Raw genomic sequence first — 134,090 nt, forward strand, 5'->3', positions numbered from 1 at the left:
CCCTGCCCGCGCTCCAGCTGATGCCCCCCGAGCCCTTTGATCTCACGGCCAGTTGCCGGCGGGCGTCGGACGGGCCGGGGGGGTGACAGCGAGGGCTGGCTGAGCTGGGGGGGGCACGGCACCGCTTCCAGGGCCACTTTTGGGGGCCAGGACCATGCTGTGGGGTGGCCCCGAGGGTGGCGAGGAGCGGGGAGCTCCGTGCCAACCCAGGCACCGTTGCGGTGACGTGCCATGAACATGCGTCAAGCATCCCTAATTTTTATAGTTTTTTTTTTTTTAATATCCCTATATTTATAGGGTTTTTTCGCTCCCTAAGCCCCGGGCGCAGCTTGCCCAAGGACAGCAAAATGCTGGAGCAGCACTAAAAGCTGCCGGCGGGCTGGGAGGCAGGTAGGGAGGCTGCGGGGTGATCGCACGCCTGGCTGAAAGGCGGCCAGCTCCGGCGGAGAACACAGCAGCTATTTAGCAGCGAGCAGCGAGGCGCTGCGGCGTTTTTAGGATCGAGGGGGAAATGGGATCTGGTATCGAACTGGAACGGCGGCCGGGCTTTGAAATGGGAAATAAATTACCGGGGCCGGCCTGCTGTGGGGGTGCCCGGTTAAGAAGGACGGGTGCGCGGTGGTGTTGGTGACATCTGGGGGGACACGGCCCCCATGGGACTTACAGGGTCCCCATAGGGCACAGCACCCTATAGGGGACAGCACCCTATAGGGCACAGCCCCCCCATAGGGCACAGTGCCCCCCTTGGGACATTACCCCCCCCGTGGGACCCGTCCCCCCCATGGTGCCACTTTTGGGGTGCGCTGCACCAAGCGCCATGGTACAAAGACGGGGTGCAGGGGGGGAACGAGGCATGGGGACCCCACACGGGCTCAATTACTGACACCCCCCAGGGGGGGGCTCGCTGTGTACCCCCCCAGCACCCCCCCACCATGTCGGGACCCCTCCGAGCCCCGTGGGCTGCGCTTGCGGACGCCCCCCCGTGGGGTCCCAGCATGGGCAGGGGGGGCCCCCCCGGGCAGATCTCGGCGGGGGGGGGGGGGGGGCGGCCGGGGAGGGGCCGGGCGGGGGCTGAGCTGCGGCCCGACCCCAACTGCTCGCTGCGAACTTTTTGATCCCGCGCCGGTGGCTTTTTAATTATTTATTTCGTTAGGGCTTTTTTTTTTTTTCCTTTCTTTTTGACTTTTGCTTTTTTTTTTTTTTTTTCTTCCCCTTTTTTCTTTTGCTTTTTCCCCCTTTTTTCTTTTTCCCATTTTTTCTTTTTCCCCTTTTTACTTTTTCCTCTTTTTACTTATTCCCTTTTTTCTTTTACTTTTCACTTTTTACTTTTTCTTTTTTCCTTTTTTCCTTTTACTATTTTTTTTCTTTTTTTCCTTTTCTTCTTCTTTTTTTTTTCCTTTTTCTTTTATTCCTTCCTTTTTCTTTCATTTTCCCCATTTTTTCCTTTCTCTTTTTCCCTTTTTTCTTTTACTTTTTCTTTCCCTTTTTCTTTCCCTTTTTCTTTCCCTTTTTCCCTTTCTTTCCCCTTTTCCTTTTTCTTTCCTTTTCATTCCTTTTTTTCTTTTATTTCTTTTTCTTCCCCTCTTCTCCTTTTCTTTCCCTCTTTCCCTTTTCTCCCCCTTTTCCCCTTTCTCCCCCTTTTTCCTTTTCACCCCCTTTTTCCTTTCTTTTCCCACCCCCCCTCCTTTTTCCTTCCCCCTTTTCTTCCCCCCCCTTCCCCTTTTCTCTCCCATTCCCCCTTTTCTCTCCCATTCCCCCTTTCCCTCCCCTTCCTCCCCTTCCCCCCCCAAATTTCCCAACCCCTCTCCCTTCCAACTTTCCCCCCCCTTCCCCCTTTCCCCCCTCCCTTTATATCTTCCCCCTCTGCGGCCGGGGGGGGCGGCAGCAGCTCCGTGTGTGTGTGTGCGCTCTGCGTGTGCGCCCCGTGCGCGCGTGTGCCGTGTGTGTGTGTGTGCGCCTTGTGTGTGTGTGTGCGCGCACGGGGGGGGGCGCGCCGGGCAAACCCGCCCCCCGAGCCTGCGTGGCCGCCGGAGCCGCGGGATGAGCCGGGGGCGGCGATGAGCTCGGCGGGGCCGGGGGCGGCGGCGGCGCCGCTCTCCCGCAAGCAGCGCCTGATGGCCGCGCTGGCGGCCGGCGAGGGGGGCCCGGCGGCCGCCGGAGCTCCGGCGAGCCCCTCTCCGGCTCTCTGCTGCTTCATCTGCGGCGGCGGCATCAGCCGCGGCAAGGAGCTGAAGCTTCAAGTCAGGCCCCCCCGCGACCACCGGCCCTTTTTCCCTTTCCTCCAGCACCAGGAGCCGGCGCCCGGCGCCCGCGCCGTCTCCGCCGAGGGCTGCGCGCTGGTGTGCGCCGTGTGCCGCTGCTTCCTGGGCGAGCAGTGGGACTCCTTCGAGCGCAGCCGCACGCCGGTGGAGAAGCGCATGTACTGGCTCAAGCGGCCCCACCAGTGCGAAGCGGCACCGGGGGGCACCGGGCTGCGCAGGGGGGCTCCGGGCTGGGACCCCGCCGCGGCTCCGGGACGCCGGGAAGACGAGGAGGAGGAGGAGGAGGAAGAGGAGGAGGAGGACGAAGGGCCGGCGGCTGGCTCCGAGCTCTCCGAGCTGTCCGACGCCGAACCCCTGTCGGAGGTCGAGGGGCCGGGAGGCACCGGCAGGGCCCCCCCGGCGGCTGGGGGCAAGCGGGGGCCGCCGTGCTGCTCGTCGGAGGACAGCGAGATCAACATCACCAGCGAGGAGGAGGAGGAAGAGGAGGAGGAGGAGGGAGAGGAGGAGGAGGAGGAAGGCCGGCGGCCCGCTTGGGCGGCGGGCACCGCCTGCTACATCTGCGGCAGCCCCTTGGCGCCTGGCGGGCAGCACCGCGTCCACGTGCAGAAGCAGGAGAGGAGCTCGCCGGCGCCTTTCTTCCCTTTCCTCTGGCTTCACAGCCCCCCGCCGGGCGCCCAGCCCCTCTCTCCGGCCGGCAGCACCTTGGTGTGCCCCTGCTGCTTCGCCTCCCTCATGCAGCAGTGGCAGAGCTTCGAGCTGGCCAACGTGCCGGTGCTGCAGCGGCTCTACGTCGTGCCCCTCAACGCCACCGCCGCCGCCGCCGTGGCCCCAAAGGGTCACCGAGGGCCGAAGGAGGATGGAGCGAGCGTGCCAACAGCACCCGAAGCTTGCTACCTGTGCGGGGAGGAGTGCGGCAAGGAGGCGAGGCCGGTGGCGGCCAAGATCACCAACGGCAACGCCAAGAGCACCATGCACTTCCCCTTCCTCAGCCTCCTGCCTTGCCCGCCCGGTGCCAAGGGGCTGAACAAGCACTGGGAGGTGAGCAGCTGCCGCAAGTGCTACGGGGTCCTGCAGGACCTGTGGGCCATGTACAGGGCGTGCCACAATGAGGAGCTCATCGCCTCGGTGCAGAGCTTCCTGGGGAGGTACCACCAGGTTTTCTCCGCCGGAGAGCCCGGCGGTTTGGCCGGCCACCCCGGCGGCAAGCCGGGCCCCGGCTCCGTGTGCTACATCTGCGGGGCCGAGCTGGGGGCAGGCAAGGAGTTCCAGCTGAACGTCAACCCGCCGGGGCGTTTCGGGGAGAAGGAGCCCTTCTTCCCCTTCCTCACCGTCTACCCGCCCGCCCCGCGGGCCCGGCCGGCCGATTCCACAGGGCTGGTGGCCACCTGCGTGCTGTGCTACCACGACCTGCTGGGCCAGTGGCTGCAGCACGAGGGCAGGAACTCCCAGCACCCCAGCAGCGCCTGGTCGCGGCAGTACAAAGTGGAGACCTTCGTCTGCTTCTTCTGCCGCCAGGAGAAGAAGCGATGCCTTGGATTAAAAGCGGTGCAGGTCGCCCGGCTCCCCGTCTTCCTCTACACCCTGCGCGTGGCCAACAGCCTGCTGGTGGACGACGGGAAGCAGCTGACCATCGGCGCCTGTGCCGACTGCGGGGCCGTGGTCCTGGCCGGCAAGAGCGTGGCCCCCCCGGAGCTTTTGGCTGCTGCGCCCCCGGCTCTGCTCCCCAAGGTAAGGCACTGGGACCCGAAACCTTCCCTCCCCACCTCTCCCTCCCCACCCCTTTCCCCCTGCTGGGATGGTTCTGGCACCGAGCGGGACGCAGGGTGGTGCCACAGATGGATGCTCTCCTTTTGGGTTCAGTCCCAGGGGGGTGAGCGCTAAGGGATGGGGTGCCTTTAGCAATGAACTTTTGGAGCCCTCAAGCCGACAAGGAACGGATCAAAACCCTTCCAAGAGGCTCGGGAGAGCCACTTGCAGAACCATATATCTGCGCTGCTGGCGCCGGCTCTTTTGGAGCCCCGCGTGAAGGAGGTGGGGTTGTTTGTCCTCCGAGGTGGCCAGAACGGAGGAAATCCTGGTCTTGTACCGCCCGCAGTCCGGGATAACCAGGGAGCCGAGGGCGGGCTGCCCATGCCCGCCGCAGCCGGCATCCTCGGGAAATTCCTCCGGCCGAGGGGAGCGCGCAGCCAGCCTGCGCCGCCGAGGAAACTTCCCGAGTTATCTCCGGTTTTATAGGGCGCCCGAATCAAAGGGTTTCCTCTCGGAGAAACCCGAGCCCTTCCTGCAGCTGGGAGGCTGATGTGCAGGCTCGGGGGCGAGCCCAGCGGGGTTACGCGGGGCGCCACGGGGGCACCGCCTGGGAAGTTGCGCCAAGAGCAAAAAAGATTTCCCTCGGAGTTCGCCTTTCTGGTGGGACGGGGAAGCTGCTGCTCCTACCCCGAATCTCCAGCTCGTGGGAGCGTGGCTCCTGGAGAGCAGCTGCTCTCTATCTGCAGGCCAGGCCCCAGACCGGGCTCTGTAAAATACCAGCATCCCAAATCCCCAAATTACTTTTCAAAGCCTTTCGGCTCCGTTCGGAGCCAGAACCCCGCGGCTCTCCGAAGCGCTGGCATTTTCTTTAGAAATGCAAAACAGCCCTCCCGAGGCAGCGCTCCTTTGCTCTCCTGCTCTCCCCTGCCCCATTATTACAAAAATAATTTCCTCGTGGCTCCGTGTCCGGCCGTGCCAGGGGGACCCCGCCGGGACCCCGAGGGTGGGCGCGGCCGTGCCAGGATGGCACGGGAGGTGGGCTTGGCACCGGCGAGGGGAATCCTCTGGAAACCCGTTGCCTTCAGGAGGTTTCCCCTCATCATGGGGGCCTGAGCCGGGCTGCTCATCCATCGGGGTGGCTCGCTTGTGGACGAGGATGGTTCATTCCCAAGCTCGCCCTCCTGGGGGGCTGCTCCCAGCTGATGCAACTCGCAGCGCGCAGGGGTTCGAGGTGGAGGCTCGCGGGACGCCGGAGCCAGGATGCTTTTGGGGTCGTGCTTGTGGCTGTTCTGTCCATCTGTCTGTCTGTCCAGGAGCTGGTGGCACTCACCCCGTGCTGTCCAGTGGCCGCAGAGGGTTTGGGATCCAGGTGAGGGGTGCCCACCCCAGGGTGCTGCTCCAGAAGGGGCCGGGAGGGTGCAGGCGGTGAAGGGAATGGGATCCACTTGTCCCCAGCGGGTATTTCCCACCCCTGTCCCTGTAGGGTCCCCAGGCCACAGTGTGGGCACGTGGTGCTGGTGGCCGTGCTGGTCCTGAGCGGCTCTGCCCCAGCTCGGACTCCAGCATTTGGTGCTTGGGGATTTCCTGCCCCTTTCCCCTGGAGCCGGGCATTTCCCGGACACGCATCCTCGTGTCCTCGTCCCCAACCCCAAAACTTCCCCTTGGCTCCTGCCTGCAGCCCCGTGTGTGACCCGAGCAGCTCCGAAAAGCTTTTGTGTGGGGTCAGGAGGGGCAGAGGGGGAGGAGGAGGAGGACGCCCAGGGTGTCCTGGGGAGGGGATGCCATTCAATTCCTCCCTCTTGTTCCGTGCAGGAGCTGCTTGGGGAGGGCAGGCACCGCTTCGGTTTTTGGGGCTCTTCCAAGTCCTGGGGGGCACTTTTGGGGTCCTCTCACCGTCTCCCTCCCCACCTTTACGCCCTTCCCACCCCGTTAACGTGGAATCAGGCAGGATCCCGCTGGACCAGGGGGCTAAACCCATCGCCCTGCCCCTCCTCGCAGCTCTGCTGCTTTTTTTTTTTACCAAATCTTCATGTTTTTTTTTTTATTTCCCATGCCCAGGACGGACACCCCCTGCACCCAGAGCTGGTGGCTTGCTGCTGCCCTGCCCGCAGCTGGCTGACCCCATTGGTTTTGGGTCTGGACCCCAGATCTGGTACGGGGTAACTGCAGCCAGATGTCCCCGTGGAGGTTGGGTCCTTTTTGGGGCAGCTTGGAGCTGCTAACGAGGGAACCCAGCACCCGGAGCTCGTTAGGGGGGAGGCAGCTCATTAGTGGGCTGGGCTGGTGCCTCTGCTGCTGGTGGGGAGGTGGAGAGCAGGGGGGGCCAGGTCCTGCTCAAGGAGCCTCTCTTGGATATCTCCAAGCTCCTTGGGGCTGTCACAGCCCCTGCTTTTGGCTTTTGTAGGGTGGATTTGGGATTGTAGGGCGGATTGGGGTCGGTGTGGGTGTCTGCTGGCTTGCCACCCTCGGTCCCCTCTGAGGTGCGCACCAGGAGAGCGCATCCAGCTCTGCCCCTTGCAAGGGGAATTTGGGGGGCTGCCTCATTTTGGGGGGGCTGCTGCATCTGGGGGGGCTGTGGTGCTGCTGGAGGGTGCCTTAAAAACGGTGAGAGCCAGGCAGGTGCGGGGGGAATTGCTCCGAGCTCACCAAAAACCGAGCAGCACCCACTGCTCTCTGCTTGCTGGCTGAACCCTCTGGGGGGGCTCCGCACCCTGCTGTGGCTCGGGGAGAGCCGCTCCTGCTGCCTCCAGGTGCTGCCAACCCCGCACCTGGGGAAATCCCGCTCCTTAAGAGGCTTTGCTGCCTCCTCTCATCCCCATCCTCCATCGGGTTTCGGAGCGCTGCCTGCTGTCACCGCAGGGCTCTGCCCTCGTGTCACCGCCGCCACCCGCGGGTGTCCCCAGGAGGAGCCCGGCCCCAGGAGGAGGAGGAGGAGGAGATTTGGGTCTGGGCGAGGTGAGAGCCTGAGGCTGAGCTTTTCCCTGCTGCATTCACAGCTCTGGGGCTTGGCAGAGGACCCCTGGTTCTTGTTGTGGGGTGGCACCCGGCCCCAGCCCCACAGCGGTGCGGATGATCCCGATCCCTGCAGGGTTTTGCCCCTTCCTTTAGGGCCGTGCCACGGTAACCCCGAGGGGAGCCTCCAGCTGCTGGGAGCATCCTCCCCCGGCCTTTTAAAGAGGTTTGGGGCAGACATCAAAGAGCTTTCCTGCCAGGTCCTGAGGAGTGCAGGCAGAAAGGATGCTGCGAAAGCCAAGCCAGGAGGCGGAGGGCGAAGCCTGATCCTCCTCCCCGCGCCAAATTCCTGGGGAGGGCCCAGATCTCCAGGTGCGTGGCAGCAGGAGAAGGGAGAAAAACCTCTCGGGCTGGGTCACGGGTCGGGGACCTCTGTTTTCCGTGCGTCTTTTGTTCGTTTTGAAGCAAACTGGAGAAAAAAAAAAATCTCCCGGCAAAGCGGGTGAGGTGCCAGCACCAGCGGCTGCGCTTTCCCTGCCAAGCTGGCTGCTTCTGCGGCTCCGTGTGCGGGCTGCGGAGGGGGGCACGCACCGGGGTGCTCCTGGGAGCGTGGAGGGGCAGAGCAGGTCTCGCTTTCACCTTTTTTTTGGGGCTTTTTTTGGGGCCAGCGAGATGGAACCTTGGCTGGTTACGTCTCGCGCCGGTTGTGCCGTCGCTGATTGTAGCGGATAAAGAGCAAAATGAGGCCGAAGGGGTTTTGAGCCAACTTTTTGGGGATAAACTCGTGGTGTTTGCGATATGTGTGTGTGTGTGAGATGTTCGCAGCGAGGCTCGCCCCACGTTTTGGTGAGGGAGGCTTTCTCCTGGGGGGCGGCCTCGGGAACAGCCGCACCCGGCGGTTTCGGCTGAGGTCTCGGTGAGGGCTCGGAGGTGGCACCAGAATCAGACCATGACTTCATGGCTTGGGGCACGGCCTCCCGCTGGGTCGCGTTCCCAGATGGCGAACAAAGAAACAAGGCTGGGAAAATGTGCCTCCTGCTTCTTCCTGCCGATGAGGTCAGGCTGTTTGTCCGCACTTGGTGCGCGCAAAGCTGGGCTGGAAACCCGCAGCCCTCTGCGCCCCGTCCCGCTGCTCAGCCCCTCTCCAACCCCCCCCCTGCTGCCTCTGCCTCCTCACCCCGGGGTGCTGGGGGCTGCGTCTGGGGGCGAACGTCCTTCAGCCGTGCCCGGGGTGGGGGAGAGCAAAGGTTTTTTTTCCTTTGGCTGGCCTGACCTTGCCGTCCCAGCTGTCCAAAATGCCAGCGATCCCGTGCCGCTGCCAGCCGCGGCGTCCTGCGGGCCTCGTGCTGACTCCACAGCTCACCAGCTGGCTGCTATATATTTTTTTTCTAATCCCTCCCCACCTTCCCTCTCCCTTTCCCAAAAGCAGCAGCAGCAGCAGCACCGCAGAGGGGGGACCAAACGCTGCCTCTCTCCTCCTGGGACACGTGGCAGGATTTGGAGATGCCCCCTCCCCACAAAGAGCGAGGGAACGGCTCCTTTCTCAGCTTTCCCTTCATCCTCTCCCCCCCCCCAAAAAAAATAATAAATATCCCCTGCAATCCCCACCACCACCCTGGGAGAGGGAAGGGCCGGGCTGGGCTCCCTTCCCCTGCAGCCGCAGCGGTGCAAATGCTTTCGCAACCCCGGGAGCATCTTGCAGCAGCTCCGGCCTCCCTCCCCGCGCCTCCTGCGGAGCTGCTGCCAAGTGGGGAGATGGGGCAGAGGCACGGACAGCTCTGGGACGGACGGACAGACGGACGGATGGACGTTTTGTCCAGGAGCTTGGCTCTGCTCCAGCCCTGGGCACTCCTTTTGGCAGCTCTGGTGCCAGCAGGAGCTGGGTTGGGGGTTTGGGTTGCTCCCCGCTGGCACCCTCGGCGCAGGGACAGGATTTGGGATTTCCCTGGGACCTGCTGGCACCAAGGCGCACACTGTCCCTGCAAAGGGACATCAGCCAAGTGGCTCTCACTGGTCCTGTGCTGCTGGGCAGGATCAGGCCAGGTGCTGCCCTTCCTCTCCATTTGGGGTGGGGGCTGCAGGCTGGGAAGGGGACACCGAGCCCCCCGCAGCCTGGGGGGATGGCGTGGCGCCGAGGGTGGGAGCCTTGGGGACGTGGTGGGGACAAGTTCCCTGTTCCCAAAGCCGTGGGGAGGCCCCGCTGAGCTCAGCAGCGCCTCGTGCAGCACGCACAGCCCGGCCCTGGCGTGGGGACAGGGCCTCTCCGCGGGGAGGGGACCGGCGCGCCGTGTCGGTGGCAGGCTCCCAGCCGCGCCGGGCTTCCCTCCGCTGCGAGCAGCTGGAGGCGGGAGCCCTTCCAGCGGCACAATCCTCCCCGGGCCCCAGCCCAGGGCTCTGACAGCTCCGTGTCCCCCCCGCCGTCGCCGAGACGGGCTGCGGAGGCGCCTCCTCGAGTGTGCCTTGGCCGCGGGGGCAGCGGGTTCCTCGCGCAGGGCTGCGCCGGCGCCGCCTTGCAGCAGGTGCTGGCCCGGCGTGGTTTGCTGCGCCACCGCGCTGCTCCTCGCCTGCCCTCCTCACTTTGCACCCCAATTTTCCAAATCGCATCGTGCCCCGAGCCATGGAGAGCCCGGTTCTCCGCCCGGTGGCACCCGGGGAGGACGCACGAGGGGTGGCGAAGGCCCTGGATCGTCAGCTGCAGAGCGAGGCTGGGTCAGGCAGGGGGATCCTTTTTTTTTAATTTTATTTTTCTCTTTTTCCCCCCACCCCACGGCACTGCGAGTGCTGCTGCTGGGCTTTAGTAGCTCTCGGGAGGCTGAAGTCATCTGTTTATGCGCGGCGCTGGCGTGGTCGGAGCAGCAGCTGCCCCGGCTTCCCTCTCGGACCTGCTCTGAGCCGTGCCAGGGCACGGCGAGCACCGCGGCCACCCCAGGCTGATTTGTGTCGTGTGCTGAGCCCTGTCCCCCAGGGGGACACGCGGTGGCACACGTGGAACGTGGCTGGGGGTGCCCGCACTGCCCTGCAGCGTGGTGCTGCAGGTGTAGGAGCCTTCTCCAGCTGGAGGACGGCTGAATTCTGCTTTTAGGGTAAATGCAGGCACCCGTGCTGCCTTCCAGGCTGCTCCCAGTTGCACCGGGGACCTGGCTTGCTCCCAGCTGTGCAGCACAGCCCGGCTCGGTCCCTCTGCGTACCGGCGAGCCAAATTCGGGGCAAAACCCTCGGGGTTTGGCAGCGTGCACCCGTGCAGCTCCGTGCCATCGCCCTCCCCGCAGGAGCTCCCGGTGCTGGGCTCGGTGCCTCGGGATTAGCTCGGCCTCCGGCGTTGACTCAGGCGCTGTGCACAAACTCAGGAAATCGCCGTCTGGCCCCGCGCTGCCTCTGCCCCGCGCCTTCCGGCACGGTCGGCCACGGCACAGCGCTGGGGGGACCCACAACAGGGCCCCCCCCCCAGAGCCGGCTGCTGCTGGGGCTCTGCCTGGGGTTAAAGGGCTCTTGGTGGGCTCCGATGGGGGGCTTTGAGGGGGGGCTGCCCCATCCTTTGATGACTTTGGGTCCGGGGGATCGGGCCCTGCTGCTGGGGGGCGGCTCGTGCGCCACCGCTGTGCCGGCTCACCCGGAGCGCATCCCTGTGAGGGTTGCTGGGGACATTCCTGACCCGTGGGGACATCAGAAAGGGACATCAGACCCCGCAGATACAAGGGGGGAGAGGGGGGATCCCCTCAGCCGTGCATGGCCACTGGGGGTACCCGGGGACACCTCAGCCCCCCCCCCGTGACCCTCCTCGAGGCCGCGTCCTGGCACCGTCCCCGGCTCTGCCCCCGGCACCTGCCGCTTCCTCCGACGCAGGGCCGGGCGATGCCACCGGGGTCTTGGCAGGGACCTCGGAGCCAGGAAGGTTTTGGCGAGGTGTCGGCCTCCCCTATGGAGGTTTGCAGCCGTGTTGGGGCTGCTGGAACGGGGAGGGATGGACAGACGGCCGGGGAGGGTCGGACAGACGGCCGGACAGCTGCGCCAGGCGTCTCCGGTGCCGCGCGGGGTGGGGGGCGCGCAGCGAACTGCCAGCACCAAACCCCATCTGCCCGCAGCACGCTGCTGGAAGGCACCGGGCACCCGAGGGGATTTTTGTCAGATGCTGACCAAGTGCTGGTGATTTCAGCTATTAGCCTGGCCGGGAAGAAATCCACGTTTCTATATCGATGCGCGCGCGTCTCCCGCCCTCCCTCCTCGCCCTCGCCGCTCCAACAGCTGCGTTTTCTTCTCCTTCTGAGTTCTCCCGAAGCGCAAACACGGCGAGGACAAGGCCCTTCAGTTTGCCCGGGAGGTCCCGTGCCAAGGTCAACGCCACGCAGGGGGGGGGGACGGGGCCCTGGGGCTGCCGGGTCCCCGGGGAACCGGGGCCGGAGCCGCCTCCGGCTCGCCTCCAGATGCCCCGGCTGCGGTGTCTCCGGAGGGGGGGCCGAGCTCCCTCCTGCCGTCTTCTGTTTCCAGTCCAGAACATCTGCACAGTAACTAGGAAATCTGGGCTTTCTCCGTGTTCTCAGCCAGGTCCTGTCACTTCTTTCCTCTTCCAGAAAGGGCTTTGGGCCTGGTGGTGGTGGATTTTTTTATTTTTTTATTTTTCCTCCTTTCCTGCTGGTGCAGTGTAACCTGCTCCTCCCTCGCCGCTCGCCCTGGGTGTCGGGGCCGTGCCTGGTTTTTGCTCCGTGTGTTTGCTGCAGCTGCTGCAAGGGGGAATCGGGGAGCCCCCGCTGATCCCCCTGCTCCTGGCTCTCCTGCAGCTTTGGTTTCCCCATGGGGCAGAGCCTTGGGGGTGCCAGGAGCTGTCCCTGCTCCTTCTCCTTCGGGCTGAGCCTTTTCCTCCCTTTCGTTCCCTTTGCTATTTCCCCTCTCTGCCCTATTTCTGGCCGTGCTGGCCCCCTGCCCGGCACCCTCCAAACAGAAAGAAAAGCTCAGGGAGCGGGGAAGGAGGACAAAGCCCGTGGGATGCCAGCAGAGGCTCGATCCCAGCTGATGAGAGGGCATTCGGGGCCACCACACGGCCCCGGAGAGCCACGGGGGTCCCCACCTGCCTGCAGGGTGGCTGCACGGGGTCTGGGGCGAGCTGGGGACCGGGGGCACCTGGAGGCACCTCGGAGGAGCCGGGTGCCACCGTCTGCTGGCCGGGCACCTGGAGGGGCCGTGTGCCATGGCACCGTGCTGGGGACAGCCGCGCGGCGCTCCCAGCTGCTATTTCTGGCGGCCAGGGGCCAGCTCCCGGCAGCTGCTGCCCTTTTATTTTTAATTCTCCCCCCGCGGGACAAACGGGGACGGGGAGAGGGACGAGGAATCCCCCTCCTTCCCCCGGTGTGGGCAGCGAGAGAGCTTTTGGGATCTTTCCCCATTTTTGCCTTGCTCCCATCCTAATCCCAAATCCGGATCCCTTCGGTGGGCGACCCTACAGAGAGCGTTGGGTTGGGGTTAGGGGGTGCCGGGGAGGGGGCCGGGGCGGGGAGGGAGGTCCGGTTTCTCCCTTTCCTGGAGGAATTAGGGAGGCCACATGCTGCCAGCAGCGTTTGGCTGGTAGAGGCAAGCGGAGGCTCCGAGGAGGCGAGCAGGCGTCCGCACAGATGGAAATTTGATCACCCACGGCTCAACAGATTGTTTGATTTATTTTAAAATCAAGCAGATGGCTGCAACAGGAGTTTGTTTAAGTTCAGCTCCGAGCTGGGCCAACGGCCAGGATACTCGAGGGGGGGGGGGGGGGGGCGATAGGGGAGGGGGGGGGAGGCGTGCCAAAAAATGCTCAATGACTTTGGTCAGCAAGCACCTCGCCTCCTCCTCCCCTCTGCCTCGCTGCAGCTCCCTCGGGCACCCCGGCTCCCCCTCGTTTTGTGTCCCTGCCTTCATCCCTGGGCTCGGGCAGGCTGCTTTGCCCCTCGCACACACGCCTGCCCTCGGGTTTTCCTCCCTGACTTCTCGGTGGGGTCGGATTCCCCCCCAGCCATCCCCTTGCCCTGCCCCTGTTGCGCTTTTGGGGTGGTTTTGGGGGGTCTCCGGGCTGGGAGGTGAAGGGAGGAGGGTTCCCGGGGCTTTTCTCCTGTCCCCTTCTCCTCCACGTCCCACGGGGAGCTTGGGGACGGATCTGGGGTCCCGGCTGGGTGCCAGCGGGGCTGTCCCCACGTGTGGCTGTCCCACTGCAGAGGGACAGCTGGGTCCCCACGTCCCAAATCAGCGGTGGAAACAGGGTGCATTATTGCTGGGGGGGTGCTTGGGGCGGGCTGGGGATGCCCCCAACACGCGGCCGTGTCCCCTGCTCACGGCTCTGGCCACGTTTGTGGCCTCGCTGCCATATGGCAGGCAGGGAAGGGGCTGGAGGAGCTGGTGGGGAAGGAGCCTGAGAATCGCTAAAATGCCATAAACGGCCTCATTTAGGGGCACGGGGGGGGCTTCCCATGCTCAGGAACCAGCCTGGAGGTGACCTGGGGTCCTTGGCACGCGTGGCCACGTCCCCTCACCCTGCCAGGGCACAGCAGGGCTGGGGATGCTCCCCCTTTTTGGGGACAAGGAGCTGGTGGTGGCCTCACCGGGGTGCCCAGGGGGGATGCTCGGAGAGCTCGGGGTACCCTGGGGGTGTCCCTGTCCCATAAAGGGGAGGGGGCTGCGTGCCCCCACGGGGGAACGGGGTGGGAAGGGGTTAAGGCAGGCGAAGGAAAACAAGAGTGCTGCAGGGCCTGGGTGGCTGACAAGCCAAACAACTGTTTTTGACTCACTGCTGCTGCCTTGCCAAGCGCAATTGCTTCCACATTCCCAGCCCCTGGCTGGAGGGGTGCGCGGAGACGTTGGCTTCTCTGGAGGCTGCGGGGAGGGAAGGGGGATGCCGGGGGGGGGGGGGTGGTGGCAGCAAGGGGGGGTGTGATGGGGGGGGTGCCTGGCTCGGCACCGCTTTTTCTCGGCTCTTCTCGCCTTTTTTTTCCCCTCCCCGTGGAGCAGCAGGGGCAGGCGGGGGGGCGGCGATGCTGCCGGGGCCGCTGGTGCCAGCTCCCCGTGGAGCATCCCCTGCACCGGCCCCAAAGGTGGAAGTGGGGTTGGGGGGGGGGCTGTAGGGCACCCCAGGGGTTCGGCTGCCCTGTCTGGGTGCAGGGGGGCAGCAGCAGCCCTTGGTGCCCCCCCCTCCAGCTCCTGGGTTCCCCTCTCCAGCTCCTGGGTTCCCGTCTCCGCTGGGGATGGAGCCCCCCCAATCCCCTGGTGTCCCCATTGCTGCCCCCATAGGGTCAGGGCGTGACCCCATTACACCCCACAAGGTGATATGGAGCACTGTGGGGGGAACCAGGCACAGGAGGGGGTAAATTTGGGGGCGGCAAATCTGCCCCGGCAGCTCCCAGGCTGTAAAATCCCCAGGGCTCCGGGTGCTGGTGCCGTCGTGCTGCAGGCAGCGAGAAAAAAAGTCCTTGGAGCCCAGGCTCGGTCGTTGCAGGGAAGGTTGGAGCTTCTCGGGGTTGCTGCTTTGTGGAGTTAATTATCTTCTGAGTCTGCTTTTTTATTATTTTTTTAATTTTTTTTTTTTTTGTTCCTTGGGATTATTTCCTTGGCAAAGCAGGCGTCGTTTCCAAGCGCTGAGCTCTGCTCGCTCCGAACCCCTGGCTGCTAAGGAGGAGATCCTGCTCTTAAAAAAAAAAAACAACTCGTCCTCCAAAAAAAAAAGCCACAAAACGGAGGGGATTGGGGCGATTTGGGCCGGTTTGCGCTGTTTTTGTGGAGGATACACCTCGTGGGGGCGGGAGCAGATGGGGCTCTGCAGTCACCTGTCCATGTTTTGGGGACATCGTGCCGGGGGTCCCTGCCTGCCGGGGGTCCCGCCTGGGGGGATTTATCCACGGGGGATAAACGGGTGCCACCTGGTTGATCTCACCCTGCTACCACCCCAAGGAAGGGATCTGGCGAGCCGTGACCCCTCGGTGTCCCCACATCAAGGCAGAGGGGTGCAGCACCCTGTGTGCCACCCTGGGGCTGGGGGGGCACCGTGCTCCAGGCTGTGCCCCGATTTACCCCCGGGGAAGCTTTATGGGGTGCGTGCCTCCAGTTTTCCGCTTGCACCCCCTTTTTTAACAGGATGGATGGAGGAGCGAGCAGGATGTGTGCGGGTTTAGCCACCGGGGCGCATCCCAACCTCTGATTCTTCCCCTTGCACCCTCCCAATGCTCCCCAAATGCCAGGGGGTGCCCACGTCCACGCGCGTGCAACAGGAGGAACCTCGCCGGCTCCTGCTCGGGGCACGAGGAGGCAATTCCAGGCCGGGATCCCCTTGCCGAGGCCGCAGCTGGGGCCGGGGAGCAGCAGCAGCAGCGCAGGGGCCGGCTCGCAGCGGCTCTGCCTCCTAATGTGTTTGCAAATCCTCCCCAGCTGAGGGGATTAAAGCCGGCATCTGGCTTGCTTTATAATATTAAAACAAAGGGAGTTGGAGGCGCCATCGGCGAGGGAGGGAGGGAGGGAAAGAGAAGGAGGGAGGGAGGGGGCTGCAGCCCTGCTCGCCGAGGTGTAGCTGCTGGGAAAACATCGCAGGAATCCTCGCGCGCCCCTGCCCCAGCCCCAGCCCTTCCCGGGAGCTTTTCCTGGGCACCAAACCAACCCCGAGCGCTCCTCGAGGCGGATCGGGGACAGCTCGGGGACACTGGGGCCATCCTCACCCCCCCGGCGGTGCTGGGGGTGCTGGAGGCGGGTGGGCTGGGGGGGGGGTCTGGGGTCTCCACGAGCCTTTTGCAGCCTCCCCTGCGCCGCGCTCGGAGCAGCAAGAATTCAGGAAGCCGGCGCGCGGCGAGTGCCAAGTCGGGGCTGTACCGCAGCCAAGCCCCTGCTTGTTTTCTCGTCTCGCTGGAGCCAGCGAGTGACCTTATTAGCTGAGGGGGCAGCCGCCTTATTAACGCACATCTGGCCGCGGGGAGGCCGCACAGGCCCCGCACTGTCTCCCCCCGCCCGGCCCTAACCCCGCCGTACCTTGCAGGAATGCTGCCGGGGGGCTCGCCCGGGGGCTGGCGGGGTGGTGGCGGGGCTGGGTTTGCTGCTGGGGGGCAGGATGGGGCAGGTGGGGTTGGCAGATTTTAATTTGGGGTTGTAATCCGGGGGATGGGGAGGCTGGGGATGTCCCCCCGAGCACAGAGGATGGGCTGGTGGTGTTCCCGTGGGGGCTGCCCCGGCCCCCCTGCGTGTCGCCACAGCCCCTTTCTTCTTTCCTATGGGGCTGGCTCTGCTTTTTGGGGCCCTGCCGGGAAGATTTGGGGGAGATTACCCCAGTGAGGCATCCTCACATCCCAGAGAGCAACCTGGGGTGCGCAGCGCGCATCCCCTGCGCTCTGATGGTGCCGTTCCCCTACACCCCCTTCCCAAAGGGTTTCCCTGGAGCGCACAGCGGCACCAGAGCATCCCAAACCTTCGGGGTCTCTCCGCTGGCTCCCCCCAAACCTGCCCCATCCCCACGGGCACTCACCCTGCCTGCACCCCTGCCTCACCCCATGCGCAGGACGTGCCCGGGGAGCCACCGACCACCCACCCACCACCCTCCTGCTGGCGCCCAGCACCGCGGCGCTTCCTCTCCCCGGCTATAATTATCCATGAGCCAGGGAATGGAGTGGGGGGGGGACACCCTAAATCTGCTTCGCCCCGGTTCTGGCGGAGCCCCCACGGGGTTGGGGCTGGGGAGCGCGGGTGCCGGGCGCCTTGCCCGCGCCTCCGCCGCGCAGGGCTGCCCTTTGTCCCTCTTGGCGTGCTCGGCAGCTCGGCAGCTCTTGGCTTCTCCCTCCTGTTTTGGAAATTCAAAACATTTACAGGGCGGCCCACTCGCGCCCTCCCTGCCACGGAGCGAAGCATTTGGCTGACTCCCCTGCTTTCCTTGGCCGCCGCTCCCTCTTGTTCAAGCTCTGCAGGGCTTTTTCTCCACCCCCACCCCCTTTTTTCTTTTTTTTTTTTTTTTTTAATTTTTTTTTCTTTTTTTCTTTTTTTTTCCTTTTTTTTTTTTTCCCTCTTTTTATTTTTTTTTCTCCCGTGGTGTAAGCTCACAAAACGACACACAGGAAAAACCATCCCTGGGGAGGGCAGGATGCGGCCCCACCAGCTTGCCCTGTGCGCTCCGACCTTGCTCCTTGCCGGGAAGGGCACCCCGTGCCGGGCAGCCAGGGCAGCACCAGGCAGCCCCAGTGCTAATGAGCTCTGCCTGAGCAGCAGGATTAATTAGCTCGGGGCGGGGGGAGAGGCCGTGAGCATCTCCCTGGTGAGCGCAGAGCGGGGTCGGTGCGCCCTGGTGCAGCCCTGGCACAGCATGGTGCCACCAGGGCCATTGCTGGGGGCTCAGGGGTGCTGCGGGGGCCGCATCCTGCACCCCCCCCAGCTGCAGGTTTCCTGCTGCCCTCCCCAGGGAGCAAAAGGAGCCAAAAGGAGCCAAAAAGAGCCACGTTTCTTCCCGAATCAGTGCCGTGGGGCCGAATGGGGAGAGGAAATCCCCGAGCGACCCAGCCACTGGGAAGCCGCAGGAGCTGCGCTGGCTCCTGCCCGCTGCTTTTTCCTCTTTTTCCTCTTTTTTTTTTTTTTTGCACCAAAGCACGTGGAGGGGAGGGATGTTGCGGCGTGTTTGTCCCTGTGTCGTCGCCCCCCCCAGGGATGGGAGCTGAGGATGGCACTGGGATGCCCCCCGTGGGGTCTGAAATGGCCCCGATGGGGTCGGGGTGGGAGCAGGGGGTGGGTTTTGGGGGGGTGGGTGCAGAGGGGGGGGCCCCGAGGGGGCGAGCGGGGACGTGGTGTGGAGGCCGGGAAGGTCGCGGGGACGCGGAGCCGGAGCTGGAATTAGCCGCTAATTGCGCCGTGCCTAATTACAGGGAGCGAGCAAATCACCGCGGCGCTTCAGAGAGCGCCTGACACGGAGTAACGAGGATAATTAGCAATCAGGCAGGAAGCTGCCATCCCGCACGCCGTCCCCACAAGCCCTGGGGAGCGCCCCCCCCTCTCCAGCCCCGCTGCCTCCCTCCCCACGCAGTGCGCTCGGGGGCTTCTGTCCCCATGTCCCCACGTCCCCAAACAAGGCACCTGCCCCCTGAACCCCCCTGAACCCCCCTGAGCCCCCCACGGCGACACAGAGGGTGGCACACGGACGGTGGCTGTGCCCCCCCGAGGAAAAAAAACCCTTTTGGCTCGCCGTTTTTTTTTTGGGGAGGGGGCAGCAGCGGCTGGAGGCGCACGGTGCGCTGCGCGGTGCCGGCGCTGCATTAACGCTGCCTGTCGCTAGAGCGCACCAGCAGCATGCTGTGACACCCGCCAGGGCCACCTGCACCCCCCCTCGACACCCTTGGGTGCCCTCCAGCAGCAGGGCAGGATCCGTCCTTCGGTCCTCCGACCCCGTTCCGGGTCCTGGTGCCCCCCCCGGGGATGCTGGGGGTCCCAAATTTGCTCCCCGTGGCATCACCCGCGGCACTCAGGGATGGCAAGGAGCGTTGTCCTCTGGATTAGCCTCGCCTTTGAGTGCTGTCCCCTCATTTTGGGGACAGTTTGCAGCCTTTTGGGGCTGGGCCGTGCTGGGGGGGCTCACACCACAGCCCCCAGCCCCGTGTGTTTTTGGAGGAGCATCCTCAGGGCATCACCACCCCCAAGGCTTCCAGCCCTCTCCCCACCCGTGCCAGCAGCTCTGTGCCCCCCTCCCGTCCCCTCCTGCCACCGGGGGTGACATGGGCAGGCTGGGGGCCCCGGGGGGCTCTCACTGGGCACAAAAATGTCCACCCCAAACGCCCCCCCCCCAAGGCATTTGATGTTTTTTGTGGTGGTTTCGCTCCAGCTCCTGCTTTTCCCAATCCCTTCGGGGCCTCCTGCAGGGGTCTCAGCGGGGACAGCGCCCATCCCCAACCCGGCACCCATGGGGACACCCCCTCTGCCTCCCTCCCAACCCCTCCTGGGGGTGATTTTGGGGCAGCTCCCCCCCCTTTGGGGCTGCGGGCACCCCAGGGATGGGTGCGGGTGCCGGGAGGGGCAGGACAGAGGCCACCCCAGCAGCCTGTCCTACGTGCGCGTCTCCTTGCCTCCTCGACGCCTTTTTTTTTTTTTCCCTTTTATCCCCCCCCCTCTTTGAGCAGCTGTTCCCTAATAAGCTGTTAATGATGATACAGTAAGTAGGAGCGGAGAGTCCTGCGGGAGCTGCCACGATTTGTGTAATTGGTCTCGGAGGAGACAAAAGTATCTAATATTTACACGCCGGTATTAGTCCCCTGGGAGCGCTGTCTGGGCTGGCACGGGGGGGGGTTTTAGGGTCGGGATGGGGGTGGGAAGCAGCTCCCAGCCTCAACCTGTCTGCTCCCAGCTGATGGATCGGCGCACGGCTAATGGATGGGAATTGCGGGGGGGGACACCCCTGTGCCACGCTGCCTGCTGGGCACGGGGTTATGGGGGGGCTGAAGGGGTCCCCAGAGCCTGCCCGGGGGTGCTGAGCATCCCCACGGCTCAGCACCCGGCTGGGTTTTGGGGAGCAATGGGGGTTTTATGGGGCTGCAGGGCGGAGGGAGGGTGCCACGGCTCGGGGGCGCACGGAGGAGGCAGGAGCAGGGGTTTTTTTCCCCCTGGGGGGGGATTTGTGGGGCTTTGTGCAGGTTCCATATGGGCCCGGATTAACGGCGACGGGTTCCATATGGGCAGATTAGCCGGGCTGCCGGGGAGGATGGGGAGGCCGTGGCTGTGGGGTGCCCCCACACGGGCAGGTTCGGGGCAGCGCTGGTGTCCCTACTGGAGAGCCACGGGGCTGGCTGGCTGCTGGCAAAACCGCCTGTGGGGTGGCCTGGGGTGGCCTTGGTATTAGGGGAAACTGAGGCACGGAGGGGCTGGGAGCCCCCCTCCAGGCAGCCCCGTGCCCTGCTGGAGTTTGGGGTCAGCGTCTTCATCCTGGTGCCACCGGGGCTTTCCCCCATCCCCTGGGACCTCCTAAATGTCACAGCCCCTCAATGTCACGGCCCCTCAATGTCACATCCCCAAGGCTTCGGGATGCCCAAAATGTGGGGTGGCAGCCGGGCCGGATCCTGCTCCATGGAGGTGCTGAGCGCATTAGGACCAAGCTGTGGCCGCGTCCTTATTCCCCCTGCGCCAAGCAGAGGACGGGGACCCGGGGGGGTGTCCCAGCACCCACCCCATCCCCGGGGCTCTGCGTTGGAGCCCAGCACCTCGCCGTGCCCCCGCGGCCCTACAGGATTGTGCCCCCCCTCCTTTCCCAGCCAGATTCCCCCTTTCCCATTGCCGTGGCAACCCCCGGCATGGCAACGCGGAGCCTTCGGCAAGGGGACGTCTCGCATGTGCCCTCCCCGTCCCCAAGGTCCCCAAGGTCCCCAAGGTCCCTGGGGTCCCTCTTGGGGTGAGGAGGGTGCTGGGGCCGCTGGCACAGGTGGCCACGGGGCCGTTTTGGGGGATCTGGTGCCGGATCTGGTGCTGGCTGTGCAGGATGAAGGGCGCAGCGCTGTGCGAGGCGTAACGCCGTGCCCAAGGTTTGTTTGGGGTGGCACCCGCCTCGTCCCGTCCCCATGGATTATTTGGGGGCTTGGGGGGGGGACAGCACGCCGAGGAGCACCGTGTGGCCGTCCCACAGCATCCCCATGCCTTGGGGACGTGTGGGTGTCACCTGCCCCGTGCAGGAGCCGCGGGGTTTGCAGGGGGTCCCACGGTGGCACCGGGCCACACTTGTGCCATTTTGGGGACAGCGGGGGGGCACTTGGGGACACGGCACCTGGGCGCTTTGTCCCCTTTGCTGCTGGTGACCTTAGTGGCCCTGCATCCACCGCCTCATTTTTGGGGACCCTGCCTCAACACCCCCCTTTCCCTTGGGGACATCCCCTCAGCGGGGAGGGCTCCTGCAGCCCCCAGCACCATTGCCACGGGCTCCCCGGCACCCCGGGCACCCACGGGTCCCCGCTGCCCCCAAAAAGTGGAGGCTGAGCCTCTGCGTCCCCAGCCTCCCCCCGGCCTTTTCCGACACTCCCTAATCCCCGGCGCTGCTGCTGCCACCTCCCCGGTGCCGGAGCAGCTGCTCCAACATCCCCGCACTGGGTAAACAGGGACCTCACCGCTGACCCCCCCCCGGCCCCATATCCATGGGGTTAGGAGCGGGGTGGCTCTCTGGGCACGGGGACGTGGCGCAGGTCCCCATGTGCCCCCCCCTTGCCTTTTTGTCCTCGGTTTTGTCTCGTCCTGTGCGCCCTGCTGGCACCGTGTCCCCCCCGGTGGTGCGTGCTGGGGGGCTGTTTATTGCCCCCTCCGTGCCCTGCGTGTCTGTTTTTTTTTTTTTTTTTTGGGGGGGGGAGCGTCCCCCCCCTCTCCTGCGTCCCTGCCTCCCGCGTTATCTGCTCAATCTGCTAAGCAGGGGAATCGCTGCGGCCGCCATCTGTGAGCCTGCCAATAATGGGATTAACTCCTTCCCCCGGCTGGGGCCGAGCCCGCCTGCGTCTCGGGCACCCCCTTCCAGCACCCCCTCCTCGCTGGGGACACTGGAGTGATGTCCCCGGGGGGGTCACTGCGCTCCTTGGGGACCCCCCCTCCAGGCTCTGCTCAGTGTCAGGGTGGGCTTTTTTTGGGGGATTTAGGGCTCGGACCTGGCGGTGGTTTTGGCGAGGAGCTGGTGGGGCCGTCCTGCACCCAGCGGGGCGCCTTTTTGGGATGTTTTGGGGAGGGGGGGGGAAAAAAGCAGGAAAATCCTCGCAGAGGGTTGTGAGGTCGAACGCCGTGCCCTCACACATCTCCATCCCCAGCCCCCCCATGTACCACTCATGGTATCGGCACGGGGGCCACCTCCTGCCTGCCTCAGTTTCCCCTCCTGCCACATCAGCTCCAATTTTTTTGGGGGGGGCACACGCTGAGCTCCCCGTATGCCAGCTCCATGCGTGGCCACGTGCCCCCACCCCGATTCAGGAGGATGCAGGGATGCTCCTTGAGCCCCCCCGGGTCCGGGCAGCACCCCAGAGCCGCGGCACGGAGCTGGGTTTTGGGGGGGGGGCTCCGATGGGACGCCCCCAGCCCCATCCCGCCAGGTTCGGGTCTGGCAGCCCCCGCTAATCCTCTTAGGCTGCACCCGGAGCAGCTGGCGAGGCTGCAGCCAGGACCCAGCCTCCCCTCCCAACAGGTGCCCCCCGGGACCCCCCCCCCTCAGCCGGGGGCTCGGGGTTCTCCCCCCCCCCCTCCCCATGCCTCAGGCAGCCCCCTCCCCGCGCGGCCGGCCCGGGAGCGCTCATTAATTATCTAATCTTCCCTTTATGTTTAATTTACAGCCCCGCTCGGCTCTGGCCATATGCTGCTTTTGTTGTGTCTGGCTCTTTGTTGTGGCAGGCAGCGTTTGCTGCCCAGACCCCCCCCCGCCAGCCTTTGATCCCCCCCCCCTTTTTATTCCCCCCCCATCCTCCCCAGCGCCACCCCGCAGCCACCCCAGAGGCACCTTGGCGAGCCCCCCGGGGCGGGGGGGAGGCGATGCGGGGAGGGGGGTAAGTGCCTTTTTGTTGCTTATTAATTTTCCCTGCCCCCCCCCTCGCCCCCCCACCTCCCTCCCAAGCCCGGCTCTCGCCGGCAGCTCCAGATTTGCCGTGCGCCCGTGCCGCCGCCGCGCCTCCTCCCCGCTCCGCCGCCTCCAGCGGGGCTGCCCGGGGTCACCGCTCGTCCCCGCGCCCCGCCGGGTTCTGCCACGCAGGTAGGTGCCGGGCAGGCACCCCCAAACCCTACTCAGAGGTTTTGGGGGGGCTCCGTGCCCCCCCTTGCTGAGCATCCATGCTGGGGATGGAGGGACGCAGCCCCTCCAGGACTTGTTGCGCACCCACCGGTGTGCCGGGGGGGCCCCGAGCTCCAGGGGGGGTGTAGGGATGTGGGTTCCCGTGCGCACCCCCCTGGTGGGTGCGAGCCCACGGGGGGGGCACGGCGATGGAGCCCCCACATGTCCCTGCCCCGCTGTGGGCACCCCGCTTGGCAGGGCCCCGCGCAACTCGCTGCGAAGTTTGCAAAGTGCTGCCGGCACGTCGGGCGATTTTTTTAATTATTTATAAAAAAAAAAAGGAAAGGAGCAGCAAAATGGTGCTGGGGCACGCGGGCAGGCCCGGCTGCTGCCTCCCGGGGTGCGCCCACGGTGCCGGGCAGGGCAGGGTGGGTTTGGCAGGGCAAGGGGTGGGGGTTTTGGGTCTGGCTTTTTGGGGGAAATTGCGCTCGGGAGGCATGCGCAGGAGCTGGGTGTGTTTGGCCGGCTCCCTGGGCAGCGCAAAACCCTTTTTATTTTTATTTTTTGAGGGTGTTTGGGGGGAAAAATCTTCCCTCCTGTCCCCAGGCGCTCAGCCAGGCGCGCTCAGCACCGAGGTGGGAGCAGCCGGTCCCCAGGGGATGCTCGAGGCTGGGTGGCCCCAGCAGTGCCAGAGGAGGATCCCTGGCAGCCCGGGCAGGGTGGGCGGCCCCGCGGCCCCTCGGTGCTGCCTGTGGGTGCCGGCGTGGCCGGGGGGGTGCTGAGCTTGCCAAACCACGGGCTCGCCTTAGCCAAGCTCCGGGCGCACGCAGGCGGCGCTACGTGAGGTCACCGCGACCGCCGGGGAGGTGGCCCTGCCAGGGGGAGGTGGCCCTGCCAGGGCGAGCTGGCTCCACGCCGGCTCCTCCGTGCTGGGAGCCACGAGGAGGTGGCGGGGGCCAGCTCCGGGGGGTGTTGGAGGAGCGTGCTGGGAACAAACCCCCCCTGTCACGGCCGGGGCGCACCGCCACGGCACGGCACCGAGGGGCCTGGGCGCATCCCCAAGGGGTGCGGTGGTGGGAAGGGGTCTGGGAGCGGGGTGGGGGCACCCCTGCTGGCTCCCCGTGTCCTGCCCGATCCCGAGCAGCCCCCGTGTCCCTGCTCGTTTTCTCTGCACGCCTGCAGGAGCTTGTTTGCCTCCAGCTGGAGCAGAGGAGGGGCTGTGCAGCCGCTCGCGGCAGGTGGCCGCTGGCTCGCGGGGGTCCGTCCCCATCCAAAGCCCCCCCCCCCGTTTCCCTCAGTCCCTCCCCGCTTGCCAAGCAGGACTCCAGAGCTCCCAGGAAATGTTTTTGCAACGCGTGTCGCAAGCAGCACCCTGGCTCCAGGGCCACCCTCCCACAGGGGGGGTCCTTCCAGCACCCCCTCTGCGCACCCCTGGGTGCTGAGGGCGCCGGGGAAACTGAGGCAGGGGGGCAGGAGGCGGCCGGTGCCCAAAACGGGGAGAAAACAGGATTCTTGGCGCTGCCGCTCGCTCTGCCCGCAGGCGAGGGTTGCTCTTTGCCTCTCCGTGCCGGCACCGCCCCAACCCGAACCCCGCTCTTCCCCCTTGGGTTCTCGGCGTTCCCTCGCAGCGAGGACACCCCGGGACCCGCTGCCACGTCCCCGCGGGGCTCTTTTCGGTTCAGCCCCCCCCCCCGGGTGCCGGCTGCTTGGTGAAAGGGGCGATTGTTCGCCCCCGGGGGGGGTGCGGCAGGCTCCGGCGCTGTGTGTGGCCGGGCTGCGGGGCTGGCTTTGGCCCCCTGCCCGTCCCCGTGCCCTTTGCCAGAGGCAGCTGCTTGCGGGCACCGCTTGGCTGCCGGCCCCCCGCCAGCCCTGCAGCCTGGGCCGGATGGCAGGATGCGTGCGGCAGCACCCGGGGCTGCTGCCACGGCTCTCACGAGTTCGCAGTGCCCCGACCCTAAAAGCAGAGAGCCCCGGGGGGAGCTCGGAGGGGCTGCGGCGCGGCCAAAAGTCCCCCTGGGGAGGCACCCGGTGGCTTCATCCCGGTGTGAGCCACGAGTCAGCGCTGAAAGCCCCTGGTTTTCCACCCTGCTTCCCCCTCCCCGTGAATTTCGGAGGTTTTGGAGGCACGGGGGGCTCACCGTGCGCCCCTCAGCGTGTATAGGGCGGCAAGGTGCCCCATTCCCTGCTGCCCACGTGTCCTTCCCCTCCCGGCTCGCTTGCCAGCTAATGGCTCGGCTCCTTCCTACGGCTTTTTAAGCGCCTAATGGCGCGCGGGGCTAATGGTGCGGCTCCCTCTGCTCGCCCGTGCCCCCCCGGGAGATGGATGGGGCCGGGGCCCTGGCGCTGCCCAAAAAGATGGGGACGAGGACGGGGCCGCGCGGGGCCGGGAGCGGGTGCCCAGCCGCCCGCCTCCCCTGCCGCCTGGGCTGCTATTTATCACGGGGTGATCAAAATCTATTTCCAGCGACCTCTTGGAAATGGCCCTCGTAAAAGCAGGCGGCAGCAGGCGCAGGCAGACGGCGGGGAGGGGAAAATCGGCGCTGCTGCTCCCGACCCCGGCGCAGCCCCGGCAGCCGCCCGCTGCCCCTGGGAGCCTCGAGCATCCCTCCCTCTGTGGGCATCCCTCCAGCCAGTCCTGGAGGATCATAGGATCATGACCTGCTGGGTCACCCAGAGCCCCCCCGTGCGCCCCTGACCCCTCTGCACCCCCATGGGGCTGCTGGCAGCCCCGTGCCCCCTCCCCAGCTCGGGACCACGCTGTCCCTCCTCCTCCAGCCCCGTCCCCTCGGTGCTGATAGCCGGGTGCTGATTCAGCCGTTTCCCTCCCACCGCTAATTACTCAGCCCCTCGCAGAGCCCCGGCCATAAATTCTGGGGCGGGAGGGGGCTGGGAGGCAGGGAGCCTCCTTGGCTCGCTTCCCCGCTGCCCTGAGCAGGGACCCGTAACCCGGTGCCGTTCATCGGCACGCTGCGCTGGCCCCCATGCACCCCTGCAGGACCAAAACCCTGAGTTTCTTTCATCCTCCCCACCTGGTTTTTGGGGTGTAACCCCCCCCAGCATCCCTGCTCCCTGCCCTGTGACCTTCCTGTCCTCGTGTGTCGCTCAGCCCAGCTCTCCCCAAACATTGGGGCACCCTTGGTGACCCTACAAACCCCCTGCGCCCCGGGCACTGCCTGCCTCCAGCATCCTGGGGGGGTGTTGGGGGCACCCTAGCGAGGCTGGGGGGGTTGGATTTGTTCTCAGGGCATCCTGCCCTGCCCATGTCCCCCCCCCCCAGGACTTGGTGGCATAGAGAGGGCCCCTGCTGTCCCTACTGGTGTCCCAATTTGTGTCCCAAAACCCCAAAAGCCATGACTTGTGGGCTTCTCCATTGGGTGGTGATGGCTTCATGCTGGGCACCCCGATGATGTCCAGCTGGGTGGTTTTGGGGTGCTGGACCTGTCACCCAGGGTCCTCTCATCCCCTGGGATGCCTGGGGTGGTTTCGCTGCTGCGCCCTGCCCGGGTGCCGTGGGATTTGGCCTTTTGGGAATGCCCCGAGAACCTGAGCCGCCGTGGGGCGGGTGGGATTTTCCAGGCTGAAAAGCCCCTTTTTGGGCAGCCCGGGCAGGTATTTAGTGAGGTGGGGAGCCCCACAGGGACAGGACGGTGGCTGCAGCCTGCCCGCGGCTCCTGGGCTGGAGGTGGGTGAGCTCGGTGCCGCCGCGTCCCCGCGAGGAGGATGGGGAGCACGGGGACACGGCAGGTCCCGAGGTGGGACCTCCGGGGACAGGCTGGGAGGGTCCCTGATCCATGCAGGGCGGGTGGATTTTTCTCACCTGTGTACTCTGGACCCTAATGATGGCTGGGAGAGCACCTTGGTGGATTTAATAGGGTCGGTGGTGCGCACGGCCAGCTCAGCATCACGTCTCCGCGCGGGGCTGGGGTGCCCACACCTTCCCCTGCCTCAGTTTCCCTGCGAGCAGGGCGGAGGGGACATTTCCCAGCCCCACAGACATCGGAGCTGTGTCCCCATCCTGGGATGGGGATTGGGGATCTGCCCCTCCCTTGGGGTCCCATCCTGCCCGGCCACCCTGGGGTGCGGGGCGCGGGCTCTGTGCGGCGCGGGGGCCGGCACCCCTCGTGCCATGCCACCAAACGGGAGCAGGGGCTGGAGGAAACCCGGGAGCGAGCGGCTGCGCCCTCCCTTTACCTCCCCCTCTCCATCACCTCCCCGCTCGCTCGCTCACAAACGTCTGCTCTCGCCAAAAAAAAAAAAAAAAAAAGGGAAAAAAAAAAAAAAAAAAAAAAAAAAAGAAGTGACAGGGGTCGTCTCAGTGCTTTCCACATGACCTGCCCGGGAACAGAGGACGTCTTTGTTAATCCGCCGAGCTGTCAGTTCAGCCTCTTCACAAAAGGCATAAACCACTTATTGCCGGGCTCACCCCTGACCCCGGATCCGCCTGCGCGGCCTCCATTGTGCCGCCTCGAGGAAGCTGGCAAACAATTTGGGCCGCCGCTCCCCTCCCCGCCGGCGGCTGCCTCCCGCCCCGCCGGCCGCATCTGCGCGCCCGCCACCCCGCCTGGCAGCTGCTGCGAGGGGACGGGGGCTGCCACAAAGGGGACCCCCCCCCCAAACGCACACACACGCGCGCACACCGGGCTCTCCGTCGCGCTTTTAGGGGCTGCCGGAGCAGCTGGTTGCAGCCCCGGGGTGCTGAGCGGGGCTGGGCGCTGCGCCCCTCGCTTCCAACCCCATAATGAGGGGGATCAAAGCTCCTTAGGGCCCCCGGTTGGGACAGGTTGGGACGGCGGCTTTAGGGAAAGCCGCTTAGGGCCGGGCACAAATAGCTCTGCCTCCCATGCCGCTCGGGGTTGGAGAGGGTTGGGGTGATGCCGGCACCCCCCCGACCTCGGGGTGCTCAGCTCTTGGTGCTGAGCCCTTTTTGGGGGCGATATGGGGGTGCTGAGCACGTGCTGGTGCTGCGTCCTCCTTCCCGGTACCCGGAGCCCGCTGCGGGGCCGGTGCGCGCGGGAGCAATTAGCCGCAGTCACTCGGGGGCTATATATAACCCAAATTGCTGCCTGCAGCTCGTTAGCGAGCTGTCACGGGCGCTGTGGCTACGGCGGGTGACATCATGTCACCGGGGGGGGGACACACGGGAGGGGGACAGCAAAGGGATGGGGGTCCTTGGGATGGGGGCACGGCCGTGCCGGGGTTCGGGATGGGGTCAGGGCGGGTTCCTTGGGTGCCACCAGTGTGGCACTGGTGTCCCTCTGTCCCCTGTCCCTTCTCGTGCAGGTGGGGATGAGCGTGCCCCCCCCCGGGGCATGAATATATTGTGTGGGATCACGCCCCGGCGTCCCGCTGGCGCTGCTGGAGGGCTCGGTGCTAACCACAGCCCCCCCCCGTGACGAATGGGCCCCGGCTGTGCCCACGCGGGCACCGTGCCGTGCCGCAGGGTGCCCACTGGCACCGCCGTGCCATAAAACGGGGGGGGGGGGGATCGGGGGGGTGCTGGTGATGCTCAGCATCACCCCCTGCATCCCATCCCTGTCGGGGACCACCTGGGTTGGGCACGTCCCCACCTGGGGAAGGGTTAACGTCGCCGGCGTCTCCTTCTGGCGCCTTTTGTTTCTTTTTTTTTTCATTTTATTTCTTTTATTTTTTTTTTTTTATTCCCTTCCCCTTTTTTTAATTACGGGTTATCGCGGCGGTAATTGCAGGTTCCAACTTTCGGCGAGCAAACACGGCTGGGAAACTTTAAACACGGCGCTGGGCGCTCAGCACCGGGGTCTGGTCCCCCCACGGGGTCCCCGGGGAGCGCAGCGGGGCCGCAGCAGGAGGGGGGCATCTCGAGGCTCAGCCTGCTTTTTGGGCAAAATCCTCAGCTTTTCAGGCCTCAGGAGGAGGAGGGAGGCGGCGACTTCCTGGAGGGAAGAGCAGCTGAAACCGTCTGGCCTAACAAGTGGCTGGGGCTGCGCTGAGGGCGGCAGTAATTGCGCTGGGAGGCTGCCGGCTTGCGGCGATAAAGCCCCAGCGTGAGCTGGAGGGCTCAGCGGCTCCGCCGACAAAGGGAGCCGGAGGGGAGCCTGCTCACTTCAGCCGTAAACACTCCAAATGCCTTTTTATTTTTAGTGCAGCCTCCTTGCACGGCGGCGGCGGCGGCGGCGGTGGTGGCGGGGGGAGGACGGCTGCGGGGATGCGGGGGGCTCGGGGGCGGTTTGTGCCCTGCAAGCCTGGCGCTGCGGCTTGGAGCTGCCTGCGGCACCGCTCCCTCTCCACGCCGAGCCTCCTCCTCCTGCACCCAGCCCTCAGCATCCCCTGCAGGCGCAGGATGTGGCCCCCTCCGCGCCCATGCAGCGCTTGGGAGTCCTTGCTTGCAGGGTTTTGGGTGCAAGGTTTGGTGCCCGGTGCCAAAAGGCACCGCGGGTGCTGCTGCGCCCGTGCTGGGGCTCGCCGAGCTCCGGGGTGGTTGGTGCCAGCCAGATTTAGGGTGCCTGGGGGGGACCTGGCGGTGCCGGGGAGCCCCGTGGGAGGCGTCACGGCTGCGCCCAGCCACCCGCCCCAGCAGCAGGTGAAGCGTGGGGGAAGTGGAACGGGGAAGCCGCGCTTTCTGGTGTCCCGAAGGCACAGGAAGCGCGCGGCTGCGTCACGGCACGCGGCAAATCGCTCGCCCCACAGCAGCCCTGCGGCGCCACGGCCCTCCTGGGGCTGGGAAGCAGCACGGCTCCGGCATCCCCACGGCACAGCGGTGTGGGCTGCGTGCTGCTCCTGTGCTCACCCCCTTTGCAGTGCTGTTTTTGCAGCGCTGGCACCCCCGAGCTGTGGTGCGAGCCCTTTGCTTCCCCTCTCCGCCACCACCGTCCCCAGAGCCGTGCGGTGCCGCAGGGATTTGTGCCGGTGACGGGCGCAGGAGGAATGCGCCCTCGGCCAGGGCATGGGGAAGGACGGATGCAGGGATGCTGCTCCTTGCCCTTGCCTCTCCTTATCCACCCCCCGAGGCCATGCTGTGACCCGGCTCCAGGTCTCCCTGTTGTTTGCGGAGAGGCTCTGCGGGCGGAGATCTGGTGGCAGAAGTGGCACGGCGGTGTTGGGGGGAGCTCCCTGTGGGTGCCATCCTCGCCAGCTCCGCTCTGAGGCTTTTCTCCCCACCTTTTATCACCCACAGAATCACCACGACGTCTTCCTCTGTATCCCCTGGGCATGCCTGGCAGGGGTAGGGCAGAGATCGCTCGGTGTCACCTCAGTGTCACCTTGCCACTGACCTGGACCATGCCTGGGGCCACGACCGGGTCCCCAGTGGGGCTGTGCCCGGCTGCTTTGTGGTGCGGGGCTATCACAGGCTCCCCTCGTGGCTCAGGGAGATTTTGCTTCACCCCTCTGCCCACCCGGACCCCCTCACCTCTGCCCAAGCACCTCGGGGTGCTGCTGAGCAGCCGAGCCCCCAAATCAGCCCGCTGGCCTCTTAATTGGGAGCGAGACTTTGAGGACACGGCCAGGGAGGAGGCCCCCCTCCGAGAGGGGCTGCTGGGCGGCTTTATCTGGGCGGACAGATCCCTCCTAATTGAGCAGATATTCCATGTTCGCAAACAGATGGCTTCTTTGCATCAATTATTCCTTATCTGGGGAGCCGGGGATGATTTGCTGACAGATAGCGCGGGGTGAAGCCCAAGCGAGGAGGAGGCTCGTGCTCCGCGCCGGCTCTTGCCCGGGGCTCCGGCTGCTCCCTGGGGGGTCCCGGGGGGCGCAGACACCGATAGAGGGGGGGTCCCGGGTGCCTTTTGGGCAGGCAGCACCCGTCCCAAAAGGTGGGTTTGCATCTCAGCATCCCCTGGTAGGAAAAGAGAGGGGCTCGGGGCTCCCCGGGGAGCAGGATGCACACCCGTGTCCCCCAAATCCCCCTCCCCACCTCGCCCCGGCTGCTGCTCCCCCGTTGCTCAACTCCACTGTGACGCATGACCGGGGATGATTAATGTTAATTAATGATTAGTTCCTCTAGGTATCAAAGAGTGCCTCAGCCCTTTCCCTTGCCCACAGGTAGGGGATTGCTGCGGCTGCACCCCCGGGGATTCGGGGCTTCGCCTGTTTTTTTTTCCCCGGGCACATTTCCCTCGTGCAGGGCAGCGCTTGGGGGGCTCCTGGCATCGCTCTCAGCTCTTTTGGGGTGGGGACTGCTCCCCGGGGTCGTCCCCTGCCTGTTTCAAGAGCCTCTTTCTATTAATCCTCGGGAAGGGAAGGAGCATCCCGGGGCAGGCGGTGGCACGGCGCCAGTTGGAGCCAGCGCACGGTGCCACTCGAGGGCTCGCGGGAGGCGTCGGGCGCTGGCGGCTGCGCGGCGCTGCCATATGGATCCCATAAATTAAACCTTTCCAGGAAGCGAGCGGTAAATTTATACGTCTGCTCACATGTGTGGCTCGTTGAGGCTAAGGGCTTCCCAGCAAAATTCATGTGCCATCCATCTCACTTAGGCTCTCCGGGTTTATAGGACTAATCCTGAGAAAAAAAAAAAAAAAAGGCAAAACCAACAACGGGATCGATGTAAAATCCCCTCCACCTGCACCTCTGGTCCCCAAACCGGGTGTTGTGGGGCAGGAGGGGATGTCACCCACCCCGGGGGAGCACCGTGCCCCGTGTCCTGCCGTGCCAGGAGCTGTAGGATTGCTGCCCAGTGTGGATGCAGCACCTCGGGGATGTTTTGCTGCTCGGGGCACGAGCAGCAAACCCTGAAGCGAGCAAAAAGCAACAGATCTCCTTTTATTTTATTTTATTTTATTATTTTTTTTTTAGTGTTTATTTTCAGGGCTGCGAAAGCCGCTTTGGCAGGGAGCGAGGGCGCTGGGGGTGTGAAAACCCCGTCCCCACCGTTGGCGGCGCGGTGGCCTCCCCGCAGCCCGCTGCCGCCTCTCCCAGCAGGAACAAGGCGAGGGGGAGTTGTTGATCCCGGGTAAACACCGGCCGCTTGAGTAATCGGTAGCAGCCTTCCCGGCCAGCTGCTGCTCGCCGGCAGAGGGGACGCCGGCTTTGATTCATGGCCCCCCCCTGGCCCTCCCTCTGCCCTCCCCCTCGAAGCCTTTTCCTTGTCTCCAGCTGTAGCCCCGCGGCGCGCCGGCCACGTGCATCTGCCGCCAGGAAAACAAAAGCATCCCTTGGCCCCGTGGCCCCCGTGGCCCTCTGCGTCCCCGTGGCCCCGTGGCCGTGCCCCCAGCGCTGAGCCGTGTCCTGCTTTTCTTCCAGGCGGCCCCCCCTTCCCTCGAGACGCCCGTTGCCAAGCCCGCCACCGCCGAGCCCCGGCACCGGCCGCTGGGCACCAAGGAGAGCCCAGGCGCAGCCCCGGATCCCGGCCTCGAGCGCAGCCAGAGGACGGCTTTGGATGCAGAGGGTGCGGACGCCGGAGCTACAAGTAGGTGCTACGGGGCACGAGGGGGTTCCCAAGCCCCCTCGCCACGAGGAGATTTTGGGGATGGGCAGCCGAAAGGCACTGAAATTTTGGGGAGGTGACCCCGGTGCCCTGCCCGCCGTCCCCAGGGCTGTGAGTCAGGCCACGGGCGCCGCGGGGAGCCGCAGCATTGGGCAGGCCCCGTTGGGGGCCGAGTTGGGGGGGAAGAGGGAGAAGCCCAGGGGCTGGGCCGGGCCGCAGCTCCCAGGACTCGGCCGCCTCGTCCGTCAGGAGCGGCAGCATTTTTGGGAGAGGCATCACAGCACGCCTGCTTCCCGCCTGCCGCCTCCCAGGACCGGCTGGTTTGCCAGCCCTTCCCGGCGGGTGCGCCGTGCCGTGCCACACCGTGCCGTGCCATGCCACGCTGTGCCGTGCCGTGCCACGCTGTGCCGTGCTGTGCCGTGCCACGCCGTGCCACACCGTGCCGTGCCGTGCCAGGCTGCTTTGATCCAGCAGCAGCTGCCAATGCCAGCTCCTGGCACTGCGCTGGGGACAGCCGGGCACCGCAAGGTGCAGCGGGCAGGGAGCCAAGGCAGGCAGTGCCACCCCCCCAGGGCGCACGGGGAGGTTTTGTGCCCCCCTCCAGCCCCCAGCAAGGGCAGGGCTGGGCGCTGGGGCGCCGTGGGCAGACTCAGCCGTGCGGCAGCCCGTGCGCTGCGTCCCCGAGGGAGGGGGGGACCGAGGGGAAGGGGGGGGCAGGCTGCATTTGCAAGCTGCTCACAGCCCGGTGCGCAGGCAGGCTGGGAGCTGTGGCCTGGAACGGGCCTGCCGGAGTCAGCGCTGGATTTATTACCCTGCCAGTGGCTGCCGGGCAAAGGTGACAGTGACTAATGGCTTGTTACACGCCTGCCACATCTCATCTGCGCGCCGCGGCCGGGTGCTGGCGTTCCCAGCCCCGGGCTCGGCGTGTGGGCAGCCTGCGCCCGCCCTGCCTGCCCCTCGGGGACGGGGGCGAGCCACCCCCACCCCCCCGTGTCCCCCAGGCAGCTCGGAGCGGGTGCCGGTGACATCTGTGCACGGGAATCCTCAGGCTGAGCCACCGGCACCGTGTCCCCTGAGGCTGGCACAGCTTTGGGGACCCCGGGGTGTCCCCAAGGTGCCACCGCCGTGTCCCCAGGCGGCCCAGCCGGCCAGATGCTGGCACAACCCGGAGCTTGCCGGGGAGGGGCCGGCTGGCCTCGTGTGACACCCGGGGCTTTCCAGCACCGATGAAACTCCTTTGTGGTTGCAAAAGCAGAGCCACACTTGTCACCTCTGTCAGCGCCGCCGTCCCCTCCCGCTGCCACCGGCAAAGAGCGCAGAGCCCAAGCCTTCAGCCCCGTGCGGGGTGCAGGTGACAGCCCCCTGGGGACGTGGGACCTGCTCTGCCACGGCCACCCACTCCTCTCTTTGCGTCCCCTTCGCCCCCTTCCAGCTCTTCCCTGCGTGGTTTTGGGGTGGAAAGCTGCTTTTTGCCTGGTCATGGAGGTGGCTAGAGGGGGCTCGGCCGGGTGCTGGGCCCAGGATGGGGCTTGCTTTGTGCCGGCTGAGGTTTTGGTGAATCGGGCTGCCAGACTTTAACGAGCCTGAAATCATTTCGTTATTGCTTTGGAACACGATTTCCAGCGGGCGCTCACTTGGCCAGGTACAGGCAGGGTTTTTGGGGAGCCAGCTCCTTCCATCACGGCGATTTTTCAGCACTGTGATCCTGGAGGCTTCTCGGGGAGATGCTGGGGGGTTTCTTGCTTTTTAAATTATTATTATTATTATTTTGGAATATGCACACCCCATATTTCATCGTCGGAACCGGCCAAAGCTCCAGCACTACTTTTGGAACGCCGGCTCGTGGAGGCACCCCGGCGTGGAACATTTCAGCCTGAGGAATTCGGGTTCGGGTCTGGCAGAGTCCGGAGAGCTGGGAAACGGGGGGCTGACAGCGAGAAATACTGAGGGGGCTCGGGCATCGCCCCCATCCAGGCCAGCTCCAGGTGCAGGCGTGCGGTGCCGTGCGCGGGCACGTGTGTGTGCGTGAGCGTGGAGATGCTGACAAAGCCATAAACCCATTCACTAGGAAAATTAAAAAAAATTAACAGGCATTGGCTCGCTCTAGATTAGTAAAGGCAGCGAGATAAAAGTGGCTCTTTATACCTTGTGAGAATTGCTGATAAGGGCATTTGTTCCTCCGGATCCTTGAGAAAGAATGCCATGAAAATTTAAAATAGAATGGGGAAAAAAAGGAGGGGAGGGGGTGAGGAATGGTGGGACTGGGGGAGGTGGGGGCGTCACGGGCAGGGTGGGCACCACGGGCAGGGGGGCACCACGGGCAGTGGGGTGCTGTGGTTTTGGAGGGGTTGTGGCTGGATGCTGCCCTCCAGCCCCTCTTTTAGGGTTTGGGGGCACTCGGGCTGGGTGCACAGCAGCCCGGGTCAGCCCCCCCATATTTCAGGGGTTGTTTTTCCCCGCTGTGAAGCCCCCCCTGCTGTGGTCTCTGCATCTCCTCCCGGAGAGCTGCAAGTTCATGGCCGGCAGCGCTGGGCCCAAATTCCTCTCCGGAGCCTCGCGGGCTGCTCCGCACGCCGGACAGGCTCGGCAGGACCTCGACCTTCCCCGAGGACTCGTGCCGCCTGTTAAGGACCGGTGGTTTCCCTCTCTGGCCACGCAGCTCATTTTTGGGGGCTCTCCGAGCCCCTCGGTCACCAGCGTGCGGGCAGAGCCCCGTGGAGTTGTGGTTGGGGTGGCACGGGGGTGGCCACCGCCTTCCCATCCCCAGGGAGGGTAGATTGCTGGGTCCCCCTTCCTGTGCCCTGTGCAAGGGGTTTTTGGGGTGCATGGAGGGGGCTGGGTGCCAGCATCCTCACAAACAGCACCCCGAGGTGGTGCCAGCCCCGTGGCCCCCCCTGTGGGGTCTGTGCTGGTGCCAGCCCTGGGTGCGTGTGGTGGCACCTCCGTGGGGTCCTCACCGACCAGGAGGGGATCCCGCCCGTGCCCTGTGCTTGGATGGAGGTCCCAGCATGTGGGGAAGGGGGGGAGACCCCATTTGAGGTGGAGGTGGCCCTGCTGCCCCTATCTTTTGCCCCCCCCTCCCCACTGATGCTGGGTATGGGGTCAGCACCCAGCTCCTCACCCCACGCAAACCAACGGCTGCCCCCCATTCCCCCCTAAGCCCCCCCACCCCCCTTTCCCCACTCTGCCATCATACAGCCCCCCCTTGGCACCCCAATCCCCTTGGGGAGGTGGGGGGGGGCCCTCAATCCCCTTGGAGAGGTCCCTCCCCATCCCCACCTCCCCCCCCAACCCCCCAGCTTTTCCAAAGGGGGCGCAAGGGGGACTTGACCCCAGCTCCCCTCGGGTCCTCCCCCCTCGGGAAGGTGCCAGCCGGGGCCGCCCCCCCGCGGGGCGCTGCCCTGCCCGGCCCGGCCCCCGGTGAGTCACGCTCCAGCCGTGCGCTCCCGGGGCGGCGGGCGGGCGCCGAGGGAAGCAGGAAGCGGCGGGGGAAGGCACGGCACGGCTCGGCTCGGCACGGCTCGGCACGGCTCCTCTCCGCTCCCTTTCGCCCTGCCGGGCCCCGCTCCGGCGCCTCCCGGGCCCGTCCCCCCCCCTCCCCATCCCTCTGCGCGCAGCGCTCCGTGCCCATCCATGGACGAGCGCGGCCCCCGGTGGACGGCGCGGCCGCTGGGTGAGTGCTGCGCCCCCGTGCGCCCCCCCCCCCTCCCCGGGACCCCCCCGGGTGCCCCCGAGCTCTGTTGCCCCCTCCCCACGGTCCGTTTTATGCCCCCCGACCCCTTCACCCCATAACAGCACTGGGGTGGGGTGGGTGCCCCCGGCCTCTCCGAGCCCCCCCTCTCCAAGCAGGAGGGGTGCTGGGGGGGGGCAAGGTGTGGGGGTGACAACTGGGGGGTGCCCCCCTTCGGTGACCCGCCTGCTGCGTCTCCAGGGGGGGCGCACGGGGTCGTGGCACCCGGTGGGTGCTGCCTGGCTCTTGGTGGGTCACCGGGTCCTTGTGGGGGGGGGACAAGGGGCTTTTTGTCCCCAAGGTGAGGACACAAGAGGCCACCCCCGCTGCGCCGGTGTCAGGGTGCTGGGGATACCCTGGGGGTGCCACCAGTCGGTGCCAGTGACCTTGGCACGGCTCCGTGCCCTGCTCTTGGCACTCTCCCCCCCTCGTCGTAGGGCTGGGCCTCGGTTTCCCCACGGGGCAGCGGGCAGCCCGTGCCTTACCGCCGTCCCCAAACGTCCCCCGCCACCTCCGGGAGCCTTTTGCCACCCTCTCCGTGCCGAGGGGGGAGCCCGGCTAACGTGCGCCGCGTCGCCCTTTCCGCGGGGTGAGGTCACGGCCTCCCAGTCTCGCCCATCTCCCGGGCTAATCGTCTCCCGGCGTGTTTATCTGCTCGGTTCCAGCCTCGCTCTTCCAGCCCTGCCTTGCCCTTCGCCCCGGGGCCCGACGGGTCGCCTCGCCGGCTCCCTAATAACCTGGGCGCTTCGGCACCTGGGTGCCCTGCCCCAGCCCTGCTCCTGCTTTGCATGGCGAGGCCGCGGTGGGTGCCAGCACCTGAGGTGGGTGCCGGCACCCTCCTGCCCTCCCCGTCCTCTGGAGAGCACCTCCTGGGTGCAGCAGAGCGAATGCCCGGCCTTCCTCTTCCTCCTCTCCTCCTCCTCCTCCTCCAGCCAAGCGCGGCGGAGGCTCCCCAGCGGTCGCGGGGGTGCCGAGGGGATGCTTGGAGGGGGGCGTCGGGGTACCCGGGCGGGAGCTGCGGAGGAGTTAATGGAGGGAAAAGGCAGCGGGAAGGCAGCGGCGCCTCTTCCTGCGAGCGCCCGCGCGCCTGCGCGCCGGCCGAGCAGATGGGTGAGCCTGTGTGGTTTGTGGGTGTGCCCCCGCGGGGCCGGCTGCGTGCGAGGCAGGCGTGCGCGAGGCCGCGTGCGTGTGCATGCGTGTGGGGTGTGTGTGTGTGTGTGTGAGCCCGGCAGTGTTTGCCTAACCTTGCGGGGAGGTGCCGGGTTTGGGGAGGGGGATTTGGCACGGCCACGCTGGGCCAGCTGGGGTGTGAGGCTCCCGTGCAGCGCAGGGGGGGGATTTGGGGTGTGCGTGCACACGCGTGTGCAAGCACTTGGAGCCCTGTGGCGTGTGCTGAGCGCTGCTGGGGGGGCGTGCACCCAGGGGGGGCGTGCGCAAGCGTGTGCGCACCGGTGGGAGCGTGCAGGAGCGTGCACACCCAGGCCTTTTGCAACGAGGGGAGCGTGTGTGCATGCGTGTGTGTGTGTGTGTGTGTGTGTGTGTGTGTGTGCTGGCTCCGGGGCAGGGAGAATTACAGTGGAGACAGTGGCTTTGGCGGGGGGCCAGGGCTCCTGCCGTCTCGGGGAGGGTTGGGGAGGGGGGGGGACGGGCAGGGTGCCGCGGGACGCGCAGCTCGGCGGCAGCAGCAGGCCGTTTTTATCGCTTCCTGACACGCTCGCGGCCCTGCGTGGGGCTGCAGGTTTCGGGGGGAAGCTCCGGAGCAAGGGGTGTGGGGGGGTGCTTTTAATTTCCCTTCTCCTTGCTCCTTCTCCGAGCCCCCAGACCCTCTGTGGCACCAGCCGTGCACCCCGGCACCACGGGGGGGTCGGGCAAGGAAGCGGGTGCTGCAGCAGGAGGAGGGCTGGGGGCATTTGGGGGGGCTTTATTTTGGGGTGGGGGGGTCTCCACCCATGCTGGCTGTGTCTGGATGGGGTGTGCTGGGTGCAACGGGGCACTTCGGGGTGGGGGGCACCGTGCCGGGGGTCACACTCCCGTCCCCAACTCCTGTCCCCAAGCCCCAGCTGTGGGTGTCCCGGGGAGGAGGGGAGGGGAACCGCGTGCCCTGGGGGGGTCACGGGGCAGCTCAGGGGTTGGCCAGAGGTGCCGGAGGGGGGGCGAAGGGCAGCGAGGCCAGGGGTCGGGGGGGGCCGCGGGGACAAAGCTTGGCAGGGCGCGAGCGCGCGTGGTTCGGTGTGACCGCTCCGGGAAGGCTGCCAAGGGGATTGCCCTTGAAATAGCACTTTCCGTGCCCTGGCTTCCCTCGCTGCTCAGCCCGGGGGGGTTGGGGGGGGGCCTGCGGTGACGGTGCCGGGGGTGTGGGGGCCTCTCAGCTCCCTGCAGCCCCCCCCCTTTGCCATCCCGGCACCCGAAATGCGGGCGGTTGCAGCGGGAGGAAGCGCCCCCGTTGCTCCCGCGCCGATAACGCGGGCGCATTATCGCGGGGCCTCCTGCACCACGGCCCCCCCCCGCCACCACCAACCAACCCCCCTCCCACCCCGCTCCCTTATCTGCCTCCCCTCATCTGCCTCGGCCGTTGTCCCCGGCTCTGCTCACGCCCCCCCCTCGGCCCCCACAACGCCCACGGGGTCGGCCCTTGGGCGGCCGCCGCGGCCCCGCTGCTTGGCAGCGTGCCCCCTGGCTCCTTTTTGAAGTTGGAAATCCATTTAAGTCAAGAGGAGGGAAAGTTATTGCCGCTAAAGCCCCTCGCGTTTAGCACTAAATCCTCTTTGCTGCTCCGGCACAGCCTCTTAGCACCGGCGGGGCCGTGCCGGTGTCTCCATGGGGGGGGGGAACCAGGCTGCCGTGCCCCCCTTCCCCGGCACCCCGCGGCCTTGCCGTGTTGGGAAGGGTTTTTGGGGCTGGGAGCGAGCTTTGGGAGCATCGCCACGGCTTGCTGCCACCTCCTTGCCCACGCTGACCCCATCCAGAAAGGGGTTTCTCCTGGTGGCACCGCTGCTTTGCCACCCCCGTGTCCCCATGTCCCCTGTGGGGTGGGTGGCACAGCGCGGCAGCTCGCCCCCCACCCCGATCCCATGCAGCGGGGGCAGGCTGAGACCGTCGGGGTCAACACCAGGAGCGTGCCCCCAGCCCTCTCCCTGCCATCCGTTTGCTCTCAGTGCCCAAAATCCCTCTCCACAACCCCAGGAGCCTCCCCCGTGCCCCCACACCCCCCATCCTGCCACCCCCTGGGGGCTGCTCGTGTCCCCAGGTGCCCAGGCGAGGCGGGGGCCGCGCTCCCCCAGGCGCCCTGGTGTCTCCAGCACGGAGAGCTCGCTGGGGCGGCGCGGCAGCGATTTGATTTGATTATTTTCCCTTCTCCAGAGCTGGCGATATTTAAATATTAATGCCTGCCTCTAATTGCTGTGTCAGAGGAGCGAGTGCAAGGGGGGGGGGGGTAGGCAGCGCCAGCTCGTTTTTTTGTTGTCTGGGGGAGTGTTTGCAGAGGGGGAGCTGTTTGGGTGTGTGTTTTTCCTCCGTGGGGATCCGCTCAGCCCCGGAGCAGCGCCGTGCCGCCGCCGCCTGGGTGGCACCTCGGTGTTGGGTGGCCTCGGGTGCTGGGGATGGGGACAGATGGGTGGCAAAGGGAGGGAGCAGCGTGCCCGGAGCCGGCGTGCGGGTGACAGCCGGCAGCTTCCTGGGGCCGAGCTCCTCTTCGCCCTTGGACACGTCCCCGCTCCCCGGGAAGCCGCCGCCAGCAGGAGGAACGCAGGCGAGGTGCAGCAGGCGCCGTGGGCGGCGAGCTGGGGCCGTGCCCGGTGTGCTTCAGCCTGGCAGATGGAGGAGCCGAGGGGGATCCGTGCCCCAAAAACTGGAGGGAGGGGGGCGAGGAGCTTGGAGGAGAAGGAGGTGCCCCGTGAACCCCATCGGGGTGCGCGCCGGGGTGCCATCGGGGTGCCGTCGGGGTGCCATCGGGGTGCCACCCCTCAGCAGCCACCCCGTGGGCACCAAACCGTCCCGCCTGCCCAGCCCCAAAATATTTACGGCATCACCAAATCGTGCCACCCTATCCAAAAGGAGCTGCGGCGAGCCCGGGGAGCTCTGCACGTGGCGGGGCTGCGCGAAAACGGGGGCGCGCGCGCACCGCCGGGGCCGGGAGAGTTAACCACAGCCGGGGGGGGGAGAGAGAGAGAGAGAGGGAGAGCGCAGTCAGATGCTTGTGCGCTCGCTTCCTGTAATAAAGCGCACGCCGGCGTGCTTGTCACCTGCTCTCTGTTGTGCTGCCAAGCGGCAGACATGCCGCTTCTTGCTGCGGGCCCTGGCGCGCTCTCCTCGCCGCCTCTCCTCCCTCCTGCCCGCCCCGGGCGCGCGCCCCGTGCCAGCGCGGCCTTAGCAGGTGTTTTTGGGGAGGGCGCGCCGTGCCTGTTGCCGCACGCCCCGTGGGGGTGGAGGCCGTTTAACTGTTCCTCCTTGTCCCCCCCCCCCTTTCGCTCCTCTCCGCCTCCCCCGGGGCGTAGCGGCACCGCTGCGGGTCAGGCCGGTGGCACCCAGCCCGAATTTAGGGTTTGGGGCGCGCGGCACGTGGGGCGCACCGGCAGCTCCTGGTTTGTGGGTCGTGGAGCCTCCTGGGGGTTTTATGGGGTGTGGATCCCCTCTGCTTGCCCTGAAAGCTCTCCGGAGCCCCCAGCGGGTCTGATCGCCCCAAAACCAGTGACCCCCCCCGCTGGGGGCGCAGCCGAAACGTCGCCGTCCCCATTAACCCGCAGGCGCTGCTGACCCTAATTGCGGGGAACTGGCACCCTGCAGCCTGCTGGGTGGAAGGGCCAAGGCTCCTTTTGGCTCCCGGGGAGGGAATTTTGGTTCTTTGGGCCGGCGGGTGGCTGAGGCATCGCATCCAACCTCTGCCTGTCCCCCCACGGGTGTCCCCCCCTTTGGGGACCTCGGCATCGCGCCCCGGTGCAGCGGTGGCTCCCGGCCCCGGCTTTGTTTGGGCGGCGTTAAGAAGGCGCTGGGCTGGGGTCAAGCTGTGGATTCATCACTTGTTGGAAGACTTTGCGGAACAATAAAGGTGTCTGCCTTTATATCTGCTCGTATTTTATCCCCGCCGCGGCCTTTCCCCAGCGCCGGCCGGGATTTACGGCGGGGGATATTTTAACGTGTCGAGGCGAGATGGGAAAGCCGAGGCCGCCCGCGCCCCCCCCCCCCCCCCAGCCCCCCTCGGCCGGCTGCCCCCCTCCCCACGCCTTTGCATTCAGTGCCTGTGCGCTGAAATATTTACCTTCCAGCTCCTCTGACAGTTCAAGCCGTCTCGTGAAGCAAAGGTTATTGAACTGCGAATGTTATGACATTACATTTTTGTGTCTGCACTTTCAAGATGCGTGATGCAGCCTGAATGATAAGTGATCTCGGGGTTAAGGGTGGGTTGGTTTTTCTTTTTTTTTTTTTTTTTTTTTTTTTTTCTTTTTTCTCCTCCTCCTCGCCCTCCCTTCTGCTCTCCTCCCCGGCTCGGCGCGGGTTTTTGGCTCTGCTGGGACTTGATAACGCTCCCTTTTATTGCCCTGCCCGTGCATTCCTGCAGGCGGGCTCCCTGCGCTCGGTGCTGGGGGTGTGGGGAGGGTTTGGGGCCGCAGATGGGGCAGCGTGCCTCAGTTTCCCCATCCCTGGGGAATCCTCGAAGCACTCCGGCCCTGGTGCCTGCTTTCAGCCTCCAGAGGGTGTCCCTGGGCTTGGGGGTGTCACGGCGCCTGCCCCTTTTTTGCTCCGTGCAAGAGGTGATGCTCGGCGCTCACCGGCACCAACCTCGCGCCCCCACAGTTTTGGGGACCACCAGGTGACCCCAGGGGGCACCAGGATGGGGACAAGTGCCAGCGGGGGCTGGCCCGTCCTGTACACACTAGAGGGCAGCAACCAACTGGAGCAGCAGGAGCAGGGCTGGACTCAGTGGGTCCTGGGGATATTTGGGGGCAAAGTGTCCAGATTTGGCCCCGTGCGGTGGGTTTGCGGCAGCCTTCAGCCACCCCGACCCGCGGCGTAACGCTGTGCCGGGAGCAAATTAATGAAGTTATCCTACAAACGAGGCCGTGCTCGCTGCCGGTGGATCGCATCTGCCCGTGCCCCCCGGGCTCCCCTCTCCTCGCCGCCCCGTCTGGGCTCGAGCCGCCAGCTCGCCCCCGAGCGCCCGGAGATTTATCTCGGCGTCTGCCCCCGCTCTCTCCGAGATGCCGGGGTCGGGGCCGGCCCGGCAGCGCTAACACAAACCAGCTGTGGCTGCGTGCACGGGGGGGCCGCCGGCGGAGAAAAAGAGGTCAGGGCCCGGGAAATTAAATGTTCATAAATGTAGGCCCAAGCGCTTAAAAAGTAGGGCAGTGCCATTAAATCTCATTAAAGTTTAATACCTATCAGTGCCACTTCAGGCAGCCCTTGGACATTGCTTTAATTTGATGGGTGTTAAGGGAGAATTATCAAATAATTGTGCTGGCTGGGGACTTGCTTTTATCGTGTTACACGGAAAGCTCTCCCGGCTTTGTGCCGCACATCAAAACAGCGCGGGCAGGTATTGTTCTGGGGAGGGGGAGCTTTGTAAGGGGGGGGCCACCGCCGCCGCCCTCACCGCCGGGCGAGGAGGAGCGAGGGATGGGGGCTGTGAGGGACGATGGATGGGGTTGTCACGGGGCTTAGCCGAGCCCTAATGACACCATGGGGTGGCACCGGTGGCCCCAAGGGTGGTGAGGGGACAGTGAGCATCCTGCCAGCCCCAAAGGTGGCGAGGGGATGGCGAGCATCCTGCCGGCCCCACGGGTGGCACGGGGACGGCGAGCATCCTGCTAGCTCCATGGGTCCTGCGTCCTCCTGGGCGGTGCTCAGAGCTGCCGAATTTTGGAGAGGCTGTGGCACAGCAGGAATTGCTGGTAGAAGGTGCACGGGGACGGGGATGGGGCCGGGGACGAGACGCAGGCGCAGCTCCGGGGCCGAGCGGCGCCGTGCGGAGGCGAGCGCGCGGCCCCATGCATTTTTTATAGGGTGCGCCCAGGGTTATTTTTATTTCCTTCTATTTTTTCTCTCCCCCCCCCTCCGCAGCCGTAAAAGTCCCAATTGATAAAGAATTAGTGCCAGGTCGTTAGTCCTGGTTTTTATGAGATAACCCGGGCGCAAGGTGCTGGCGTGTAAACGCCGGGGCCAGGGGAGCGCGGGGAAGGGGAGCGCGGAGCCGCGGCCATGAATTATTCAGCAGCGCCTGATTTCACATTATTCTCACTGATACTTTTACAACCTGTCAGTAAATAAAAAGATTCTACATTATTTATAGAAATGGACCCGAATTGGTTAGGAGAATTTACTGTTGCTATTATTAGGGGCTGCTCAGCACCGCGTTAATGAGAGCCAGGAAATGGCACGCGCTGCTTTCCGCCAGCTCCGCGGGTCCCCCCCAGGCTCTCCGGGATCTGGGGGTGCCCCTCGGTGCCGTGCCAGGAGATGGGACGGGAATGTCCCCTCTGCCTGGCTGGGACTGGGGTCACCATCAGCCTTGGGGGGGCAAAGGTTGGGTGGGGACATCTCCTCCATGGGGACATCTCCTCGATGGGGACATCTTGCTGGGGATATCTCCTTTTCTGGGGACATCTCCTCGCTGGGGACATCTCCTTCTTGGCTGGGGACACCTACTTGTTGGGGACATCTCCCTTATGGCCTGGGGCTGTCCCCATGCTGGGTGCCAGCCCAGGGGCTTGCTGGAGAGGACGGCTGCCCCATGCACAGTGTGGTTGGCAGCTGGCAGTGGGATGGCTGGAGCTGGCACGGCGAGGTGCCCTGAGGGTTTGTCACCCCAAGGGTTTGTCACCCCAAGGATTTGTCACCCCGAGACTTCACTGTGCCCAACTCAGGGCCCCTGGGAGGGTTTGTTGGGAGTGGGATCACCAGCAGCCCTCCCCCAGGGCGGTGCAGGATGGTGCCGCATGGGTGCCGACCGTCGCGCATCCATCCTCGCATCCCCAAACACCCCCTGTGGTGTAAGCAACCCCCAAAATCAGACAAACTGGGGGGCCGGGGTGGCGCAGAGCGGAGATGTGGGACACGTGTGGCCCCCCTGACGGCCACAGCAGCCGGACAAACGGCCGGGCAGCCGAGCCGAAACCCAAGAAGTTAATGGTTTGTTTCCACTGTCCTAAGGTGCCTGCTACAAGCCCGCCGGTGACAGTTTTATTGGCAGGCAGGCCATGCTAGAAGGATTGGAGGCTATTTACAGTGTTGAGGCCGTGACTTTGTGAGCAGACAGTTAACATAAATTCACATGATGGATCAGTTATCACTTCATTGAACTTGTGGCGGATCCATTGAAGGCTGTGCAGTAACATACTGTTTCCTGGCTCTGCGCAGCGCTGGGATACATTAAATACACTTTATTTATAGCTTACCATTGCTGCACTGTGGGCAGGAGAATGCAGCTTTTGCAACTATCATCTAATTTTATGATGAGCATTAAAGCAAGGCCTATAATTTGCACCTTTTTATTCATTAGACACTGGTGCAGCCATAAGTCAAGAATGCCCAGGGATTTAGATGCAGATCCAGAAGATAAACTATTGACAAGCCAGATGTATTTTTACATTAGTGTGCCTTTACAATAGTTTATGTTGAGAGTGGAATATAAATTGCATTATTAAATACGAACCACTCTTGTAACCGCTGCTTTGCCTGCTTATTTGAAGGAAGGATGGGATGCAGCATTGCCCAAAAGCCCCGGCTTGGAGGGCTCGGTTTGGTTTCCTCGCGTTTTTTTCACCCTGGATGTGCCGGAGCAGAGCGAGCTGGGTGCCAGCCGGGGTGTCCGGGCACTTTCTCCTCCCGCAGCAGGCGTTTAACCTCAATTTCCCCCTCCTCTTTTGCCCTTCTGTTTTTCGTGGCCACGTCCCCAGCGGGTGGCAGGGGCTGGGCCAGGCTTCACCCCCGGCACCCGTGGCTGTCCCCAGGGGCTGGCAGTGACCAAGGGACCCCGATGGCCCCGCGGGCACCGACCTCTCCCTCCCCGAGCACCCGGCCAGCAGCGAGTTAAATCCTTTTGTTTCCGAGGCAATACAGTTTATATTATGAGCATGAATAAAAGATGGTTGTGCTAGGGGTAGCTGTCAGTATCTTTGCTGTGTATAAAGGCTTCTACTGTAGCTTGACAGTAAAAGACTGTGTTTGGGGACTGATGTGGTTTCTCAAAGGAGCTAAATAAATAAGGGGCGCTTATTTTTACACCAGTAAAGGCTGCTGGAAATTTAAAGCCCTGTTTATCTCTCCGAAATCGTGCTGTTTATTGTTATCTCGTGGAGGGGGAATTTGCATGCTCGCTAATAATTAACCGAGCCCGGCGCTTCTCCCTCCCCTACGTGCTGCGGCTCCTCCGTTATCGGAGGGGAGGAAACGTTGGCAAACCCAAAGGCAAATATTGAAGGAGCCCGGGCCGGGTGCGGTGCCCCGGGGTGCCACCGGCTGCTGGGTGCCACGGCGGTGGCGGGGTGCTCCCCGTCCCCCCCCCTGGCCGTGCACACCAGCATTTGGGCAGCGTTTTGGGGACTGCGTGGCCTTCCTCAGGAGGGTACGGGGAGGGCAGGAGGCTGCGAGGCTGCGGGGCAGAGCACCTGCCCCTTTGTGCCCGGCGCTAACAGGCGTCCCGGCGCGCTCCCCGCGCCACCAGATGCTGCGGCTCCGTGTGGCGGCACCGTCTCGCTAGCGGAGTGTAACGGGGGAGAGCAGTCGGTGCCTTTGTTTCTCGTGCTCCTCGCCCAGCTGTCACTTCCAGTGATCAGTAGAGAAATCATCACCCCGCAGGATCATACATATGGAACGGGGGCTGTGCGGAATATTTATTGGAACATGTGTCGGGGCCGCGCCGGTCACGAGCCCCGGGTCTGCCTCGCCCCGTGCCAGCCCCCCCTGTGGATGCTGTCAGCCCCAGGGCACTGTCCCCAGGGCTGTGTCCCCAGGGCTGTGTCCCCAGCATGAACAGACCTTACAGCACGTTGTTGGGGTCGTGGGGAATCGGGGCTGGCTGTGCTCAGCTGCCCCAGGTGGTGCATGGGGCCCTGCAGCACCCTCTGCCCCGGGGCACTCGTTGGGTTCCTCGCTTCGCCAGCCTGTCCCCAACCTCGCTGTTCCCAAAGGGTGTCCCCAAACCTGGTGGCAGCTTTTATTGCAGTGCGCAGAGCCCCAGCCCTGGGTCCCCTCCAAGCTGAGTCCTTCTTCTTTGGGGACAGGCAGAGCCTGGCTGGGGTCACCTATGGGGTGGCCTTTGGGGTCTCCAAATTTAGCCATGCACAGGAGGGCGTAAAGCAGCCAGGAGCCTTGGTCCCATCGCTCTCTCTGCGTGCTGGGGCGTGGACAGGGCACGGCCCCGTGCTGCCAGGAGGGACCTGCCTGCTCCAACCTGAACAGAGACACTGCCCTCAGGAGCAGCGGGTCCCCAAACGGAGCCTCCCTGGGGACAGGGATGGGGACAGGGAGGGGGAAGTCTCCTGTCTCCGGAGCTGTCAGCTCGGCACCTTTCATGTGTGATGGGTAAACAACGCGGAGCGCCCGCCTGGGAAGGCTGTTGGATCCCTGCTGGTGCTAAAGCAGCGTCTGGCGGGGACGGGGAACGTGCCGCCGCCTGCGCGAGGCACCGCGGACGTGACGCCCCGCTGGGGCTCGCTGCCGCCTGCCTCGGCACAGAGCGCTCCCGGGGGTGGGAGCGGGGGAAATCAGAGCCTCTGGGGACCTCTGGGTGGTCACAGAGGTCTGGAGCGGGGACGTTTGGCTCCCCAAATTGTCCTGGGGGGGCGCAGAGCTTTGGGAGGCTGCAGCATCCCTCGGAGGCACGGGTGCATGGTGCCAACCAAAGCTCAGCACCGAAAATCCCGGCCAGCCCCCACATCCCCACGTCCCCGCATCCCCAGCCCTCTGTCCCAGCCACCCTATAGTTTCCAGGGCACGGAGCCGGCCTTCCCAGCCCCGTGCCACGTTGCTGTGGGTTTTCCCTCGCCGGGGACGGCCAGATGCTGCGCAGGCAGCGAGGGGGTCAGCGGGTCCCGCGAGCACATGGCTCGGGGAAGGTGTTGCAGGCGCCTTTTGGCACCCGCCGCCACACGAGCGCGCTCCTCTGACAGCTTTATCAAGCCTCCAGACTTCCCAATTCCATTGTTCCTGACATCTGTTTCGGTAAGTGATTAATTGCAATTAGCGAGCGGTTTGAAAGCCCGTGGAAGAATATTCAGCAGAAAACTCGTCAAGATTAATGAGTGGTGGCAGTTGTCAGAAGGGCTGCTGCCTCGCCGTGACGCGGCGGTGGCGTGGAGGTGCAGGAGGCTGGGCGCCCCCCCTTCCCTCCTCGTGCCCGTGTCCCCCCCCCCCCCCTCTCCACATTGTGCCCCCCTCCCGGAGAATAACACGGGATGATTTTTCATCCGACCGCATGAATTATCCGCTAATGCGCTATTAATAAAGCGCCGTGGAGTTTCACCGAGATTAGGTCCTAAATCATGCAGAATGAATTTTAATGAGGCCAAAAGACACCGTCATTAGCCGCTCGCGGGGACCTGGAGAACATTCCGGGGGGGCTCACCCTGGGGCAAAGCCCCCTGGGTTGGGGCAGAGGGCTGGGATGCTCTCACCCCAGACCCTCGATTTTGGGGGCTCGGGGCGTGCCGTGCCGTGCAGTGCCGCGTGCGTGCAGGGGTGCGCGGCGGCACAGCCTTTGTGCAGCCCTGGCGAGGCGGCTGGTGCGCAGGGAATGAGCTCGGCGGGCTGTGACTCAGAGCTTTGAGCTCTCCAAATACCACGGCCTCGCTGCCGTGGAGGCAGCAGCTCCACAGCTCCTCGCCGGAGCCGGGACAGGCACCCGGGGACGCACGTGCGCGCTGCCTGCTCCGGGCACCCTCCTCCTCCTCCTCCTCCTCCATCTCCTCCTCCTCGCTGCCCCAAATTCCCGAAGGAGCCGGGGGCCTTTTGGCCCCGCAGCGAGTTTCCCAACCCTTTGCTCTCGGTGTGGTTTTGCCCGTCCGGGGCGCGACATCTGCTTCTGCAAAGTGTTTTTTAACGCTGAGGTCAGGGCAGCTCGGCAGCCGGGGCTTGGGCGGGCTGCAGTGACTTCTGGCCTGCAAGCAGATGGCTCCGGCATGCCCCGGGTTACCGCACCCACGAAATTCCTCGGTAACAGCCCGTGACCGGAGGGTGTGGTGGGGGGAAGCATCCCTCACCCCCCCCCTGCGCTGCTGTGCTCAGCCCGGGAGCGTGCATGGGGCCACGCGCCTGGCCCCAAAGGGAGCAGGGCAGCGGGGACGGGCTCCCTGCCCTCCCCTTCCCCACGGGGAGGGAAATATCCTTACAGGAGCCAGGCTTTGCATGGCTTTTCCCCCCCAACACAGGCTGTAGGGCTTCCCCTGCTTCTCCCCAGCATTGATTTTATTGCCTGGATTTTCTCCTGGCCCATGTATCCTTGCCCGGCTCCAGCTCCCCAACACCGGGGAGGGCTCGGGGCTTGCGCAGGGAGTCCCCTTGCCCTGCCGCCAGCCTGGCCCTGTCACCTCCCGGTGATTTATTGCTCTTTTGGACGAGGGGGGCAGCGGGGCAGCCCCCGCGGCCGCACAAGCCGCGCCGGAGGGCAAGGGGTGGCAGGGGTCGGGAGGTCTCGCCGCCAGCCGCCCTTTGTCGGTGGCCGGCACAATGACCCGGCGCAGGCTGTTTGCTCGCCACGGCGGGTAATTACCGTGCCGGGAGGGGAGGGGAGGGACACGGGGGGGGGTCACACACAAGCAGAGGCTCCATGACCCGCCGGCGGCGAGGCCCCCGCGAGGCTGGGGGCTCGTCCTTCCCCTGGCACCATCTGCTCGGAGGCGGCCGCTCCGCGCGAGCGGCGGGGCTGCGGCTCCGGTGGCGGCGCGGCGCTCAGACGCACGGACAGATGGTGGTGGGTTTGAAGAGGTAGAGTGTGTACTTTGTTCTGGAGAGCTTTGGGGAAAAAAAAAAAATAAAAAGAGAGAAAAAAAAAAGAGAGAGGAGAGGGAGGAGGAGACGTCCTCCCGTCTCCCCCCTCCGCCCGCCACCGTGCTGCACTTTGTAGTCGGGAGCTGGGGGCTGTCACCGCGCCAGGGATGGGGCTTCAGATGCTGGCACCTGCGGTGCTGCTACGGGGACAGGGGGTCGGGGTGGAGAGGATGGGAGCTGCACAGGGTGCCCTGCTCGCTGTGCCCCGAGCCACGGAGCTGTTAGGGGGGTCCCAGCGAGGTGGCGATGCCCTTACCCCCGCGGGGTCCGACCTTGGCGTGCGTCCTGCTGCCGGCACGGCACGTACCCGCCCGCCAGCGGTGCCAGCTGGGCCGGGGCTGATGCAAGCGGCGTTCCCGGGCGAGCCCGGCCGCTTCCGAACCGGCTGGGGCGGCGGGTGGCAGGGAGGAGCGGGCGTCGGGTCCCTGCAGCGGTGCTGCGGACGCCGGGCGCAGGCGGGGCGACGCGGCGGCTCCCCGGGGCGCTGCCGACCGACCCGCCGGACTCGCTGGGGGAGCCTCGGCGGTGGCGTGGCTTGGCGGCTTGGCTCTTGTGCAATAGGTGGGGCCGGCAGCTTCTGCGGCCCTGCAGACGCCTTTCGCAGCGGCGTCTGCCCGCCGCCGCCCGCCGCCGGACCTCTTTCGACGCCCAAGCAACGGGGCCTCCCCGCGGCCCCCGGCCAGGGCTGGGTGCGCCGGCACCGCGCCCGCCCTCGCTCGCTGCTTGGCTGGCGGGGCGAGCACCCCGGTGGCCCCGTAGCCAATATGGGGAGGGGGATGCTGGAGCAGCGTGGCCATGCCCAAGCACTGGGGTGATGCCGGAGCAGCGGGTGCTTGCAAAAAAAGGGCTGCGAGCAAGTGGCTTTTGGGGACACGAGGCTTGGGCAAACATCCCCACATGGTGCGCAGGGAGGTGCCCAACCTCAGCGCGAGGTCCCCGCTCGTGGAGCAGCAGTTTGGGGACCCCAACCCCGCTGCCTGCCCCTGCCTTCCACCCCGGGGCCGTGCACGCCCCAAGCGCGGCCGCTGCACCGCCGCCTTTGCTGCCTGTTAATTACCGCCCGCGCCAGGTCTGGCCCCGCGTTACACTTCATTACGCGATTGCGATCGGGGCCGCTCCTCCCTCCCGGCCGACTCCGGCTGGATAATTAGGTGTGTGTTCTCCCGCGTGCAGACAGACACTTAATACGGCTTTAATCACCTGCTCCGGCGGCTCCCACCCACTGCCCTGCGCCCGCACGGAGCCGTGCCGGAGCCGCTGCGTTTCTGCTGCCGCCTGAAACTCGCGTCCGGGGTAATTACAGGCTGCGGGTGCCCGCTGCAAACGCCCCATGCAAATGCTTGGAGCAGATGCAGGGTGCGAATGCGCAGTGCAAATCAATGCCTGGTGCAAACGCCTGGTGCAGTTAAATGCCTGGTGCAAATAACTGGTGCAAATAAATGCCTGGTGCAAATGCCCCGAGCAAATGCCAGGTGCAAACGCCTGGTGCAATTAAATGCCCGGTGCAAATGCCTGGTGCAAATAAATGCCTGGTGCAAAAACCCAGTGCAAATGCCCTGTGCAAATGCCAGGTGCAAATAAATGCCTGGTGCAAACTCCTGGTGCAAATACCTGGTGCAAATAAATGCCTGGTGCAAATGCCAGGTGCAAACGCCCGATGCATACACCTGGTGCAAATGCGGAGTGCAAATACCTTGTGCAAATAAAAGCCTGGTGCAAACTCCTGGTGCAAATGCCAGATAGAAACAAACGCCTGGTGCAAATGCCTGGTGCAAATGCCTGGTGCAAATAACTGCCTGGTGCAAACACCTGGTGCCAATGCCCGGTGCAAATACCTGGTGCAAATAACTGCCGGGTGCCAATGCCTGGTGCCAGCTCCTGGTGCAAATAACTGCCCGGTGCCAGTGCCATCGGGGCTGGGGCTCCTCCTGCACAGGGGAGCCGGAGCAGGCGGCCCGCCGGCTCCTCGCAGGTGTAGGCACAGACTCTGCGGCGCTCGAGCTTCTGTGCGGCGGGCGCATGCCAGCACACTGCTGTGCCTTGCGAAGGTAGCAGCCATCTGCACTGTGATAAAAAGCCCCGAGGATGATAAATAGACAAGTAGCACTTTTATTGGATTGCAGTTTCGAAGCAGCCACTTTGGGTTTGGCACGGCGCTAACGACAGACTCGGCGCGGCGCTGAGCCCCGGCCGGGGAGCAGCCCCTGCTCCGGGGAGGGGGGGGGATCAGGAGCAGGGCTCTGATTTTGGGGAGGACGTGGCTGTGCCCCACGGTGCTGCCCCCCAGGTTGGGGTGCTCCCAGCTGGCTCTCTCCCCGCTGCGTGTTGCAGGGATGATGCTGCTGGATCTGGGTGACCCAGGAGCGATTTGGGGGGCCGGGGAGGTGGGGGGGGTTGAGCATCCTTCGTGCCCCGTGGCGGGGGCTGAGCAGGGCAGGCCAGCTGGCACGGCACGGGGCCGGCGCACGCCGCGGTGCCCCAGCTGCCGAGCTGGCCTCGCCGTCACCTGCGAGAAGCAGCTTGTTTGTCAATAATGGAGCAGAGAAAATTGCAGCCGAAATGTGTCTGGGATCTGCTTTGTGTTTCCTTAATGCGTTCACCCCGGAGGTGCCTGCTCGGAGGCGGCACAAAGGCTGCAGGGAGGGGAGGAAGGGCTGGGGGACGAGCCCCGGGCCCCTGCGGGGGCTCTGCTGCCACCTGCCCCGGGCAGCCCCCGGTCCCCGTGCGAGGTCTGACCCCGCTGCAGCCACTGCCACGCTCCTGGGGCTTCCCCGTGCCGGCTCCCACAGCGCCTGGGCATCACCAAATCCACAGGGATTCACGGAGCCCCCCCCGCCGGGGCAGCGATGCCCTTTGGGAGCCTCAAATCAGCGCAAAGCAGCCTTTGGGTGGCATCGGGCAGCGCCGGCGTCTTCCCCAAAAGCCCTTCCCAGCCCCGACCGCCACCAAAAAGCACCCAAGCGGCGTGGCTGGGCGGCTCTGCGCCGGCGGCAGGGCTTGTGCAAGGCGGGGTGACGCTAACGGGGAGCCGGGAGCAGCCTCCCTGCACCTTCTGGCCGAGCAGCAAGGACCTGCCGGGGAGGTTTCCAGCTGAGCTGGCTCCCCGGCTGTCGGGGCAGACAGCTAGGCAATAAAACCAGGGAGTTTGGGCTGCGCAAAGGGCCCGGCCCAAGCATCCCAGAGCGGTGACACCGCTGCAGCCCTCAGGGCGGTGAATTCCTGCCTGAGTCACGGCTGGGGAAGGAGGAGAGGAGCCGCGCTCAGCGCCCTGCTCGGCACCCCGCTCTCCACCCCATTGCTGCTCCATGGGGATGGCTGGAGAGCCCAGCTGCCCGGCTCCGAGCTGCTGCGTCAGAGCCGCCCCATGGCTCATCTCTTTGCTTCTTTGCTGCCTCACGTGCCGAGAGGCTGGGATGCCCCAGAACAGGGCATGGGGTGGTGGTGGGTAGGTGGTAGCAAGGTCCCCAAATCCCCCTGCCCTGTGCTTTTGGGGTGGCACGGCAAGGAGGGTGAGCCCCCTACCCGCTCTCCAGTTTTGGCAGGGGGATGTTGCCATGGGGAGCTCTTGTGGGTGTGTTGGTGTGGATGGGGGCATCCCTGTCCCCATCCCCATCCCCAATTTTCATCCCATCCCCATCCCCATCCCCATCCCATCCCCAATTTCCAACCCCATTCCCATGAGGACCAGCTCACGCCCAGCACAGAGCACGGTCACGGGGTGCTGCCAGCTGGTGACACCATTTTGCGGCTGCTATAGTACAGAACATCTCACTGGCCCAGATTTAGCCGGAAAACCCCAAATTTAGCCATGACAGCCAGCCGCCGAGCAGCAGAGGAGCCTGTCCCCGCGGCGGGGGGTTTTGGGGTGGCAGGGGGGTCTCGGGGTGCCGTCCCCACGCCGTGAAAGCCCCACACCTGCGCGCAGGGGCCACGGCGGCGGCGCGCAGCTGCCTGCCCGGGCGTGCATCCCAGGAATTTGGCAGGGCTGGAGGGCGCTGGCTGCCTCCCCGCGGCCTCTGACCCGGCGCGATGATACAAGCCGTCTTCTGTTTCTCCTCAGCCTGACTGCGGGGTCAGGACAACGGCTCTCGCTGTCTCCCTCGCCGTGATAAAGCGGCTCAGGACACAATAGAGCTGTCAGGCTGCTGGCACGGCCGGGGGGCCCCCGGGGAGAGGGGGAGCGGGGCCGGACGGGTGCTGGGGGTGCCCTCGCAACCCCGCCGGGGCCGTGCCGGGGGTGCCCCGGTGCCTCCTGGCTTTGGCACGTCGCTGTCACGAGGTTTGCCCGGCCTCGGCACGGGAAAGGGGGGGCACGGTTGGGATTTCCTGGCGGCGCAGGGCTCGCCTGCCCCAGCCCCGGCGGGTGCTGGCACGGGGCCGTGCTCTGCTGCTGGAGACGCGGCCACGCGGTCCTGGCTCCTCGCCCTGCCCCGCTGCTGCCCTTGGCTCCTCCTCGCCGGCCAAAAATACAGTCGGGAGGGCTCGGGGAAACACTCGGCTCCTTTCCCCAGCTGGGCGAGGAGTTTTCCTGCTGACTTCAGGCCACGGTGCTGGCAGCTCCCGCGGCACCTCGGCACCGCACGCGGCACCCCTGTGCCAACGGGGCACCGGGGCGGGATGGGGGCTCCTCTCCCCGTTCCAGAAACCACCTGGGATGAGGGAACCCCTCGGGAAAGAGCGGGGCAGCATCCCCCTGGCACCCCCAAGCCCCAGCGTGGCGGCTATTGAGAAATCAAAAAGCGGCTCCAATTAGAGGCGGCGGTGCCGCGCGCTCGCGGCGAGGCACTTGAACTGTCACTGCGCAGCCTTAATTAGCGGCGCCGGGGCAGGGGTCAGCAGCAACTCAGCAGTCCTGACAAGGCTGCTATCAAGTGCAAGGAGGGAGGAGGAGGGAAGGGAGGGAAAAGCAAAGCCCCCCCCCACACCCCCCCGGTAACTCAGCCCCGGGTCTGAGCCAAGGGGAGGGGGAGGAGAGCTCGAAGGAGCCGCAGGCTGAGTTAAAAGGGAATAAAATGGTTGCTGGCGCCCGCCGCTGGCTCTCTTTGCAGCCAAAAAAGGGGCTCGGAAGCTGCTCGGGGGGGCCCCGCACAGCCTGAGCGCCGGGGGGGGGGGCGGCGGAGGGCGCGGGACCCCCGCGGGGCTGGAGATGAAGAGCTGGGCGGCCTTGCTGCAGAGCCTCAGTGAGTGATGGGGGCTGCCGGGGGGGTGCCCGGGGGGTGAATCCCATGGGTGCCCCCCCCCCTTTGGGTGCGCACAGGGGGTCCGGGGGTTGTTTGAGCAAGGGGAAGGCTGGAGGATGGATGGGTGGAGGGCTGGAGGGATGGGTGGATGGATGGGTGGGCGTCAGGGCGAGGTGCACGGAGCCCCCCCCGTGCCCCCGTGCCACCCCGTCCCCTCCCCGCCATCCCCGTGTCCCCCCCTCCCCTTGCCGTCCCCGTGTCCCCCCGCGTCGGGGTCAGCTCCCGGCCGCGCTGGGCTTAACCTCTGCCCTCCCCTGCCGCCCTCCAGCCCTGCTGCCAAGGGTTTAAGCGCGGAGTTATTTGATAGCTAATCCTTCACCACCCCCCCCCTGTGCCCCGCAGCCCCCCCGCCCCGCGCTGGGAGGAGGGAGGGATCGTGGCACCGGGTCCCCCCCTCCCCAGCTGCCCGCCCGCCTCCTGCCGTGTTCCTTGCGGAGTGACACCTCGTGTGTGTGTGTGTGTCCCCCGCGGTGTCACCAGTGGTGCCGGGGGTCAGGCGACCGCCACGATTTGGAGTCCGGCGGGTGAAAAGAGCTTAAAGAAATCCCAGAGCCGTCAGATGCCAGATTAGGCTGTTGGAAATGCGCTGCGAGCCTCCGCGGGGACCCGGAGGGGAGAGGGGGACACAGAGCTGAAAGCGCCGGGAGCTGTGGCCTCAGCATCTCCTCTTGGTTCAGCTCTCGTCACCCCAAAACCCCCCAGCTGGTGTTTTCGGGCCACCAGGCGATGACTGGTGGGGGACTGGTGGCCCCACGGTGGCGCGGAGCAAACCACGAGCCCCCGGCTCACCGCGTCCCCTCGTGTCCCCAGGGAGCCGGGCTGGGAGCGAAGGATGAAGGTGCTGCGTGGCTGTGGGGGCGCACAGGACCCCAGGACCTTTAGTTCCTAAGTGTTTGGGGGTGGCCGGGCTGCAGGGGGGGGCCTGGGGACCTGTCGTTGTCCCCAAGCAGGGGGGCAGGATCCTCTCCATCTCCGTGCGCCCTCCACCTCCGTGCGCATTTCCTCGCACCCTCCGGTGCCCACCAAGGACAACCCTGGTGCCAAGGCTCGGGGTGGGGACCCGTGACCACTGTAGGGTCACAGACGTGCCCCCCCCCTTCCCCCAGCTGCCCCCTCTGCTCCTGGCCAGCCAGGGTTAAACTTGGGGAGGTCGAGGAACCAAAGGGGAAATCCGGAGGAGAGCGCAGACCAGAGGGGGTTGCTTCAGCTTCGGGTTCTCCAAGCGGGAGCAACCTCCCCATCCCCAAACCCTCCCCAATTTTTGGGCCACCTGAGCCCCGGTGCCAACCCGGAGACCCCCGGAGGGACCTGATCACGGTCCCTTGCGCTCCCCAGCTGGGTGGCAAGGCCTCGTTGTCCCCACGTCCCCGAGCCCCGGCGGGATTAAATGACACGGCGGCGGGGCCGGCTGCACACCTGAGAGCGTGCCGAGGAATGTGTTTACTTAATTAATTGGCGATGTGAGAGCGGGAGCGCGCCGGGGTGTAAATCTAGCGCGGGCCTTGGCAGCTTGCAGCGCCGCGCACGCAAGACTAGACTTTAAATAAGGGTGCAATTATTGTCTGAATAATTGACGAGCCATGGGCGCGCGGCAGCGCTCAGCCCGATGGGCGCCGAGCGCGCGGCGGGGTGCGGGGTCGGGGTGCGGGATGCAGGGTTTGGGATGCAGGGTTTGGGATGAGCAGGGGGAAGGATGCAGGATGTGGGATGTGGGATGCACGGGGTGAAGGGTGAGGGGTGTGGGGTGTGGGGTATGGGGTGCGGGGTCAGGGTGCGGGATGTGGGGTTGGGGTACGGGGTGTGGGATGAGCAGGGTGAAGGATGCAGGATGTGGGAAGCGGGATCTGGGGTGTGGATATGGGGTGCAGGGTATGGGGTATGTGGATACGGGATCTGGGGATGCAGGATATGGGATGTGAGGTGCGTGGGGTGAAGGGTGAGGGATGTGGGGTGCGGGATGTAGGGTATGGGATGTGGGATGCACAAGGTGAGGGCTGCAGGATATGGGATGTGGGATGCAGGATATGGGATGCAGGGTGTGGGATTTAGGATGCGAGGTGTGAGATTTGGGATGCAGGATGCAGGATTTGGGATGCAGGGTGTGAGATTCGGGATCCAGGCTGCAGGACGTTGGGTGCGGGATGCTCACGGGGTCCCCACTGTGATGGGATGGGGACATGATACGACCCCTGGCCCCTCTTGGGGTCTCAGGGTGCTGCCCCCGACCTGGTGCTGGGGTCGGAGCCCCCCGCGGGTGCTGTAGGGTGCTGGCCCCCCACCGCTGCGGGGCCGGCAGCGGTCGCAGCGCGAACCTCACCCGGCAATTGATTTAAATCATTTGATAGAGGACCTATGGAAAATAAAAAGCCTTTAATCACATTTGTATCCATTTCCAGCCTCGGTAAATCAATTTGGATCGAGCTGGGTGCCACGGTTCCAGCTGATTAGTGTGCGCCGATGGGGTCACATTAATGCTCGCCGGGTTCACTTAATGGGGTCACCGCCGCCGGCTGCGTGCCGGGGGGGAGCGCAGAGCATGGGGCCACCGTGGGGCACCCCATCATTTGTAGGTTTCCCCTCAAGCCCCCCAAAACCATGGTGGGGGCCCTTTGGGCTCCCCCATCTCCCCGTCCCAGCCCTCGTCCCGGTGGCTGACCCCATTTGGGGCCACTCACCCCGCGTCCCCCCGCCGAGGAGCCATAAACAGGTCTTTGCGCCCCGGTGCCGGTTAATTGGTTTTCAATAGGTTCCAATCAATTAAACCCGGGCTCGGCCAAGGGAAAAAGTGGCCCGGTAATTGGGGGAAATAAATCACCGGCTCCGGCGCAGGCGGGGTGGCGAGGAGCCGGGGCTGCGTCTGCGTGGCACCACGGGATTGGGGCCGGGGGGCTCGGGGGACATTGGGGACACCGTGCCCGGTGCTGAGCCACGCGGAGCCACCCTGGCTGCGCCCTCCTCGCTACCCCATGGGGTGATTCTGCCCTCGTCCCCGGCCCTACAGAGCCCTTTGGGGTCCCCAGCCCTCTCCACCCGCAGCCCCTCCTGTAATTACGGCGCGCGGCGCTTTGCTCGCTCCCTTCCAATTAATTAAACACGGCGCTGACCCAAATTATGATCCCTTGTCTTGTACGGGGCCGTATCCTTAACCTTAACCGTCTGGGGCTGTGTTTAGATTTCCAATCCGGGCAGAAGTGTCACCCGGGGAGAGTGACTGGTGTTGAACCGAGCCTTCCCGTGACAAACCCTGTAATTAGAAACCCTCGCGTCCCGGAGACGGCTCTTTAAAGCTGTCAGAAGCCAAGATGCAGCCAGTCGATACCGGGCTAGCGTTACCGCCCCGAACCTATTAGCTGCAGGTAAATAACAGGCTGCGCCGGGGCCGGGGAATTGGCCGCCTCTTAATTAGGAGCAGCGGTGCCAGGGCTGGGTTCCCCCTCTCTTAATTCCCTTTTGGAGGGGCTGCAAGCGGCTGGGCTTCAGGGCAGCCTCTTCCCCAGCTGGCCATGGGGCCTCCCCGTGCCCAAATCCCCTTCCCTGCATGGTGTGGGGTTTGGGGTCCCGCTCCTCCCATCCCCATCCTTGTCCCATCCCCATCAGGGGGTGATTTGGGACTCGTGGTGCGCCCGGGGCAGCAGGCGTTGGGCTCCTTGTAGGGTCTGGATGGCATTAACCCCCCCCCTGCTGCCCGCATCCCCCCGAGGGATTGATGGCCCCCGGCCCGGGCTGGGGATAAATCTGGCCCTGCGGCGGCTTTTAGAGAGCTTGTCTGGGTGACAGATCTGCTCGGAGCGGGCGCCTGGGTGGAACATCAATCACCGGGGCTGCTCCCGGCCCCGCTGCCCCCTTGGGTTTTTTATTTGCCAGGCTGCGGGTCCCGGGCACGAGGATCCGGCTGTGTCTGTGCCACCTTTGTCTCCCTGCGCTGGGGAACCCACCCAGCCCCGCTGCACGGTGCCCAGCACCCTGGGTATAGGGTTTTGGGGGGCACTGGGAGCAGCTGGGTATGGGGACATCCCTGTCCCCGCAGGGATCGGTGCCTGCGCCGCTCCGGAGCGGAGAAACCCAGCTGGGGAGACACGGGGGGAAACTTTATGGGGAAACTGAGGCACGGCAGGGGCGAAAAGGGGATGGAGAGAGGAGAAGGGATGGGTGGAGAACCTGTATTTGGGGTCCTTTCCCTTTCTGCTCCGGGAGGACCCCGCTATCCATCCTATGGGGCTGGCGAGCGCCGTGGGGCCGGCAGGGTCCCCCAGCCGTGCTGCGGTGCCGCCGTCCATCCCTCGCCCTGCTCCCTCTACCCGCCGCCACGGGCTGACAAGAGCCATTTCCAAGATGGATTGATTCAATTTAGCACCGATTTTTATTTTATTTTTTTATTTTTTTTTTATTTTTTTTTTCTCTCTCTTCGCCGGGGCCGGTGACGTACGGCTCCCCAGCCGGCGCTGGGCTGCACGTGACTCCCCAGCGCCCGCCGTCATTAGGGCAGCTCAGCACCGGCTGCTGCCACCCCACGCGTGCCACCAACGGGGAGGGGACCGCATCCTGCCCTGCCGTGCCCCATAATTTGGGATTTATCCCTGGAGGGGGCGCAGGGACGGTGGCGGTGCCCAAAGGTGGTACCCGGGGGGTGCTGGAGCCGCCGGCGGGGCTGCGCAGGGGGGGATTTTGTTTTGTTCCGCTGTTTTGCTGGTGTTTTTTTTTTTTTCCTCCAGGCTTGATGAGTATGTCTGGTTCTCTCTCGCTGTCTGTCTTCTCCTCTCTCCTTCCTTTTCGAGGCAAATGGCTGACTGATTGCTTTTCATCTCCCGCTCTGAGGAGCTGTAAGAGCTACTTTATACAAACATCAATTACAGGCACGTAATAAATTAAGGCTCCCTTACACCGAACCCATTAGAGTCCACTCTCATATCAAAGCGCTCCCATCACACGCGGATTGGGGTGGAGTGGGGGGGAGGAGGAGAGGGAGGAAAATGCCTTATTAGCCGGCAGATTGTTAGCAGAACACTGATTTAATTGTAGCTCCGCGCCCCAGCGCGGGAGGAGGACGGGCAGGGGGGCGCAGGAAAAAAAAAAAAAGGGGAGGGGGGGGCAGCACGCACGGGGCCTGCCAAAAAAAAAAAAAAAAAAAGCAATGCCCGGGGATTGTTCCCTTCCCTGAGGGGCTCGGGGGCGGCCCCCTCCTGGGCCTGTCCCCGTGCCAGTGCTGGCTGCCAGCGCTGCTCCTGGTAACGGCCTGGGGGGGGCTGGATGCAGGCGGAGGTGCCCCCCCGGCTGCTTGATGGAAAGCCCAGGGGCTGGGTGCCCATCCCCAGCCTTTTGGGATCCACCTCCAGCCCCTTTCCTGGGCGCACGCAGCCGGGGGGGCGATGCCAAGGGCCCCCCCCCGTTGCGCAGAGGCCGTGGCAGCCTCCTGGCATCCCCTCGCTGCGGGTTTGGGGACGTGGTGACGAGGCCTGCGGTGGCACAGCGCGCACACGCTGGCACCTGCAGCCCCCTCAGCCCCCTCCCCAAGGTTTGGGACCCCCGTTTGTGGGGTGCGCCCCGCAGCAGGGCTCGGGGGCAGAAAGGGAGGCCGGGTGAGAGCGGGGGCAGCCCGGAGGCGGCCGGGAGCGAAACTTCCCTTTAGGACAAAGGCGCCTGCATCCGCCAGCAGCTCCCCGCTGCCTCTGCCTGCGAATAAATAGCCTCCAGGCTGTCAGTCTGGCACTACCCCCGGGGCTGGAGGCTCTCGGAGAGGAACGGAGCCCGGGAACAGCAGGCAGGGCTGGAGCGCTGCCCGCCGGGGGCTTTGCAGGCGCTGGCACGCTGCGCCCAGGCGGGGCCGCCTCCAAAAACCCGCAGCGCCCGGCAGCCTCTCCACGTGGCCGTGCCGTGGGCGCAGGCACGGGGCCGTCCCCCGCTCGGTGGCACATGTGGGGGGCAGCGGGGGGGATCCCCGCAACGGGCTGCAGCCCCCCAAGGCGTGCGCCGTCGGGGTTGTGAGCTGGGTGCCACGCGCGCAAGGGGGTCCCATGTGCACGGAGAGGGTCCCATGTGCACCGGGGGGTTCCCACGTGCACCGGGGGGGTCCCGTGTGCACAACGGGGGGGGGTCCATCCTGCTGAGACGCTGGTGCAAGCTCTGCAGAGGGCGTGCTGGGCGGCTGGGGGCGTGCAGGGGGTGCACGTGCATCCCATCCCCACCCGCTGAACGTGCCCGCGTGCGCACGCCCAGACACAGGTGCCTGGCGAGGGGGGGTCCCGTTCGTCGCCCTCCCTTTCAGGGCCGGTTTTATCTCCCCTGCAGCCCGCCGTTCCCTTCCTGCCCTTCCGAGGCTGACATTTACATATTAATATTTTCCAGGGGAGGCAGCGCGTTGCGGTGCAAGTGTCTGCATTGTGGTTGCACATAATGTAAAGTGAGATAAAGCGCCCGGCTCCGCTATGAATAACTGCAAATGAAAACCCATGTGGCCATAAAAGCCTTCACATTTGCCCTGTCAGCATGTGGTACATCGGCTAAACAACTGATTTAGCTTCTCTCCCTTTTTTTTTTTCCCTTTTTTTTTTTTTTTTCTCGAGGTTTATCGCCACTTACAGAGGACATGCTCTTTGTGTACTGCCTGTCGCTTTCTGCTCAGCTTCCTTGTCGCTTCCTGTCGGCGTCCTCCCCGTCAGGCCCCGAAACGATGCTCGGCCCCTAAAGCGCCCTGACAGCCCCTATTAGCTCCGAGCCGAAGCCATCTCCTCGCTGCTGGGGCTATTTATCTCCGCGGCGCAGGGAGCTCTTATCGTCTTACCCGCCCGCTCCCTACGGCCCCCGGCGTTTGCTTCTGCTGATGGCGGGGATTTGGGATGGATGGGGGCCTGGTGGGGGTGATATTAAGGGGGTGAGGCAGCACCGCAGGGTTTTGGGGAGCTGGAGGGGCCGGAGAGGACCCCGCTGGTGATTTTCCCTCTTCCCAAAAGGGCTGGGGCCGGCCCCCAGGCTTTATTTCGCTGCGCCTTCTGCGCCGTGGGGTGCAGCCGGAACGCCAGCGTGGCGGTTGTGGCAGGAAGAAGTGTTTGTGTGGGGCGGGGGGGGGCGCAAATTAAAACCGGTTAATGAACTCCTCCGCTCTGAACACCGCCGCCTGACGCGCTGCCGTCCCCCGAGGCACGGAGGTGGCCCCTTGGGCGAGGGTGATGTCCCCGCGGGACCGCTGGCACCCTGAAGGCGCCGGCTCGGGCGCAAGACCTGAAAGACCGGCGTGGGGTGGGGACGCCTCCTTGCCCCCGGCCGGCGTGGGGTGGCACGGCGGGCACTGCGGCGAGCAGGAAAAACAGCTCCGTGCTCCGGCCGGGCGGCTCCGAGGGCGCCGATTTGGGGCTGTGGAGCCGGGGATGGGTGTCCCCAACCCCACGTCCCCGGCTCGGCGCCCGCGGAGCCGCCTGGCCCCGCTCCAGGTAACTGGAGCTCCCTCCTCGCCTCCCTTCGCTGTTATTTCAGCAGGAGGACGCAGCTCGGTTTACGGGGCCGGGCAGATTTTTATCGGGCCCCTCGCTCCATCCGCTTGGGGCCGGGAGCCGGTAGCAGGGCTGCGAGCAGCGGGGCCGAGCGGTGTGACAGCGGGGAGACCCCTGCGGGGCCACGCCGCCCCCCGGGGTGCACCCGTTCCCAAAACCAGTGGGATTTGCTCCCTTGGGGACCGTGCCACACTGTCCCCTGTGTCACGAGGCGCTGCCCTGGCTGGGCTGTTGCGAGCTTTGCATCACCCTGCGCGGGGAGCGAGCGGCCCCAAGGTGCAGGAAACACAAGGGTGCAGCGCATGGGGGGTCCCCCCTGGCCACCGTTTTTTTTTTTTTTTTTTTTTTGGGGGGGGGGGAGCCCTCCCCAAGCCTCCTAACAGCCGTCGGGGCTTGCATCAGAGCGCGCCGGGGCGGCGGGGGGGAATTTCACAAGCGCTTTCCTGCCTCAACCTGCCCCTAGCCGCTGCCCCGGGGGGGGGGCCGTGCTGGGCAGGGGGTGGGAAGCAGGGGCTGGGGGGTTGTTTACAGCAGCAGAGCTTGTTTCCTTCCACCTGCCTCGGGGGAAGCAGTTAGCAATTTGTTAGTCAAACCAGATGAGCCTTCCTGGAGCCGGCTTCCTGCCAAGCCAGCCTTCGGAGCCGGAGCATCGCCCAGCCGGGCTCCCCCCCCCTTCTCCCCGCCTCTCCGTGCACCCCACCGCGGCGGTGCCGTGTCCCGCTGCCCACGCGGGGCCGTAGCCAGCGGCGTGGGAACTGCGGGTGGGGAGAGGGGCAAGACTGGGGCACAGGCAGGATTTGGGCACGCTGGCTTGGGCTTTTCCAGCTGGGAGCACCGGAGCCGCGCTCGCTGCCTGCGCCTCTTCCCACATCCTCCCGGGGAGGTGGTGCTGGGAGCGCCTTGCAGGGTGGCGAGCTTGGGGTTGGGAGGGCGCTCTCTCGAGGTGTTTGGGTGATGGTTGGGTGCTGGAAAGGTTTTTACACCATGCCGTGGGGTGCTGGGGGAGCGTGATGGGCACCGGGTGCCGTGCGCCGTGCACTGAGCACCACGCACCGTGCATCCAGCAGCGTGTGCATTGAGCACCATGCTCTGAGCACCAAATATCATGCTTTGAGCACCAAATATCATGCTTTGAGCACCGAATATCATGCTTTGAGCGCCGAGCACCACGCTCCACGCATCGAGCACCCGAGCACCGTGCGCCACGCACGCATCCAGCGCCGCTGCCCCAGGAGCGCAGGCACCACCCAAGCGGGAACGGGGCCCACGCGAGGACGAGGAAGTGCCAGCCCGCGCCCCCTCGCTCATCGAGTGGCGCCGGGTGATAAATAAGGAAGTTAACACCCAACCCGGGCTGCTAATTAGCTTTTAACCTGTACTAGCAGTTAACTACAAAAGGCAGTCATTTGTTCCGGGGAGCTGGTAGCGTAGAAAGAACGAAACACGGCCAATTTTGTTCAGGATGAATTAAGACTTGCAAATGTAAAATGAGTTCATCTATTTAATTAAGTAGCGGCAATATGGATGTTAAATTAAGTTAATGGCAGGCATGCCAAAACAAGGTTATAAAAAGCCTGGCCTGGCGGGGTGGGTTCCGGATCCAGCCCCCGGATGGGGGACGGGGGCCCTGCCCTGTGCCGGGGGGGGCTGGGGGATGCTGCCCCTCAGGTACCCCCCAAATACCCCCAGGATACCCCCAGGGTACCCCCAGGGTGTCCCCAGGGTGTCCCCAGGGTGCTCCCCAGGCTGTCCCTGTCCCGGTGGCTGCTGCGGGGAAAGGAGAGGGCTGGCGAAAAGCAAAAGCAGCGCGGGAAGGCGTCGCGCCCGGCACCGCAATCTTATCGGGGCTGAACTTTACTCTCCTGCTAAAGATATAGGATACTTTAGGGACATCGGAAAGAAATAATAACCCTCTGATTTGTAGCTCTCGGGCGCCGGCAGCCAATGGGAAATGAAGACTGTCTGCTGCCATTACCATTTTTTGTATGAACTATTCCCCAAAGAAATCAAACCCTTGTAAAAGCCCTCCCGTGCGGCAGCCCCTGCTCCCGCGCTGACCCGAGCCGTGCGGATTATCACCGCGCATCGCAGCCGGAGACAGGAACATTCATTAAAATTTGAAACACAAATGGAAAATTGCTACTTGAAGCCTCCTTGCCAGAGAGCCAGCCAGTTGATCAGAGACCTCATTAATGTATCTAATGTGTAAGGAACAATTAGACTTTTCAAAGACATCCTTTTCCCCGCAGCCGCTCCGCTCTGTCCAGGGGAAAAAAAAAAGGGAAAAAACCTGACCCCCCCAGCCCAGCCCAGCCCAGGAATTGCTGCGAGGGATCGGGGCGCACAACCTCAGCGGGGGCCTACGAGCCACCGGAGAGTCTCTGGTGGCACTGCGGGGCCATCCCGGGGCGCCGCTGGTGCCCGAAACGCCCGTTTCTCCTTAAGTTTGATGGCGAGGAAAGCGAGATGATTAAAAAGCTGATTTCTTTTCCCAGCGACCGGCGGGTTTTGCCATCCTCCCGTAATTAGCCAGTTACACGGCCGTATGTTTTATTTATGAGCCGAGGGCGGAGGGAAGGGGAAGCGGAGGAACGACCGTGCCCTATATATCTGCAAATAAAACACTTCATTTCCCTCCTGGGGAATGTCACCTCAAGAAACCATCGCTTTCCTGCTCACTACCCCGTCCAAATCGGAGGCTGTAAATGGCTTTGTGGGCCTGGCTGGCGCTCAGATGGGTTTAAAATATGGATTTATGTCTTTATTCTGCATAGTCAAAGGTCAACAAGAGCAGGAAATCATTGCTGAGCCGCTTATTTACTGCGGGAGGCCGGCGCTCGCTCCGCTTTGATTATTCGGCCCCGTGCGCCGGGGGCTGCGGGTGGGGGGTCCCTGCGTGCGTCCCGGCCCGGGACCTAATTTTGGGGTGCTGGGTTGCGGAGTGCACATCGGGGAGGACGGCATCCCGCGTCGCACACGGGCTTGGCAGGCTGGGGAGCAAATTGTTTACGGAGCGGTGGGAACGGGCCGTGGTGATTATAGGGTCATAAATATCACGGGGGAGGCCGAGGAGCTCGTAACGGGATGTGCTCGCCCTGGGCCGGCGGGGACCAGGCGCGCACAAGCTCACCATGGGATTTTTGAGATTAAACCCCCCCCCAGGCAGGACGTGGGTGGTGAGGAGCTGGTGCAAGGCCAGTGCCAGCCATCGGGGACCGGCCGTGCCTCATTTTCCCCAGGGTGAGGTGGGTTGGGGTCAGCATCCAGATCGGTGGGGACCGGAGCGCACAGGGATGGATGTGGCACCCTGCCTGGGGACACGCGTGTCCTGGTGGGGCTGCGGGTGCCTGCGGGGAGGTCAGGGATCCCTGGGGAGGTCCAGGCATCCTTGGAGAGGTTGGGGATCCCTGGAGAGGTTGGGGATCCCTGGAGAGGTTGGGGATCCCTGGGGAGGCTGGGGATCCTTGGAGAGGTTGAGGGGGATGTTGGGGACCCCTGGGGAGGTTGGGGATCCTTGGAGAGGTTGGGGGAGATGTTGGGGATCCTTGGGGAGATCAGGGATCCCTGGAGAGGTTGGGGAGCCCTGGAGAGGTTGGGGATCTTTGGAGAGGTTGGGGGGGATGTTGGGGATCCCTGGAGAGTTGGGGATCCCTGCGGAGGTTGGGGATCCTTGGAGAGGTTGAGGGGAAGGTTGGGGATTCCTGGAGATGTTGGGGATCCCTGGGGAGGTTGGGGATCTTTGGAGAGGTTGGGGGGGATGTTGGGGATCCTTGGAGAGCTCGGCGATCCCTGGAGATGTTGGGGAGCCCAGGGGGAGGTCAGGCCCCCCCGGGGGAGGTCGGGCACCCCTGGGCCATCCGCGGTGCCCCGGTGGGGAAGGTGGCAGCCGGCCGAGCGGGCCGGGGGAGCCGGGAGCACCCGGTGCCACCCCCGGCCACCTTCTCCCCGTCTCGCTGGTGCTGCGTGGGCCGTGCCGGCGGCGAGCTGCGCTCTCATGCTTTGCTAATGCCGCCTGGCACCTGCCCCAGCTCCCGGCGGCTCCGCGCGAGCGGGACCCAATTAATCCTCCAGGCGCTCGGGGAACTGGGTCAAGGCTCGTCAAGGCTCCCGCTAACGAGGGCCGAGGCGAGGCGCAGCGCAGCCGGCTGGCAGGTGCCCGCGTCCCCCCCGCACCCCGCGGGGCGGTAAGTGGGTAAAACCCAAGCAGGGCGTTCGTTGGCCATCCAACCGTCCCCATGTGGCTCCCCCCCCCCTGTTTTTTTTTTTTTTTGTCCCCCCCCCTCTCCCCACCGTGGGTTTCTGCGAACCGGGGGCCTCCGAGGAGGAGGAGGAGGAGGAGGAGGGTGGCGGAGAATTCGGTTGGGCCGATGGCGCAAAGGGGCTGGTTTCCCAACGGGGCGCCGTGCCTCGGTTTCCCCATCCCAAAACCTAAAAGGGGGGGCGGGGGGATGCAGGGGGGGGTGCTGCTGCCCTCCAGGATTTTTGGGCTTCCCCCAGGGGCTGCAGGGAGCGGAGGCAGCGTGCCCCTTTGAAGTGGAGCCCAACTTCCAGGAGTGAAGCAACGCTCGTTTGCATAATGAACAAAGGGAGTAGTGGAGAGGGGAGGGGGGGGGGTGTAAGGGAGGAGGGGGGGGGGGGCAAACCCCAAACCCCAACCTGGCAGGCTGGCGCGTCCCTCCCTCGCAGCCCCGCTCCGCCATTGGCCTGTAATTACAGGTTTATTGCCTGTACAGCTATTGTGTAATGACATGTTTGCAAATTAATTTTTATGGCTCATGCCATCGGTTGGGGAGGGGGGGGGGGGGGCGGGCAGCGCGGGGTGGGTGAGGGGGGGGGTTGCGTGAGCCCAGCGGGTTGCAAACCCTATAAAAACCCCACAGCGGAGATCAGGGGGGGATTTGGGGTGAGGATTTGGGGGGGGGGGGTCCTGGGAGAGCCCCCACCCCCAGAGGGTGCTGATGGGGATGCGCTCCTGGGGGGGGGGGGTGCAGCTGGAAACGGGGGTGTGAGGCGCGTGCCCGCGGGTCCCCGTGCGCGTGCCCGCTGCCCCCTGCCCGTGCCCCCAGCGGCGGGGCGGAAGGCGGCGGAGGGGGGGGCCGTGGATGGGGGGGTGGGGGGGGCGGTTTTTGGCACAGGATGTGGCCGGCCCTGCACCGAGCGATAGCGCACGGCGGCGGCGGCTCAACCCGAGGCACTTTGGGAACAGAGGGGCCGGGGGGGGGGGGCAAAGGGGGGGTGAGAAGCGAGCCCTCAGCGCCCCCCCCTCCTCTCCACGCCCTCCCTCCCCGTTTCTCCTTTCCTTAAATCAGGGCCCCCCCCCCACCTCCGGACCCCTCCATGGTGCTGGAGCGCGCCCCCCCCCACACTCTGTGCTTGGTTTTTATTTTTTTTCCCCTTTCTTTTTTTTTTTTTTTTTTTTTTTTTTTTTTTTTTTTAATTTTACCCCCCCACCAGCATCCCCGGGGGGCTCCCCCTTTGGTCCAGGGGCTCCCTTTTTTTTTTGGTCCAGGGGCTGCCGCCCCCCCCCCCTTCGGTGCTGGATGCTGGATGGGATGCGATGGGCAGGCAGCAGGGAGGGAGGGGGGGGGGGGGGTGGGCGCCGAGCAGCTGCCCCCCTCCCGCCCCCCCCCCCGTTCATTAGGGGAGACAAATCTGCTGTCAGGCCGCCAGCTTGCCAATTTGCCGATAATGATCCCTGCATGGAAATTGATCGAGGGGCCAGCCTGCCTTCAGCCTGCCTTCCCCGCCGCCTGCTCAGCCTAGCCCGGGGGGGTGTGTGTGTGGGGGGGGGGCACTTTTCTGCCCCCCCCCGCATCGCTTTTCCCCCCCCTCTCCATCCTTATTTTATCCCCATCCCCTCCTCGGGCATGGATAGGGGAGAGGGGGGGACACCCCAATAACGGGGCTCTCCGGCTTCACGGGGTGCCCCCCCCGGCTTGGGGGGGGACTGCCGAGGGTCCCGCCGCCTTCCTCCTCCTCCTCCTCTTCCTCCTCTTCCTCCTCCTCCTCCTCCTCCTGCTCTTCCTCCTCCTCTTCTTCCTCGCCCCCTTTTTACGCGCGTGCCGGCCGCGTCTCGGGGGGCGCAAAAAAAAAAAAAAAGGAGGCGGGGGGGGGGGGCGCAGGGCAGGCTCGGCACCACCCGGCACGGCTCAGCCCCTCTCAGCACCCCCCCAGCCCGTGCCGCTGCCCCCCCCCGGCCGCCCCCCGCCGGCGCCCCGCGCTGCTGCTGCTGCTGCAATTTGGATTCTTCCTCCTCCCCCCGCACTCTCCATTTGCCCTCCTCCTCCTCCTCCTCCTCCTCCTCCTCCTCCTCCTCCTCCTCCCCTCCCCTCACCGCCCCGCGGTATTTTTTCGCTTCTGGTTTATTTTTTTTCCAACCCCCCTCCGTGTGGCTCGCCGCTAATTTTTTGGGGATTTTATTTTATTTTACCTTCTTCTTCTTCTTCTTATATTTTTTTTTTCTCTCCTCCTCCTCGCTTCCTGGCGCATCCTCTTCGCCTCGGCTCGGCTGCTTTTTTTTTATTATTGTTTTTTTTCCGCCTTCCTATTTATTTTTTTGCCCCCCCCCGCCCCCCCTCCGCACCCCTCCCGGGCCGCAATGGAACTGTAGCGTTAAATCATGTTCGGCTTGAAACCACCCCTCTATTACTTACCAGGTAAGCCCACGCGCGATGTGCCCCCCCCGGGGAGGGGGGGGCTCCTTGGGGTGTCCCCCCCCCACCCCCGCCTCGGGGCCACCCCTCTCCCCTTTGTCCTTAAAGCCGGGGGGGGGGGGGCAACTTTCTCCGGCAGCGTTTTGGGGTCCGGCCAGCTGTAGGGTTTTTTTTTTTGGGGGGGGGGGGCGTTTTCTTCCTCCCTTCTCCTCTTCCTCCGGGAGCCCCCAGGGTGTCGCCGTGCCCCCCCCGTCTCCCCCGATGGAAAAAAAGGGGGTTCGCTGCGTTTGGGGGTTCCGAGGGGGGGGCGCATCGGGTGCTGCCCCCCCCTTGCCACTCCGCGCGCAGGGGAGCGGGGGCACCAAACTTTTGCTTTTTCGCCCCAGCCGGGAAAAAACGACCCCTGCGCCCCCCCCCAGGCGGTGTCGGGTGTGTTTTGGGGAGGCTGGGGGGGGACCGCACGCCTCGGGGGCGCGCTCAGGATGCGCGCACGGGATGGAGAGCGGGGGGGGGGGCGCCCCCCAGCAGCCCGGAGGTGGATAAGGGGGGGGGTCCGCCGGGACCCCGTCTCCCTTGGGGGGGGGCCGTGCCCTGCTCGGCGGTTTCCCCGGCGGTGTGGTGAAGGGGGGGGGACCCGTGTGGGGGGGCTGTTTGTTTCAGGAAATGGCTTTTGCATGTGGCGGGTCGGAGAGGAGACAAGCCGCTGCCGAGCGCGCCTGCGCCTCCGCGCACCGGGGAGGGCACCAAGGGGGGGGCACCGTGCAGAATGGGGAGCCCCGGGGGGGGGGCAGAGGTGTCACATCCCAACTAACCCCCCCCAGAGCTTTGGGGATGCTCGCTGGCTGCTGGCACCGAGCAGCGATGCTGCCCCCAAACCCCTTCAGGGGTGCTGCCACCCTCAGGGGTGCACCCCGGGGGGGGGGACACACACGACTCTTGGAGGGGGGGGCACACGCGTTGGAGAGGGGCTGGGATTTTGGGGGAATTTCGTCCCGAGCTGTGTTTACCGGCGGCTCCTGTTGCGTGAAACTTCTGGCTCTCCCTGTAATTGCTCGGGCACTAATTCCTGCCCCTCGGAAAACCAGGCAGCCTTCGTGCGGCTCCCTCTGTGCTGGGAAAATGGGGGGGCAAGCTGGGAAAAGGGGGGGGCAAGCTGGGAAAAAAGGGGGGTGCCCAGAAGGAGCCCCCAGCCCCGCCGCCCCTGGCTCAGCCCCCCCAGCTCCGGCTCGCTCGCGGCATCCATCAGGTGGTCGATTTGCTTCCCAGGCAGCTCGGGGAAGGGGAAAGGGAAAAAAAAAGGAGAAAAGCAAAAAAAAAAAAAAAAAAAAAAAAGAGAGAGAGAGAGAGAGGAGCGTGGAAGTGTCAGCCCGGTGAGATTTCAAGCAATTAAGGAAAACGCTGTTGGAGGGGCTGTCAAAGCCAGCAGGCGCCGCGCACCGCCGGGGCTGCTCCTGGCGCAGGTGGGGGCAAAGAGGGTGGAAATTTCAGGCCCCCCCCCGCGGCCCCGGGCTCGCAGGGGCTCCGCCGAGCGGTTTGCTGGTGGCGGTGACTCAGCGGCAGGAGCCCTGCTGGGGACGGCCACCTCCCCAGGCTCTCCCCGTGCCCCACGCTGCGCCTCGCTGCGTTTGGGGCTGGGACTTGTGATACCGGAGCGGCTTTCCTGGAGGTGATGCTGGGGTGGCTGTCCTGGGGACAGCAGCGTCCCTCGGGGACAGAGAGCATCCCTTGGGGACAGCAGCATCCCCTGGGGACAGCAGCATCCCCTGGGGGCCTGGTTGTCCTCACCCTGATTTGGCACCCTGATGCGCACGGCCCTTTGGGGCTCCCCATCCCTTTGGGACCCCCCCCCCTATTTGGGCACCCACTCGGCCTTAAGAAAAGGGAGCTCGCCGGCAGCTCTGCCACGGGGCCAGGCTGGTCCCGTGGCTCCAGCAGCACCGAAAGAAACCAGCAGGGGAAAAAAAAAAAAAAAAAGAAAACCCCAAAAGCCTCCTCCGCGTCTCATGGCAGCAGCCGGCGGCGAGGTTTTCCCCCGGCGGAGCAGGACGGGGCCCTCGGTGCCTCCCCGTTCCCGGCGGGTGCCGGCGCGCAGCGGAGGATGCTGCTGACTCAGGGCCTTCCTAAATGGTTCCTATTTTTACGCCGGGGCCGGCAATATTTAGCCCGTGGATCAAAGCAGATGGAGGTATCTGGGTGATGCCGCGTAAACACCCGCTCGGTGTGAGTCACCGCGCCGGCCCGGCTGCTTTCGGGTGGAGACGGCCGCCCCCGGCTGCTTTTGGGGTGCTCGGGGACGGCCCCCCCCGGCGAGGGCAGCGTGGCAGCCCTGCCAGGAGCCGGGTTCTTCCTCGCCCTTCCTCTTCCTCGCTGGGTGTGGGAGCGGGGGCTGCGTTATGGGGTGATGCTCTTGGGGTGCCGGGTGGTGCCGCGGGGCGCAGCGTGCCGGGGAGCCCTCCTGCCTTCCTCCCTCGCCCACCCCGCTGTCCTCCTCCTCCTCCTCCTTCTCCTCCTCCTCCTCTCCTCGCCAGTCCTAAATTCGGTCGCCATGGCAACCATGTCAACCACTTTCCAGCTTCCCCGTGATTATTTGACAAGGGGAGGGCGGGGAGAAAGAAGGGGGCGAGGGGAAGGGGACGGCTGAGCGCGGCGGAGGGCGAGGGCTGCGCGCCGGGTGGGGACCGGGGACAGCGCCCCGGGGATGGGGGTGACGCTTCCCCAGGGCTTTTCCCTGCCGAGTGGGGCTGACGCCAGCTCAGTGCCTGCCCAGGGGCCAGCTCCATGGCTGCTGCTCAGGGCTGGGGCTCGTTTGGTGCCCCCCCAGCTCCACACGGGCACGCAGCCAGCACCGGGGGCTGCCCTCCCCAAATTTAGGGCCACCCTGCGCTGCCCCTGCTCGTGCCAGGGCCCTGCTGGCACCTGGAACACCCGCAGCTTGGAGGAGGGCGCGGAGGTGAATTATTCCCATTCACCCCCTTTTCCTCCCTCTTTTCTTCCCCCCCCTCCCACCCACCTTCTCCGTAATCCCTTTATTCCTGGGTTAAGCCTGGTTCCCAATGGTTTTAAGGACAGATTTACCCGCGGCTATATAGGACAGGGTGGAACGAGGGGCTGCCGCTCGGGTGGGCGCACAACATCACCCCGACATCACCCCGGCGGGGGTCTGGCCACCCCCAAAAACGGGAGCAGGCAGCGAGCTTTCGGGGCTCCCCCCAGCATCCCCACCCAGCTGCGCCCCCCCTGTGCCGTGGTGCCGCTCCCGTGTGCCGCTCACCTTCAACCCCGCAGCGGGTTTCGGGGCAGCAGGTGCTTCCTTTCTTCGCCGCGGCCCCCCCGCCTCCACCACCCGCTGCTTTGGCACCGGCTGGTGGCACCTGCCGGGGGCCGGGGCCGCTCCTTGGCACGGCGCGGCGGCACGTGCGCGGCACCGGCGCTCGAGGCTCAAAGCGGGGCCACCCCAGCCTGGCATCCGTGCTCACCCCCCCCTTTCTCTATTTTTATACATTTTTCTATTATTTTTATTTATTTTTTATTTTATTTCCTCCTCCCACGCTGAATTAAGCACCGCTGCCTGGTGGCACCAGCCCACAGTGGATATTTCTGACACCTCCACGCTGCCAGATGTCAAAGGCCGGTGTGCTTCAAAGAGCCACCGGCCGGGAATAAAAACCCTGATGCACGTCCGCGACGGGGGGGGGGAAAGCAAAGAGGCCCCCGCAGCCGGAGATGTGTCACCCGTGGCCATATCCCCGCCAGGAATTATTTAATTTAATGGCACCCACCTTGGGGTGCAGCCTTGCGAGCGCGCGCACAAGGCAGAGGGGAAAAGGGAGAAGGGGGGGGCTGCGTTTCTGCAGGGTTTTCTCCTTTTCCCCCCTTCTTTTAATAATAATGCTTTAAAGATGTTTGACATCTGTAACAAACAGCTGGCATCCTGTTATGGAAGAATGTCCTTTTATTTCCGAGCAGGTTGAACTGTCATTAATAGTATAATTAGGTGATTATCGGCGTACAGCAGAAAACTGCTTAATTGCACGGCGAGCTGCGCGAGGATCCCCGGCTCCTTTTATTGCCGTATTTGTTTTAGCCGCCTGAAATTTTTCGCGCTGCGTTGTTGTTTTTCCACATTGATTATTATTTTTTAATGCCTGTGACAGCTGTAGGAGCGTGGCAGGCAGCACCGGCGCTGAGCGCGCCGGCGGCGAGAGGGGCGCGGGGAAGAAAAGGGGGGGGGACACCCCGCGCTGGCACCCGTCCCTGTCCCCCCCCCTCCTCTCCCTCCCCTCCCCAAGGGTTTTATTTGTTAACCCCGTGCGTGCCAGGCTTGGGAGATGACGGGGATGGCGTCGAGGCGGGGAGGGGGGCACCCTTGGGTGGCAGCGAGGCGCAGATTTGGGCGGCAGGGGGTGCGGGGAGGTGGCGCTGGAGCCCGCTGCTGCTTTCCCCCCCCCAGCCCCGGTGAGCACGGAGCACGGAGGGGAGATGCTGAGCACCAGCTTTGCCTCGCCGTGGTGCTTCCCCTTTGGATGCAGATGAAAGCCCGAGATGAAAAGCCGGCCCCGGCGCATCCCCTCGGCGAGTGTCAAGCGCCGCGGCTCCCCCGACCGAGCCGTCCCGCGTGGCAGGATGAAAGAGCTGGGAGCAAACGTGCCTGTCTCGCCTGCAGCGGGAATAAAGGAGACATCCTGCCACCTCGGAGCCTTTGTTAGCGCCGCCGTGCCTTCGGCTGCCGGCACGGAGCGAGCGGGGAGCCAATGGAGGAGCCGTGGAGCTGGGGCACCGCTCGGCATGGGGTGTCCCCTCGTGCCATCCCCCCCTGGGTGGCTCTGCTGCCTCCCAGCCCCTCTGCGTGCCCCCACGCGGGGAAAACACCCCCCGGGTGAGCCGCACGTGGCCGTCCCCTTCGCTCCAGGCCGTGGGATGGAGACGGAGTGTCCCCGTCCCCGTGTCCCTGTCCCCATGTCCCCGTCCCCGTGTCCCCGTCCCCGGGCCGTGGCGTTGTGGCCGAGCAGATTTTCTGTGCCCGCCAGACAATGGCGCTTTGTATCTCCCCCCGGTGCTGCGAAACACACTTGTTAGCGCCGCATCTTTGTGCTGTAAATTTCCATGGAGTAATTACGGCTTAATTTATGATAATCCCGGGCGGGCAGGGGGAGAGGGAGGGGGGGGGGGGGCGAGCGAGCGCCACTCCACTTGGGAAGTTGCCGGCCCTGGCCGAGGGGTCCCCGCATCCTGCTCGCCAAACTTCCCCCCCCAACCACCCTACAAACCCAGGGCATGAGCGTCCCCAGCCAGGGGCTGCTGGCACAGCCGGGTGCTGTCCCCGAGGACAAGCAGGGATCGTTTTGTGCCCAGCCACGGTGTCAGGATGGTCCCCAGGGTGGCACGTGGGGACGCTGCCCGTGCCACCCCGACGAGAAGCTTGGGAAGCTGCGGGTGCGTGGGTTTGGGTTGCCCTGGGGTGCCGTGCCGTGCCGTGCCGTGCCACCAGCACCCCGAGCAGGATGAGCCCGCCCTGCCCCTCGCCACGAGCCCTCTCCGGGCGCCTCCTCGGCTCAGCACCACCGAGTGGCTCATCCTGCCTTTGTCTGCGGGGCTTATTACCCAGCCAGAGAGAGGCTCTTTTCCCTCGGCCTTCCAGGCAGGCAAATTAGACGCTTTGGCAATTTTCAAGAAGTATGGAGGGAAGGAGGGGAGGGAGGCGAAGGAGGGGAGGAAAGTCTTTTATCTCCCAGCCGGCAGCCAGCAGGTTGCATGCGCCGGGTTTCGGCGTGCTGAGTAAATAGCCTGACCTGGCCCTGGGCGGCTCTGCTGGTGCCCGGCGATGGGGCAGGAGGCAGAACGGGTGCCCTGTGGGTGGCGGGGGGACACCGGGGGCTGGTGGAGGGCATTTGTGGGGTGTTTGTCCCCCTTCCTGCCCACCCTGTGAAGTAGGGTTGGAAACGAGATGCGCCTCGCTCCCCGTGTCCTCCTGAACATGGGGTACCACGCTGCGTTATGGGGTCAGCCGTGCCATAAATCCTGCAGGGCGAAGCGATTTGGGGACCGATTAACGCCCCATGCGCAGCGGGAAGGTCTGGTGGCACCCCAGGGACCCCAGCAGGGACACCAGGAGCCTGGTGCCCGTGCACCTCACCAAACGAGGCTCTCGTGGGGGCCTGTCCCGTGCCTGCCACCTCCTGCCAGGGTCCCCAGGGCTGGGGGTGTCCCCAAGGGGGGGGATAAAACCCCGGGGCTGCGCCCGCCGCACCTGCAGCCCGGCCCCCGTTCGGAGGCAGAGCGCACCGAGTGACATTTGCCAAGCGTAAAAATTCAATTAATTCCAGCAGGCAGATTAAATATAAGTGAATTTTAATAATTTGCTCTAAAGGCTGAGGATTACTGTAGGCAAAAAAAAAAAAAAAAAAAAAAAGGCAAAAAAAAAAAAAGGGAAGGAACTGCACGCGCGGGGGCACCGGCTAGCCTGCCTGGCACCGGCACGTGGGCTCGCCGGCGCTAATCGCGCTAATTCCTGGCGCGGGGGAGGCCGGGGAGGGGGCGCCGGGCTCCCAGCCCGCGGGGGGGGCTCTGCGGGAGCCCCTTCCCTGCTCTCTTCCCAGCCTCTTCGCGCCGAGCTGGGCAGGGGCTGGGAGGTGGCGATGCGCCATACGCTCCGTCGCCCCCCGGCACGTCCTCCCCCGCTGCTCCGTGCCCCCAAACATGCTCTTTTTTTAATTATTTCTCTTTTTTTAAATTATTTCTCATTTTTCTTTTTTTCCTCTCTCTTTTTTTTTTTCCTCTTTTTTTTTTTTTTTTCTCTTTTTTTCTCTTTTTTCTTTTTTCCCCTGGGTTTCAAAAGCTTTGCAGGGTGCAAACGCACAGCCGAGCGCAGCGCAAAGCTCCGCTCCTCCACCCAACCCTCTTTGGAGGTGCCGAGGCGGAGGGCGAGCCCCTTTGGGGACCCCCACCGGGGGATTTGGGGCGCACGGGGGGGCTGCGGGGCGCAGGGTGTCGCCCAGCCATTGCTGGCAGATGGCGCCGGTATTAGGGGAGCGAAAATCCGCGCTGTAAATTTGCCATTTGCCAGTGTTCATTTCTTCTCCCGAGGTAAAACCTGCCCCCCCCAGCCCGTGCCGTGCCAGCTGCGGCTTCATAAAACGTGCGGTGATGATGGAGGGGGCGGCGTGGGACCCTCCACGAGCACGGGGTCCGTCCGTCTGTCCGTCCATCCATCCTTCTGGGTGCCCCCCCTCCCCGTCTCGCCCCCTCCCCAGCCCTCGCGGCAGCGCGGCGCAGCCGGGATTGATGGAGATTGCCCGCGACCTTTGCTAGGACAAGAGGCATTACCATTAATACTTCTGTATTTCCTGGGTTCGCGCGGCGCATAAATCTCCTATCAAGTCAGGCGGGCCGGGTAATCTGCCAGGCTGCATTATTCATACCCGCCAACCCCCCCCCCCCCCCCCCGGTGTTGTAAGCTCTTTGTTGCGCGCCCGTCGGGGGTGCCGAGCCTTTTTGGGGTGGGCTCTGATGGGGTGCAGTGGGGTCGGGGAATCCTTGGTGCTGGCTGAGCTTTCTGCTGGGGTCCAGAAGCAATTGGGGTGGCCCCAAAGGGCTGGGGACGTGTCCGGGGGTGGTGGTGGTGCTGTGGGGCCGGGGCGTTGCTGTTTGCCCCGTGCTGCGGCTCCAAGCATCCCTGGCAGTGGTGGGCAGCGCTATCCTGGACCCCCCCAACCCCTAACCATGGGGGATGCTCTCAATAACCTGAAGCATTAAAGGGTGAGGGTCACCACGCTGTTGGGTCCAGCCCTGCTCACCTCCTAGCTGCTTGGAGGTGCCAGGATTTTGGCTCCTGGCCCTGCTGGAGGGGGCCAAAATGCCCTAAAAGCATCGGGATGGAGGGAGCCGGCCCCATCACCTCACCTCCCTGCCTCCCAACTCTGCCCCAGAGCCCCCGGCTCTGCCCCTGCCCCGTTCGCCCTTCGCCTCCCTCCTGCCCCGTGCAAGACCCAGCCTGCGCGAGAGCCTAATCTCCAATTTTATTCGCTCGGCTCCAGCCGATTTGCATAATCCACATAATCACCCCGGTTTTAATTGCCCGCAACTCTGCAGAAAGATCATGTGGTTAAGTGGTAAATCATAATTAGATAAATAATTGGCTTGGCCACAGCAAGCTGCTTTGTTATACCTGCCATCTGCTGGGCAAGGGCTTCGCGCGCCGAGAACAATGCGCCGCTGACGGCAAAGCGTGCGCGGCCTGCGGCGGGGCCGGGCTGGGGGGCACGGGGATGGGGCTGGGACGGGGTTGGGGTGTGTGGGGTGATGCCCACCCCCTGCTCGTGGGGTGCCCAGCAGTGCTGTGTGATGCTCAGCAGCGCTGTGCAGAGCTGGGCCATGAGCCACGCGATGCCCGGCGGCACCAGGCGGTGCGCAACGGTGCCACGCAATGGAGCCTCCGTGTGTGCCCCCCTTTTCCACAAAAAGCAGGGGGCTGGCTGCTCCTCTCTGCTGCTGGTGGAGGTTTTCTGGCTGCAGATCTTGGCACACGTGCCCCCAAACCCGCGTGGTTTTTGTTTTAAAAGTCCTCGTGCTGGTGCCGAGGTGAGGCCGGCCGTGCGCCCCCACAACCCGGCACCGTCCCGAGGCGCACAGGGTGAGGAGGGGCTCAGGAGCTGGCAAAATCCTTTGGATATGTGAGGTTTTGGAGCCTCCAGCTGGCACGGGGCGTGGGGAGGTGGGGGCTGTGCCTTGGGTGCGCTCAGCTGGCTGAGGAAAGTTGCCGTGCAGTGACCCACAGGGCTGGGGGCAGCTTGCAGGGGGGGCGCATCCAGGCCACCCTTGTCTCCAGCTCTCCAGGAGGCCGTTGCCACAAAAACCCGGCTGTGGCTTTGCAGGAGCCACCCGTGTGATTTCCGAGGAGCCTAAAAAATCCGCCCTGGCTCTCTTGGTGCCCTCCATCACCTCGGCGAGGGAGGGCGAGGCAGGGAACGAAACCCCGGGAGCCCACGGGGTGGTGGTAGCACCACGCCACCCGTCCCTCTCCGGCTCTGCTCCCTCCTCAGGAGCCTTCATTACTTTGCTTGCTGCCGTTTGCCGGATCAATGAGCCATGGAGGAGAGATCGATGGAAGCCAGCGGGCTGATAGCACCGCGCCTGGGGGGGCTCGCTGCTCCCTGGGGAGCCCCCCGCTCCTGGCCCCAGCCATCGGGGTGCTCCTGGCCCCGGGGGAGCCACCCAGACCCCTCTGCGGGTGCTGGGAAGGGACCTCCTCGTCCTGGCTGCTCCGGGATGGGGTTGTGGAGGGTGGCCGGACATGCTTGGGGACATTTAGGGACACGTGGGGACACGGAGCGCGGCTGTGGGGACAGGCGCCGTCGTTTCGGCTCGTTAGGAAGCGGCTGCGTGCCAGGTGGCCGTGCCATGGGGAGGGGTTGGCGGGGTGGGAGGGAGGGCAGGAGCTGGGGCTCCGATCAATCAATTAATTAATTAATGGAGCGTGTCGGAGGTGCGGCGGCAGAGCTGTTTTAATGAGGGATGATGGAAAATGCGCGGCGGCGCAGCGGGGAGCTGGCTGAAACGTGGCCGGGGAGGGGGGTGGTGGTGGTGGGTGGGGGAGAGGCGGTCCTGCTGCCTGTCCCCTGCTGGTGGAGGGGCCAGATCCTTAAATCCTTCTCGGGTGCTGAATTTGGAAACCCATATTCCTCCCCCGTGGCCAAGGAGCATCGAATGTGGCCCCCGTGGAGCTTGGCATCACGCCTCCACCACCCCGAGGCGCTTGTGCCACCCGGATCTGTCCCCATGGGAGCGCAGGGCTTGGCACGTCGTGTCCCCACGGTGTCCCCCCGGTGTCCCCCAGCACCCGTCCCGCTGTGTCCCCCCTCCCAGGGGGGATGCTCTGGAGGGGGGCACGTGGAGGGGCCGGGTGCTCGCTGCTCGCCCAGGCTCTCGCCCAGGCTCTGGGCTGCTGCATTCAGCCGGGGCTTCACAAAGCGAGGCAATTAGCATGGAAAATGTATGCAAAGCAGCTGTTCCCCGGGCGAGGGGCGTGCAGCTGGATGCCGGCTCCAGATTGGGAGCAGAGGCGGTGAAAGGAGAGGAAGTATCGCTGCAGCCCGGGGTTAAGAGGCAGAGCAGGAGAACAAAAGCCAAAGCGGGCACCCGGGGCCTTAACCCCTTCGCTGGCCGACCCCGGGGCTCCCCATGGGGCTCCCCATGGGGCTGTGGCTGCAGCCAGCACCCAGAGGGACCCCCCCGGGGCACCTCCTGGCCATGGGGACCTCCTGGGGTGCCCCTGGGGACCTTCGGTGATGGTCCTGGGGACCTTCGGTGGTGGCCTTGGGGACCTTCAGTGGTGGCTCTGGGGACGTTTGGTGATGGCATCGCCCACCCTGCCCCACTGAGGTCCCTGCCCAGCCCGGGGGGGGCTCAGCAAAGGGCAGGGGGGTGCCCACAGGAGGGTGCTGGGTGGCTCTGGGTGCGGGTCCAGCCCCGGGGGGGACACTTGCTCCTCGCTCGCTCAGCCTCCCGCTGCGCCGTGTTTTTTTTTTTATTATTATTATTTTCATTTTTTATTTTTTTTTTCCCCGCTCCATTTGCCAGGGGCTGGAGATGCTGCCTGATCGTATTTGGTAATAAATTATTAGTTCCACCGCTTGTGCACCCGGGAGCTGAAAATAGCTGCTTTTAAGCAGGCGGCTGGTGCAGGGCTGGGTTCAATGGCAATCTGCTCTGAAGGGCACTCCACGCTCATTAGGGGCCTTTCAAGGTGCCTCCGCCGTGCCGGCAGAGGGGGGGCTTCAACGAGGTGCTGAACCTGCCAGCACCATGGTTCCCGGCAGCCTCCTCCATGGGGGGGGGACAGGGACATCGGGGACAGCAGCTGGGAGCTGGCAGTGGCACCTGGATGCCCTGGGATTGTCCCTGTGGTCTCCCTCCTGTGCGCCCCCCGCCAGCACCCCAAAATACCCAGGGTGCTCCCCATCCTCCTGCAGCCATCCTCGTGGCCTCGGTGCCACCTCTCCTGTCCCTCTCTCGGTGGCAGCGAGGTGGCTGGGGGGCGCTTTTGGAGCTCCAGGACCCTCGTGTGCCCATCGGGGCGAGGTGGCACAGGGGGACACGGGTGGGCAAGAGGCGAGGGTGCAGGAGGGGGGCGCGCACCACCGTGCGCCCCACGGGGCCGTGAGCCCTGCGGTGGCACTGGTGACACCGGTGTGTCACCAATCACTCCAGCAGCTGCAGCCTGCTGCCTTCTAGTGGCTGCTGACACGGTGCCACCCTGCCCACGCGTGTCCCCTCTGCCCACGCGTGCCACCCTGCCCATGTGTGCCACCCTACCCACGTGTGCCACCCCTCCCAGTGCGCCTTCAGCCTTGTAGGTGACACCGGTGACCGTCCCCAGTTGCTGTCAGTGGCACGAGCGAGCATCCCTTGTCCCCAGGGAAGGCTCCGGGTTTCGGGGTGCGGGATGGCTGGAGGGGGGACGTCCCCACCACCTCCCCACCCCTCCGCCGCCGGCGCCGAGCACCCGTGTGCCCCGTCCCGTCCCCGCCGCTCCCGCTGCCCGCGGCTGCTGCCACCGCCGTGTTTATTTGTCTCCGGCCCCAGCAGGCAGCCAGACTGGTTCTGCTCCCGCTGCTGGAGGAGCGCCCGGTGCCAAAAAACCCGCCAGCGTCATCGGGAGCAGATGGAGGGAGGATGGCACGCTCCCAGCGCGGGGACGCGCGAGCGCCGCGGGAAAGGGGTGCCGGGTCGCGGGGTGCCACCGTGTCCTGCCACGGGGGACAGCAGTGGCCTCGGCCATCCCCTGAGCCACGTCCCCGCAGCCCCCCCGTGTCCCCTGATGTCCTCGGGTCGTGGCAGGAAGGCAGCGAGCGCGCCCGGGGGCTGGCACCTCTTCCTGCGCCCCTATAGGGCTGGGGGCGGCGTTGGGGTGCCCTGCCTTGTTTTGGGGTTCGGCCCCCACCCCGGTGATGCGGCTGGCGCCGGTGACGTGCCCCCGGGTCTGGGACCTGTTTTTCAGCACGGGTTTGCCTGCCGGGAAGAGCAGCTGGAGGCAGGGGAGGGGAGGGAGGATCGGGAGAGCTGCGGCGCGCCACCGAGCCGGGGGCCCCGGGAGAGGCCCCACCTCGTTGTGGGGTGGGGATGGGGACAGGGATGGGGACAGGGACAGCTCGGCGGCACCCAGAGTCCCAAATCCCTGTGCCTGGCCATCTCCCTGCCCGCTGTGCCTCAGTTTCCCCATGCAGGGCAGCTCTCCCGGGGGACAGCGTGGGGATGGGGACACCCGGACAGACGGACGCCACCTCTACCAGGGGGGGCAGGCTGAGCGGTGGCACTGCTCGGCCCCAGCCTGGGCGAAAAGGGATTTTATCACCAGGAAAGAGCAGCAGAGAGGGTTTGGAGCCCGGCCGTGGGGCAGGGATGCAGAATTTGCCCAGAATCAGCTGGGAAAAAGGCTGGCGAGCTCCCCGTGCGCATCCCGGGTGCCAGGGGGGGTCCCCACGGAGCTGGAGCTCGCGGCTCCCCCCGTGCAACCAACCCGTCCCGCTGATCCCTGGTGCTCCAGGGACGTCCCCGCTTCACGGGCGAGCACCGAGCGTGCCGAATTTTGGGGAGGAGGTGGCTGGGGCCGCGGCCATCAGCTGAGCATCACATGCTGGTGCCACGCGCGCCGGGCGCTTGTGGGATGCTGCCGTGTCTCGGGGAGGATGGGGGGGCACGGGAGGGCAGACAGAGCTTGGCACCGGGCCGGGGGGTGGCCAAAATTTCCCCCCCGCGCCACGGGGCTGTGATTAGAGAGAGCGTGGAGGTGGCAGGGCCGGGTCTGGTGGCTGCGAGGAGCCGGGGATGAAAGGGAGGAGTAATTACAGAGCCCGCAGCGGGAGGCAGGCGCAGCGCTGCTCAGCAAAGCATCTCCAGCTTTATTGGGGCCGGGGGGGTCGGGCCGGGGGTTAATAGCTGCCGAGGAGCCCCACGGGCTGCTTGGGGGCTGCAAACCCCCCGGGATGGTGCCAGGCAACGCACCCAGCACCCCGCGCTCCAAGGGGGGCGCACCCAAGCTCGATGGGGAGGTGGAAAGGGGGGGAAAAGGGGGTTTGGGGTTTTGGGGGGGGGCTGCTCTGAAGCGCAGGGGTTTGCTTCCCAGCTGTTGGCGTAATGAATTTACATGAGCCCGGCGTGTCGACAAGGCTGCAGTCAATGGCTGAGAGCCCCGGAGTTAATAAATGCTGGGATAATGAGGGCAGAGGGGAGCGCGCGCCGCCGCGCCGGCCGCCTCTCCAGGGGCCGGGGGGGGGCAAAGATTAATCAGTGCCGAGTGGCGCTCGGCGCCCCCCCCTGCCCTGGCCCCGTGGCCTCCCCTGCTCTGCCCCAGCCACCCTGAGGCTGGCAGAGGGGATATTTCGGTGGCCCTGGTGGCCGAGGTGGCCGCGCTGAGCCCCTGGGGGCTCACGGGGTCCTTCCGGACCCCCCCCCAGCGGGCACGGCCCCCCCTCCCTGCCTGCCCACCCGGGAGCGGGGCTAATTTTAGGCCGGCGTTAATGAAGCTGCTCATTTGGAAGTCTATTTTAAGGGCCCTGACATCAGCAGTTGCTGTTTTCGGAGGTGGAGAGCCCTGGAGCACGTGGCTGGGACAGGCACGGTGACGGGGGGGGCCACGGGCACCCCAGTGGGGTGTGGGGTGCGCTGCGCCCTGACGGTACCGGGACCACCCCCCCCGGCCCTATAGAGGCACTGTGCTGTGGGGCGCAGCCACGGGGAGCTGGGGGCGCGATGGTGAGGATGTGGGGATGAGCTGGGGGGCTTTGGGGGTGCAGGAGGGGGTTTTGGGGTGCTCGGGGTGAAGATGCGATGGGGGGGATTTGGGGACGGGGTGGTGCGGATGGGGGCCACAGTGGGGAGCTGGGGGCAACGGTGGGGATTTGGGGGTGCAGCAATGGGATTTGGGGGTGCAGTGATTGATTTTGGGGTACAGTGATGGGATTTTGGGGTGCAGGGTGACGATTTGAAGGTGCCGTGATGGTGATGGGGGGCACGACATCACCCCGGGGGTGCGCAACCGGCGACCTGATGGCGCGGCGGCGGGGATTTGGGTTTGGTCCCTGCGGGCTCCAGCAGCGTTACTTCGGGTTTCGGCAGCACCGCACGAGCCGGGGGGGCTCCCTCCTTCCCCAGCAGGGCGCTGCCATCCCCGTGCCCCCCCCGGGGCACCCCCTCTCTCCCTGCCGAGCCCCCCCCGTGCCGTTATCCGCTGGCGGCTCAGCGGGGCCATGTGATGCTGGCGGCAGCTGGTGGCCCCGTGTCAGCTCGTTTGCTGCAGGCGAGCAGCCCGCCTGCTTTGTTAGATAAGCTGCCGCCCCGTAAGCACGCGGGGAGCTCAATGGCACGGGGGGGGGGGACACGGACGGGGGCTCGCACCCACCCCCGGTGGGCTGCATCCTATTGCGTGAGCCCCGGGGGTGCTTTTTGGGGTGGGGGGTGAACGGGGTGCGCGGAGATTTGGTGCGGATCCCGCTTTGGGGTGGGTTTGGGGGGGCTTTGATGCTGAGGGGAGGGGGCGCGGGGGGGTCCTGGTGCTGTCCCCGTTGTCCCCGCTGCCCGCGGCGGCGCTGACCCCGCGCGTCTCTCCTTGGCAGGCATGAGCCATGAGTCGAAGTCGCCTTCCCTAGGAATGCTGTCCACCGCCACCCGCACCACCGCCACCGTCAGCCCCCTCACCCCCTCGCCCCTCAACGGCTCCCTGGTCCCCAATGGCAGCCCGGCCGCCAGCAGCACTTTGTCCGTCCAGGCAGCACCTTCCTCCAGCTTCGCCGCCGCCCTCCGCAAGCTCGCCAAGCAAGCCGAGGAGCCCAGAGGTACGGACGGGGTCCTTGGGTTGGGGGCTGGCACACCCCATAAACCTCCTCCAGAGTTTTCCTCCGCGAGGGCGCACGGGAACAATGTTTTGGCCACCCCGGGGTGCAGCGGAGCCGCCGTTTCGCCCCAAATCTTCGTGCACCACCGCCGCGTCCCCGTCACCACCCCGGCCACGCCGACCTCCCCTTCCTCCTGCTCTGCGGGATTTCAGCTCTCAAAGGGGTCGCCAGGGGGGGTTTGGAGGTGCCAGGGTACACGGGGTTTCTCCTGACGTTGCCCCCGGTGGGTCGTTACCCAGCCCCTTTTCCAGAGCCTTTTTGCAAACACCATTTACCAGATCCATGAAATGCCACAAAAAGCCATAACCCGAAGCCTCGGGCACCAAACAGTCCCAGGAAAGACCTGGGGGCGTGTTTGTGGCTGGCTCCCCCCCAAAAAATGCGCCCGGTTCCATTAATCCCAGGGTGCCAAGGCGCAGGGGGGCTCAGCTCCCGGCTGCCAGCTCCCCATCTGCTTCCCTCGGGGCGCTCGCACGGCTGTGGTTATTTTTTAATTTCTGGTTGTTTGACGATTTTGCCTTTTCCTCCCCCGTCCCCTCTCTCCTCACACCTGCAGCCGCTCTCCCTTCGCATCCTTCCCCAGAAACCTGCCCCAAAGCTGGCTGGGGGCCAGCAGCCGTGCCCAAATTGGCTCATCCCCGGGGGTTTCCGTGCGCGTGGGCTGCTGTGTGTGTGTCTGGGGAGCTGTTTCTCTCCGAGCCGTGGATTTTTCCCCGCTGGGAAGCTGCTCCTCATCCCGTTTCCATCCCAGGAGGTGCGCGCGGTGGCTGCCGTCCTGCTCCCCCCCTGGGCTGCATGGACACGGGGATCAGCCCCAGCGGGTCCACGTGGCTCTGCCATGCTCAGGGCATGCGTGGGGATTTTCTCATCCCAAAAAAACTCTCAGGGTGCGAGGGGACCTGGCCGTGCCCTCCAGAGCATCCCACATCACCACGGGGCCGGGCACGTTGGTCCCATCGGAGGGATCAAAGCACAAAGGAACCCCAAAGCCACAGGGGCCGGCTGGGGCATCCCGCCTCGCCCCCTGCCCAGGTTTGCCTGCAGGGGATTTTTTTTTTCCCCCTTTTTTCCTTTTTTTTTTTTTTTTTTTCCCCCCTCCTCCTTCAGGGTCTCAGCTGTTAATTACATTTGCCTGTCAGCCCCGGCTGCTAATCTGCTATCGCCGAGCGGAAAGCGGGAGGTCAGAAAACAAAGGTGACACCATCACACTGTGCCTCTTGTCATCTCCAATCCAGATTAGTTTCATTGACTAACTCCTGGCTGAATACCGCCAGTTAATTATAACGATCACAAACCCTCCCGTTTAAAGCCACACAGCGAGAATTAAGGTTCTGAAGTAAGACTTTAGCTTCATTAATTGCCGGGCTCATTGTGATGGTATTGATTGTTAACGCTATCGCGTGGTGAGTAATGGCTTCCCAGCTCAGAGGGGATTAGGCTGCTAATTGTTGTTGGCCTTGCGCTGACAAGATAGACTTCAGTGGGTGTCAAATCCCTATCGCCTGCCTCCTTTGTCGCGGGCAGCCTTTCTCTCCCCGAGCCTCGCCGCTCTCCAAATGAAAGCGATTCGGAGCGAGGCGGGAATAAGTAATCAGGCGGCGTGGCCGGCGGCTCGCCCTGCCCCGCTGCTGCCCTTCCAGGTGCTGCCGGGGGTTTTCGGGGGCCAGCTGGGGTGCTGGGGGGGCGAGCAGGCGGCTTGCACACCCGCGGGGCGAGCAGGAGGTTTGCACGCCCAGGGGAGCCGCCGTGCCGGCGGGACGCGCAGCCAGCTCACGTGCGCCCCGGTGGCTTCGGCCACCCGTGGCCGGTCCCTGCCCGGGTGCCACAAAGCACATTTTGGCCCAAATTCCCCACCGGGGGGAGGCCACCAGCCTGCTGCAGCTGGGGCTGGTCCCAGTTTGGGAGGATTTTGTGCTGGGGGGGTGCAGCAGAGCGCAGGGCGGCTCACCGTGCTGTGTTGGTGTGGGATTGGCACCGCTGCTCCTGCCCGGTGTTCCTCCCTGCGCCACGCTCTCTGCTTCAATTCCCGTTTTTGGAGGGCTTCGTTTCTCCCTCCAGCATCCCCCGAGCGGGTGTGATTTCAAATACAGACGTCTCCTGCAAATAAAAGCCCAAGCTTTGCCCAAGGGTTACGGGGAGCGACCGGTTCATCCTCCTGCGGGCGCCCCCGGCTCGCGCTCAGCACCTTTCGGTGCCATCCCCTCGGTGGATGCTCGCCCTCGCCCCCGGGGGCTGGGCTGGATTTCCCGGTGTAATGAGCCGGGTTTCACCTTACCTTTCCCTGCGCCTCGTGGGGCAGCTGATGGCAGCTGAGTTTCCAGAGCGATGGGAATGAAACCCCAAGGAAAAACCGAGCGCCCCCATCACCACCAGAGCATGGGCACAGCCATGGGGGGGGTCCCCAGAGGACATCCACCCCTCCTGCCCCCCCTCTCACCCCTCCAGATGGGGAGGGCGGTTTCGCTGCCTAATTTTGCCTTTTTCCCCTTTTTTTTTCCCCTTCCCCAGGGTCCTCGATAAGCAGCGAGTCGTCCCCGGTCTCGTCGCCGGCCACCAACCACAGCTCGCCCGCCAGCACGCCCAAGCGCGGCCCCATGGGCCCCATCATCGTGCCCCCGGGGGGGCACAGCGTGCCCAGCACCCCCCCCGTCGTCACCATCGCCCCCACCAAGACGGTCAATGGGGTCTGGAGGAGCGAAGGCAGACAGGTACGGCCGGGCTGGGCGCACCGGGGGGGTGCCCGTCCCCAAAAATCACGGGGACGGCGGCGGTTCCCATCCCGGTGCCACCCGGTGGTGTCCCCCTTTTGTCCCCTCTCCCCCCCCGCCACGTCCCCAGGCTGCCATCAGGAGAGGAAAGCAGCAGAGGCGGAGGGGAAGGAGCCTGGGGGGGGGCAGAATACGATGATGCCGGGGACGCGCCGGCTAATTAAGAAGCATCGTTAGTGGTTCTCTCCTCTCCTCTCGCATGTTACGAGCAGATTCCCGGGGGGATTATGCCACTTGGAAAGACTAATTAAACCACAAAGCGGGGAGGCGGTGGGAGGGGAGAAAAGAGGAGGGAGGGGGGAGGAACAAAACGAAATCCCCGGGGTGCGGGGTGCCTGGGTGCCGCCCGCCCCGCCGTGCCCCCCCCCCCCTCACCAAATCCCCTCGGCCTCCTCTTCCCGAGTGACCCCGGAGGAATCTGGGTTAACCGAGCGTGTTTTATTGTCTGGCAGAGCCGCGCTCGCAGCGTGACGCCCCGAGACGAGGGGGGGGAGGTAATTAGAGCAGAGCCTGGCACGCACAATGAGCCCTGATGCGCTCGGCGGGGGCTGCCGGGGGGACGCCCTTTGTGCCGGCTGCGGTCACCTTGGGACCGTCCCCGACGGCCGGGGGGGGCTGCACTGGGGCTCCTCTGGGAGGAGAGGAGATGAGGAAGGGTCTGGATCCCGCTGCCCCCACCTTGTCCCCAAATTCCCAGCTCGCAGCCCCCGCCAAGGGTCCTCCCGGCATCACCAAGGGTCCCCCCCCCGAGCTGGGGGTGGTGCGAGCAGGGGGTGCTGGAGAGCTGTGGGGAACAAAGCCTCAAAATCCCTGTGCAGGTCCAACGTGTCCTGTCCCCGGCACCTGGTGTAGCCCCCCCAGCCCCCAGCCCACCCTGTAACAGCACAGATGCTCCGTGGGGGCTCCCCACGACCTCCCCAGTGGGACCCCATCCCCTGCGGGGTCCCCACCATCCCCTAATGCTCTCCCCCCCCCTTTCCCTTCCAGCAAGAAGCGGGCTCGCGAGGCAGCAGCAGCAGCAGCAGCCGCGAGCGCCTCATCTCCGAGCCCCCCCTGGCGCAGGAGAAGGCCGGGGGGGGCCCCTCGGTCCCCTCGCACCTCCTGGGGACACCCTACTCCTTCGGGCTGCCCCCCAGCTCCGTGGTGCAGGACTCCCGCTTCCCTCCTCTCAAGTGAGTCCGCGGGCGACGGGGATGGATGCGGGACGCGGGTGCCCCCTCCCCAGGTCGGGGTGCTCGGGGTGGGGGCCGCATCTCCCTGCTCCTCACCGTGCCTTTTTCCCCCCCGGCAGCCTGCAGCGCCCCGTCCACCACGTGGTGCCCCCCAGCGCCGTCACCGAGGATTATCTGCGCAGCTTTCGGCCCTACCACACCGCCGAGGAGCTCCGCATGTCCTCCCTGCCTCCCCTCGGCCTCGACCCGGCCACGGCGGCCGCCTACTACCACCCCAGCTACCTGACCCACCACCCCTTCCCGCACCCTGCCTTCAGGTGGGCACCTCCCCATCCTTACCGGGGCTCGGCCCCCCTCTCCGTGCCATAAACCCCCCGTGCCACGAGTTCCAACCCTCCAGGATGGAATTTCTCCCCTTTATGGCCATTTTCGCCCCTGTCTCCCCGCAGGATGGATGACTCGTACTGCCTGTCGGCGCTGCGCTCCCCCTTCTACCCGCTGCCGGCGCCGGGCTCGCTGCCCCCCCTGCACCCCTCGGCCATGCACCTGCACCTCTCGGGCGTGCGGTACCCCGCCGAGCTGTCGCACTCCTCGCTCTCGGCACTGCAGTCGGAGCGCATCTCCAGCCTCGCCGCCGAGAGGTGAGCGGCCACGGGGGCGGCCACCGCGGCGGGGATGGCACGGGAACCCCCCCCTTGGGGATGCTAACGGGCACCCGCGTGGGGCTGGGGGTGTTTTTTTTTGTTTTATTTTGCAGGCTGCAAATGGACGAGGAGCTGCGGCAGAGGGAGCGGGAGCGCGAGAGGGAGAGGGAGAAGGAGAGGGAGCGGGAAGCCGACCGCGAGCGGGAGAAGGAGCGCGAACGGGAGCGGGAGCGCGAGAAGGAGCTGGAGAGGGAGCGCGAGAAGGAGCGGGAGCGGGAGCTGGAGAGGCAGAGGGAGCGCGCCCGCGAGAAGGAGCTGAGCATGGTGAAAGCCATGGAGGGGCCCTTCCTGCCCATGGCCGAGCTGCACGGGCTGCGGGGACACCCGGCCGAGGAGCGGGGCAAGGCGGCGGAGCCGCTGGTGCCGGGCAGAGCAGGTAACAACCCCGCGGTGGTCGGCCCCTCGTCCCTTTTCCCTTCTCCAGATGGCAAAGCCGAGGGGGTCGGGGACTGTCTTGAGTGGCGGGGGCTGCGGGCTGGCTGTGCCGGCTGCCAGCTCGCCGTGCCAGCAGCCCAGCTGCCGCGGCGCGCTCAGCGGGGCCGCTGCGGAGCGCGGGGGCTGTTGGAGAGGCGCCGCGGGGTTTGTGCCGCCTGACTTCACCCGGGCACGCCAAGCAGCTGGGCTGGCAGCGGGCGGGCAGCCCCCTGCAGCTCCCGTTACCTCGTACCTGTGGGGCTGCTCCCCAAAACACCAGGCGGGGTTTGGCGTGCGCCCTCCCGACGCCCCGGCTCCTTTTTGTGCCCCCCCCAGAGAAACTGAAGGACTCGGTGCTGCCCACGCCGAAGCCCATCCAGCACCCGCTGCACCCGCCGCCGGCCTCGCACCACCCCGTGCCCAGCCTCATCCCCAACCACAACGTGTTCCCCCTGCCCGGCAGCAGCGCGGCCACGGCGCTGCTCATCCACCGCACCAACGAGGAGGAGAAGTGGCTGGCGAGGCAGCGCCGCCTGCGCCAGGAGAAGGAGGACCGCCAGTCCCAGGTCTCCGAGTTTCGGCAGCAGGTGCTGGAGCAGCACCTCGACATGGGGCGCACCCCGAGCCAGCCCGAGCCCGAGCACCGCCCGGAGAACCCCAGGTAGGGCTCCTGCTGTAAGCCCCACGCGGGGCGGCGTCTCCAAATTCATTTCCACCCTCTCCGAGGATGGAGCTCGCCCTTTTCTGCGATCCCTTCTCCCGTTCATCATCCAGCGGGGGTTTTCCCATTCCTGCTTCCTCTCCCCACACCGTGCGCCCCCCAGGAGCTGGCTCGGGCTCCCCGTTAGCTCGCCGAGCCCCCACCTCTCTCCCAGCCGCCGGGCGAGCAGAAATGATTCCTTTTTGCCCACTGCCAGCAGGTCCCCGCCGCGCGGTGCCAGCCAGGCCGGCTGCGCTGGCAGCTCCGGCCATCACCGGTGCCCGACATCTGCGCGGCGGCAGGCGGCGAGCCCGGGAGGTGGCCGGGGGCCAGCGGCGAGCGGCCAGGTGCTGCCGAGGCGGCGGCACCGCTAATTGCAGCTCGCCCTCCAGCACAGCCGTCGCCCCCCAAGCTGCTCCCCCGCAGCGTGCCGATGCGAGGGGGGCACCCCCTGTCCCCCCCTGTCCCACCTCCCCAACTCGGTGCGGGTTTTTTCGCTCGGTTGCCGCGCGCTCCGGCACTGCAGGCTCCTGCGGGCGGCTCTGCTGCTGGCTGCCATTGTTATTTTTGGGTATCAAGGGGATTAGCGCAGCTAATCGAGTAGAACAAGGAGCGGATTGCGGGGCTGCAGAATGGCAAGTGCCTGCTGCAGCCGCACGGCCCTCTCCGGAGCGGGGAGGAGAGAGCAAGGTCACCCTGAGCACGGCAGCACGCGGGGACAGGCGGCCCCATCCCCATTCCCATTGCTCTTCCCATCCCCATCCCCATCCCTCTTCCCATCCCCGTCCCCAAACCAGCACCCCGCACAGCCCCTCTAGGGCTTGCCAGTGCCCCCACAACCCATGGGGGGACAGGGACTGATTTTGGCCGGGGCAGGGGCTGCTTTTGGTCAGGGTGCCTCGTGCCAGGGCTCGGTGGAGCTGTGCCACGGCTGCTGCTGTGATGTGCAAAGGGCTGGGGCGCTCGGGCGGAAAAGCGTTAAGCGCCCAGCTCCGGCACATGAAAACACCCCTGGGGGGGTTAGGGATGTTTTTTCCGGGGTCTCCACCCCTGTCCTCACCTCTCCACCCCTCTCCTCTCCCCGCAGGTCAGGACCAAGCCGCCACGAGCCGAGCGTCCGGGAGCCGGGGCAGCACTTCGGCGGCCCTCCACCGCTCATCTCCCCCAAACCCCAGCACCACCCCATCACCACGTCCCTCTGGAACCCCGTCTCCCTGATGGAGAGCCCCCCGGACCCTCCCCGGCGCCTCCCCGAGCCCCACGCCCTCCACGGCCACCCGGCCCCCTTCGAGCCCAGCCGCCAGGGCATCCCGCTGGTGAAGGTGGAGCGGGTTTTCTGCCCCGAGAAGCTGGAGGACGGGGCGAGGAAAAGGGAGGCGCTGGAGAAATACCCCCCGCCACGGGAGCCCGGCGCCCCCGAGCACGGGGGCTTCGCCCACGCCCCCTTCCTGGCCGAGCTGGAGAAATCCACGCAGAGCATCCTCAGCCAGCAGAGACCCCCGTTAGCCCCAGCCGCCCCCTTCGGCGAGGCCGCCAAGCCCAGCTCGCCCTACAGAGCCCCCCCGCCCCGCGCCCAGGACCCCATGTACATCTACGACGAGTTCGTGCAGCAGCACCGCAGGCTGGTCAGCAAGCTCGACCTGGAGGAGCGCCGGCGGAGGGAGGCCCGTGAAAAAGGTGAATTGGGGGCTCGCAGAGCTCTGGGACCCCCCCTGGGGGTGCCCAGGGGTCCCCCGGGGTTGCCCAGCACGGTGGCCAAGCCGGGGGCGCACGGTGTGACCCCTCCTGGGAGCCCAAATCAGAGCGGCTGGGTAAATCCTCCGCTGGAGACACGGCCAATTAATAAATGATGAACCGAGGCTAATCAGCTGCTTTAAATATTAATAGGGCCGGGCAAGCGGGGAGGAGGCGAAGGAGCCCGCTGTGGGGCAGGCGTTGCCGTGCCCCCTCCAGCAGGGATGGGGCAGCTTCCCGGGGTCCCTGCGTGCCCCCCCCAGGGCTGACACCAACCTCTGCCCCCCCTCAGGTTATTACTACGACCTGGACGACTCCTGCGACGACAGCGACGAGGAGGAGGTGCGGGCACATCTCCGCTGCGTGGCCGAGCAGCCCCCGCTGAAGCTGGACACGTCCTCCGAGGTACGGGGTTGGGATTGGGATGGGGATGGGAATTGGGATGGGGATGGGATGGGGGTGGAAATGGAGGTGTGGATGGGGATGGGGACCGGGATGGGGACCGGGATGGGGACGGTGCTGTGCCAGTCTGGAGGTAACCCCGCTCCGCTGTCCCCTGGTGCCCCAGAAGCTGGAGTTCCTGCAGCTCTTCGGCCTCACCACGCAGCAGCAGAAGGAGGAGTTGCTGAGCCAGAAGCGGCGCAAGCGGCGGCGGATGCTGCGGGAGCGGAGCCCCTCGCCCCCCACCGTGCAGAACAAGCGCCGCACCCCCTCCCCGCGCCTCCCCCTCTCCACCCGCTACAGCCCCGACGAGATGAACAACAGCCCCAACTTCGAGGAGAAGAAACGCTTCCTCACCATCTTCAACCTCACGCACATCAGTGCCGACAAGAGGAAAGGTAACGCCTGCGCCCCGCGCCCCGCTGGGGTCGGGATCCCCTCTCCTCCTGTTTTCGGGGTGCCGCCTCGCCCCGCGGGGGGCCGGGAGCTTGCCCCGCTGAGCAGAGGCTCCGCTAAAACCTCAGCTTCCCACGGGGCAGACAAGGAGAAGCTGGTGGAGATGCTGCAGGCCATGAAGCAGAAGCCGGCGCCGGGCGCCGTGGTGGTGAAGAGCTCGCCGCGGGACAGCCCCAGCGGCCCCGTTGCCGGTGAGCCTTTTTTAGCCTTTTTTTCCCTTTCCTCGGGGCCATTTGGGAGCATCCCTGCGGGACCCCGGGGATGCAGGGCGCGGGGTTCTCACCCTCCTCTTCCTCCCGCAGAGCCGCCGGTGCAGCCACTGCTGCTGGACCCGGAGAAAGCCGCGGGCATCGCCGAGAAGGCGGCGGAGCCGGGGCGCTTGGAGCAGCTGCGAGCCCCGGAGCTCCCCAGGGTTAAGGAACCCACGGCTTTGGGGGGTGAAAAACCCCCCCGGCTGAGCGATGGGCACCCCGGGAAGAAGGCGCTGAGCATCCTCAGCTACGTGCGGGGCCCCCTGCCCAAGGACATCCCGGTGCCGCTGTCCCACAGCGTGAACGGCAAGAGCAAGCCCTGGGAGCCCTTCATCGCCGAGGAGTTCGCCCACCAGTTCCACGAGTCGGTGCTGCAGTCCACCCAGAAGGCGCTGCAGAAGCACAAAGGTGCTGGGGGGGCGCAAGGAACGGGAGATCCCCCCCCCCATGAACCTCCCCAAAGGGTTGGCACCGCCCAGGGCGCATCCTTGCGGGGCAACCCGCCCGTGACCCCGCTCCCGGAGCATCCCGGTGAATGATCCCGGGCTGGCACGGCTCCTGCGGTTATAGGGGAGGGTAAAAGGGTTGGGAAATCGCATCCCCTTTGCCACCGACCCCACAAATTCCAGGGGGCTGGAGGGCATGGGGTTGACGCTCGGTGCCCGCAGGGGGGACGGCGGCGCTGACGGCGGAGCAGAACCACAAGCTGGACGCCTCCATCCACTACAACATCCCCGAGCTGCAGGCTTCCAGCCGCCTGGCCCCGCACAACGGCACGGCCGAGGGGTCCCTGCCCCACCGGGTGCTCGCCCCACAACCGGCCTCCGAGGAGGAGGAGGAGGAGGAAGAGGAGGAAGAAGAGGAAGAGGAGGAGGAAGAGGAGTGCCCCAGGCCCAAGTGGCGAGGGATCGAGGCAATTTTTGAGGCTTACCAGGAGCATATAGAAGGTAGGGTGGGATTTTGCTGCTTTGTGGGGTGGGGATGGGGGTTATGGGGACGCGTGGCCACGCACGGACCCGCGGAGCCCATCCTGGCTTCGTGGCTTCCTCGTTTCCTTGCCCAGCAGCTGGGTTAGGGAGAAAGGAGCTGGTTTGGGGGCTGGAGGAGGCCGTGTCCTCCCCGGGAGGGTGCAGGTGCCGGCATGGGGCTGGGTTTTGGGGCGCTCAGCCCCGTTCCCCGTGCCTTGCAGAGCAAAACCTGGAGCGCCAAGTGCTGCAGACGCAGTGCCGGCGGCTGGAGGCGCAGCACTACAGCCTGAGCCTGACGGCCGAGCAGCTCTCGCACAGCATGGCGGTGAGTGGGGGGCACCCCAAAAGTGGGGTGAGGGCCCGTCCTCCTGTCGGGGCACCCCTCCTCCTGCCCCATCCTCCTGCAGTGCCCCCATCTTCCTACAGGACCCCATCCCCTTTTGGTGTCCCCATATTCCTGCAGTTCCCCATCCCCCTTTGGTGTCCCCATCCTCCTGCCATGCCCCCGTTCCCTTTTGGTGCCCCTAACCCCCTTTTGGTGCCCCTAACCCCCTTTTGGAGCCCCCCATCCCCGTACCCCTCACCGCACGGTGCGGCCAACCCAACCCCTCTCCCCGCCACAACCCCCGTCCCCACCCCACAACCCCCCTGACCCCACTGTTTCCTCGCAGGAGCTGCGTTCCCAAAAGCAGAAGCTGGCCTCGGAGCGCGAGCGGCTGCAGGCGGAGCTGGATCACCTGCGGAAGTGCCTTGCCTTGCCCGCCCTGCAGTGGTCTCGGGGTTATTTCAAGGGGTACCCCAGGTGACGCTCCCCGGGCTGGGCCAGAACACATAGTCTAGAAATAATAATCTATTTTATTACCTGGAATATTTAATATTTTTCACTGGGAGGTTTGAAGCTAAAAAATAATAAAATAATTAAAAAAAAAAAAACAAACAACACACACACGCGAAAAAAAAAAAAAAAAGGAACTTCAAACGGAGAATGTGCCATGCATGAAGCAAAAAGGAAGGCGGGAGCCGGGCGCTCACCCCGTCCCCGTCCTTGGGGGCGACCCCCCCCGCACCCCCAACACTTTATATAGCTCATTTTTTTGTTTTTTAATTAAAAAAAAATCCGATTATAAAAACTCCGCCGACAACACTAAAAGCCGGAGGAGCCCCGCGGGGCCGGTGGCAGGGGGGTGTCCCCCCCATACACCCCAAAACGTGTCCCCAACCCCCCCACCCCCTTACCGTGGGGTTTCCCCCTGGAAAATGCACTTGGCTCTCAAATAAAGTCCGTGAACTCCTGGAGGCACCTTCTTCTTCCTCTGCGGCAGGCGGGGGGGGGTTTGGGGTTGTGGGGGGCTTTTTTTTCCTGCAATTCGAGTCAAAAAAAAAGAAAAAAAAAGGTGCTTCAGCCTTGTACTGTGTATATATATTAAAGAAAGACAAAGTTTTGTATGTTTTGATTGCTTTAATTGTTGTTATAAAAAGCTTGCCTTTTTTTTTTTAACGTTTCTTCTTTTTTTTTTTTAATTTTGGCCTTGGTTTCTCCCCTTTCCTCCCAGCCCTTTTTCTCTCTTTTTTTTTTTTTTTGGCACAAGGACTTGCTTTTAGCACTGCTGCTGGTCAGGGCAGAAAAGCTAGAAAAGAAATTGAGAAAAAAAAGAAAGAATTGAAAAAACAAATCCCATTTCCACTGGGGCAGGTGCTGTCACACCACAGCCCCCCCCCCTTCCCCATCCCTCCAATTCTGATTGTTTTTTCCCTTTTCCCTTTGGTTTCTGTCTTTTTTTGGGTCCCTCCAAGCACTGGGGCAGCTGCGGTGCTGCATGGGGGGTGGGGGTGAGTCCCAATGTCCCAATCCTAAAACCAGCAGGGGCTGCACGGGGTTGGAAAGGGGCAGCACGGGGAAGGGGGACCCAACCCCACTGCAGCGGGCACAGCCCCAAAATCCCCCTAAATCCCCCAAAATCCCCCAAAATCCCAAAACAATCAGACAGAGTGAAGGGAAGGCGTTTGGGCAGGGGAAATGGGGGCACACCCTGAGGCTGGGCGCATGCCTGGCTCCTTGGGGTGCTCCCCAAACCTTCCCCTTCCCCGAGTGCCAGGCTGGGAAAAAGAGGTTGGGGATGGAAAAATCGTGGGCAAAATTTCTCCCCCGCAGCTCCCACGCTGAGAATTCCCCCCCACAGCAGCCCAAAATCGAGTTTTTGACCCTGTGCTCGCAGCTTCTCAGGAGGATTCCCCCCGGGTCCTGTCTCTTTGTCCCCACCCCGCGTGGAAATCACTGGAGCGGTAACAGGCAGAGCCAGGAGAGGGCAGGAAAAGCAGGGAGGTAACAGAAAACAAGGAAATAATTGGGAAAAAGAAGAAAAAAAAGCACTAAACCTGTTCTATCTGTACTTATTTGGATTAATTGTAATGGAATATATCATTTATCGAATGTAGTGGTTAGCTATTTAGGAACACAGGGCTGGAATTGCTGGAAACGTCCACAGAAATAAAAGCTTCAACGATGGCAAAGGATTCTTCCTGCCCCAGCAGCCAGGGGGAAGCTGCCCTGCTCCCACGTTGCTCAGCCCACGTTGTTTGCCCCCCCCAGCACCGTTTGACCCCCAGATGGAAAAAAAAACGTGAGGAAATTCAGCGCGGCTCGCTCAGTGGCCGCTCGCTTCTTTATTTTTAGTTTCAGCCACAAATAAAAATGAGATCTCGTACAAAACAGCCTGGGCGGGAGAGGGAAAACCCTTTCCTTTTGTCCTCCTGCACAGGGAGCAGCCGGAGGTTGCTGATCTCCCCGGCGCACGCCTCGGGCTCCTCTTCTCATGGCTCTGAGCGGATTCTCGGCGAAGCGCCGCCTCGAAATTCCTCTCTCCCAAGCCGGCGCGTGGCCTGTGCTGCCCTCAGAAGTTCCCTCTCCGAAGCACAGCCACGCCGGGCAGGGCAGGGAGCTCTGCCTGCCGCCAGAGAGCAGCCGAGCAGAGAGCAGCTCCCCGGCAGGCTCTGAATTTCCCCCACTCTCCGGGGGAAGGTTTGAGGGCGGGCGCCTCAGAAATCCTGCGACTGGGAGCTGTGGGAGGGCTGCAGGTTGGTGCGCAGCTTGTACATGTGGTCCAGGGCTTGCGTGAGGAACGTCCCGATGGTGTTGATCTCCATCAGGGTCAGGTTATCCAGCTGGAAAGAGAGAAAAAGCCACAAAATTTGAGGCCCTGATGATGCGGGAGATGAGGAACGCAGCCAACAGCTCCGCAGCGCTCATTTTCCCTCGGTGCCACCCCAAAGGACAACCCGGCTGCACCCAGGGGGGCAGGAGAAGCGCAGAACCCGCAGGATTTCTCTCCCCACCCCTCGGGGGATCCACGAGCAGAGCTGCCGAGCCCCCGCTGCCCCCAAACCTTGGCGTGAGCCTCCTGCTGCCGGACGAAGCTGTCGGCGGACAGGCGCAGCTTGGCCATGCGCGTGTCCCACGTGTCCTTCACCAGCGTGCGGATCTCGTCGGCCTTGGGGATGTTGTCGGAGGCGCTGGGGGGAAAAAAAAAAAAGGATGCTGCAAACAAAACCCTGAGAAATCGTCCGGGTGAACACGCACCCCAAAATGTCCCCACGCTTACTAGTTTAACAGCAGCTTCGTCAGCTCCATGTAGTAGGGGCTGGGCATGGGGGTGAAGGTGTCCTCTTTGCGTTCCTGGTCCCGTATTTCCTCCAGTTTTTCTGCAAGGCAGCCAGGAGCGGTCAGGAGGAGAAAAAAAAGGCAAAAAGGCAGGCTGGTTTTGCAGAACCGAGCCCGCGAGCTGAACTCAGGTAAATGCAGAGAGTGTGAAGGGAGAAAAAAGGTTCCCGGGTGAAGGAAAAAGCCCCAACGCCCGTCCCGGGGGCTGGCAGCTGCTGCACCAGGGCAAGCTGTGCCTGATCTGCCCAGGAAGATTTCGTTTTTTTTTGCGAAAATAAATCAAAAGGAGGGAAATCAGCTCCTTCTCTCAGTGTTAACTCGTGTCTGGTGAATTCAGCTCCATGTTACCAGCAGATGCCCGTGGGTTTTTGTCTTTCCCTCGCCCCCGCTGAAGCTCACCCACGTCCATCCACTCCGGGGGCACCAGGCGGCATTTCTGCCTCTGCTTCAGGTTGATGGCCAGCCACAGCGGCACCTCCACCGGCAGCCCCGGATTGAAAGGGCCCAGGTCCCCCTGCAAGAGGGATGGGAGAGGGAAATACGGTGAGGGAAAGGGCTCGGGCACTGCAGCGCCCTGCTCCTCTGGCTTCTGGGGAGTTATTAGGGGATTTGGAGAGGTCTGAGCCGGGCAGTGCCTCAATTTCCACCTCCTGCTCCCCACGCCCCCTCCCAGCCCCTGCCCCTTCAGTCCCCCCACACCTCCACCCCCCAGCCCCGCAGCCCCTGAGCCCAGCCTCCCCCAATCCTCACTCCAAATCCCCCAACCCCGGTCTCAAACGCCCCGATCCTGACCCCAAATACCTCATCCCCTGACCTTAACCCCCCCCCAGCTCTGAACCCCAAATTCCCTCAGTCCCAGACTCAAATCTACTAGCCCTGACCCCAAAATCCCTGATCCTGGCCCCAAATTCCCCAACTTTGACCCCAAAACCCCCAGCCCCTGACCCCAAACCCCCCAACCATGACCCCACATCCTCCAAGCCCCATCCCGAAAATCACCTTTCCCCTGGCCCCAAATCCCCGCCCCTGTCCCCCAAACTCCCATTTCTGACCCCAAATCCCCCGATCCTGCCCCCAAGCCCCCTCAGCTCTGTTCCCCTGATCCCCCAACCCCTGTCCCCCAAAACATCTTTCCCCTGACCCCAAAACCCCCATCCCTGACCCCAAAACCCCATCCCTGACCCAAAACCCCCATCCCTGACCCCAAAACCCCCATCCCTGACCCCAAATTCCCCATCCCTGACCCCAAAACCCCCATCCCTGACCCCATATCCCCAGATCCTGCCTCTAAACCCCCCCTTTCTGCCCCCAACCCCCCAATCCCTGCCCCCAGCCCCCCTCAGCTCCTCCCCTCCCAACCCCCAACCCCCGCCCCCCGCAGCGGCCTTCCCCTGCCCCCAAACCCCCATTTCTGACCCCAAAACCCCCATTTTTCACCCCAAACCCCCCGTTTCTCCCCCCAGGCCCCCGTTTCTGCCCCCGGCCCCGCACCCCGATGAGGTGCACTCGGTCCATGCTGAAGCTGGGCACGATCGTCACCAGCTCCTGCTCGGCCAGGAACTCCGCCTCAGCCGGCTCCATGGCGACGGCACCGGAACCGGAAGCGGAAGCGGAACCGGCTCTGGGCCCGCCACGCTCCCGCCCTCCCCATTGGCTGCGCGGCCTCTAAGCCCCGCCCACCTCTCCCGCTTCCCGCCGCCGGCCGCTTTTTCGCGCTCTCCGCTTGGGGGCGGGACGCGGCGTGGCTCGGAGCTCTCTGATTGGTTAACCCGTCTCGCCCTTGACTTCCCATTGGCTGCCGCGCGGAGAGGGGAGGTGCGCGCCGCTAGCCGCGGGACCAATCCGAACGCGTCCGCGGGGGAGCATCGACCAATCAGCGCTCAGCACTTGTTGCCAGGGCGCCGCGGGGGCAGACTCCTCCTCCCCGGTGCTGCACATGCGCAGTGCGCCCCGCTCCCTGCTGCTCACTGCTGCCCCCTGGCGGCCGGGGCGGGCAGCGCCACGCAGGGACCCCCGGGACCCCCCAGGACCCCCCCAGGACCCCGTTATGGGACCCCCCGTCCGCCCCCAGCCCTGCCCCTGTGTCCCCGGGAGGCTGCACACGGGCAGGTGCTGCCTGGTGTACAGGGGTCTGCTTCCCTGCTGCTGCACGGGGATCTGTCCATCCGTCTGTCTGTCTGTCTGTGCATCCACCCATCCATCCATCTGTCCATCCATAATCCATCCACCCGTCCACCCACCCACCCATCCATCTACCCACCCAGTCACCCACCCATGCTCCCATTCAATCACCCATCCACCCATCCTCTTACCCATCCATCCATCTACCCCTTTGTCCGTCCGTCCGTCCGTCCGTCCATCCACCCATCCATCCATCCATCCATCCACCCACCCCACCATCTACCCATCCAGCCACACGTGCACCCATCCACCCACCCATCCATCTATCTACCCACCCATCCTTCCTTCCATCCTTCCTTCCTTCCTTCCACTCACCCACCCACTCACCTACCCATCCATTCACCCACTTGCATACCCACCCACCTATCCACCCATCCATCTACCCTCCCATCCATCCATTCATCCTCCTGTCCATCCATCCAACCACCCACCCACCCATCCACCAATCCACCCACCCATCCATCTACCCACCTACCCATCCAACCACCCAACCACCCATCTACCCATCCATCTACCCACTTATCCATGCAACCACCCACCCACCCCTCCACCCACCCATCCATCCATCTCTCCATCCCTCCATCCATCTGTCTTCCCACCCACCTACCTACCCATCCATCCACCAACTTGTCCACCCACCCACCCACCCCGCCATCTACCATTCCACCCACCCACCCACCCATCCATCCATCCTCCCACCCATCCATCCATCCATCTACCCACCTAGCCACACAACCACCCACCCATCCCTCCATCCCTCTTTCCATCCATCCATCCATCCCTCCATCCATCCATCCCTCCATCCATCTATCTTCCCACCCACCCACCCACCCACCTACCTACCCATCCATCCACCAACTTGTCCACCCACCCACCCCGCCATCTACCATTCCATCCATCCATCCATCCTCCCACCCATCCATCCATCTACCCAACAACCCACCCACCCATCCACCCACCCACCCATCCATCCATCCATCCATCCATCCATCCATCCATCCATCCATCCATCCATCCATCCATCCATCCATCCATCCATCCATCCATCCATCCATCCATCCATCCATCCATCCATCCTCCCACCCATCCATCTACCCACCTAGCCACACAGCCACCCACCCATCCACCCATCCCTCCATCCCTCCTTCCACCCATCCATCCATCCATCCATCCATCCACCCACCCACTCACCCACCCACCCACCCCCCACACCCATCCCTCCACCCCCCCACGCACCCCCGTCCCCCCCCACCTCTCCCCACCCCACCCCGGGGGTGCCCCCGTCGTGGCGCGGTCCCCGCGGTGCCACCAGCACGCAGCACGGCTCCTCGGGACGCTTTATGAACGGCTGTGCCATGCCGCGAACACACTCGGGTGCCTTTTGCCATCTGCTGCTGGCATTAAAAAATTAAATTTCCATCTGCTTTCACACACCAGCCTCTGGGGGGGGGGCGAAGGGGGCTTCTTGGCCAAGCTGCTCCCCAAAAAGCGTCGTCCCCGGGGTGATTTTGGGGTCTCCGGTGCCCCCCTGAGTGCTCAGCGCCGGTTGCAGGGTGGCGATGTCCCCCCGGTGGCTCTCCGGGTGTCCCGGGACAGCGTGGCCCCCGTGGGCGTGGGGGGTGTGACGATGATGGAGGGCACGTGTAGGTGTTTGTCGCCCGCTGCCGGGACCCCCCCGGCGCCGTTCCCGCTGCTCACGCACGTCTTCAAGCCTAGGGGAGGGGACAGCATCGTTGGCTCAACCCTATACGAGCCACCGGAGAATCCCCGCATCCCATTTCCCCGTTTGCCCACCCACCCCGCTGGATGCAGATCGCTTTAATCTGATTTTTTTTTTTAATCATGAGCAAAGCCCCAGCCCCGCGCCCGGCAGCCAGGTTTTAACTCCTCTCCGAAGCAGGAAAACGCCCGGCGGGGACAAGCCACTGATATTTTTAATCTCTTTTTAATTAAGGATAAAGCCCTGCCTTATGTAAGGGAGCCGGGGAGGGGATTGAGGGGGGGGGGTGTTTTATTGCGGGCTCTGAGCCTGCCTGTTGGAGCCGAGGCTGGTTTGGGGAGTGAGGGGGTGTTTTGGGGCTGCTCCCCCGTGGTTTTGACCCTGTTTTGGGGTGTTTTGGTGACCCCCAGCCCCTCTCTGCAGCCACCCTAAGGTTAGGGGAGGGTCTCTGGGGTCCCCTGCAGCAGGCTGCCTGGCGTCCCCAAAATGGGGAGGGGGCACACGGGTGCTGAGGCTTCGTCCTGCTTTGGGGAGGGGTTAAATGGGCAGAAAACAGAGAGGGGAGGCTGCTCTTTAAAATTCAACTGTTTTGGAGGGTTTTGGGGGAAAACTTTATCCACCGTGGATGAGGACACCAGGATGGGGACACCAGGATGGGGACCCCATGGATGAGGACCCCATGGACAGGGACCCCGTGGGTGATGTGTCCCCTCTCCTCCAGGGCTCTGAGGGCTCATTTTGGGGTGAAGCATCACCGGGGACACCCTTGGAGCCCCGCTGTGACAACGGGGCCACCGCTTCCCAAATCTCCCTTGGTGCCACCCCGGACCAGGCAGGGGATGTGCGCCCATGGGTGCTGGTGCCATGGGGTCAGGAGGTGGCCACCACCCCCTGCCCATCCCTGCAGCCCCCTTGGGCCGTGCCACAGGTCCCCAAAACCACATCCCAGCCTCTGCCGAGCGGCACCGGGAGTCCCACGTCCCCCTCTCCGAGCCAGAGCTGAGAAAAGTAAAGTTTGGTGCAAAAAAAAAAGTGAAGTTTGGCGAGCTGCCCCGTGCTGGGCGCTGCCCCCGAGCACCCCAACCCCGAGCATCCTTCCCACGGCCCCACCTCTGAGCAAACCCCAAACCCAGGAAAACAACAGCGAGCTCAGGACCATGCCCCAAATCCTCCAGGGCTGGAAAAAAAACCCCGGAGTCCCCTCGCAGGAGCTGCAGCATCCCCAGCTCAGAGCCCAAGCCCCGTGCTTTGTCCTTTAGGAGCCAGCAAAGCTCCTTCATGCGCGGCCTCCCCAGCCCTCCCCGCGCTCAGGGGACCCTCCCGGACCCACCTTTGAGGCAGGACAACTTGAGCCCCATGTTCTCATCCTCTTGGCGGGGCCTCGCCGCGGCGCACGGCTCTCCGGCCCCGCTGCCGGCCCCGGCTGCAAAAAAAAGAGAGGCGAGGGCTGCAGGAAAAACGCTTGAGGGGGGGGAAACCGGGGCTGGAGACGCCTCGAGGAGGAGGAAGGAGCAGGAGGAAGGAGCGGGAGGAACGTGGGCACCCTCTGCGCCGAGGTGCGCGCGTGGAAACGTAAATAAAGAGAAATGTTGAGCGCGGCGAGCTGCCGGGGCACAACAGGAAGCCCGGGCGCTCGGCGGAGAAACCACGAGCTGATGTCACGGCCGCTGGCTGACTCAATCTCGGCCGCCGAGTTTCGGGAGGAACTTTTTTGGGGTGGGAGGAGAAGGAGCACGGAGCCCCACGTGGTGCCCTGCACACCGGGGGTGACCCCCGGTTCGCCGCGCGCACGCACCGCGAGGGTTTTGGAGAGGTGTGAGCAGGATTGGGATGGGGATTGGGGTGTTTTTAGAGAAAGTCTGAACCCACGTGCCAAAAATTGAGGGATGTCCAGATGCAAAATGTGTGCCTGGGGCTGGGTGCGGGGATGCTGCACGGTGCTGAGTGCCACGGGGCGAGGGAGCGCAGGATCCCGACCCCACCAAGCGCCTCGGTGCCACCGCGGGGTTCCTGCGGCACCCCCAAAGCTCTGAGGAAAATTCGGGTGGGAAAAGCCTGCAGCTGGAGGGAACGGGGACAGCCCCCGAATGGGATGTAGAAACAAGGTGTGAGGGTGCAAAAAAAAAGGACAGAGACTGAAATTTCTGAGCTGTCGGGCACCGCTTTTAGAATTACCCTCGGCAAAATCCCTTCCCTGGGAAATCCGCATCGTGGCAGGGCCGGGATAGGAGCTGGCGAGGAGCAGCAGGAGCTCCTTGTAGGGTCCCAGCTGCCCACCCCAAAACCCAGCCTGGCAACGGGGGCAGGCAGAGGGCTTCTGGTGCCAGCTCCAGCTCCCAGCCCGCTGCGAGGACACCGGGGCGAGCGCCCTGAACGCCTCCTCCTTGCCGCCCTCGCCTGCATTAAAAGCAGCCCCAGGCTTTTGCATATCCACCTCCTCCGAAGCCACACGGCCCCAGGCAGCCCCTTTGGGGAGCAATGAGCCTTTCACACCCAGGGTTTTGGGGGAATCCCGTCAGGCTCCCCACGCTGAGCCCTCCTGGGCTTTCGCTCTGACCGATGCGCACCCCGGAGAGCGGAGAGGGGAAGTGAGCGGCTCTGCCCCGCTTTCTGCTGCTCGTTTGACACCAAACAGGCGCACACGGGACCGATTTCCTCAGCTGCTGCAGGGCTCCCACCTCAAGAGCTCGGGCGGGCCCTGCAGCGCCGGGCGCGGGGGCTGAGACCTTTGCAATCCGCGGCTCGGTTTTACCCCAGAAAAAAAAAAAAAAAAAAAAAGGCCAAACAAACTGGTTTATAAATTTTCCAGCCCTTTCAGCTGCAGAGATGAAGATCCAGAGGGCAGGGCCCGGCAGGCTCCGGCTTTCCGCCTCCCTCCCCAGGCTCAGCATCCCTCGGGGATCCCATCCTCACCGGGATCCCATCCTCACCAGGGGGCCACCCACCCCAGCTCCGGTTTCCGCACACAAATGGGGCTGGTGCAGCAAAACCCCCTCTTTTATCTACCTTGCTGCCCCTCTGCAACCACCTGCTCGTGCTGCTGGGTGAGAACAAACAGCCCCAAACCCAGGAGCCCTGGATTTAGCCCAGCCCGGAGCAGTTTTAACTCCGTTTGGAGCTAAAACTGCACCAAGAGAGCGACCGAAAGCGAAGGCCAGAAATAACAGCAGGCTGCGCTAGCTGTGGTTAGCTCTGCGGGCTGCTGCACGGCTCCGGCTGGCGAGGCGATGCCTGACACCCAGCACAGCATCCTGCGTCCCTTCCCCTCCTCCCCACGGGGCTGGAAGACGACGGCACCCGTGGGCGAGCTCCCGGGGCTGGGCACGGGGCAGGGACCCCTTGGCACAGAGGAGAAAGCCCCACGGCCATCCCGGGGGCTCCTCGGTGGTGCCACGGGGCAGGGAAATGGGAAGGGGATGGGGTCAGCGAGGAGCTGGCTGCTTGGTGGGGAAAGAAAAGGGTCTGGGGTCTCGCTGGGGTGTCCTGGAGACCCAGGGCACGCAAACGAGACGCTAGGTGTGGGAAGGGAGGAGGAGGAGGAGATGAGGAAGAGGAAGGCTTGGGGAAATCGGAGCAGCCCCAGCAGATGGAACAGCACACGGCCCCCAAGGGGGCACGGCAGCAGCCCCCGGGAGCGAGCGGGAGGCGAGCGGGGAGGCGAGCACCTACCTTGGGCACAAAGCCAGGGGGTGCCGGGCTCCCCGGCCACCAGCACATCCAGGACCCAGCGGGCAGCTCCGAGGCCTGGGCTGGGAACTGCCTGGGAGCCCTGCCTGCTGCTCGCCGGGCTCCAGGTTAATCTCAGCCCAGCTTTCCCTTTTATCCCCTCGTACAACCTCTATACGTTTGTTGTTTTTTTTTTTTTTTTTCAATTAGGTCCCTCTCTCTCTTAAGCTCCAGAGTGCATTTCTAGGAAGGGCTGCGTTGTTTCTCCAGCCTGGCACCGCTCCCTCCGCCTAAAGCGCTGCCGTGATGCAGCTCGGGGGCGTTCGGGGAGCTCCCCGTCACCCCCAGCCCACCCAAATTTAGGGTTTTAGGGGCAGCGTGCCCTGCTCTTCTCCCCGCAGCTACACCCAAGCCCTCTGCCAAGAAACCTGCAGGTGAGGGCGGATTTGGGGCCCTGGCTGCCCAGCCCCACGAGGAGGAATTTCGCCTCCTGCGCGGTGCTGCTGTGGAAAACCCCAGCCCGCGGCCAGCAGCCTGCCCCCGGCCTCCCCGAGGACGCAAACCCGAGCCAAAACCAAAGCGGATAGGCAGGCAGGGCGCGCTCTCGGAGAAGGCTGGGTGAAAACACGGTCTAAAACCAGGAGCAAAAAAAAAAAAAAAAAAAAAAAGCAATGAAAATCGATGGAGCCCTCGGCTTGGCACGGCGCAATCGCTGCCGGCTCCAGGAAGGGCGAGCGCAGGGCTCCTGGCGGAGCACACGGGGATTTTGAGGATGCTCGGCTCTACTCCGGGGGGGCTGAATGGAAGCAGGAACCCAAATTGCAGCTCGGCAGCAGCAGGCTGAGCGCCTTTTTCCCCCGAGGACATCTCCCGAGCTGCAGTGAGCCGCGAGGCCGGGCGGCTCCTGGGCTCCTCCATTAGCAGCCCCGCGCTCTTTCCGCCTGGGTAATGCCTCCTCGGCCACGCATCTCCGGGCGTTTGCACCAGGAGCAGCAGCAGAGTGCAGCGATTAGGCCAGCAGCCAGCGAGCAAAGTGAGAGCCGGGGCTGCTTCCTGCATCCCTGACGCTTGGAGGAGGAATTCGGGGGGCAGCGGGCACCTCTCCGAAGAAGTTCGGGGGGCAGCATGCGTGGAGCTGCTGTGCCCGTGGACATCTGCTCCAAGAGAGGAGGTTGCGGTCCTGCCAGCTGAGCTGCTCGCATGCTCCAGCCCTTTTCAGCCCCAGGACAGGCTGCACGTGGCTGGGATCTGCTGTTTTGAAGCTGGTGTGGGCTGGGAAGCATCCCAGGAGCAGCTCCGGTGGCACGGGAGCCAGCTCTGGTGGCATTGTTTCGCTCACTGAATTAAGAAAAAAAATCCTCCTGTACAAAACCCAACAATGAGCTCAGAGAATACAACGTGGATACTGCACCAGGAGCAGATATTTCGCTTTTGAGCATCCCCAAACCTGCTGACGAGGCAGACACCCCATCCCCATCTGTCCTCCGCACAAACTGGGGGAGCACAAAGCACTCCCATGGCAGATCTATCCCCAGACGCACGCTGCTTTTCCTAGCAGCTCTAAGACACTCTCACTTCTGGGTGAAATTTCTCATTTCTGGGTGAAAATAGCACCGCCAGGCCCCCAGGCTGTTCCCTTCTGGGTGTCTGGAGCTGGTCTCTGCGTGGTTTTTGACCCGGCATCCAAATGCTGGAAGCGTCCAGCCTCTCCCTTCTCCCCCTCGCGACCGAAGGATTCGAGGTGAGCACCGTGGGGGCCCAGCAAAGCACAACCTACACCCCCCCACGCAGAAACCCAAGTACTCTGCGCTGCTATTTTCAGACACTTCTGAAATACCGGGGTTGAGAGTAGAAAAAACCACACTGGACGTGACGTCTTTTCGATTGCTTTAGGTCCCACGAACGAGGTAAAGAGCTGGCGATCGGCTGTCTAGGCAGGTAAACTCTAAATCCCCAAATCTGAGTTAATCAGGGAAGGAAAAAATAAGAAATTTACACCTCTGCATGTTGCTAGCTGCTAAGCAAACAAAAAGGTGGCTCCAGGACAGCCTTCCCCAAGCTTTCTTCCCCCAGAAGATTTAAAAGGAGTTACCTTGGGTTCCTCTGAAGAGGCAGCTGATCTGCCAGCCAGCGTTTGTGCCTGCGGGCAGGGTCTGTACAGCAGCAGGAAGAGAAAAAAAAAAAACAGTGGCTTCCTTATTTTTTTTCACAGGAGCCTCCGGGACTCCAGGTGCCTCGCCTTTATGAAATTATTGCTTTTTGTCCAGCCTTCAATGCAAACAGGACAGGTGAGATAAGATCTGAGCAGCGCTCGTCCTTCGTGCTTAAAGCTCGCCTGGGCCTTTGCTGGGGGCAAAAGGCTCGCGGGGTTCCATTTAAAAGCAAGAAGATGGAGACAAAGCGTTAAAATCTGCCTCCCTCCCGGCAAGGCGTCCCAATTTTTAGCCACAGCCACGGTTCCCACGTCTGGTTACAGGCTGAGGAGTGCATTTGTGGCTCAGGAGTCACCGGCCTGGGCTAAGCACCTCGCAGGGCTTGGCTAACACCTGTCCCTGCGGCAGCTGCTGAGGTGTTGGCACAAAGCACGAGCCCTCTTCCTGCAACAGGGTGTGCAGTTTGCTCCAAACACCACGCTGCTGAAGCAGTTTCCAGGATATAAAGATGTTAATATTTGAAATACAGCCTTGGACGTGTTGTGAGACACACCGAAACGCGCTCCTCTCGCCGCTTGTGAGCTCCATTTGTGTTTTCATGCAGCAAGTGAAAGCATTTTCCTTTCCTGTGAGCGCATCTGACTCATGCTTCAGAGGCTGCTGACTGCGTGCCAACGCCTCTGGTAATGCCCAACACACCTTAGCAGAGTAGGAAGACACAAAACCACTCAGGCCAAACCTTTTTCTCCCCCTTGGACATTTCTCTCTCCCTCACCACTTCCAAAATAGGACTTGGACCTTGGGATCTTCATTGTAAAAATATTTTTAGGAAGAAAGAAAAATCTAGAGAATCTAGAATCTCCACCACCAGCTGGTGACTAAGACTGTTTCCTTCCATTAGAAGCAGCTAGTGGTAAGAAGTGTTAAATGTCTTAATGGATTTGGAGGATAAATATTAAATTCATTGTTGAGTTGTTACAGAAATGCAGTGAAAAGCAGGCACAGGTCAGGTACAGTGCCTGTGGCGCACCTGATAAAAAATAGTACAGATAATAAAAATAACCCAAGAGGAAACAGAGCTACAAAGCTTCCTCATTGACAACTACGCTTATTCTTAGAAACAAATGGAAGTTAGAAAGGCAAAAGCTTGGCTAAGTGCAATCTAGAGTCCTCGACACAGCGTACTCAGACGTACTTGGATATTCACCTTCAAATTTAGGCTTACTTCAATGAATACCACGTGAACCAGATGAAAATTAGAGCTGTTTAAAAATAGACAACAAAAATCCATAATACGATCATATTTCGTGCTCTTTTTTTGTAGTCTCCAACTGTTTTAGTACTTCCATTCAAAATCATTATTCCATTATTTTTTTTAAAGCATTATGCGAACATCTGATTTTACTTTGTGTTTAATTTTCTCAGTCAGTAACTGCGGTTGTATGCCTCAGGACAGCAGGAAAATCATTGTAGCATTTGAAAATGCAGCTTTAACATATTTTCTGTGGCTGTGCCATACAAAACCACTGCAAACCAGGTGACAGGTGCATGGAAAAAGTCATCTTCAGCAGTCTGCACTTGCTGTACTGATACAATGCCATTTCCAAGCCACGAAAAAAACAAAACAAAACAGTTGGCCTTAGATTTTGTTTATGTATTTGACCTCAAAATACCCCATCTGAGGACAAAACCCATCTTTTGAAAGTTATTCTCAGAAATCTTTTAAAAATCATTCTCTCTAAGGAGTACAAAAGCTTAGTCAAAACTTTTAATATGAACACCGGGGGATAAGCAGAAGTAGTTCTGGTTTTGAAGGAACAGCAACATTCACTACACCGGGGAAGGCATCCACAGGGACAGCTGTACCTGACGGCGTGCAGCTCTTCTAAGGAATCTCAGGAAAAGGATTCAACAGCTTACGGACACGTCACCCGTGGCAACGCGCCGCGCCACTCTTTTAATCAGCCAGCTTTCCACACAAGGTACTGAATATTACTCTATTTACATTCAAAAATATCATTTTTATGTCTTCAGTACATAGTGGGAACGCCCGTAAGTTAGTCAGTAGGAATCCCTCTAACACAGGTGGAGGACGGCTTTGTTGATCTCCGGATTTGTCCAGTCATTCCGGATGTCATCCAGGTGATTATCAAAATCTACAAGTGTTTCGTAGGACTTGCTGTCCAAGAGCGACGCAGCGATTCTCTGGGCTTCGTTCCAATCTTCGCAGAAATCGCTAGGATGGCAAAACAACCGGGAATTAATAACGATCACAAAGAAAACCCCCACCACCTCCTCCATTTGGGAAGATAAAGCGCACTCTCTGCAACGCAGTCGTGGCTAGGAGGCACACGGCTGCCTGGCCTCAGCAGCTGGCTGCTCTCTCCCTCCCTCTCCTCACCCTCCACCCCTTTTTCTCCCTCCCTCTCACTACAACGCAGACCTCAAAGCACAAAGCCCTTCTCCTCCCCACCTCAACACAAACCAACGCTGCCGTTTACTCACACGTGTGGGTCTTTGCACCTCCACTTGTTCTCATGGAGCTCGTACACATGGATGGCTGGTTCTACGCACTCCATCGTGAACTTGGTGTTATCAACCTGGCGTGCGGCAGGAAAACACTCTTGTAAGCCTCCCCCGAGTAAAGAGATGAAATTGAAAGCAAGGTTTGACAAGCAGGACACCTCATACTGATTCATGCACCAGTCTGCTTTCATATGTGGCAGATTCTCCAGGTTTAAGCCACCAAGACTCTTTGGCAAGGACACAGAGCTCAATTTGTTTCATGAAAGACAAGGATTTAAGTCACCGAAAGGGGTCCTAAATAGGGAACGCACTAACTGTGCTCAAACCCCATAATCAGAGAAGGTCTCCACTTCCTTTGAGGTGACAGCGAGCTAGCCACAGCCACTTACTGAGAACTACAAGGGCCACAAGTCACTGTACCTCTTCCCCAAAGCACTTGTGGGGAAAGAGCAAAGTGGTTACTTCACTGCAGGACACTCAGAGCTGCACGTAAGTGGTTAGCCCAGCACCACAGCCCCAATGTCAACAATACAGAGAGGAAAAGAGAGCACTTTACCATAATGAGCGCCGTGTCGTTAAAGCCCTCTGCGATTCTGGAGGCCACCTTTTCAGCCACCTGGTTCGGACTGCAGCGGAAGGTAAAGGGAATTGTGTTATTTGAACTGTGACGCCTCAGCCTGCAGCGGCAGGAAATGTGCTCGAGGAGCTGTGAGAATTACACGGCACGCTACTAAACAGGAACAAGGTATCGAGCTGATGCTCCACTTGATTGAAGGCAGATGGCCAAGAAAGCCTCAGCTCCTCTCTTGCATGTGACCTGAAGCTCAGCTATGCTGAGGCAATGCATTTCTGAGCAGCAAAGTGCTTGCTGCAGGCTGCGTGCAGATTTTGTTACCTCCCACCTCCTTCCACCAGCCCGAGAACCACAGCCTCCTGCGCCCCGACAGGCATTTAAAAGAGAAACTTCATCTGAGCCTGTGTTTGAATTCCCTCACTGGCCAGCTTCTCTACAGCACTGGATAATCTTCTAAAGAAAAGCCTTTACTGTTTCAAAGATGGCAATCTCTACGTGGTGCCAGAGTTATCTTCAACAAATGAAGTCTGGCTTTAAAAGAAACAAGCCCACGACAGTCCTTCAAACCCCGAAGGGAACAAACTGCCTCTTCTTCAAAAACGTCACCAGCAGATCTGCATTTCCCTTGTAAGGAAAGGGCAACGTCCGCATCCCCGCCAGATACCCAAGCAATCCCAAGTGCTAGTTAAAAAATATACTTGAGGCTTCAAGATAGGCATCAGCAAAGGAGCTGGAACGGAGCAGAACGCTTTAAACAACTTGTTCAGAGTTATTTTAAATGCAACATGACGCGCTCTCATGAGTCCTGATACTGGATTTGTCTGATAGAGGGGCAAATATCTGATACACGCATCTAGAACTAGACTGCAGCTCCACATGAAGTTTGTTATAAACACAGCTGTTTGTTTGGTGATTTGAGTTAGCTAGCGTGGGGGAGGGAAAAGAAAGAGGTAAAAAAAAGAAAAAAGAGACTATTCCCAGGGAGAATAGTAAGTGAAGAGGATCTCTGCTTGACTGACACCCTCTTCCATTTCAAGACTGCACCTTTACCGTGTCAGAAAGTGATTCAGAACGACAACCACAACCGAAACCAGAGACGGTTCAGCAGTTTAGTAAGAATTAGGTCACTTCTAAGACCTTCCAAAAAGATACGGGGAGTTGTTTGGGTTTATGAGATATTCACAGCGCCAGCAGACGCCGGCTATTGCCCTGACAGCCGCAGTTACACCGGCACCATGAGGACAAGAGGCACACAGCTGGCATGGTGGAGCAGCACGCAGGTTTTCTGCCCGTGATTGCCCTTGGCAGAGCACAAAACGCAGCGCAAGAGAGCGAGCGGGAGGGAATGTGGCCCCAACACACCTGGCATCTTTCACACGCTCGTTTGCCTGGTAGTAGCCAGCGATCACGTAGCTGTTCTCCTTGCACCACGAGTCAATCTGGAAAAGGAATGGGAACAATTAAGCCTGGGAATGAAAAAAAGAAAAAAAACCACAGAAATAAGGAAATCCCCTACGGGGAGCAACTGGCAAAGACATCTCCGTGTGCACACAGACAGCTCGATGTACCTGGGCAGAGAAATGAAGCTGAACCTTTGGGGAATGACATAAAATTAACCCATTTCTTGCTCTTTTGCTCATTTATCCCAGCCCGAATTCGAGCGACAGAACTGAGCCTGGGAGAGGAGCCCAGGTCCCACCTCTTTGTGGATGTTTTGCAGCACTTGGGGGCACAGCGTGAGCGTCATTTACCTAATGAGCAAACAAAGCTCCAAGTGAGAGGTAAACCCGTGGGCAGAAAAAAGGTCATGGGCAGAAAAAGGTCGCGGCTTTTACCAGTTTTTCAACTCCCTCTGGTGCAAAAAGGCTTTTGCAACCCAAGTGTTTCTCTGAGAGGTCGCCTGCGGCAGCAATTAACCACCCAAGCCCGGGGGAGGATTTTCCACGCTTTAAAACCTTCCAGCCCAAACCCAACACCCTGCTAAAAACACGCCCCAGCTCGGCCACCAGATCAGGGCTTGATAAAGGAGCTGCTGCTGTGCTTCTCTGCCCCGTCCCAGACGTGGCTGTGTTTTGGGAACAGGGACACGAGGGGATTCCTGATAACCCAGCACAGCAACAAGAAGGGAGAAGGCAGCTGGAACTTTCCTGGGCTGTCCCTAGAGAGCAGGCATCAGAAAAACCTCAAGGGCTGCATCGAAATGGATCCAAAAATGCATCTGTGGCATCCTGCAACTGAAATCAATCGCAGCTTGAGGAATAATTACAGCATTAGGCTGCAGAAAAACAAAAGCCACGTAAATAATCCCCCTTCTACGAGGGATGACACGGATTTACGTGGTAAAAAAAAGCTGCGTAGCCCTGCTAAAGCTGCGGGCCAACTGCTGTTTCAGTTACAAAGCCATTCGGAGGCTTTTGGACTCTGATTTTAATTGGTAGTGGGGTGAAAGCTTGGCATTAAGGCCAAAAGCCCAGACAAGCAATAATAATGATGAAGATATAACAATAATAAAGAAATGATTGTTTTAGAAATAATAAAATAGTCTTAGTTTTTGCTGCCTATTGAAAATGGTCTTAAAAAAAAAAACTATGCTTCAGTTCTGAGCTCCCTAAGCGACTTGGGGAGGATAAAAATAAAAGCTCCTGCGTCTGAGGCTGCCCTTACGGACCCCTCGCTGCCTTCAGGAGGTGCCATGGGTCAGTTTGGCAGCAAACACTGTGCTCCGCTGCGTTATTTTCTGATGAAATACAGAGAATTTTGGTCCCTTGTGGTGTTCTGGGATAATTCAGGTCAGAGATGAGGAGGCAAAAGGCCTCGGGATCTTCTCAAACACTTCCAGGCATCCTAAAAGCATCAAAAATGCCTGCGGACTCCAACCTGTCTCAGCAGGTCCTAATGAACATGGGCAGTGTTGCAGCGTTCCCCATCTTTGCCTTTTTCCACCCAAACTGAGGAGCACTGACAGAGCAGCACCGTTTCTCTGGTCCCGCCACGACCTCAGATGCCCAGCGGGTGCAGGCAGCAGGGATTATTCCCCAAAACACCCCGGGGAACCTCAGCCAAATCCCACTGCCACCGGGCCAGCCGAAAGTGACCCACCCAGGGGCTGAGGACCCCCCCCAGCAGCCCCCCTTTCCCCCTCAGCACTCCACTTAAGGGTTTAGCCCCCCACTGCTCTCCCAGCACCCCAGCCAGGAGCTACGAACCCCATCCTGCGCCCCACTACCCCCCTCCTTAACCCCCTTACCCCCCATAGAAACCCAGCCAGGAGCTAGGGCCCTCCTCCTACCTCCCCCTACCCCCTCCAACAACCATCTTACCCCCCCAGCAGCCAAACCAGGGGCTTCGGCCCCCCTCCTACACTCCCCTACTCCCCCGGCAGCCCAACCAGAGCCTGAAACCCCCTTTTACCTCCCTTTAACCCCCCCAACCCTCCCTGAAGCAGGCTGAGGGCCCCTTCCTGCACCCCCTACCTCCCGCAGCATCCCCCCTATCCCACCAGGAGCCCAACCAGTGCCTAAAACTCCCCCTTTAACCCCCCCCAACCCCTTTGTACCAGGCTAATGACCCCCTCCTACACCCCCCTATCCCCTCAGCAGCCTGACCAGGGCCTGAAACCCCCCTTTAACCCACCAAAACCCCCCATACCGGGCTCATGACCCCTTTTTACATCCCCCTACCCCCCCAGCAACCCAACCAGGCCCTGAAACTCCCCTTTAACCCCTCCTTTACCTCCCCCACCCCCCCAGTACCAGGCTAATGACCCCTTCTTACACCCCCTACCCCCCTCAGCAGCCCTACCAGGGCCTGAAACCCCCCTTTAACCCTCCCAACCCCCCCTTTATCCCCCCCCAGTGCCCCTGTACCGGGCTCATAACCCTTTTGTACACCCCCTTACCCACCCCAGCAACCCAACCACGGCCTGAAACCCCCCCATAACCCCTCTTTACCCCCTCCAGGTCCCCCATAACAGGCTGATCACCCCTTCCAACACCCCCCTACCCCCACAACAGCCCAACCAGGGCCTGAAACCCCCCCATAACCCCCCTTAACCTTCCCCAACCTCCCCATACCAAGCTAATGACCCCTTCCTACATCCCCCTACCCCTTCAGCAACCCAACCAGGCCCTAAAACCCCCTTTTAACCCTCCCAAACCCCCCTTTAACCCCCCAAAACCCCCCATACCGGGCTCATGACCCCTTTTTACACCCCCTTACCCCCTCAGCAACCCAACCAGGCCCTAAAACCCCCCTTTAACCCTCCCAAACTCCCCTTTTTTCCCCCCAACGCCCCTGTACCGGGCTCATAACCCTTTCGTACACCCCGTTACCCCCCCCAGCAACCCAACCAGGGCCTGAAACCCCCCTTAACCCGCCTTTAACCCCCCCAAGCCCCATTTTAACCCCCCTAACCCCCCCTTAACCCCCCCCTACCAGGCTGAGGGCCACCTCCAACATCGGCGCCAGCGCCAGGGTGCCGTGAAAGAGGGGCACGCAGTCGACGAAGAGGGCCGGGCCGGCGGCCTGCTCCCTGGCGGGCCGGGAGGCGGCGGGGGGGGGCCTCTCGGCCACGAGCAGCCCGTTGACGGCGCAGTGCGGGTACTTGGCGCCGTGCAGCACCATCTTGCAGTAGGCCTGCGTGCTCAGCCTCATCCTGACGGGGCGGCCTCCTCCGCCGCCAAGCGCGCCGCCGCCGCCAAGCGCGCCCCGCCGCCGGGTCCGCCGAGCTGTCGTAAAAGGGCGTAAAAGGTGAGGGGGGACGGTTTGGATGGTGCCGTCTCTATGGTTCTGCGGCCGGCCCGGCGTGCATTGCGCTTCCGGTCCCGCGGCTCCTTCCGGTGGCGGCCCGGCGTAGAGGACGGTCGGCAGGTCGGAGGGGCGGCCGGGCTGGGGGGGGCCGCGGGCAGCGGGAGGGGGCCTGGGAGGGACCGGGGGGGACCGAAAGGGACTGGGGGGACACGGGGAGGTCGTAGGGAGCCGCTCGGGGCCGCCCCGGGTGGGGCCGCCCCGGTGACCGCTTGTGGTGGTGAGGGGGAGGGGGGGGTGGGGGTTGGGCCTGCGGCTGAGGGGAGTGCTGGGGGGTGACGTCATGTTGGCGTGACGTCACGTTGGGGTGACGTCACGCGCTGAGGTTGTGGGTAAGGGTGAAGGGGGGTGCTGAGGGGAGCCGGGGGGGATCGGGGGGTGTGGGGGGGGAACGGGAATCCTGGTGGGGGGGTGCAGGGCTCAAATAGGGGGCGCTGGGATAGGGTGGGGGGGGGTCAGGGGATAAATAGGGGGTCCTGGGGTGGGGGTGAAGGGGGTCAGAGCTCGAATAGGGGGTCCTGGGGTGGACCTGGAAGGGGTCAGAGCTCGAATACAGGGTCTTAGGTTATGTTTGGAAGGGGTCAGAGCTCAAACATGGGGTCCTGGGATGGGTGTGGAAGAGATCAGGGGTCAAATACAGGGCATCAATGGAAAACAGGGTGGGAAGGGGCTCGTGGAAGCATCTCCCTGCTAACCAGGAGCATCTGCAGCCTAAAAATGGGCTCCCCCTGAACTGTTTCTTCTATTGGCAAATAAAAATGGGTTTTATTGTTTTATTTCCAATTCCTGTGCTTGCTGACCTCTTTTGTCAGTGATTGACCTGCTGTTGTTCTGCCCTGGCAGGATGTTGGCTTCAAGGGCGTTCAGCCTCATCGGGAGAAGGGCCCTTTCCACCTCCATCTGCCTGAGGGCCCACGGGCACGGTAGGTGGCACTGCTCTGTTTTCAGTGAGGACAACAACAGGGAGAACGTAAAACGCAGCCGTTAGGGACCTCACAGCCGAGGAGAGCTCTGTGCCAGCTACGAGCTGGCTCCCAGCACCAAGTAGAGCTGCACGGGGTGATGTGAGAAGCTATCACCATGCAGGGATCAATATATTTTTTGGCCGGCTTGCTCTGTGGCATTTCCTGATGGAGGATGGCACCCGCAGCTGGGATGGGGGTAGGGAGGGATGCAGGATGGGCAGGGCTGGCTTCTCGCCCTGATGGAGCAGCACCCGTGGGGGAGCTTTGTCTTTTCCTTTCTGGGTTGCTTAACTGGCATTGTGGTTTTTGGGGGGTATTTTAACCAGTAAGAGGTGTTTGTGCAGCAGTCAGGAGCTTGATTCTGTGTCTCTGTTCCCGATGGCAGCTGGTGTTGTCAAAGCCGAGGATTTCAGCCTCCCAGCGTACGTCGATCGCCGCGATGTTCCCCTGCCTGAGGCGGCCTTCGTCAAGCAGCTCTCTGCTCAGCAGAAGGCGCTGAAGGAGAAGGAAAAGGCGTCCTGGACCGCTCTGTCTGTCGATGAGAAAGTCGAACGTGAGTCCTGAAATCACCTCGCAGCCAGCAGCGCTGGGGCTGAACCTGCTGCACCTTCCTGCAGGCTCCCTCCCAGACAGCCCCAGCACCGCTTGGGGCCGCTCTGCTCAGTGCCTTTGTGGTCAGGCAGCAGCCACGACAGAGCTGTGTTAATTTTGTGCTAATTAACGTAGTGAGTACACAGGTGGAGATGAGTGGTAGGTGCAGCAGGTGTTCTAATTACACCTCTTGGTATCTGGAAGGTGCCTCGGGGCACGTGGTGCCTTTCACACAAGGAACTTAGCGGTAATTCAAGCTCAGCAGCCTCTTCCCTTTCCTCCAAAAATACCCAGCTGTTCCTTTATTGCAATCTGTTACCAACAGGCCAAAAAAAAATCCCTCTTCTTGGTAACAAGATGTAATCCTATTAGTCAAGCTGAATAAAATGAACCCCGTGTGCTCTAATGCAGGACCTGTGAGCAGCGCAGCGCCCACCTGCAGCAGACAGGAGGTGTAAAACCCTCAGGTGTTCATAAACACTTCGTAAATCTGATGCTGCTCTGAACTCTGGAGTCTCAAAGCCTTTTAAACACACAGTTTCTGCTCAAACCATTTGTGTTAGGGAGCCGTGTGGTAAATGGTTGTACTGGGAATTGCAGGCAGGGAAGGAAATTTGTTTCTTCTTCCTCTTTGCCTCTTATACAACCTTTGTACAACTGCACGGTCGTTTTTAAAGTGAGACCAACACTGTCTTTGCTCACGAGAAGTACAGAAATGATGTGAAATACAGCTCCTTTATTTTGGCACTTGATCTTTTTATGGAAGAGGCCAGCTAATTCCAAAGCTATTCCAACATCCCTTCCATTTCAGACCGCTTTAGGCCTTGGTCACCTCCCTCTAGCAGGTGTGGTGTTGCCTGCAAGATGCAGGAAAAGTATAAAATAAACGATTTGCTTCATTTTTTCCTCAGTGTACCGCATCAAATTCAACGAGACCTATGCAGAAATGAACAAAGGAACAAACGAATGGAAGACCGTCCTCGGGGGAGTGCTGTTCTTTCTTGGCCTAACTGGTGTCATCCTCATCTGGCAGAAAATTTACAGTAAGTGGGCGCTGAGGGGTGTTCCGGCATGATTTACGAGCTCGGTTGGCATCTGAGGTAGGAAACTTGCCATAAATGGGTTCAGGGTTTCAAAACGGTGTGTGGAACGGGAGCTTCTGTTTGGTAGCCTTGGAAAACTCAGCTCTGGGGTTGTGACCGGATGGATACAGGTGGGTACGGAGCGAAAATGTTCAGCAAATCGACTCGTGGAGAGTTAAATCTTGTGGAGGGAGCTTTGGAGGAAAGGGAGGGGAAAGAGTAACGATAAATTAACAATCCCAGACCTTCCCTCTCTGTGAAACTCGCTGTTGCACGAGCTTATTGCCTTTCTGGCTGTAAACATTTGGGTTTCTGCCACCTTTGGCTTTGCTCCCAGCCAAAGATCCTGCTGCGAGGGAGCCCCCCAGCGGCTTGGGGCAGCGCACGAGGTCGGGCGGGGGGCCCAGCCATATTTAGGAGGAGGATCTTGGTATAAACAGAACCGAGGTGGGAATCTGCTGAGCTGAAAGCTTCAAAAATTGAACTCGGAGAGCTTTGCTTTGATGGGTGATGGCGTGCAGGTGGTCAGAATTGATTGTTTTTTGGGGGGAAAAAGCGTCTCATTAACAAAATGTGTCCCCCCATCGCCCACTTGCTCAGCTTGTCTCTGTTCCTCCCCCGTGGCAGTGTACGGCCCTATTCCGCACACCTTCTCCGACGAGTGGGTGTCCATGCAGACGAAGAGAATGTTGGACATGCGAATTAACCCCGTGGAGGGCATTTCCTCCCAGTGGGATTTCGAGAAGAACGAGTGGAAGAAGTGAGGCGACTTCAGTGGAACCTGCTCTGCTTGAACATGAAATGATTCCATCACCTGCGTGTGACCTCGTTGCTCATGTACTGGAACAACCTCTCCACCTAAATAGATGATAATAAACCTCTGGTTAACTTGAAGGTTTCCTTTTTATTGACCTGCAGGTGCCTTTGGGACGGGAATTTGTAGAGCAGCGTGAGGGGGAAGGGTTTTTCCAGGCAGTCGTGTCGTGGCTGATGTGTAGGGAGCGTTAATTGGTAAAAGGGAATGAAACACTCGTGTTTCTTGGGGGAAATTAGTAAGGTGACAGTCAGTTTGCTTCAAATACAACACTTTTCATTGAAAACACTTCAGATTGTCAGAATTCAAGCAACAAAAATCTCACCCAGCTCTGCAGGGGGATGGTGCTGAGCGTTCAGCCCAGACGCAGCTTTTCTGGGGCAGGAATAGGTTCCTGGGAGGAGCGCTGCCTTTTCCCTCACCTCTTTAAGGGCATGATTCTGGGATCCAGCCAGGAGTCGCGCTGCAGAGGCCCGAGCTACGTGTAAGGCAAGCGGATCCCAGCTCCGTGTCCCATAACAGCCCCAAAAATAGCTCGGCAGAGCTCTGCGAGGCAGCGGGGTGGATCAGAGCAGGGCACGTGGTGGGGATATTCCACTTCTCCCTGCGAAGGGAGCCTGGTTCTGTGTTTGTTTTTTTCTCCTCCACTTTTCCATCTGCAGCTGGGGAGGGACACAAACGCCACCCTTTTTGGGAGCACCCCAGGCCTTTTACTGGATGCAGAGCGAGCCCTGCTCTAGAGCTCAGACACAGCTTGGTGTTTTCAGGGCCTGAGCCATGAAGCCTGGCGCCTCTGCTCTGCCTGGGGCTGCCAAATTTCACAGAATCTCTCTCCTTGGGGCTCCCCACCAACGTGTGGCCTGCCTTCCTGCAGGCAGGCTCCTGCCTTTTTGGCTGCCTCCAGAGATCAAAGCCATTAAATCGAATTAAATTTGCTTCTTTCCTTTTTTTTCTATTTTTTTTTCCTTCTTTATATAGCCTCTGACAGGCCAACAGTATCGATCTGGGAGGTGGGTGCTGGGCTGCTGGATAAATCTTTGAGGGGTGATGTTTGGAAGCGTGTGCTGGGGTTAGGAGCCCTACAGCTCTCCCCACCTCCCTTGCTGCAAGGGGGGGGAGATGGGCTCGTCCCTGCTGCTGCTCCAGCAGCCTGCCACGCTCTGTTTTTTTGAGGTAAGTGCCTCATTCTACAATTTTTATTCCCATTCCTGTGACTGGAAGGAATTAGCCTGACTGGGAGAGAAATCCTGCCAAGCTCACCGCTTGCACCAGCTCGCAGCATCCCAGGCGTCCTCTTCTTCCCTCTCCCCAAAATGCCAAGCTTCTGCAAAAGCCCTGGCGAGCCGAGGAGTCCGGAAGGGAAACCTGAGCCTCGCCACGGCCCCGGGTCCTTATTTTGTCCTCCCCTGCCCCGCAGCAGCCGCTGGCCCCGATCCCTTTGCCCAGCAGCGCGGTGGTGAGGAGCTGGAGCAGATCTCAGTGGGCTGAGCTCGGTGGGGCTCCCCGTGCTCCCCTCACCTGGGATTTTGGGGTGTTTATTTGCAGATAGCCCCGGATACCAAGAGGCTGCCCGAGTCCTGAACCCGGGGAGAGAAAAACCATGGGGAGCGGGATGAGCAAGGTACTGGGGGGACTGGGAGGTACTGGGCCCTTCTGCTTTATTGGGGGGTGCCACCGTGGTGCCCTAAACGCATCCATTTCCACCGTCCCTTTCTCACCCCCCTTCAAACTTTAAGCACTTAAAGGGAATTCCCCCCACCCTCTTTAAAGCACCGACCCTGTTTTATAGCCCAGCGATGAGCTCGGTGCCTTGGGGTGCCTAAAAAGCAGCAGCTGGCTTTGATGCTCATCCTGCGGGCGGTAACTCCACGGCATTAACACCTTTGGGGCTGCCGGGGGTCCCGGGGGGTGTGCAGGGGGAATTTTCCTCCCCTGGTCACCTCCTGGATGTGTCCGTGCCCGGCTGCAGGGTGCTGTGAATGGGCAAAGGGGGTTTTAGCTGGTGCTTGGTGCTCAGGGCCGGTGGAGAGGATCAAATTCTGTTTGTGCCCTTAAATAGCTGCTCGTGATGTGCCTCGCCCGGTATAAAATTAAACTCTGGGACAGCCACGCTGCAGCACGCGGGATAAATGTAATTTGGAAACCGTGGCAGAGAGCTGGAGACAAAATCTGAGTAAAAGGCACTTACTGCAACATCTCGGCCAGAAAATAACCACAAACAGCCCGTGCTTTTGCCCATCTGTCCCCAGCTGGTGGAGGCAACCTTTGGAACCGTTTGCAGGAGGAGGTGGCCGTGGAAAAGCGAACCACAGCCCGCTCCCGGGGTGATGGGGTCCCTGCTGGAGCTGGTTTGGGATGAGCATTTGGGGTTTTGGGCCTCGGGAAGTAAAAATATGGTGTGGCACGTGGAGGGCCAGCTCTGCTCCTTGTCTCCTTTGTCTCCTCGCAGGTGGTGACGGGTCTCTACCTGGGGAACATCCGCGGTGAGTGCGCAGCTGCCCCCGGGGCATGGGAAGGGGACACCTGTGGGGTCCCCACAGCTGAGCGATGAGGACCCCACTGGCTGGAAGCCTCCCCTGCGTTTCGAATGGCTTGGCTTGGCTTGGAAAAGACCTTAAAAATCGTTCAGTTCCAACCCCAGAGAGGGTTTTGCCAGGACAATATTTACAGTGGGGCTGACACCTGGCTTGGGTTCCACCCTGCTCCAGGGTTAGGGCCATCCTGGGGGCTCTGTGCCATTCATTTTGGGTATTTTTCACCCAAGCCTGGCCTCCCTGCATCACCCGGGGATGAGGACGATGGCTGTGGGCTGTGCTGAGGGCTCGGTGGAGCAGCTTGGGCGGCAGGGCCACCTCTCACACCTCGCTCCTGCTTCCAGACTCGGAGGACGTGGCCAGCCTGCGGAGGCACGGCGTGACACACGTCCTCTCCGTGCACACCGGAGCCAAACCGGTGCTGGAGGTGAGTCTGAGGGTTCGGGGGGGCTGCGTGGCGAGGCCGGGACGCGGTGCCAGCTGGTGCCAAGGGGACGCAGTGCCCACCTCCTGCTGCACGCCGAGGGGATGGCGACGCTGCCTTGGCACCGAGCGGTGCCAAATTGCGCCCAGCGCTGGGAGCGGGGTGGATGAGGACCACGGCTGCCTCCTGGCAGGATTTGGGGGAAAAAAATCCAGCTGGAGGCAGGGGGTGCCCGGCCCCGTGGTGCTGCCGTGGGCAGGGGCCACGAGAGGGCAGCGGTGCCCCGCGCACGGCAGCGCCGGGGACGCATCCAGCCCCAGCAGCGCAGGATGGGGATTTTGGGGAGCCCCCGGGGCTTGTTGTGCTCCCCCTGCCCCGGGGCAGCCTGTGAAGCCCGTGGGGACCCCCCTCGATCCTGGGCTCCCACCCCATGCCCTCTTTTTTTGGTGCTGCTGTGGTTCTGGCGTCGGGTTTGGGGCTGAGAGATGAGGATCCCTAAAAGCATGGCGGTGGCAGTCCTGTCCCCGAGGTCCTGGTGGCACCCCTGGGTGCCCCCACCCACTGTGGCAGGGCAGGTGAAAGGGTCTGAGAGGGGAAACTGAGGCAGGGGGGGATATGGGGTGGGTGCAGGGTGCTCGGCCGGGGCTGTGCATGTGGGTGAGCTGGTGCACGAGTGAGAATGAGAGATCCTGGGGGCTTCGTTGCTCTTCTTGGTGTGGATCTGCGCGGTGTGCAGCTGGAGCTGGCCTCCGTCCTGGCCCCGAAATCCTACAGCAGGCAATGGGGACGGCTGGGATCCCACTTTCCTGGGACCCCACTCTCTTGGGACCACCGAGGGCGAGTGCTGCCCGTCTCTGCCAGCTCGAAACAACACCTGGAAGCGTTGGGTAACGGGGAGAGGAGAAGGAAGATGCACCAAACGGGGGGGCATGGGAACGGCCGGCTCGGGGTCGTGCGGTGCAGCTGGAGCTGCTGGGGCTCGGGGCACGGCCAGGCGGGCAGCAAACCGCACGGGCAGTGGGGCTGGAGGAAAGGGGAACAGGAAAAGCATGGTGGGTTGAGCAATGTGTCAATCACGGCCCCCGGCCGGGGACCGCAAACCCCAGCGCTGTTCCCAGGCATGCAGCACGGCTCCCCTCCCCGTGCCGGGATGGATGGGGGGCACCTGGGGGGCTGTGGGGAAAGGGGAAAGCTGCTGGGAGCCTGGGTGGGCTCTGCGTGTGGCTTGGCACGGTGGCTTTCCTGGTGGCACCTCCCCAGGTGCTGGGAAGCCGCAGCCCGTGGTGGCTCATCCCGTGAAATCTGCTCCCGGCTGCACCACGGCTCCTTTTCTCCTTCCCCTGTGTGCTGGAGAGCCGTGGTTTGCCCGGGGATGAGGAACCCAGCTGGCACGCCACAGGGAAGGGCCGGGCACACGGGTGGCCCCTCGGCTTCATCCCACAGGGGTGGGCGCAGGGAGGGTGTTGGGATGGAGGGGAGATGCTCAGAAAAGCCCCCACACATTTCTCCTCACAACGTGGGTCTTTCCAGCCTGGGAATGTCCCCACCATGGCCGTGCCTGTCCCGTTCTACCTTTCTCTCCTTCCCTTTGCTAATTCCCTTGGGTAATCAGCTTTTTTTTTCCAGCCTTCTCCTTTGGCCTGGGCTGGGGGGAAGCGAGGGCGGCCTCGGGTCGTGGCGACATGAGGATGGGGATGGGGTGTGTTGGTGCTGGGCTGTGCCAGCCCCATCTGGCAGGATTCCCACCCGTTTTGCTAAGAAAAACAACAAAAAAAAAGAAAAAAAGCAAAGCTCAGATGAAAAGGGGCTAATTTTAGCTCAGAACAGGATCAAGGAAGCGACGTTTTCAAGCAAGCTGACCTACGGCGGGGTGATTTATGGTGGATTAAAAGGGACCAGGAGGAAATAACTCATTGATGAGGGTGACCTCATGAGTGCGTGCTGGCACACGTTGTCCTGCCAGGGCTTAGCAGCCGCCGGAGAGGGGACAGGGACAGGGCTGGGACCTGGGGAGGCTCCAGGGCATCGCTGCAGCACCCTTGGGTGCCTCTGAGATGTGGCTGGGTCCGGCCTGGTTCCTACCTGAAATTACGGGGAAGAGCTGGGGAAATCCTGCCTCTGAAAAATCCTCCCTCTTGAAAATCCCATTTTAAGCGGTTTTACCCCTAGAGTCACCTACTCCAAGCCTCACGTAAAAAAGAAAAGAGCAAATGGACGAGGTTGTGGCTCTCCAAGGGGTTTCGTTGCCCTCACTGCCTTTTCGTTGCAGGACATGAGCTACCTCTGCATCTCGGCCTCGGATTCCTCCAGCCAGAACCTGTAAGTCCCCGGCACCCCCTTTGCCTCCCAGGGTGGCGTTTTGGGAGCTGTTGGTCAATAAAAGCCCAAATTCTGCACCGGGTGTGCTCGGGTCGGTCACGCTGCCAGCATTTTTGTGCTGAGCCTGGTGAAAGCCACGGCTCGTGGTGTGTAGGGGCTGAATCTGATTCTCAGAGTGTTCACAGTGCAGTGAATTTTCCATCAAAAATCAGAATTATTTTATTAGGTGGGGCCTGAAATCGAAGCATGCTTCGCTGGCGTGGAAAGGCAATGATTCGTATCAATTACACAGTGATTTGTGTCGCTCTCCCAGGTATTTTCCTTGGGAGAGAAAGGAAATTTTGATTAAAATGAGTATTTCCCCCATAACTCCTTTAAGGATGATCTCAAGAAGCGCTGGGGCCGTGCTGGCTGCAGGCGCTGCGTGCTGCCCGCTTGGGGCAACGGGCACCCGAGAACCCCCCGCTGCACCCAGAAAACGGGTGATTTGGGGGATTTTTTCTTACCACCCCACCCCTAAAAGACCAAAAGGTCCCCGTGCCGTGGCCCCGTTTGTGGAGGTGCTGCTTTCCCAGCGCCGCGGGCAGGATTCTGCTTGCTCACGCTGAGCAGAAAGAGAAGCTTTACAAGAAAGCCCTGCCTCAGCAGGAACACGGGGCTGGGGTTATTTTATTTTATTTTTTAATTTTTTTTCCCCTCTTCGCATTTGCGGCGTGGCTCCTGAAAGGGGCCGGAAGGAAGGCTTATTCAGGGAACTATTTTCTGCTCCTCGCTTTGCGCCGGGGCTTTCACAACCCCGGGGAGCCTGGCGGCCCGCGGGGGAGAGCTGCTCGTGACTCGGGGCTCGGCCTCACCAGTCCCGTGGGCTGTGGGACCAGTGGGAGCTCTCCGCTGGGGGACCAGTTTGGGAAGAGCCCCCAAACTGGTGAGGGTGGGGAGGGGGTGGCTGAGTGCGGGGAGGATGTGCCCAGCAGCAGCCGGGTCCCAGCCAAGGGATGAAGAGGAGGATTGGGATTTGGGGCTGTGGGGGTTGAGGAGGTGGTGCTGGCACGCCCTGGCTGCTCTGTGAGGATGGATAGGATGAGGAGAACCCCCCTGGGACACGTTTTGGGCCAAGAAAAGCCCCCCAGGAGGTGCTTCACTGCCTGCGGGGGTGCGCATCCAGAGCCCACAGCGAGCGGTGGATTTGACATCTCCCCTTAGGGCCGAGAAACCAAACATTTTTCTTATAACCACAGCCTCAGAGAATCCCCCGGGTGTCCTCCTGCTGGGTGTCGGGCAGCAGAAAGCCCTGCTATTTTTGGGTATGTCCTGGGTTGGCTTCTTAGAAGGCACCCGAGCCCTGCGCTTCCAGAGAAGGGCCGCGAGCATCCCCGGCGGGCAGGCGGGAGGCAGGGGGGAGTTTTTGGAGGCTTCTGCCTTGCTCCGAGGGGGTCTCAGGAGGACGCCGCGGGGGCGAGAGGCGAGCCTCTGAGCTTCTGAGAAAGCAGGAAGGCTGCGTGGGCGCTGCCCCGGCCCCGTCACGCGGAGGCAGCAGAGGAAGTCCAGGACCCAGCACCCACGGCGGGGCTGACCGGGACCCCGGGGCTTGGTGCCAGCAGGATTTGTTGCAGATTTGTGTCAGGAGCCCAAGCAGCAGCTCCGTGGGCTCTGCCCGAGGTGCTCTGTGTCCTCAGAGACAGAGAATTGCACCCACCTTTAATTCATTTATGTATAAAGAGTGATTTTAACCCGTTTTCCATCGCTGGGTCTTTCGGGAATGCAGGTTTTGGGAACGCGCCTCTCCCCTGCAGGGTGGTTTTAGCACTGGGGTGTGCGCCCCATGGGTGCCAAGGGGGGGACCTGGCCCTGCAGGCAGAGCCACCAGATCCTCCCCAGGCTGGCTGAGCTGCTGGCATCACCCTGCTCCATCCCAGTGCCTCGGGAAGCAGGAAATCCCCCCAAAAAGCCTCTCAGGCCTTTTCCTTCCTGGCTGCTGTCCCTTCCTCTGGCCGGGGAACCCTGCAGTGGCTCCCACCCTGCGCCAGCCCCAGGGAAATCCTGGGGAGGACTGCGGCTGCTGCCGGCCTCACTCTGCTGCCTCTCTCCCCGCAGGATGCAGCATTTCAAGGAGTGCATCAAGTTCATCCACGAGTGCCGGCTCCGCGGGGGAGGCTGCCTCGTTCACTGGTGAGAGCCTCCAAACGGCCTCGAGACCCCGCTTTTGGGGGAAAAGGGTCTCTGCTGGGGGAGGTGCAGGAGGGAGGGAGGGTCCCCGGTGCTCACGGGGGCTGCGCAAGGGTTGTGGGGCTGGGAGGTGGGGTCCCAAAAAGCATCCTGGGTGCGGAGCATCGCTCGTGGTGGGGAGGGAAAGGAGATGAGGAACGGTGTTAGGGCAATGCTGGGGATGCTCCGTGCCCCAAAACCTGAGCATCCAGAGAGATGGGCAGGGCATGGGACACAGGGACGTGGCCTGATTGGGGCCACCAGATGCCCTGGGCACCTCCAGTGCCACCAGATGGGACGGGCACCTCCAGTGCCACCATGCCCGTGCGCCTCCATCCCCTACCCACAGCCGGGCAAGCATCCCAGACCCTGCGAGGACGCACCCCATGGGCATCCCTCATCGTGGGGCTCCCGTGGTGGTGACACCTCCTCCTGACACCTCTCCACCGCCCCTGGCAGCCTGGCCGGGGTCTCGCGCAGCACCACGGTGCTGGTGGCTTACCTGATGACGGTGACCGAGCTGGGCTGGGAGCGCTGCCTGGCCGCCACCAGGGCCGTGCGCTCCTACGCCAGCCCCAACCCCGGCTTCCAGCAGCAGCTGCGGGACTACGAGAGCACCCTGCTGGACGAGGTGGGGTCACCCTCGCACCAACCTCGTGCCAAAAGCCGGGCTCCGCAGCTGGAGCTCCCCTCGTGTGCTTTGCAAATAACCACGGCTGCTTTGCCTGCGTGCTATTTATTACCTGCGGGCTTTGTTTTTGCATGCATGCAAAATTAAAAAGCGCCCAGGCATTCTGTGAGCGTGCTGGAAGAAGCTGCTGAAAGCCCCGGTGCTCTTGTTTTATTCGGGGTTTTGCTAGGGCACGGTGGAGGTGGCGCTGAGCTGGCACCAGGGGCGCACGGGGCAGGGGGCAGGAGACGGGGGGAGGCTCCTGCAAGCAGCTTTGGGGTGCTTTGGGCGTCCTGGGATGGGGCTGGGCATCCTCTGACAGCATGCCCCCTGCTTTTCGAAGCAGCTGAGAGATGGAAACGTCAAAGGGATGGTTGAAAAGTTCTCTCTCCTACCCCAAGCGAAGCACATCATCGGGATTTAGCGCAGCAGCACCCTATGGGGTGGCAAAACCCCAATGTCCCCGTCTGCTGCAGCCCAGGGCCAGCACACGAGGACGAGGAGCGTCTCGAGGGGATTTCTGTCCCCTCCTCCCAGGCTGGACAGCATGTGACAGTGGCCCAAGCGTCAGCCCCTTCCTGGCGCTATCACATGAGGGACGTGGCCCTGCGGGGCTGTCACCGCCTTGCAAAAAACGCCCCACAGAGGGGGGAGAGTGGTCCAGGGCATTGCAAAACCCCCAGAGCTGGAGATTCCCTGCAGGGCTTCCCCCGGCTGGGCCAACGCTCCCCAACCCTGCCCTGGCCACGTCCCAGTGCCCGCTGTGACACAGGGCGCGCCGTGCCCCCTGGCCACTTATTCCTCCTGCCCCCAGCATTTGGGTGGCCTCAGCAAACACCCCTTGCCCTTCCCCTCCCCTTACAGGTCACGTTTTCTTTGGGTTTATTTTTTTTTTTGACTTGAAGTTTCGCTGCGGGCTTTGCAAACGTTTCCTGGGAAGCACCGGCGGCTGCGTCAGGCTGCGCGTTGGTGAGGTGCAAAGTTTAAAAAATGGCATTTTCCTTGCAAGGGCTCCTTTTTTATTTATTTATTTATTTTTTTTTAAGCCAGCACCTGGCGGCACTGTGGGGTGCTTCCCGCTGCGCCATCCGAGCTGCCCGGTGGGTGCCAAATCTTGGTGGCCAGGCTGCTCCCCCCTAGGACCTCCATCCCTGCGGGTGCTTTGTCACCACCAGCACCGTGCATGGATGCGTGCCCCTCACCGCTGTGCCACAGCCCAGGCTGCAAGGCACCAAAGCACCAGGATATCCCTGTGGGTACCCAGGAGCTGTCCCGGTGGCTGTAGGGCGAGCAGGCAGCTCCAGGCACTGCCCAGGAGGAGGAGAGGAGAAATCCAGTCCGGCCTCTGGGATATCCGCCCTGGGAAGCGCTGAGGTTCCCAGCCACTGTTTTTTTAGCAAGGAAATCGTCGCTGGCCCCCACCCCGAGCAGCACCGGGGCTTCCTGCCCCCGGCACGCAGTTGCCGGTGAGTCCCGCCGGCGGGGTGAGTGGATTTGGGAACTCCAGGCATTCCCACTGGAAATCCCCCTGCCCGAGCTGATTTTCCCCAGCTGTAGGAGTGGCGAAGCCACCGGGGTTGCTCTCAGGCTTTCTCCTGTCTTTCCCCGGATCCCAGGAAGCTGGAGCTGTTTGGGGGGCACCAAGGCCGGGGCACGTGGGAGCTGCCAGCCCCAAAAACCAAGGATGTTTTAACAGCCCCCTGAAGCTGACACCTGTCCCAGTGCTCCCAGCTATTGAATGCCGGCCCTGCTGGTGGCACCCATGGGTGCTGCCGGGGGCCGGACACTCCACCCTTTTCCCCCTGCAGCTTTCCCATCCCTGGCCGCTCTCTCCGTGCGCTTTGCAGAGCGTTTCGCACCGCTGGGCACGAGCCACCCCTTTTTGGCTGCTCCTCCCCGTGCGCCCTGCTGGCTGGGTGCCTGCTGGCCGGGTCCCCGCTCCTTTGCCATGCTCTGAAGCCGTTCCCAGGCACGGGGCAGCAGGCACAGCGGCTCCAGCCGAGCTGCCCTCCCCTGCCCACGCTTCTGGGCAGGGATCCCGCAGCTCCGTGCGGCGGCGGTGTCGGGAAGCCTCTCCACGGGGCCATCTCCTGCTCCGAAGCCGCCTCCGGATCTCCGCCGGGTGCCAGCTGGCCCCAAGCCACCCGGACGCCGGCGCAGCCTCTGCGGGGACGGGAGAAGGGCTGAGATGAGCAAAGCGCTCTGCAAACAGCCCGGCTCAGCCTGCAAGAGCCGACCTGCCCGTGGTGTTTGGGGCCGCGAGGCCGGCCTGTCCCAGCAGGGAGAAAGCGTGGGGACGCTTTGCTTCTGGTAACTCAGCCCTGCAAAAAGCCGAGCAGCTTCCTGGCAAGGGAAAGGGAATGAAGCTGCTGGAGGCTGCACCACGGGGGGAAAAACGGGGCTGCTGCCAGCTCTGTGGGTCTGGGGTGCTCCGAGGGGCTGGTGGTGTTCCCGTAGGGTTTGCTGTAGGGGTTGCATGTTTCATGTGATGTGTGCGCACTGCATGGTGTGGCTGCTCCTGCCAAACAGGGGCTGGGTCTGTGGCCACCCCGTGTCCTGGTTGGGATGCCCTGCCTTGATTTAGGGCTTTGCACCATACCAGGGGGCTTGGCACAGCCCCCGGTGACCCTGACCCCTCACCTGGCTCTGTCCCAGCAGTACCGTGCCTGGATCCACCGGGACTACGGCAGGAACCCCTTCAAGGACCAGGAGGAGCTGCAGCGCCTGCTGGCCCTACAAGAGCAGGGGGAGCACAGGGAGAGCTCCTGGGCTGCCCCCCTGACACCCACCCCCCCGCTGCCCCCCAGCCGAAGCAGACGGATGAGCAGCTGAGCTCAAACGTTGGCCCTGGGGCTGGCAAAATTCGGTATCCACCTTGCCAGACGCTCGCTTTGGGGCTCGCAGTGCCACGGTGAGCCCAGCTGCAGGGCTGGAGCTGGGGGGGAGCAGGACTTGCTGCCCCCCCTTTGGCTGCTGGCTCCGTCCTGAGGGATTGGTGGCATTGCCCCGAGCTGAACCCATGGGGATAGGGAAAAATTCATCGGGTTCCGTGCTGGAAAAGCATTCACATTTCCAAAATGTGTGCTCCCTGCCTGCTTTTGCCAGGGGAGCAGCCCCACGGGGGGGTCATGCAGGGCTGGAGCTGCTCCTCTTGGCCTTATGTCCACCAGTTCTGATGGACAGGAGGAATAAATCATTCCCAAACCAAACTGTTCCCGTTCACCTTGCATTAATCCCTTTCCAGGGTCCTTTTCACCCCAAGAGGACCCGGTCCTTTATTTGCTGTGGATTTCCAGCCGCCCCCCCATCCATCCATTGACACAAATGCTCTGTGTCCCAGCAGCCCTAAACACTGTGTTATTTTTATTTTTTTTTTTCTATAATTCCGTTGCTCAGCTTCTTAAAAAATCGGTTCTGCGAAAAAAAAAAAAAAAAAAAAGCATTTCAAATATTTCAGGGAATTCCCTTAACGACAAATTCTGGGTACTGGAGTCTCCAAGGGTGACAGCGTCGGGGACAAGTTGCCAAGCTCGTCCGAAAGGGGAGGCTGATTAAAGCCAGGGATGGATTGACACGGCCGCTGCGCCCTGATTTCCATTTTCTCCATGAAAACCACCAGAAAAAATTACAAATTTTGAAGAGCTGCTGCTCAGCCATAGCCCGCGGGGTCCTGGGAGAAGAATTATGATTTTTTTCCCTATTTTTTCACGTTGAGGACAGGGCTCCTTTGCTGCCTGGTGCCCTAGAGCTGCCATGGTTTGTAGGGGGGCAGGTGGGGAGCCGAGCCGACCTTGCAGGTATCGCCTCCAGCGCCTCGGCTGGCATTTTAGGAAGCAGAAAAATGGAACCGGGGCGCAGGAAAACGAGAAGAAAGCCGCTTTCTGGTGTCAATAGGAAGTCATCGGAGATGTGAGATAAGCAGAGATTAGAGGTGCAGGAGGTGAGATAACCTCCCAGCCGGCGCTGCGTGCGGCTGCTCCAGCACCCGCCCTGTGACTCCCACCCACCCCAAAACCATCCCGGGACCCCAGCATTCCCCCAAATCACCCCGAGCTTTGGGAACCGCAGGGGAAACCCAATTAACTGCAGCAGGGCTGTCCCGGCGGGGGGGGTATTGCATCTCCTGCACCCGGGCCGTGCCAGGACCACCAACCCCCAACTGACCCTAAACCCCCTGATCCCAGTGACCCCTGACCTCGGTGACCCCGGCCACATTTCCCCCTTTATAACCCACGACAGCAGCCCCGGCGGCGGCTGCGGTGCCACGACAGCGAGCAGGATCGGGACGGGGATCGCGACTACGCCCGCTATCGCGACTTCGCCCGCTATCGCGACAGGGATCGCGACAGCCCCGCTCTGTCTGCCCGGGCGCCGCCCCGCCGCGCCGCGCCGATTTCCCGGAAAGGCGCGCGCTTCACAGAAAGCGGCGCGAGATCCCGCGCGCGCTCCCACTGGGCGGCCCCTCATTGGGCGAGGGGCGAGGCAGCGCGGCCGCTCATTGGCTGAGAGGAGAAGGGGCGGGGCTAAGAGGAGGGCGCGCCCTGCGGGGGGCTATAAGGGCGCGCCGGCGCGCCCGGGTGCGGGTAGCGCGCAGCGGGGCGGCGGCAGGTATGGGGCGGGGGTGTTTATGGGGCCGTTTTGGGGGCTTTAACGGGGGTTTTGGGGCGTGGGGCGGTGAGGGGAGGGGGGTCGTAGGGTGGCACAAAAATGGGGGTTTTAGGGGAGTGGGGGTGTAAGGGGTTGGGGGGTTTTGGGGTTGCACCCGCATGGGGGTTTTAGGGTCGTGGGGTGCAGGGGATTGGAGTTTTAGGGGTGTAGGGGTGCACGGGAAAGGGAGTTTTAGGGTTGCATAGGGATGGGAGTTTAAGGGTTGCGGGAGTGCATGAGGAAGGAAGGTTTAGGGTCATGGGGTGCATGGGGAAGGGAGTCCTGGGGTCGTAGGGGATGGGGCTTTTAAGGTCGTGGGGTGCAAGGGAGTGGAGTCTTAGGGTTGTGGGGGTGTATGGGGAAGGGGGTCTTAGGGTCGTAGGGGATAGGACTTCTAGGGTTCTGGGGTGTAAGGGATTGGAGTCTTAGGGTTGTGGGGGTGTATGGGGAAGGGAGTTCAAGGGTTGTGGGGGTACATGGAGAAGGAAGGTCTGGGGTCATGGGGGTGCATGGAGAAGGGAATTTTAGGGTTCTAGAGGTGTACAGGGGTGTGAGCCTTAGGGGATGGGAGCTTTAAGGCCGTGGGACTTACGGGGAATGTGAGCTTTAGGGTTGTGGGGAGTGCAGGGGAGGGGACTTTTAGGATCGTGGGGTGCAGGGGGATAGAAGTTTCAGTGTCACAGGGGTGCACGGGGAAGGGACCTTTAGGGTCACAGTGCTTTGTGGGGATGGGAGTTTTAGGGCTACAAGGGGGTGCAGGAAATAGGATTGTGGGGGTTTTAGGGTGCTGGGGGTGCAGGAAATAGGGTTTTAGGGTGCCGGGCAGCAGTCCTGATGCTGAGCAGTTCCGAGGTCCTGGGCAGCGCTGCCCCTGTTGCTGTGGGGCAGGGGGGGTTTGGGTGGGGGCAGTGTGGTGGCCCCAGCCCCATGTGGAGGAGAGGCAGAGCCCGGCCTCTGCTGGTGCTGGGAGCGGGGTTTTTAGAAAACGGGCTGAATTTGGGCCCTGTGTCACCGAGCGTCTCCGAGGGGGGCTGTGTGTGCCCCTCGTGCCCCCAGGGATGGGGTCCTGAGGGCGCTTTGGGGTGCGTGGCTCTGCTCTGACCCCCTAAAAGCAGGGGCTGCGCTGCGTGGCTGTGCCTTATGGGGTGGCTGTGACAGAGAGGGGACAGGAGGTGGTGGCATTCGGCTGCTGTGAACCCCTGGGGGAGCAGGGACCGGGGTCACCATGCTGGGAACACCCAGATCCTGTCCCCCAAAACCCTCCCGGACAGGATGGGTCCGGCGCTGGGCTGTTGGAGCTTTCTCACGGGTGCTCGGCCAGGTTTTTTCTGCTAAAAAGGAGCCGAGAGCAGCAAGGCTGACCCGAAGTGAGGCCACTTCACCCCCCCTGGGTCCGTCAGCACGGCCGCTGGTCCTGGCTGCGAGAGGATGTGGTTGCACAGCCCCGCTCCCTGCGGTGACCCCGGCTGCTACCTGCGCCTGTGGCCGGTCCCCAGCCAGCAGGGCTGTTCTCACGCTGCCTTCAGTCTCACTTTTATTTTAATTTTTTTTGCCCCCCGTTATAGCGGAGGGGGCTGCCAGCCCGTGCGGTGTCCCTCGGTTGGGTGGTGGCACAGCCCTGGGCTTTAATTCCCAGCTGTGGGGTTTGGATGTGACCCATCGGTAGCCAAAAAAGGGGAGTTATGGTGCTGTGCTCACGGCTTTGCTTGGAAGCTGGAGAAAGGGTTCGGAGCGAATCGAGGAGAATTCCTCTAAAATCGCCTCTTTTCCATCACAAAAAGGGAGGTTTTGGGTACAGACAGGCACAGGGGAGCTGCTGGGAGCTGTGTCCCCGCAGGCAGTGCTGTTCCAGCTATGGGAGCTCAGTGGGGCTCCTGTAACCCCAATTGCCTTTTTCCTTTTTCATTTCCCTGCTTGGAAATATCGCAGACCCCTGGCTCTCCAGGGTAATCACCGCTCAGGTGCAGGACTGCTCGTCCTAATTAGATGCAGCAATTAAGACCTGTCTGAGAGCCCAGCTGCTGTTGGAGCAGGCAGGGGGGTGCGGGGAGGCTGCGCTTGCGGGACGGATGGACAGATGTCCCCCTGGGATGGACAGACAGACGTTTTCCCCCCTTTCTGACGGGGCTCCCACCTCTCGCCCAGGATGTGCGACCGTAACGGCGGCCGGCGGCTGCGGCAGTGGCTGATCGAGCAGATCGATAGCGAGCTCTACCCGGGGCTCATCTGGGAGAGCGAGGAGAAGAGCATGTTCCGCATCCCCTGGAAGCACGCCGGGAAGCAGGACTACAACCAGGAGGTGGATGCCTCCATCTTCAAGGTAGGGCCTGCCCTAAGCTTCTCACCGGCTTCCTTCTGAAAACACCGGATTGACTTTAAAATTAAAAAAAAAAAAGCCTTTGAGGGAAAGAAGGAAGGAAATCCCGGCTTTTTCCCCCAATGTGAAGTCCTTCCTCTCCAGGAAAACTGGAAAATTTGGTCTTGAACTAAAACGGACTGAGGAAGTCAGGGTCTTCCCCAGGAATTCCCATCCTTCTGTCCCCATTTCCATCTGTTGCTGTGTCTTTTGTGGCACCACCCTCAGTGCCAAGCGCAGGAGCAGTGGGATATGAGGCTGGCGGGGCTGTGCTGAATTCAGCCACCTGAAAAAATAGAATATGGGGGAAAAAAAAATCAATATAGGTAGCTTTGTGCGTATTTGTGTGCTTTAATAGATAATATTTTATCATCTCCAGTAGTAAAATGAGCTCTCCCACCTCTCATGAAAGCACAGCTGGTGTTCTGATCTTCAAAAGAAACCAGCTGTCAGGTATTAGCCAGCAGCTGGAAATGGGTTATTTTGCTGTGAGTTTGGGTATTATTAAGAATATCACAGGTTTGGATGCGCATCCCCGCATCGGTCAGCACGGAGGTGAAGTTGCACGCTTCAATCTTGGCTCTGAAGCTGGTTGTAAAGGGTGTGGGGCCAAATCTGGGACCTGTAGCTTGGTGTGTGGCTGGCACAGACCGGGAGCATGACAAATATTTAATTTTTTTTGGGTTTTTACATCGATGTGTGGTGCATTTCCCACCAACAGATGTGCCTGAGCCAGGCTGCGGCCCCAACAAAATGCTCACTGCAGCCCCAGCGCATTCACCCCTTGGACCAGGGGGGTTTGCAGAGCTTGCCCGGAGGATTATTTTTCTATTTTTTCTGTTTTTGTTGTTTTTCAGGCTTGGGCTGTTTTCAAAGGAAAGTTCAAAGAAGGCGACAAAGCGGAGCCGGCCACCTGGAAGACGCGGCTGCGCTGCGCCTTGAACAAGAGCCCCGACTTCGAGGAGGTGACGGACAGGTCCCAGCTGGACATCTCCGAGCCCTACAAGGTTTATAGGATCGTCCCGGAGGAGGAGCAGAAATGTGAGTGCCCTGAGGAGGGCACGGGGCAGGGCGCAGCCCTGGCTGGTGCTGACCTACATCTGAGCGGTGCTTGTGGGGCTGACCCCATAGCTTGGGGACGTGCCCTGTGTCCCTTTTTAGGGCCGGGAGGTGGGGAAGGAGCTGGTGGGGAGCGAGGGTGGGTTTTCCCCTTGCTTAGGATATGGGGAATAACTGGAGCATCGCATGAGTTGCCAGGCTGTGACGCTCTAGGGACAAACCTGAATCCTTCTGCTGCTTTGGGGGACGCTTGAGCCCCCAATCCTTTGCCCTCCTGCCCCCCACCCTGGCAGGGAGCTAAATAAATCCCTTTTCTTGGCACTGATGGGAGTAACAGCAGCTCAGCAGAGCAGTCCCTGGTGTGGCGCAGGTCACGCTAAGTATATCTCTGCTTGTGGTCAGGCATGCGTGCGCTTTTCCTTTTTTTTTCTTGCAAGTTTTGACTTAAGAAAAAAAAAATAATAATCTTGCAGGAAGCCTGCCTCTAGCATCTCCTCTCCTTCGTGTTCACACGGGGC

The 134,090-nt window shown here is 63.0% G+C and overlaps 6 protein-coding genes and 1 long non-coding RNA gene across 13 annotated transcripts in view; 4 read left to right on the forward strand and 3 right to left on the reverse strand.

The window, feature by feature from the left end:
- Nucleotides 1-1,969: 1,969 nt before the first annotated feature.
- On the forward strand, nt 1,970-93,916 carry GSE1 (Gse1 coiled-coil protein). Of its 3 annotated transcripts, none has more exons than XM_038185359.2 (17): nt 1,970-3,989; nt 31,858-32,023; nt 82,736-82,954; nt 85,523-85,722; nt 86,770-86,954; nt 87,074-87,271; nt 87,404-87,595; nt 87,712-88,034; nt 88,409-88,733; nt 89,860-90,449; nt 90,799-90,911; nt 91,075-91,345; nt 91,472-91,594; nt 91,706-92,062; nt 92,323-92,601; nt 92,844-92,947; nt 93,294-93,916. In XM_038185359.2, exons 1-17 carry the CDS (start codon nt 2,058-2,060, stop codon nt 93,426-93,428), a joined length of 5,712 nt encoding a protein of 1,903 aa, XP_038041287.2. In that variant the 5' UTR covers nt 1,970-2,057; the 3' UTR covers nt 93,429-93,916. The 3 variants fall into 3 exon arrangements, with proteins under 3 accessions (XP_038041287.2, XP_038041288.2, XP_038041289.2); XM_038185360.2 differs by having other exon boundaries at nt 1,984-3,989; nt 91,078-91,345; XM_038185361.2 differs by having other exon boundaries at nt 1,989-3,989; nt 91,487-91,594.
- A 1,332-nt stretch (nt 93,917-95,248) lies between these two features.
- GINS2 (GINS complex subunit 2) lies at nt 95,249-97,931 on the reverse strand. The gene is made up of 5 exons (XM_027467180.3): nt 97,772-97,931; nt 96,680-96,794; nt 96,222-96,321; nt 96,006-96,132; nt 95,249-95,784 (listed from the first exon to the last, which is right to left on the reverse strand). Exons 1-5 carry the CDS (start codon nt 97,859-97,861, stop codon nt 95,659-95,661), a joined length of 558 nt encoding a protein of 185 aa, XP_027322981.3. The 5' UTR covers nt 97,862-97,931; the 3' UTR covers nt 95,249-95,658.
- Nucleotides 97,932-99,786: 1,855 nt separating this feature from the next.
- LOC113844962 (uncharacterized) lies at nt 99,787-103,844 on the reverse strand. Its single transcript, XR_003499995.3, has 2 exons — nt 101,512-103,844; nt 99,787-100,173 (listed from the first exon to the last, which is right to left on the reverse strand). It is a non-coding gene; the product is annotated as an uncharacterized lncRNA (long non-coding RNA).
- A 3,789-nt stretch (nt 103,845-107,633) lies between these two features.
- On the reverse strand, nt 107,634-114,214 carry EMC8 (ER membrane protein complex subunit 8). The gene is made up of 5 exons (XM_027466837.3): nt 113,535-114,214; nt 110,463-110,539; nt 109,083-109,152; nt 108,506-108,600; nt 107,634-108,236 (listed from the first exon to the last, which is right to left on the reverse strand). The coding sequence occupies exons 1-5, from the start codon at nt 114,189-114,191 to the stop codon at nt 108,077-108,079; spliced, it is 1,059 nt and encodes a 352-aa protein (XP_027322638.3). The 5' UTR covers nt 114,192-114,214; the 3' UTR covers nt 107,634-108,076.
- On the forward strand, nt 113,890-117,438 carry COX4I1 (cytochrome c oxidase subunit 4I1). Its single transcript, XM_027466843.3, has 5 exons — nt 113,890-113,969; nt 114,750-114,829; nt 115,257-115,424; nt 116,374-116,505; nt 117,172-117,438. Exons 2-5 carry the CDS (start codon nt 114,751-114,753, stop codon nt 117,306-117,308), a joined length of 516 nt encoding a protein of 171 aa, XP_027322644.2. The 5' UTR covers nt 113,890-113,969; nt 114,750; the 3' UTR covers nt 117,309-117,438.
- A 1,326-nt stretch (nt 117,439-118,764) lies between these two features.
- LOC106016036 (dual specificity protein phosphatase 22-A-like) lies at nt 118,765-128,863 on the forward strand. 5 transcript variants are annotated; one of them, XM_038185402.2, is made up of 8 exons: nt 118,765-118,979; nt 119,808-119,841; nt 120,237-120,319; nt 122,586-122,635; nt 123,874-123,939; nt 124,730-124,804; nt 125,300-125,471; nt 128,166-128,863. In XM_038185402.2, exons 1-8 carry the CDS (start codon nt 118,959-118,961, stop codon nt 128,340-128,342), a joined length of 678 nt encoding a protein of 225 aa, XP_038041330.2. In that variant the 5' UTR covers nt 118,765-118,958; the 3' UTR covers nt 128,343-128,863. The 5 variants fall into 5 exon arrangements, with proteins under 5 accessions (XP_038041330.2, XP_038041331.2, XP_038041335.2 ...); XM_038185403.2 differs by having other exon boundaries at nt 128,169-128,860; XM_038185407.2 differs by lacking the exon at nt 128,166-128,863 and adding an exon at nt 125,857-128,159.
- A 1,243-nt stretch (nt 128,864-130,106) lies between these two features.
- IRF8 (interferon regulatory factor 8) overlaps nt 130,107-134,090 on the forward strand; it is an 8,172-nt gene continuing 4,188 nt past the window's right edge. Inside the window, 3 exon segments of the mRNA NM_001310369.1 lie at nt 130,107-130,118; nt 132,303-132,477; nt 133,371-133,554. Coding sequence (NP_001297298.1) covers nt 132,304-132,477; nt 133,371-133,554 — 358 coding nt within the window. The 5' untranslated portion in view covers nt 130,107-130,118; nt 132,303.

This window comes from Anas platyrhynchos, chromosome 12 (genome assembly GCF_047663525.1).
Source record: "Anas platyrhynchos isolate ZD024472 breed Pekin duck chromosome 12, IASCAAS_PekinDuck_T2T, whole genome shotgun sequence".
NCBI lineage: Eukaryota > Metazoa > Chordata > Aves > Anseriformes > Anatidae > Anas > Anas platyrhynchos.

What these genes read in the sequence shown, in the direction of transcription:
- GSE1 (XM_038185359.2), top strand. Translation starts at nt 2,058, where the DNA reads ATGAGCTCGGCGGGGCCGGGGGCGGCGGCGGCGCCGCTCTCCCGCAAG. An exon ending in GCAAGCCGAGGAGCCCAGAG is followed by an intron (nt 82,955 to 85,522) that starts GTACGGACGGGG and finishes CCCCTTCCCCAG; the next exon opens with GGTCCTCGATAAGCAGCGAG. An exon ending in CACCGCCCGGAGAACCCCAG is followed by an intron (nt 88,734 to 89,859) that starts GTAGGGCTCCTG and finishes CTCTCCCCGCAG; the next exon opens with GTCAGGACCAAGCCGCCACG.
- GINS2 (XM_027467180.3), bottom strand. Translation starts at nt 97,861, where the DNA reads ATGGAGCCGGCTGAGGCGGAGTTCCTGGCCGAGCAGGAGCTGGTGACG. An exon ending in ACCGAGTGCACCTCATCGGG is followed by an intron (nt 96,795 to 97,771) that starts GTGCGGGGCCGG and finishes TCCCTCTTGCAG; the next exon opens with GGGGACCTGGGCCCTTTCAA. An exon ending in ACGAAGCTGCTGTTAAACTA is followed by an intron (nt 96,133 to 96,221) that starts GTAAGCGTGGGG and finishes TTTTCCCCCCAG; the next exon opens with CGCCTCCGACAACATCCCCA.
- EMC8 (XM_027466837.3), bottom strand. Translation starts at nt 114,191, where the DNA reads ATGACGTCACCCCCCAGCACTCCCCTCAGCCGCAGGCCCAACCCCCAC. An exon ending in GAGCGTGTGAAAGATGCCAG is followed by an intron (nt 109,153 to 110,462) that starts GTGTGTTGGGGC and finishes CTTCCGCTGCAG; the next exon opens with TCCGAACCAGGTGGCTGAAA. An exon ending in AGGTGCAAAGACCCACACGT is followed by an intron (nt 108,237 to 108,505) that starts GTGAGTAAACGG and finishes TTGCCATCCTAG; the next exon opens with CGATTTCTGCGAAGATTGGA.
- COX4I1 (XM_027466843.3), top strand. Translation starts at nt 114,751, where the DNA reads ATGTTGGCTTCAAGGGCGTTCAGCCTCATCGGGAGAAGGGCCCTTTCC. An exon ending in TGTCGATGAGAAAGTCGAAC is followed by an intron (nt 115,425 to 116,373) that starts GTGAGTCCTGAA and finishes TTTTTTCCTCAG; the next exon opens with TGTACCGCATCAAATTCAAC. An exon ending in CATCTGGCAGAAAATTTACA is followed by an intron (nt 116,506 to 117,171) that starts GTAAGTGGGCGC and finishes CCCCCGTGGCAG; the next exon opens with TGTACGGCCCTATTCCGCAC.
- LOC106016036 (XM_038185402.2), top strand. Translation starts at nt 118,959, where the DNA reads ATGGGGAGCGGGATGAGCAAG. An exon ending in GAGCCAAACCGGTGCTGGAG is followed by an intron (nt 120,320 to 122,585) that starts GTGAGTCTGAGG and finishes TTTTCGTTGCAG; the next exon opens with GACATGAGCTACCTCTGCAT. An exon ending in GAAAGCCCTGCTATTTTTGG is followed by an intron (nt 123,940 to 124,729) that starts GTATGTCCTGGG and finishes CTCTCCCCGCAG; the next exon opens with GATGCAGCATTTCAAGGAGT.